The following is a 144179-nucleotide window of genomic DNA, read 5'->3' on the forward strand; positions in this document are numbered from 1 at the left end:
CATTCCCATTCCCGTGGCGGGTCTAATATTCATCCTCATCCCCACCCCGGCAAATACAACTCCAAAACCATCCCTCCACCCCCACTTGGATATCCATCCCCACTTAATCCCCACTAAAGACCCGCGTAATCCCCACCCAAGACCCACCCAATCTCCGTATCTCAAATACACAATCTTATATAATTAATATGGATTATAATAATAATAAAAAAAAAACATTCTTAATATTACACACATTTTTATTTATAAAATAAGTGTATTACAAATTAAAGTATTATAATTAATATTTTATTTCACGTAATTATTTTATAAAATAGTATAAAAGTGTATAATTTTGCTTTTAAAAATATATAGATGTGAGTATGAGGTGACGATGGGGCGGGGATAACTTAAAATCCACCCCGCCCCATCACCCATGGCGGGTTTGGTTTTTATCCCCATCCCTACCCCACCACCCACCAAACTGAGACCCATCCTCGCCCTGCTGGGGCGGGTCTCCTACTTGACCCGGCCCACTGACATCCCTAAGGACAACTAAGGCCTATTCTTATTAACTAAACTGAGCTGAATCGAATTTATTGGAGTTGAACTGAATATAATTGAACTGAACTGAATATTTTATGAGAGAAGGTAATTAAAATAAGAACTGAAATGAGCTGAACTTATTGGAGCTAAACGAAACTGAACTGAAAATAAGTTGAAGAGAATAGGCCCTAAGCTGACTCGATTCTAAATTAACCTGAATAAAATCCGATTTAAATTTCGATTTGTATGGACAATTGGACATAATAACATAGCATCAGTCATATTTTAAATATACTCGATTTGTATCCGATCGACCTCACCGAACCCGTCCTAGTTACCTGAATTGACATCTTTAGGTAAAATAATATAAATTCATCAAGTAACTTTTTCTATGTAAAATGTCGGAATTGAAATTATTTCTATGTATAGGTCGGCCTGGAAACTAATTTCTCATATGCGCTTCACATTGTACCTAATTCTAATTGAGAGTTTTAAGTGTTGGTCCTAAAATTAAACTCGGAGAAGGTATTTATAATACAAGCTAATAAAAATAAAGAATTGAAAAAAAATAAAGAAATAGCTATAGAATGAAAATAAACAATCTATCAAAAAAACAAGGAAAAGAAATAACGAAATAAAATCTATTGAGTTATAATTAAGTGAAAATAGAATATATATTTTTTATAACCAAGTAAAAAGAAATTTACCGTAGTAGTAGAATCGTAAATTTACAAATTTACTCTTCTCCTAGTAAATTTACAAAATTGCCCCTTTTCTTGTCAGCTGCTATGATTTTGCACTTCTTTTCTTAATTGCCTCTTTTCTTTGTCACCTAAGGTTAGATCTTATTTGGCAACTGGCAGCGTTTTAGGTAACGGTTAGCGTTAGAACCAAGTCAAAACACTAGTAGTGTTTGGTAGGATAGCGTTTTAGTAGTTGTTTGTGGTAGAGGTAGCATTTTTAATTTGTAACTTTTCTCAAACATTTATCATGCAAAAGCAATCGGTCCAAAAGATTTATGGAATATATAATTGTTTGTGAAGAATATTGTGATTTTCTTGCAAATCTTGAAGATGCAAGGAGTTTCTTAGAAACCTACACTATCCTAGTATCCTACAATCCATACTAATTTATTAAAAGGTGTTACTACAAACGTCTATATGCCACGTAGATCACGCCATGTCACTTACTCCATTTTTCATTATGCCACATCATCACTCCTAAATCATTATGCCACCTAACCCAATATTGGTCATATAAAAAGATGATACCCAACCTATTATAAGAAGGATGGTGATTTAACCATCTAAGCCAATTGTCAACTATGTTATAAACATGAAAATATATGTATACAATTGATAATCATAAGCACTAATCTTTTTTAAAAAAATAAAGACATTATAAATATCAAATGCATATAATCACAAGATATAATTAAAGTACCAACCCGGTGCAACGACTGGGCTACACGTACACTAGTTATTGTAAATTATTGTGAATTTTTGCCTATGGATTTTTACCTTTCATGGGTATTATTATTATTATGATTATTATTATTATTATTATTATTATTATTATTATTATTATTATTATTATTATTATTATTATTATTATTTATAGGGAATATTTCAAGCATTACCCCAAACTTGAACCTCACTGTGATCATACACTTAAGCATGGTGGCGTCCAAAGGGAAGGAAGTTACAGCAAAAGAGTCGCCAACAAGTTTTAGGAACTTGTAAACCGTTCACGAGGTGAAGGTTACACCCCTTAACGATACAGGAGATTGCTAACTCCAATAGGTTTGGAACTAATCAGGGTTCGAAGATGAAGGTACGAATCCAATCTAAAAGAGAGAGGACCCGCCCTATAAAATAGGCCTCTACTTTATTCTACTCGTATTCATTTGCACTTTCTGACTAACATGCAATCATTAGATTAACCCTAATCTGTTTAATTTATGTTGGTTGAATATTAATGCACAAATAAAACTATTATTGGCGATCACTTGAATTAAAATCATATTAGCCTAAACTTCAAGTACAAATTCCCTTTACCATATCTGTCGGCGTCGTTTGAAGTGCGCCTACGTTAAGCATGTTGAGAATATGCTTGGCACTCATAGGAAGTGGGAATTGACATTATGATTAGGGACAACGATTAGGGACAAAGCAAAGTAGGGAGCCGCCAACAAGTTTTTAAGGAACTTGTAAACCGTTCACGGATCATAAAAGGCAACCACGAAAAGGCAACAACGATTGACCCGTGAAGGTTACACCTCATTCATAATCCATGAGATTACTAACTCCATATGGTTCGGAACCACGAAAGGAGGATCGAGGATGATGGTACGAAGTGAGTCATGGAGTCACATTCGCTCGTATTGGCCTCTACTCGATTCTTATTGTGAAAAGTATTCCTGTGATCTCAAAGGCATACAAACCAAATATTCAATTTGCTCCAAATTATTATTATGCTAAATTGGTTAAATATTAATACACACATAATTCTAATCATTAGTGATCACTTGATTAAATAACAAGATTAAATAAGAACCTAACCGGTCGTCCAAATTATCTTATTAGTCGTGATTTCAATTACATATTCCCTTTAAAAATGCAGTATGGTGATCATAATAACAATAGAATAAACATTAATATTGGAAGAAATCATAGCAATAAATCCAATAGTATAAAATCGTTAGAAAAATAATAGAAATAAAAGGAACGTGATTCCTTACTTTGATTTTGTTTGCTTGCTAGTATAAAAACTATAAACACGTTAGTAACTTCAAGGAAAATTAATAAAAAAATAATTAAAACGAAATGAAATTAAATTAAATGGAACTGATTTGGGGCCAAAACCTCAAACAGTTCTATCTTTCACGCCATGGTTTAAGGATAGAACCTCGGGTAAAGTACGGACTCATGGGAGTGCTTAGGGAAGGTATTTTGAGAGAGAAGGGTAGGCTAGTGTTTAGGCTAGAGCATAGAAGAGAGAATGAGAGAGTTAATTGATGCCCCGTACATCAGAAATGAGGGGGTATTTATACAAAAAATGTGCTGAGGGAACACACGGAACCCTAAAAAGATAAAAACCCTAGAAATATGCACCGCGACACGGTAGAGGGCACCGTGTCACGGGGAACCCCACAGTCAGACGGGACATATTCCCGTGACACGGTGGACAGCTGTGTGAAGCGGAAATATTTAGGGTACGGGGGAAGTAAACGCGTGAAGGGTTTACGCGGAAAGAACACAGGATTGCCCCGTGTCACAGCAGGGGCACCGTGTCACGGGGAATCCCACCGTCAGACGGGGCAGGTTACCGTGACACGGTGGACAAATCCCGTGACGCGGGATTCTGTAATCCACTTTTCCGTCTAAATTCACTTTTAACCTTAATTTCAATCAAGCATTTTTAGTGCCGATTGATAATTTCGGGCCATTTGTGATTTATTTTTATTAATTGAGCTAAAATAATAAATGAAATAAATAAAATAAAAAGGTTTGGGCCAAAATGAAAAGGAACTATGCTTTGACTAAATATCAAGACTGATCCGTGGGTTTTGTTATGAACTGAATTCGATTGAACATTAATTTTAAGCACTCTCTGGATTAAATACTCAACCCGACCAACTAATGGCGGTGAAAGGTTGTTCATCATCGGGTTTGGTTTTGGGGAGACATTTTTAGGTGTTTACAAAAGCCCCCACTTTGACAGAGTTTGTAGACACGTCAGTTTCGAAAACGATAGTCAAAGTAGTCGATAGGGACGGAGAATGATTTAAGACGTTCTGCGATCCTAAATCACTCTGTATATGCCGATACCTGCAGAAAAATGTTAGTTCTACAGATAAAAGAGTAAAGGGATAGAATACGTATCTGACACCAGTGTATCGGTGACAAATGAGTTTGGTAGCTTCCTATGCCTGAAGGAATCCACCGGATGACGTTTTGTTGAAACATTTTCCATGCCTGAGGAAAGTCGACTGATGAATTTGGTAGCTTTCTATGCTTGAAGAAATATACCGGATGATACTTTCCATGCTTGAGGAAAGTCGACGTATGAATTTGGCGGGTTTCTATGCTTGAAGAAATCCACCGGATGACACTTTCCATGCTTGAGGAAAGATTTGTCTGATGATGAGATTGCAAGTCTATATGTATCGAGAACCTTGCGCCGTGAAGTGATGGTGGTTTGATTGTCCCCGAACGTGGGCTGTAGATGGTCCGCTTGTCCCTGGACGTGGGCTGTAGATGGTCCGCTTGTCCCCGGACGTGGGCTGTAGTTGGTCCGCTTGTCCCGGACGTGGGTTATAGATGGTCCGCTTGTCCCTGGACGTGGGCTATATATGGTCCGCTTGTCCCCGGACATGGGCTGTAGATGGTCCGCTTGTCCCCGGACGTGGACTGTACATGAGACCTGCAAAATAAAATGCAAAAGCTTTGCCAAGGGACTCGTATATACTATGATTGACTTGACCAACTGACTTGACCAAATTTTACTTGACATGACATGACATGTGTATAACTTGTGATTGTGTGTGTCTTGAGTGAGTGTGTGCACTGACACAAGTAATTAAAAAAAGGCAAAAGCAAAAAATTTTCGTCATTTCTTTCATGAGTGGAGGGTACCGACTTTCTCCCGAAAAAGAAAGACGTGAAAAAATGAAGTTTTGTTTTTAAACTTCCCCGAAATAAAGTCATGATAAAAAAGGGAAGAAGTTTTGAACTTCCTTGTTGAGCAAGATGAAATTAATCACATGGATTTTCTTCTTGTCATATTGAACTGTTCGTCTTGAGTATAATGTATGCATGATCCATGTTCTTAGGCTAGGAGGCTAAAGGCAATTACGTCATGTGACACGATAGGTGAATGAACTTAGGTCATGGAGCTAAGAATTATATATGGTGTACAGAAACGATCTTGAACGTTACTTAGGTCTGGAAGCTAAGCACGTATATATAGATGAAGTGATCGATGAGTATCGCATAACATAGGTCAAGAAGCTAAGCACGATATGTGATGTATGAAACAATGAACATTGTTTAGGTCTAGAACCTAAGCAAGGATACAATGTCTCTTTTGATGTTGTCTTGAAAGATGACAAAACATGCGCAGTGTGGAAACAAGAAATCATGATAAAGGGTTCCTAGAAGGAAAGGTGATATGGATATGTATGTGTGAGTGAAGTGTGTGAAAGTGATACTAAGGTTGGCTGCAAAGGTTGTGGTGATGGAAATAGATGTGAGAAGAGTCAAAGATGATGACTCTTTAGGCTAGGTAGGCTAAATGATGTGGGTTCAAGCCTCCAAGTCTAGCTCTAGATGGATAGGGTCGTAGGGATAAGCATTGGATATTCTTTGACTCGATCATGCATGGATATAAATATGAATGTAGCCGCACCTAGATGTGAGGTTGCCTACGTATCCATTAGGAATCAGGTCGAACGTAGCTCTAACCGAACTTTGCACAAGTGTATTTACACCTCAAAGAGGCCTTTCAAGGGTTGTAGCGTGATTAAGTTGGTGGTTTAAAGAAGAAAAGGGTAAAAGGCTCAAGACCCGAGAGAATCCCTAAGATGTGTAATTGTGAATTTGAAAATCTTGAATTTTGAAAGTTTATTTTTCATTTTTTTTTTGTTTAGAATTTATTTTTTCTTTTTTTTCATTCTTTTGAATAAATGTAGGCAATCTCAGATCATGCGGTCCATCACTCACTTAGCATTCACGTTTCTCAGGCACGGTACCAAGCACTCGATGAGAGACGCAATTTGAGACGTGTTATATCGAAGACATTGGAACACTCGCCTTTAGACATTGTTTTTATTTACCTTTTTCTTTTTTTTTTTATATTTATTTGAACTTGCTTTCTTACTGTTACACAAATTGCACACCTTCCCATCCCAGGGTTAAGTGAATGGGGGTTGAATAAGTAAGGTCAATCGTTAGAAGAGGCTCAAAGTGGTTGACGAAGAAATGGATTGAGTGTTTGAAAATGGTTTAAAGGGAATGAATGGGGTTCAAAGGTGCCTCAAATCATTGGTGTACCTTGTGTTTAGTTCGGCAATTTATTTATTTATTTTTTTTATATTTTTTTTTGAAAGAATGAATGAATGAAAAATGCTATGATCGAGATGTAAGGGAAATTTGCTCATTTTATTAATGGAAGAGGTGAACGAAACACATGAAACATATAAAAATTCGAAATGGAAAACCTATGCTAGACATGAATGGGGAATGGAGATGAATGATAAAGAAAGAAATCACGAAATCTTGCACGAAGGATCTGCTGTGCGCCTTGTGTTCATAACTTCTTGCCGCCTGGAGGGACAGGAAGTTTGTTTGCATCCACCAAGTCTTGAATGACGTCCTTCAAATTCCAACATTGCTTTGTAGTGTGGCCCCTTCCTTGATGGTACTTGCAATGGGCATTGGGATTCCATTTGGCACTCCTTTCTTCAGGTTTTGGCTCTGGAAATGGCCCAATAGGTGTGATCAAGCCTTGGCCGTAAAGACGATCAAAGGCCGCATCATAAGTCATTCCTGAAGAAGTGTAAGTTCTTTTCTTCTTGAGCAATGGAGCATCAAGAGCTAACACTTCATTGAGATCAACTTGGCTTATATTGTTGGTAGTATTTTCGTGCTTAGAAGACGAAGAAGAAGGAAGGTCGTTCTTCTTGTTTTTCCAAGTGTTATTATTGTTACTACCAGCAATCTTTATTAGCTCGTCCTCGATATTGATGCCGATGTCGTATACAGCTTCGAAAGTGTTCAGTGGAAGAAATTTGATATGTTGCTTGTACTTGTGAGTCAAATTTTGGATGAAGAGGCGAATCATCTCTTTTTCTTTGGGAGGATCTACCAAGAGTGCAGCTGTTTCCCTCCACCTGTTCAGATAAGCAGTAAAGCCATCATTCTCTTTCTGTTTGAGAATGGAGAGTTCACGTTCAGAAGTTTTACTTTGAATGTTACAATTGTAACGGTCCATGAAACTGTCGGTGACATCTTGCCAAGTCACAGTACACTTGGCATCTAGGGAATAAAACCATTGTTGACAAGCATGTTCTAAGGAGAGAGGGAACACCGTAGGGAAGAGTGTTACGTCCAATTCCTTAAGAGCCATGGTTGCAGAGAACGCCTTCAAATGGAATATTGGATTGTCAGTAGGCTTGAACTTTAGAATATCAGTAGTGGAGAACTTTTCAGGGCGTCTGTCCTTCATATCCAAAGGAGTGGGAGATCGTTCCACATAGGTGAAATCCTCATAAATCTTGCTCATTTGCTCTTTGATCTTGTCCATTGCAGCCGCAGTAACATTGTTTTGCCCTACTGTGTTGACTCTGGTAGTGAGTGCTTGTAACATGTTAGACATTGTCTCAATGGACTTGTTAATGTTCTCAATATCTTCCTTAGTGGCCATTGGGACAAATTGAAAGTAGTTTGAAGGTGATGAGTGATGTAGAGATGGTGAAGTTCTCTTTAACGTCTAAGAGGTTAATGCAGTAATAATGACTCGTACCGTACCAATCTACCCCTGCTCCTTGACCAAGTATTGTGAAATGAAATAAATTCACTTAATTGTTTGACTCATTGCTCAAGAAAGGAAAGGAAGGAAAAAAAAAAGAGACATTTGAAAACAGATGAGAAAACTCCACTCATTTTTTTATATTATGACGAAAATGGGGGTGCATGAACCTAGTATACGATCATAAACGACATGGTGCACGACTCAAGTCGGAACATAAAGAAAGTGTGTGGACTATCCTTAACTCGTGAGTGATTAAGTGATGTCATAAGACTCGTGGTATGATCGCATGGCTAGACATGTGAACAGTAACCAAAATGACTGACACGAGGACCAAATTAACACGGAGGACTAAAAGAAAACTGACTGGACTTATTTCCTAGGCACCGTGACACGGCAAACTGTACCGTGTCACGGCACAAGCTGTCGTGACGCGGTGACCATTTCCAGGTTTTTTTTTGCTGGATATCAACCGTGCCACGGTGGAAACTGCCGTGACACGGTGAACTTTCCCGTGGCACGGTGGAGACTGACGTGGCACGGCAATTTTTTTGTATTTTGTTGACGCTTATTACTAAGTGAGTACGGTCCATTGGCAATTGTTAGTCATAAAATAATCCACCATAGACAAAGAAAGATCGTTAAGGTTAGATCAAAACGATAAAATATATACACATAGAACACGTAGGCACAATGATGAAAAGAAGAGTTCGCAACCTAAAGTCAAGTTCTATGTTCCACTATGGTCGGGTTTATTTGGTGTCAAAAGGGTAACATGGTTAAGAGTTTGGACGCATTAGCAAGGCAGCTTCCCCTGAGGGTGTATGCCAACGGGCGGCTCCGCGAGTTCGTGATGAAATCGAACTCGACTCCATGGTTTGGGTGGATTTAAAAAAAACTCGGATGAACCCTTATTGCCAGGAGCGTTTTTGGGTTGATAGAGTTTAAATCCCCCAAGGCTAAGACGCATGTAGAACACACACGTTTTTTCAGAAAAAACCGAAGGGAATTGAATGTGAGAAGAGAAAATAAGCCACCAGACTGATTTTAGGACTGCCTGACACGACAGAGAGCACCGTGTCACGGTGCTGCACACCGTCAGACGGTGAACTACACCGCGGCACGGCAGTCAGAAAATCTGACTAGTGCCCTGTTTTCCTTCGTATGCAATCAAGTTATTCAATTTTTCCTACGGGACAGAACTAAATGCGACGTTAAAACGTCTATGCTTATGCAAAAATGCCAAACTAATCACAGGAATATTTTTCAAGAATCTTTCAAGTCTCATCCACTCATCTAAATTAAATATCGATTACTCAAATCGATAAATAACCAAGAATCCTCCCCAGCGGAGTCGCCAAATTATCGACGTCGTTTGAAGTGCGCCTACGTTAAGCATGTTGAGAATATGCTTGGCACTCATAGGAAGTGGGAATTAACATTACAATTAGGGACAACGATTAGGGACAAAGCAAAGTAGGGAGCCGCCAACAAGTTTTTAAGCAACTTGTAAACTGTTCACGGATCATAAAAGGCAACCACGAAAAGGGACAACGAAAGGCAACAACGATTGACCCGTGAAGGTTACACCCCATTCATAATCCATAAGATTACTAACTCCATATGGTTCGGAACCACGAAAGGAGGATTGGGGATGATGGTACGAAGTGAGTCATGGAGTCACATTCGCCCGTATTGGCCTCTACTCGATTCTTATTGTGAAAAGTATTCCTGTGATCTCAAAGGCATACAAACCAAATATTCAATTTGCTCCAAACTATTATTTTGCTAAATTGGTTAAATATTAATGCACATATAATTCTAATCATTAGTGATCACTTGATTAAATAACAAGATTAAATAAGAACCTAAACCGGTCGTCCAAATTATCTTATTAGTCGTGATTTTCAATTACATATTCCCTTTAAACATGCAGTATGGTGATCATAATAACAATAGAATAAACATAATATTGGAAGCAATCATAGCAATAAATCCAACAATATAAAATCGTTAGAAAAATAAAAGAAATAAAAGGAACATGATTCCTTACTTTGATTATGTTTGCTTGCTACTATAAAAACAATAAACACGTTAGTAACTTCAAGGAAAATTAATAAAACAATAATTAAAACGAAATTAAATTAAATTAAATGGAATTGATTTGGGGCCAAACACTCAAACAGTTCTACCTTTCACGCCGTGGTTTAAGGATAGAACCTCGGGTAAAGTACGGACTCCTGGGTGTGCTTAGGGAAGGTATTTTGAGAGAGAAAGGTAGGCTAGTGTTTAGGCTAGAGCATAGAAGAGAGAATGAGAGAGTTAATTGATGCCCCGTACATCAGAAATGAGGGGGTATTTATAGAAAAAATGTGCTGAGGGAACACACGAAACCCTAAAAAGATAAAAACCCTAGAAATATGCACCGCGACACGGTAGAGGGCACTGTGTCACGGGGAACCCCACCGTCAGACGGGACATATTCCCGTGACACGGTGGACAACTGTGTGACGCGGGAAATATTTAGGGTAAGGGGGAAGAAAACGCGTGAAGGGTTTACGCGGAAAGAACACAGGATTGCCCCGTGTCACAGCAGGGGCACCGTGTCACGGGGAATCCCACCGTCAGACGGGGCAGGTTACCGTGACACGGTGGACAAATCCCGTGACGCGGGATTCTGTAATCCACTTTTCCGTCTAAATTCACTTTTAACCCTAATTTCGTTCAGCATTTTTAGTGCCGATTGATAATTTCGTGCCATTTCTGATTTATTTTTATTAATTGGGCTGAAATAATAAATGAAATAAATAAAATAAAAAGGTTTGGGCCAAAATGAAAAGGAACTATGCTTTGACTAAACATCAAGACTGATCCGTGGGTTTTGTTATGAACTGAATTCGATTGAAGATGAATTTTAAGCACTCCCTGGATTAAATACTCAACCCGACCAACTAATGGCGATGAAAGGTTGTTCATCATCGGGTTTGGTTTTGGGGAGACATTTTAGGTGTCTACACATGCATAAAAGGCATGATCAAGCAATAACAATAATAATAATCAAGCAACATGATAATAATAATAATAATAATAACAATGCAACCATAATATCAACAATAAAGCTTAATAATAATAGCAAGATCCTAGGCATGATACTAACAAGATTAATAACAAATCCTAGCATGTCATTAAACGTCAAAGATCAAAGCTTTAGCCCTAACATGATACTAACATGATATTAGAAAGAATAAAAGGCACCCTAAACATGATACTAGAAAGCATTAAGTAACATCCTAACATGATACTAGGAATTAATCAAATCTAAACATTCTTTCTACATTGAAATAAAAAGGGAGTAAGCTAATTACTTACTTTGAAGCCTCGTACCCCTTTCTAATAACAAAATACACAAGTTAGTAAACTTCAAGAAAAATAATAAATCAAACAATTAAATTAAAGAATTGAAAGAAAGAGGTTAAAAAGTTTAGACTAGATCTGGGACAAACCCTCAGAAGGTATCAACCTTTCACGCCTAGGGCGAAGGCAACTTCGAACTTGGCTAGGTGTTTCTAGATCTTGTGAATGCGGAATTGTGTTTGTAAAAGCTATTTTAGAAAGAGAGAGAGAAAGAAAGCATGCATTGCTCAAGAGAGAAGAGAGAGAATTAGGTGATTGTAGATTGTAGATGATTTCAAAACGAAGGTCCAGAGACCCTATTTATAGGAAAATAGTCCAGAATCGATAGAAAATAGATCGAGTTTAACACGGAATAAAACTGCCATCTATCGCCAGACGACAGGATCGTCGACAGGCAACAGGCTCCGTCGCCAGGCGACGCACTGCGCTGCGTGGGAAAATACACGTTATGTACGCGGAATCCACTTCTCAATATAATTAAGTCGTCAAATCCGTGTTTAAAGGGTAAAATCGTATTTTTGTAAAAACACTTATTTTGTTCCAAGTAAAACTCTAAAACATAATTATCAATCCTAACTCCATTAGGATTTAAGAGAACCTTCTAGAACATTCTAGCAGACTATAATCAATCCTAATAGCTTTAGGAATGATAATTGACAATAGGCCCTTCTCTAGATCATTGGGCCGTATGTAAGAATCAAACCGGGCCTAGTTTAGTATTTTGGCCATAACTTCCTCAATATTCATCGGAATTGGGCTTATAATATATCGTTGGAAAACTCTTTTCGAGCCCTATCCAACTACACCAATATTGGACTCTTATCATTGACCAAACAAAATTAGATTGGACGTTTTCATAAAATAGAGCAGGTTTTCGAAAACAGAAAGAAATTTTTTTTAATAAAAACTAACTGCAACATTAGACTTTTAACACTTTCACTTCATTCGATTATGGTTCGACGCAAAAGGTATTCATCACTGGGTTTGGTTTTGGGGAGACACAAATGGGTATCTACATTATTATTATTATTATTATTATTATTATTATTATTATTATTATTATTATTATTATTATTATTATTATTATTATTATTATTATTATTATTATTATTATTATTATTATTATTATTATTTGTTATGAAATAAGGAGAAATATGAGAGATTAAGAGAGAATTAATCTATCCGTGTTATTCCATATGATAGGGGTATATATACATAGAATATTATAAGTAGGGTTTGTTTAGATAACAATAAACCCAAGATCTAGAGTATTCTGGAAACATACAAAGAGGATAATGGATATCCACACAATATTTTCATAACACTCCCCCTTGGATGTCCATTATCGAAGATTGTGCCTCGTTAAAACCTTAATAGGAAAAACCCTATGGGATAAAAACCTAATTAAGGAAAAAGAGTACAACATTCTTTGTAATACGCTCGATATGCTGCCTCATTAAAAACCTTACCAGGAAAACCCGATGTGGGACAAAACCATGGTCAAGGGAAAAAGAGTGCAGCGCGTATTTTCTCCCCCTGATGAATACATAACTTGAGATCTTCTAGTGCCGCAACAATGTATCTAATATGTTTGCATATCTTCTCATATGTAGTAAGTAAAATATCATTAGTTGATCTTCTTCAATTCTCTTAAACTGAAGTTGCGTCTTCAATTCTTCAAGTCTTCTCGTGAACATGTGAAGTGTTTTTCATTTCACCATACATGTGTTTATCTCTAATATCATTATTTTAAATCTCGATTTGTTTAGTAGTTGATTTAAAAATTAAATTAATATGATTATGACTTCTTCTGGAAGTCGTTAATGATAGAAAATGATGATCATAATTTGATCAAACTTCATTAATAATAATTTGATGACAAAACTTGATATCATTAATGTCATTCTTCAATTTCATATGAATTAATCTAACACATGTAATTATATACATTTATCATGGTTCTTCTAGACCATAATAAAATAGTTTCACACATAAGTATCCCGTTGATATTCTTTAGAATATTCATAATCGACATGATAGTTCTTTTGCAAATACAAATAGTAATTCACTAACTTTCATATGCTCAATCTTCTGGTTGAGATGTCAGTAGTCACATTGACTTATCAAGAGTTTGATAATAATTGAATTGCAATATTCAAGATATAAACTTTGCAGGGCTGAATATTTAAATACGTCGTACATAAGTTCTTCAGGAACTCTTCTTACATGATTCATAACATGCTATTCAATCGACGTCATCAATATTTTCATTACAAGTATAAGCCCATTGGAACATAAGTATTTCTTTCTAATATTCCATAAGAGCTGTAAATATGTCTTACTATTCTTTGAATGAACATTGACATACACCACAATTATCATATAGAAATTAAAGCATGCAATATGAGATATAAAAATATGATAACATAATTAACAAATTATACAATGAGTAATGCATTTACAACTTCTAACATATGTAATGAATAATCCAATAACCTAAGACTCACACATGCATATGAATATAAATAAGACTCGAAATAATGCAAGACACTGTACAGTGTGGATTTTAAAAATCTATTTTTCTTTGGAATTCTGGTCCATCATAAGCTTTTATTATTATCATTATGTCGACATTAAAATGGACATATATTCTAGATCCCTTATTCACTAGTCTATTATATCATGCACATGCATTATTTATCGGTTCCATCATAAACCGGTATCATCATATATTCCTCAAGGTACAATTTTAATTTGCATGCTATTTTGACAATGATATCTGAATACATTTCTCATTGTGTACCATCATAATTTTTCTTACATCATAGGCCATCTATTATAATAATTCAGATATCTATACCACTTTTAGGGTATTTCATTCACTATGGTATTTATATACTATTACACTATTAGTGTTAACTGCACTATCTTGCCAAATATCATATCTATTAAACATATCTTTATTTTGGAACCGATCATATACAACCTACACTTCAGGTGTAGTGATTCAAGTACAATTGGCAAGATTTTATCTCAATGTATACACATAATATGACCAAAATGTATCTTCAACGCTATGCAACATGAGTCATAACTGAATACAAATCAAATCATAAATGTGCAACATATCTTGATAATATATATACAAAAGTTGGCATATATATAACTTTTCAAACTACCATTATAGGGATCATAAATATTCTTTATTTATTTAATTTTTCCAACTTTTGCTAATTCGTTCTTCTCCCCCTAAGTTGGTAAAATATCTCATTTATAGGGGCGTCTTATTATATACTAACTTAGTAGATAAATTTGCATTAATAAAATTCACTTCATTAGGAAAATTACAATCAAAATTTATTTATCAGAAGATTTGTATTAAACAAGCTTTTATCTCTTTTAGAGAGCAATTATTAAATCATTTCTTCATTAACTATACATTGCATAACACATATGTATTTATTATTAAATCTTTCATAATTTGTTCTCTTCAGGTGATCAATAATTCAATATCAATAGGGAGACATATGTTGTGCAGTTGAATTTCCTTCTTTTCTATTTCTTATGTGCTAACATACAATCCCCCAATCAATAAAATTGTTATACAAGCATATATCACTTGCTTGTAATTCTACTAGGTGGTGATCTTTTAGATCTTTAAAGACTTAAATAGTATATTTGATGAACTTCTGGTCACTCAATAGTTGACATAATAATATATAAGTTATTTTGGTAAACTTCTGGTCATCCATTACTCTTTTATATAAGAAATCAAAACTTATTAACCCTTGAAATTCTCATATATACAAATTATTATGAATCACAATCCAAATATAGCTCAATCTCAATGTTATGTCTTGCCATTCAATTCATTTCATATATTTAACATTGAGAGAGCGTCAGCACATTATCAAATGAAACTTCAGGTTTCCATAACGGGTAATTATTCAACCCGGATGGCCTAATTTAATTATCACATCCAATCACTTCTCTAAATTAAACTCTGGTAAGTTTTCCAACACTGGTGATCACTTTATTATTAATCTTACATTAAGCATGTCCATGAATTTGATGTGATATTTGAACATCAACATGTGTTTCTTTATACAATTGGCAAGACAATCAACAAATATTTTATCCAATAATTTACTCATACTCTGCTGGAGTTTTGACTATTATCATGACACATGTAATCTTGTTGAATATTTCATACTCTTCTAGAGTCTTTTATATAATCATAAAACATATAAATTTTACTAAAAGTGATTTCTTCTAGAAATGTAATGGGATTTATCATTTCCTCAAATTTGTCATTATCAATAGTTGCTCCATTCCTTTTCCGATGGTTGTTATATTTTAACTCTATTAGACTACAACGCTTCAGGCGTGCTTTAAGTTCATTAGTAACTGATGTTATCCTTCTGGGACGATAATTTTTTATTAGAGCATTTATAATTAGTATATGATCAATGACATTTATATCCATCTTCAAGATGGTATCATTTCAAAATATATGATTATCATCATGTGGCCACCTCTATTAAATAAATCATTGATATAGACCAATGTATGTACAAAACTGACCATCAACATATTTCATTATTCATGTGCAAGGATTACATAAAAACAATGTAATAAACACTATCTCCCCCTAATCCTTGCATATGGGGGTATAAAAATAGTCCAACAATCTTTAAATCCATTCTCCTTTTAAGCCATAAATTCTTTTAGCAATGTATGTATCAAACAAAGCAAAGTTATTATTTTCCTCTTGCCCAATTATAAGAATCGTTATATTGAAAATTCTCAAAAGTGTGTCATGCTCAATTTCTTAAAATTCATAAAATTATTTCTTACTCAACTGAATATTATGTACTCATGCATGTTTACATTTCTTATGAACTTTTCCATTATATATGATCAATAAAATATCATGCAAATTATTTTTCACTTCTGGGAGTGAGTTAATCTAGTATCACTTATTCTCACCCAAAGTTTGGTATCTAGATTACTATTCAAAATCTTTTGTACATAAATTCATTCTTATACTTTAGAAACTATTAGAAAGTTCTAAGTCAAATAAGTACCTTCATTTTTCTTCAATTATTATCATTATGACCCTTCATAAATTTAAGGATGGGAATTTCAAATCCATATATATGAGTATTTCATGTTCAAGCTACACATCATCATTCATATAATTCAACTTAATGTAGGCATAGAGTATCATATATATAATCGAATTCTATCGCACATTAATCAACATCTCAACATTGATCCTAAGTAATTGAGAATAATGTGGGAGTAACTAAAAATATGGGTTGATCCTAAATGGGTGATTCAGAATATATACACCAAACTTGGCACTCAATTACTTTTCTACACGAAATTTCATATGTAAACTAACATTATTTTGTTGTACATTACATTATTAAATGATAACCCAATGCAAATTATGCTAAGGCCAATTGATACGAGGAAAGGTTAAGATTAGTTAAAGCTGCTATATAACTTCACACCCATACAACATAAAGTAATGTAATCAAGATTGTTGTAAATTAATATCAATTATTCTCATAGAGTTTGTATTATCCTTATCCATTGATGTGTAAATATCATGGATTTATAGTCATACATCATAAAGATACGCATATTACTAGTATTAGACTATTAGGTATCATGTAAATTTCATCCCTCAATCAAACCAATAAAGATTATTAGTAATATAAGTTGTAGATAAATGAACATATATAGTATAAGAGTAGAGAAGACTCGAATTATTCTATTAATAAGTATGTGGCCTTAAATAGGCTTACAAGAGTGTTATGGATGTATTATACTTTTGGGATCTTAGTTCTAAGAATGTGCAGTACTTGGTTGATGTAAATTATTAATGGGGTGATAGTCTGCAATATTTCGATTGTAATTATGCCTTCTCAAATCAATTTTCTTTGTATAAATTAGTGATTCTTGATGTAATTACTTTTATGGCATTAGCCTTTTAATATAATTATCTTTTTCGTTGCATATAAGGAAAATAACGAATTGTAAAGATAATTTACAAAGTCAGTGCTAGATATTAGAGGTAAATACAAGCTATATTTATCTATTCCTAATTACTACCCAACAAACCAAGAAAATAGGAAGTCTAACCACTTTGACTGGTTAAGCAATTAGCTTTATGTTTGTCATCGTAAAAATAAACAATTGGTCAATATTAAGGATGCAAATTAGAATTGATTTCCTAGTCATTATTTTTGGGCTTGGGGTTGAACTAACATTTAGGAGTATTGCCTGATTGCCTCACATAAAAAGAAGCCTTTTACTTAATCTTAACAATATAATTCTATAATATTGTTTCATAAAAAATTAAATATATAGTTGACTTTATCAGTTCTTATCTCTAATAAACAAGAGGCTAACTTTATTATGTATAAAATTATCAAATTACATTTTTGAAGTATAAAAAAAAACAGAATCATTAAATTCTTGTACAGTAATATCAACCATAATCTAATAAAGCTTATATAATGATTTATTATAAAAGAGTATCAATGATAACCATTAATCATTAACACTCGTATACTAAATTCCTTAATTAATAGAGATTAAATCAAAATATATGAGAATTAACTACTCTAGTCACATATAATTAATTAATCTCAATATGTTGAGAATAAGGATCAATTAATACAGTAGAAATATTCAAGCATAGTAATCATGAAATTATATGTACAACAAGCTATTTAATCAATTCAATAAAACAAAAGATTATGCATTAGTCATGGTTTGTCGGCAGCAAATTGGCATATCAAGTTATCAACAAAATTAAAGACTTACATGGTTATACCCCTATATTTATTCTACATTAATAAAAACAAACTCATATGTAAAATATAGTTTAGTCACATGATACCAATAACCACAACATTCTACAAAGACTACTGTGATGTTTTGCGATGAATTTCATACTAATTAACTGGATTTTATTAAGTACTGACTGTTTATGCTAATTTTTGTTAAGTGGGATTGAGTATCAAAATCTAGGCTACGGATCAACTAAATAAAATCAAAGGCAAACTAAAATGAAAGCGATAAAACGACACAAGGAATTGTTGACGCAGAAAACCCAATGAAGGTAAAAACCGCGGGTAGAATGAGGATCTACCAAACTTTCACTATGGCCAAAAAATGTAGTAAAATGTGTACAATAGGTATCTTTTGTTCGTGAGTAACTAGGATGCAGTGTGTTAGCGTTCGTAGATGCCTTCCCCTTTTATACAAATGTTCTAAGTTAAATTATAGCCGTTGCTAGGAGATAGAGTTTCGATCCCTTGATTCTCGAAATGCAGTTGGCGAAATATCCTCTCTGTTTTGATCCCAAACGGACTGGAGAAGGCTGGGCTGTACTGAGTCTTCAAGCCTATCCTTTGCGGGAAAATAGGGAAGTTTTTAGCTGACTTCTCAAACAAACGTGGGTTTACTTGGGGGCGTTTCCGTCATTTCGCGTGGAAGCACGTTCTCCTAAGAGCAATTACTCCACTCTCCACTTTCTCACTCTAACCGTCATTTCTCTGCCTTAATTACTGCAGCACGCTTCCTCCTTCCCCAAGTTTCTACACCATTTCTTCTTCTTTCTTTGCTTTTCTTTCTCTTTTGCACAGATTTCTCTCCGGTGGTAGCGTGCGGCGGCGATTCGGAGCTTCAAGTGTCTTCGTTTGACAGGTAATTTCTTCAATTCACTTTCTTTGCTTGTTAATTTCTGGGGCGGAATGTCGAGCAAAATTCCCAAAACTAGAATTAGGTTTTCTCTTCGTATTGTTGAAAAAAGAGGGACGGTTCCTCCGCAGAAAAAAACCAATGACTCAATCAAGGTCATCCATGGCGCCGGAGATGAGAAGTAAATTTATCAAGATGGCGGGTTTTCCCGACACAACTTTTGCGCACATTCCAGGTCCTGGTCAGACAGGGAAGGACTTTCCGGAAGGTTTCGTTGTATTTTATAGGTACCCATTTGCAGAGACGGGGATTACATTTCCTTTTCCACCCTTAGTGAGGTCATTTCTTGAAGTCTTGGGTATCAATCCTGGACAGTTAATGCCTTCAGGTTGGAGAATTCTTTCTCTGATCGCAGAGAAGACCAAGGACTGGGAGGAACCTTTTACACTGTCGGACTTAGCTATAGAGTATGAGATGAAAATGGGGGACAATGGATTTGTTAGCTTGACCAAGAAAGGAAGTAGGCTAGTTTTGAATACGGATGTGAATGATAGGGGTTGGAAGAAGTGGTTTCTTTTTGTGAAAAGAGTATCTCTGGGTGTCGAAGGATCATGGTTGACGGAAGGTTGGCCGACGAAGGGTAAGTGTTTGTTTCTTTAACTGCTCGTCGATTAAACTAGGATTGGCTAAATGGATTGATCTTGGTTTTACTTTTGCAGAGTTGGATCTTGAATTTCTGGAATCGTCGGAGACATCGTCGGCGAACGTGAAGAAATTCCTCTCCCTCAGTCTTTCAGCCAGGACTTTTGCGAGAAAGAAGAAGACGACAGCCACGCCGTCAGTGCAGGAGCAGGGGACACCGACGAACACTTCCCAGCAAGTCGAAGATTCAGAAGAAACGATGTCAACTCGTAAGCTTTGCGTTGTCTTTTTTCTTTTGCATGTGTTACTTATGTCTTAGCTTATGCGTTCATTTGCTGTGTCTTATGATTTTGGCAGAGTCAGCTGCCCCAGGACGAAGCTTATCCCAACAGGAGGCAGACCTGCGCATGAGGAGGAAGCGAGGTCTTCCATTTCCAGACCAACAGCCGTTGCCTGTGCTTGAGAAGGTGGAGGCGGTGTCGACCCCAATCCCTTAGAGGACTATCAATGACCAGGGGACTATAACCTTATCGCCATCTCCTCCCCACAAACACCAGAAGACAGACGACGAGCCTTCAGTGCCAGACATCATGGCGCGTTTTCCTGCCAACTTTTTTGAGATTCGGAAGGGCGATCAACACTCTCTTTTTCCTGCCTTGAATCAGCTGCTCTTTCCTAAGTCTAGGGAGCTTCTGGCTGGGACTTCTGCGTTGGACATAGCCTCTGAAGCTGCATCGGCTCATCTTTACGTAAGTGTCTTGTATGGTTTCGTCTTGTTTGGTTTGTCGAGTTGAATTTTTTCTGGTTTGTGACTTGGGATGTGTTTGGACAGTGCTTGCAAAATTCGTTGGTGCTGAGGGATAGGGTGATTGGCTTGGCTAAGAAGATGAAGAGGTTAGACAGTGCTGCCAAGAATGCTGAGGATCAACGAAGGACTGCTGTCAATGCGTTTCAGAGGACGAAAAGGGAGTTGGACGATGCCAACAAGAAGGTGGACGCTTTGGAGAGTCAAGTGTCGAACCTAAAAAAGAAGACAGAGGAGGAGGCTCAGCAATTGAGGGGGCAGTTGAAGGAGCAGGCCAAGCACTTAGAGGATAAGGTCGGGGTTATTGCGGCCAAGGAGGAGGCTTTGACGAAGGTAAAGGGAGATCTGATGACCACCCAGAAGGAGCTGGAGGACGCCTTGGACGACTATGCGGAGCTGGAAATCAAGCTGAAGGCGAAGCTCATGAAGCAATTTCTAGATGGGAAAGCTTCAGAGTGGCGTCCCCAGGAGGTGATCGATTGTTTTCTGGCTAATGGCGGGGATCTCAAGGAGTTGGAGGAGGACGCAGCAGTGGCGTCGACTGCGGATTCAGGCCCAGGCCCTTCCACCGTCGTTCCTCTACCAGTCGTCATGGGCGAAGCTCAGCTCCCCATCGTCGAGGATCAACCTGCTACTGATGGGGGTCAGCCTTTGGAGGGTGCCGAGGAGTTGCAGGTCAAGGGTGTCGACGACAACGCTTCGATTGATGATATTGTCAAGGAGGTCGTCAGTGATCTTCCCGTCGACGGAGCTGATGCTTGAAGGCCATCGCTTGTGGTGGTTTTATTTTCTGCTTTGTATGCTTTGAATGGATTTCTGTTTCTTTTGCTTTGAAAACAATGTTTCTTTGTTGTCGTTGTGTTTTATTCCACTTGGGGGTAAGTGGTCTTTTGGATATTTCCGTGTGTAAGACGCTTGATACATTTTGCTTTTGTATGCTAAGTATTTCTTTGTTTTCTGTGACTGCGTTTTTTGTCCGTCTTGTGTTCTGTAAAACAAGACAATTTGACTAATAGTTTTTCAAAATATAAGTACGTGGAAAAAGCGTTTATAATATTGACATGTCAGGGATTTGAAAAAACTCTGGAAGAAGTTAACTTTTATTAATATCATAGTAATATTCTGAACATATCAAAATACTGAAAATCAAAAAATATTTTACAACTGTTGGATGTGCTTTGTCGAGGGCGTTGTATATTTCAGGCCTTTCGTTGCGGTGTTTGCCAATGCCCCTTGCGTCCAAGCGTCGATGCTGAACACTGAAGTCTAGTTCATTTGTTCAGGTATCGGGTGTTTGGCGTCGGACGCTATGGTCAGATTTGTCCCGGGCTTTCGTTGTGCTACGATTGTCGTTTGAACGACAGCTTTCTTTACCGCAGCCGTCGTCTGTTGCTTTGTTTTTGCTCAACTTTGTCGTTGATCTGCAAAACCAACATGGTTAGAGTACCGTTGGCCGTTGGTGCAGCCAACGGACCTCCGATGCTTAAGTCAGTACACTTAGTCATAGAAAGCTTGAATGGACGAAGTGAATTTGGAAATTTATTAGAGCGTTACCTTTTTGTCGACGAGAGGTTTCGACGACCACTAAAAGTAGTACTTTCTGAGATGAGTTGCGTTCCAACTTCTTGGAACGGGGTTACCTTGTTGGTCCGTCAGTCGATAAGCACCGTTGCCGACGATCTGTGTGATTTCATATGGTCCTTCCCACGAAGGAGCGAACTTACCATCTGCTGGGTTTTTTGTATTTTAGAATGCTTTTCTAAGTACCCAGTCACCTAACTGGAACGTCTTGGCCTTGACATTTTTATTAAAGCTTCTTGCGACGATTTGCTATTGCGCTGCCATTCTGATTAGGGTTGTCTCTCTTAATTCTTCGGTTGCGTCCAGGCTATCTTCCATTTCTTCCTGGTTTCTCTCTTCCGTCATGAGGCCGAATCTTGATGTTGGGAACTCGGCTTCTACTGGGAGAACGGCTTCGCACCCATAAACGAGGGAGAAGGGCGTTTCCCCCGTCACCTCTCTTGGCGTCGTTCGATTGGCCCACAGGACTGCTGGAAGTTCGTTGGCCCACTTGCCTTTAGCTGCTTTTAGCCTTTTCTTAATGGCTTCCATGACAACCTTGTTGGTGGACTCAGCTTGTCCGTTGGCTTGCGGATACCTAGGCGTGGATGTTCTCAACTCTATGCGGAATTTCTGCAAAAAAGAACGAGTTTTGTCGCTAATAAATTGCGACCCATTATCACAGACGATTACTGATGGGATTCCAAACCTGCAAATAATGTTAGTCCATATGAACGTGATAACCTCCTTGTCCGTCACCTGTTTCAAAGCAACTGCTTCAATCCATTTAGAAAAATAATTAGTTAGTGCTAACATATAGACCCTTTACCCTGGTGTTGCAGGTAGCTTTCCGACGATGTCCATCCCCCATCTCATGAAAGGCCACGGAGTCAGTGTTTGGTGTAAAGGCTCCGACGGTTTATGAACGGTGTTGCCGAACCGCTGGCAGCTGTCACACTTGGTCACGTATTGCATTGCGTCTTCGTGGAGCATCGGCCAAAAGTATCCTTGTCTTTTTGCAATTTTAGCTAGTCTTCTTCCTCCGACGTGGCTACTGCATATTCCGTCGTGAAAATGGCTGAGGATGGGTTGTTGTTCATGTTTTTGGATACATCTTTGGGATAGCCCTGATGCGGATTTATGGAATAGTACTCCGTCGACCATGTGGTATCTAGAGGCTTTGTATTAAAGTTTTCGAGATTCTGCTTTGTCACTAGGGAGGATGTCTTTGGTTAGGTAGTCTATGATGGGTTTAGTCCAATCATCGTCTTTGCTGACGGCGTCGACGGGTAATATTTCTTTGGTTGTGACGGACGGTTTTTGCAAGTGGACTAAGGGAATGTTTGTGAAGGTAGTCTTTTTGAGGGCGGAGGCTAGGTTTGCCAGTGCGTCTGCTTGGGCATTTTGGTCTCTTGGGATTTGTGAGATGGTGAATGGATCGAAGTGTTTGGCTTTTTCTTTGGCTATATCGAGGTATGCTGTCATTTTGGAATCTTTTGCTGCGAAATCTCCTGTCATCTGGCTGATGATTAGAAGGGAATCACTGTATACGTCCAGGGATGTTGCTCCTAGGTCCTTGGCGACAATCATTCCTGCAATCAAAGCTTCGTATTTTGCCTCATTGTTAATTGCTTTAAAATCACAAGATACAGACCTTACTATCATGTCCCCTTGTGGCGACTTTAGCACCAATCCCAGGCCAGCTCCTCGTTGGTTGGACGAACCGTCGACGAATAGAATCCATTTGCTTTCTCTTTGGACATTGTTGATTTCTTCTACTTCCTTATCTGCGACGGCCTGTAAGTCGGGGCTGAAGTCTGCCACAAAATCTGCTAGGGCCTGTGACTTTATTGCTTTCCTGGGTTGGTATTCGATGTCCATTGTACTCAGGTTGATGCTCCATTTGCCTAATCGACCTGTCAAATCTGGCTTTCTCAAAACAGACTTAAGTGGATAGTTAGTCATCACCACTACATGGTGGGCTTCGAAATAATGCCTAAGTTTTTTAACAGCGGTAATTAAAGCAAGAGCCAATTTTTCTAAGGATGTGTATCTTACCTCGGCTGGGAGCAGTGTTTTACTTACGTAATAAACTGGAAGCTGCCCAGCCTCGTCGTCTTCTCTCGTTAGGACTGCGCTGACGGCAATGTAAAGCTACAAAGTTTCGTTAGTTTTGGGTTTTGACAGGAGGGGTGGCGTCATTAAGTATTTCTTTAATTCCTGCAACACTTTTTCATGATCGTCAGTCCATCCAAAACCTTTATTTTTCCTCAAAACATTATAGAAAAGATGACATTTGTCTGACGATTGTGAAATAAAGCGGTTCAATGCTGCCACTCGTCCTGTCAATTTTGGGTTTCTTTAACATTTCGGGGGGACTGAATATTTATTAAGGCCCTGACTTGGTCGGGACTGGCTTCAATTCCCCTTTGTGTTACTACATAGCCCAAAAATTTACCAGCAGATACTCCAAATGAACATTTAGTAGGGTTTAGTTTCATACCATACTTACGCAATACTTCAAAGGTTTGACGGAGGTGCCCGACATGATCTTCTGACTTCTTGGATTTTACCAGCATGTCGTCGAAATACACTTCCATCGTGTCCCCTAGCTGGTCTTTGAACATCCTGTTAACTAGCCTCTGGTACGTCGAACCTGCATTTTTTAGTCCAAAAGGCATAACTTTATAACAATATATACCTTTGTCGATCATGAAGGTCGTCTTCTCTTGATCATCTGGATGCATTAAGATTTGATTGTATCCGGAGTAAGCGTCCATTAATGTTAGGGGTTCGTGTCCAGCTGTGGCGTCGACCAGGGCGTCGATGTGCGGGAGTTGGAATGGATCTTTTGGGCAAGCCTTGTTGAGGTCGGTAAAGTCGATGCATACTCTCCACTTGCCGTTCTTCTTGCTGACGACGACTACATTTGCGAGCCATTCTGGATATTTGACCTCTCTTATTTTTCCAGTGTCGATCAGCTGCTGCACTTCATCATTGATAATTTTGTTTCGTTCTGGAGCAAACTTTCGACGCTTCTGCTTGACAGGCTTGTGATTCGGATCGACGTTCAGCTTGTGTGAGATGATACTTGGGTCTATTCCGGTCATATCTTCATGAGACCAGGCAAAACAATCTTTATTCTCTCGGAGAAAGGCTAGGAGGGTTTCTTTTAGTTCAGGTGTTAGGTTGGCTCTGACACGGACGATTTGGTCTGGCTTTCCAGGGTCTAATGGTATTTCGTCAATTTCGAGGTCGTTGGGATTGTCTGGTGTCGGTCCATGCTGTAATTGCTATGCGGTTCTCATGGTAGGTTTTAGGGTTGTTTTGTAACAGTGTTTGGCTTCGCGGGCTTCTCCTTTTATTTCTTGGATTCCCCACGGGGTTGGGAATTTGATTGACTGGTGGTAGGTTGAGGGGATGGCTTTTAGTCGATGGATCCATGGTCTGCCTACTATGGCATTGTAGGCTGAGGGGCAGTCGATGATGTTGAATTTTGTTTGTGGGTTTAGGCCTCCTGCATAGGTTGGCAAGGTTATGTCTCCGAGAGTTGACATGCTTTCACCGCTGAAACCGACCAAAGTTGTCGACCTTCTGGTGATGTCGCTATCTTTCAGTCCCATAACTTCCATAGTGCTCTGGAACAGGACATTTGCGGAGCTGCCTCCGTCGACCAGCACCCTTCGAAGCAGACAATTCCCGACGATCAGCGAAATTACCAAGGAGTCTTCATGCTCCCTGTTGATGTCGTCGTCATCGAATGCCATTGCCATTGCTTCCAATTCTTTTTCCAGGGGATCTTTGATTTCTTCCGGAACATCTGCATTATCTATGGTAGACTTTGCGATCCTTTTGGCTGCAGAATACATTAGTCCACAAATATCTGAACCAGTAATGACGTTAACGGTTACCTTGGTTTCGGGTGGCTTTGGAGGTCCATTCGTCGCACTTTCTGGCTTAGGGCGGCCTGCGTCGGCGCTCTTCTTCCTTCCCAGCAGATGCTTGAGGTTGTCTCTCTTCAGCTGGAAGGTGACCTCTCTTCGCAGGGCATAGCAATCCTCCGTCTTGTGGCCATGATCACTGTGGAACTCACACCACTTGCTCATATCCTTCTCCGACTCGGGCTTGTTGCTTTTCATCGGCCAGCGCACTTTGTTGCCTAGGGGCTCCAGCTCTTTGACCACCGCTACGATGTTGACGTCGAATCCATACTCCGATATCTCGGGGTATTGCGGGGCGTCGAGGATCTGTTCTACCTGCACAGTATTAACAGAACGTGATCTACCTGATGCCTCGTAAGGCTGGTGTCGCCACGATCCTCTTTGATTGCTTGGAGCTTTGCGGTCGGACTGGCCTTTGGCATTTGGATAGGAGCTGCGGTTGGCGATGTCCTCGTCGAAGCGCATCTGGGCCACGGCTCTTGTCCTGACTTCTTCAAATGTTGAGCAGGGATACTTGACCATATCTTTGTACAGATCTGAATCTGTATGCAGTCCACGGAGGAAGGCTTCGATTGCGGTCCTGTTGTCGACGTTTTTTATTGATACTTTCTCTTTGTTGAATCGGGACCAATAGGTTCTGATGCTTTCTCTGGGTCCTTGGACGATCAGGTACAGATCGCTGGTTTGCTTGTCGAACTGCCTGCTACTTTCAAAATGGGAATAAAACTTGTTAACTAACATAGCAAAACTGGTTATACTACACATGCATGCCTCCCAGCAATCGAACGGGATTGAGGCCTGCCACATCCGCTGCTTGTAAGACTCCACATGCTGCTCTAGGCACGTCGTCCCATCATAAAGCGACGTGAATGTCGGGAGCGACACTCTTCTGGGGATCCGGGCCATAGCCAGCTCATCGCAGAATGGCGTTGCGGCGAATCCATCCGGGGCTTCTCTCTGGACGGGGATCGGGACACCTGACATCCTCTTCATCATCGACAGCACCCTGGAATTCTGCTTCTCTAACGCGACCAACCTCTGGAGCAGGATCTCTGATTGATTTGGCGGTGGGTTGTCTTGATCATTCCCTGGAGTGTGGAGGCTTCCCTGCCCGACGTTCCTGATCGGGGGGTTTCTATCTATCTCTCCGTCGCTGGACTCAGTATCGGTATCGTACAGAGGCTCAAGGATATCCAACGGCGGCATCCTGGGGACCATGCCCAACTGCCTTGGCTGGCGGCGACGGGTGTTGTTAGCTGATTCCAACTGCTGACCGAGGTTGGCTGCGTCGGTTTCTGACGCTTCCTTTTCCTAACTGAGACGCTCGTTGGATTCCCTGGCTGCTTTGAGGTCCGCTTGGGCCTTCTCATAGGCCTCCCTAAGCTGTTCTGGGGTCATTTCGTTGGATGACATTTTGAGAGTGAAATAGGGTTTTTCTGGATCTTATCTAGTTGTAGCCCCACGGTGGGCGCCAAATTGTTTATGCTAATTTTTGTTAAGTGGGATTGAGTATCAAAATCTAGGCTACGGATCAACTAAATAAAATCAAAGGCAAACTAAAATGAAAGCGATAAAACGACACAAAGAATTGTTGACTCGGAAAACCCAATGAAGGTAAAAACCGCGGGTAGAATGAGGATCTACCAAACTTTCACTATGGCAAAAAAATGTAGTAAAATGTGTACAATAGGTATCTTTTGTTCGTGAGTAACTAGGATGCAGTGTGTTAGCGTTCGTAGATGCCTTCCCCTTTTATACAAATGTTCTAAGTTAAATTATAGCTGTTGCTAGGAGATAGAGTTTCGATCCCTTGATTCTCGGAATGCAGTTGGCGAAATATCCTCTCTGTTTTGATCCCAGACGGACTGGAGAAGGCTGGGCTGGACTGAGTCTTCAAGCCTATCCTTTGCGGGAAAATAGGGAAGTTGTTAGCTGACTTCGTCTTCCGTCAATGACGAAGAATCATCGTCACTTTTCACCTTCGTCAACACAGGTCTTCGTCGCTTGACTTTTCTTGACTAACGTTGACTTTCATCTATAGATTTTTACCCATAACACTGACCTCGGTGAGGATTGATATTTAACCCCGATGACAATCGATTATCTTATTTCTTCACTTTATCAAGCTGTAGGGAATATTTCAAGCATTATGACCCCAAACTTGAACCCCACTGTGATCATACACTAAAGTATGGTGGCGTTCCAAAGGGAAGAAAAAGAGAGCAAAAGAGTCGCCAACAAGTTTTAGGAACTTGTAAACCCAAAAGACAATCCAAAAGGACCATCAACTCCATAAGGTCTTGAACCAAACAGGGTCCGGGGATGAGGGTACGAATCCAATCTACAAAAGAAAGGACCTGCCCTATAAAATAGGCCTCTACTTTTTTCTGCTCGTATTCATGTGCGCTTTTCGAATAACATACAAACATTATATTGAACCTAACCTATTTATCTATGTTGGTTGAAATTAATGCACAAATAAAACTATTATTGGCGATCACTTGAGTTAAAATCACATTAGCCTAAACCAAATTATTAATTATCTTATTAGGCGTGATTTCAAGTACAAATTCCCTTTAAACATGCATAAAAGGTGTGATCAAGCAATAACAATAAAATATATCAAGCAACATAATAATAAACAATAAATAATAATAACGATGACAATAACATGATAAGGCATAATAAAGCTTAATAATAATAGCAAGATCCTAGGCATGATACTAACAAGATTAATATCAAATCCTAGCATGTCACTAAACAATAAAGATCAAAGCTTTAAACCTAACATGGTACTAACATGCTAACGTGATATTAGAAATAAGTAAAGGCACCCTAAACATGACACTAGAAAGCATTAAATAACATCCTAACATGACACTAGGAATTAAATACATCCTAACATGATACTAGGAATCATAAAACAATAATAAACATACTTTCTACATTGTTAATAAAATAGGGAGTAAGCTAATCTACTTACTTTGAAGCCTCGTACCTCTTTCTAATAACAAAATACACAAATTAGTAAACTTCAATGAAAATAATAAATCAAAGAATTAAATTAAATTATTGAAAGAAAGAGTTAAAAAGTTTAAACTGGATTTGGGACCAAACCCTCAGAAAATATTAAACCTTGCACGTCTAGGGCGAAGGCAACTTCGAACTTGGCTAAGAGATTCTAAGTCTTGTGAATGCGGAATATTGTATTTTGTAAAAAGGTTGGTTTAGAAAGAGAGGGAGAAATAATTAAGCTATATTGCTTAGAGAGAGAATAGAAAGAACTGATAGTAAGAATTGATGAATGAAAACAGAGATTCGGGACCCTATTTATAAGGAAATAGTCCGGAAAAATCACAGAATTTGATAAGGAATAAAACTACACACTGTCGCCAGGAATTGACTCTGTCGCGACGCGACAGGGTCTGTCGCGAGGCGACAGCCTTGTCGTTTGGCGACAACCTGTATTAGCGCGTTTTTTCCACGCGGAATCCGATCTTTAATCAACTTGATCTACGGAATCCGTACAGAAGATAAAATATGTACTTTTAAGATAAAATAATGTTTTATTCCAAATAAAAGTCTATTTTAAAATAAATAATTATTAAATCTAATAATATTAGAATTAAAAAGAACCTTCTAGAAACTTCTAGAAAATTATAATTAATCCTAATAATTTTAGGAATAATAATTAACATTGGGCCCTCCTCTAGATCATTGGGCCGTATATAAATAATTAATCGGGCCCAGTTTAGTATTTTGGCCATAACGTCCTCAATATTCATCGGAATTGGGCTTATAATATATTGTTGGAAAGGTCTTTTCGAACCCCATCCAACTACACTATTATTGGACCTTAATTATGGACCAAACTAAACTGGTTTGGCTATTTTCAAATAAATAGAGTTATTTTCAAAAACAGAGAGAAGAAAATTTTAAATAAAACTAAACCGCAACACTTGACTTTCAACCACTTTCACCTCATTCGATTATGGTTCGACGTGAAAGGCATTCATCACTGGGTTTGGTTTTGGGGAGACACAAATGGGTGTCTACACAAGCAGTAGTAATTAATCACGTCTCCAAAGATTGATCTTGTAAATTTTGCGATTGGTTAGAGAATGGTGCTGATAACGTGTTATGAAATAAGGAGAAATATGAGAGATTAAGAGAGAATTAATCTATCTGTGTTATTCCATATGATAGGGGTATATATACATAGAATATTATAAGTAGGGTTTGTTTAGATAACAATAAACCCAAGATCTAGAATATTCTTGAAACATACAAAGAGGATAATGGATATCCACACAATATTTTCATAACATTATTATTATTATTATTATTGTTATTATTGTTATTATTATTATCATTATTATCATCATCATCATCATCATCATCATTATTATTATTATTTTAGACTTTAAGGGTTTAGATTATTAGGATAGTTATTTGTTTGATTCAGTTATGTTATTAGGATGGAATTAGTAGTTGGTTACAAATATGATTAGAGGATAAATTAAGAATAGGATTCTCTTCTATCTTATCTTAGTGTTATGATTATTAGTTTCCTATATTATCTTAGCAAGGTTTTCCACTCTATAAATGTAGGTGCATATAAATAAAGGTTTTTTTTTTTTTTTTTTTTTTTGGAGAATGTGTGTTTTGTTTTATTTATAGGAATTAATTCTCCGAGTGTTGCTTTTTTTGGAGAGTGTGTGTTTTGTTTTATTAAATTAGTAGGAATTAATCCTCCGAGCATTGCTTGTTTGATCTGTGATCATCTTCTAATTGTGACTAGAAAGTGACCCTCTATTATTATTTAAAGGATTAAAGTACTATCCCTTTAATTTTTGTGTTAATTATTTAGTTTTTACTAAAATTTGAAGATCCAGTGTTATTATATAGCTTACAAGCCTTATTATGTATGGATTTCAATTGTAATTATTTAACATTTCAATTACTATTTTAATTTTGTCAAATACTCGTACTATTAACAATTACATTGACAGCTACCCTGGTTTGTATCCACTACTTATTGACAACTAAGATAAGATTTGTCAAACCCTTAGAGTTTTTAACTTTTTAAGTCTCTGTTTAAGAGAATAACTATGAGTATTGCTAAGGTTCGTTTCTTGAATTGCTTTTGGGAGTATTAAAAGTGAAAGTCTGGAAGAAGAGTTTTAGATCTTGAACATTGCTAATTGAAACCCTAAAATAGGCCGAAATGCGGAAGGAATTAAAAATGACAAGAAAACTGGCGCACCAAAAAGGAAATTGACAAGCCATGTCAACTTATGCCGCTCGCGGTAATTGTAACACCCTAGAAATTCCTTTCCTTTAAATACCCAGATTACTCTTTTAAAATACGATTTAGGAATATCTAAGACATTACTGCCACCGTGAAAACGGCTAAGGCAATTATCAAAGGTACACAGCTGAAGACTTAAAATCAAAATCCGTTCAAAACAAGTCAACTTAAAGACAACCAAACGTAAGTAAAGTTTAAAACCAAAACAAACGAAGTCAAATAAAATCAAACTACAACTTGGAACCACTAAAGGCCTTTATTCAAAACCGTTCCAAAACCAAACCTTTGCGTTAGTCCACACAAAATGTATCATAAATAAATAAAGCGTAAAACACATCGTAAACTAGCATGATTCACTCTTCACTCATGCCCCGTCATGAATATGCATCAACCTGATGAAAAATTTATCTCTACTTGTCCCCACTACTCTCCATTAAAAATGGGTCATCATAGGGCCAAGATAAAGACATGGCCAAACACACAAACACACACACAATCAGCAAAGCTGAGTACATAAGCGTAATAAAACACACTAACTTGCTTTCACTTATCAACACACACTTACCTCAATGCACCTGTTTACAAGCATACACAACAATCAACAAGACACTTTAACTAGACACTAAATAATTCATTTAGCGTTGATTACGCATCGAACGGGTTTCCAACTATACCTCCCCCAAATAAATTGAGGTTAACTGACTCGGGAGCTAATCGTGCCAGCGACAAAACCACTCAAAGGTGGCAGAATTCCTGCGCATAATAATAAATAAAAAGGAATGTACATCGTCCTGTACTCCATTAGAAGTTATGGTTAAATATAAAACCCCATAACTCCCCCCATTGTTCATACTCAAGGTATATACGTTCCAAGAGTTTTGGTGCGTAATCTCTTTCACTTTAAGTTATTTACATGTTATTGGACTTGGTGATGACTCTCAAAGCATAATAAATCAATCAACAATAATTGTTCAATCAACCAAACATACCAATTTAATTCTTGAATAATTAGTGACCACATATTATTTAATGTTGAACCCTTTTTAATTCTACCTCAGTGTCAAAGACACCTTAAACGCATAAAGCGCCAAAAATCCTATCCCTAGGTGTTAAAAACACCTGAAGTGCACAAAGGCACCAACATACAATTTATTCCTCGTGTACATAGACACTTATATAGCTCATTTCTAATGCTTAAAGCATTAATAAAAATTATATGAACCATAATAAAATTCCTTTTCAATATTCCAAACCAAATTAAACAGTTAGTTTAATTAAACATGCTCTCTATCATGCCATAAATAAATATGTGGTTCATAAATAATGTTCCAAGCTATTATTTTCCATTCAATAATCCATCACAAATAAATCATGTTTCATAATCCAATCACCAATAACATCTAAATCATAATTTTCATTCCAAACCTAGCATGATATTACTTATAATCAATCAAACACATTTAGCATGCTACTACATCAACATAATTATGCTAAGTACGCGAATGTACCTCAATAAAGCCCTTAAAGTGGCCGAAAACACTATAACAATTCCCGAATCAAGTCTCCTACATAAAGGGACAATAATACTAAATTAATTACCCTTGTATACACAATTTCCAGCAACTTAAACTCACTTTAAACCATTTAAAATAATATGAAAATTATTTAAAAACCCCTAATTAAACTCCCTTTTAATAGGTAATCACAACCCTTTTATTAAAATCAAAATTATGCTACTTTAAATAAACTTTCAGCATTTTAAACTAATCAAAAAACCCCTTTAAAACTTCATCAAAATACATCTTTATACTTAAATTATCCATAGAAAAATTAAATTATCTCTTACCCTTTAAACTCAAGGATAAAATTTAAAGCAATAAAAAAAACTTCGTTAAAAACCAAAAACTGCCCAAAAATCATATTTAGAGGCTGAATTTGGCCACGAGAGGTTGGTGCTCACTACCAAAGGTAGTGAGTCTTTCTTATGGAAAACACTACTTTTTTTTATCAAAATCGGATGAATTTAGAACCTGGTCGGGATTAAAACGGGATTAATATTAACGAACGAAAATCTAAAAATTAAAACACAAATTTACGTGTTCAAAATAATCTGAAATTAAGTTAAACTAATTAGTAGTTATAATCACCAAAATTTCAAAACATCATTACTATAAAAGCCCTAAATCAATTGTTCATGAAAACCCTAAAATCATGATTTTCAATAATTAAAAACCCTAGGTTATAAAATTTACAAAACTGAAATTTATGACATTTATTAAATCTGAAATTATAAAGTTTAATCATCAACAATACAATTTGATACTAATTAAATTAATTTCAAACAATAAAATCAAAATCCATAAATCAATTATTATAATTACACAATTAATAAAACAAAAGAGAAGAAAATAAGACTAACCTTTTTGTGTGGGAAATTTTGGGGATAAGTGGAGCATTTATAGTGTAGAGTAGGTTAGGGTATGTTTGGGCTTCATAAAAATAATGGACTTTAAATGATGAAATAGGTGGCCCAAAAGTAAAAATAGGATGATTTGTTTCATAAGAAAGATGGGCTACATTTGGATTAAATACTTGTTAACCCAAATATAAATATTTGCTTTATCTATAATCCAATAATTAAAATGGTTTGACCCAAAATATATTTTATAATTAAATAAATAATTTATAAAATACATTAAAAATACGGGGTATTACAATAATAATATATCGTTGGAAATATCCAGAAATATAGTTTCGGAACAAATTCAAATTAGGTTAAAATCATTTGTATGTTTTAAGATATGGACGTTTGAGTACAAGGATGTCGATTTTGGGTCTAGGGTAGTATTTAGCTCATATCTGATTCGTTTTAATTTGGAATTGGGCTTATAAAATATTGTTGAAAAAAAGGGCTATTCTCGGTTTTGGAATGCGATTAAGAAAAGAGAAAAATAGGCTAAGGGTTATGGATCATTAGGGCTAAGAAAAGGTTTACATGGATGTTTGGGCTAGAAATAGATTGGATTAGGTGGATTACAATAGAAATTAATGGGCTAAGAGTTCAAGAAATTCACAAATCTGATACACAACCTGATTAAATGGCGGTGAAAGGTCACTCATCATCGAGTTTGAGTTGGGGAGACACAATTAGGTGTCTATAGATAGTGAATGAAATAATGTTAGTGACTTCAAAAAGTTTATGAATTTAAATCAATCTAAATTTAAATAGAGTTTAGATTTGTCAAGATTTCAACCTTTCACGCCTAAATGTCTCTTTGAAATGCTTAAAGGAATAATGATGAACAATATTAAAAGTGTAAAATAGGGCTGATTATACGTATTAATCGGTGCCTAGGATCCTTATAGGCAAGGATGCAGAAGAAAGATAAAGCAGGCAAAGGATTAACATGCCACATCGAAAATTATCGTTACACATCATTAGCATTTGACGTTACATGGAAAAATGATGTGGCAAGGCAAATGTACACGATTTTACACTAAAAATCGAGAAAAAAGAAAAAGATTACACGGACGTAAAGCGGCATTCCACATTTCAGTGGACATGACATGATAGAAATTGACATTGCACGAATGCGCGGCGCGTTAAAACAGGTCGTACGCAGTTTGTTAAAAATTCCATAACTTTTAAATCCAAACATAGAATAAGTCAAATAAGATACCATTGGGAGAATCTTGCATTTTGCTTTCTAGCTCAATTAGAATTAAGTCAAAATCAACTTTAGATTTTATGATATGAACAAAATTGTGCAAGGGTGTCGATTTTGGCTTGAGTCTAGTATTTTACGTGTATCTCATTCGTTTTAAATCAGAGTTGGGCTTATTATGACATATCCATCATTGGAAAGCTTATTTCAAGAGCTATTAAACCACATAAGGTTTGAAAAAAAATTATGAGGCTCAAAAACAATTTTGCATGACAATAGGGTATGGGCTTAAATGGGTTTAAATAAAATGGTTTAGGGGTTATAAAAAGGAAAAGGGCTAGGATAAAGGAAATCAAAGAATTCTCTGATCTGATATGCAACCCGACAAAATGGCGATGAAAGGTTACTCATCATTAGGTTATAAATAACCTATTCTTATGTAATGTGTTAAGTGTTTGTCCCTAAGCAAAGAAATGAATAAAATAAATCAATACTTCACCCCAAATACAATTAAAATCAATAAATATAATTCAAGGTAAATCCGATAAATATGTACCAAAGTCAACCAATCAAATCCATCCAACTACCAATCTTCCCTAACAATTGTCAAATAGAGCAAACCACAAGAGCATATAGCATTCAAGACTAGTGCTCACACACTCAACTCTCATTTATGTGGCGAGTAAAAGATGTACTCGATCGCTCTCCACCCAACCCCTTTATTGTGAACAATGCCCTCCTAAACTCACAACACTCGTGTGTTTAAAAAGACATACACTCAACCTATTAGTTGACTCGGAATATATCAAGTCATTCTTTGCATTGATAAACAACTACTTTCGCATCTACACAACTCTATGCACAAGGTCGGAAGGTCTTTAAAGCTTGTAATGTAAGGCTAGGGTAAAGGGTAGGATATATTTGGGAATATGTGAGAGAAAAGCTATGCTTAAAGGGAGCCAAATCCTAATAAAACCCATGATCAAAATAAATAATGACCAATTATCTCCAGCATACTCAACTCCAACAAAAATCCACCAAAAATAACTCTAAACAAATCAAACAATCCCAACACTTACAAATTTCACTCATAAAGATATAATAATGTAACACTTGAGCGGATAACAAACTTTAACTCTTCAAACTTGATTTTATTTCATTGAGACTCTATTTTTTTATTTCTTTCTTTTGATCAACCTTCAATTAGAACACTTGAACATTAAACATTTTTTTCATTTTGCTCTTTTTTTTTTCTTGAACTTCTTTTTTTTTCATCATACTTTTATTTTTTTTCAAAAATATACAATTTTTAAACTCATCAAAACAAAAATATGATCAAGAACAATTTACTTCTCAAAACCTACCCAAATTGTGCAAATAATGTGCACACTACAAACTCCCTCACCTCACTCACTAATAGCTCCCCCAATCCAAGCTTGGGACTAGTAACCAATGGGGCAAAATAGACTTGTAATGTGGCTAATAAACAACAAAAAAAAGTCAAGGCAACAACATTGGCAGCAAGAAGGGAACAAATGTATCTAAAATCATCTGAAGGCTACCTAAAGAATAAATGCCTTCGTCCTCCACATGTGCATAATATTGAGTCATGAAACACTACTCATAGTTGCAAACCAATACTCAAATTCATTGACATACCAGGAACTAACACACATTCCTAACCAAATCAACTAGTCAAGCATTATATTCACAAGTAGTTGGACAAAATTGACGCATGTTAAGGTTCCAAGGCAGTCAAATATCAAATCATGATCAACTAATCCACAATATTTATCATCAATAACCAAAAATAAAAACAATTTTGAAAAATTTTCATCGAGGGGCACAGGGAAGCATGATTCATAATTTATTGGAACGTATTTTTGGATTTTTTTTTATTTTAATTTTTTTGTATTTTTTTCATTTAAGAAAGCAGTAAAACTATACTAGAAAGCAATAAATCTATACTAAGAAAGCATTAAAAACTAAACTAAGCACATCAAAGAAAAATAAAAAGAAAAGGGAAAGAAAGAGTACCTATATATACAAGAAATCCCCCCCAAGCTAAATTAGACAATGTCCTCATTGGTTTAAAGGGAAGCTAGTAATCCAAGTGACTACCCCTCATCATCAAAATCGTATCCACCACCATCCCAAACATTGCAATGCATCACCTTGGTACAATTTTGGACAAAAAAGAAACAAAGTGTTAGTAAGAGAAGTGGCAAAAACGAGTCAGGTTCACTATTTTGCTCATAACTTTTTTTATACAAATGATAATTACGTGATTTCAATTGCATTGGAAAGTAGAGTTGAAGAGCTTTCCAATGATAGGTCACACGCAAAATTTCGTTAAGAAACGCAAAAGTTATAGCTGTTTGAAGTCGCCCAGTTTTGCTGCCGCGGTCTCGCGCCCGACCGAGCGAGCGTGGCCCGACCGGGCCCGTCTCCCAAGTCCGAACTGACGTCTTTTCATTACTTGCTGCACGAAATTTGCCTTTGGCCTCAATTTTTTTCGTTTTTCCACAAGATTGAGCATTTATTACCCGATCGGGTGGGACTTTCACCACGCGCTCAATTTCTCCAATTTGTTTCTCTATCTCTACTTGTTCATCCTTAAACCCAAGCCCTACACAATTTAGAGCTCTTTCTATAGCATCCACATCATCTTCCCAAGTATTAGTTTTTCCAGCAGAAGATGCAACACAAAATACCGCCTCCAAGGGATCTCTAACGAGAGCTTGGGGCTTATTAGAAAAATTATTTACATCAACCACACCAACACTATAACATTTTTCCTCTAACATGGGACTTTTAGGGACATTATTTAAATTAAAAGTAATATTATCATCTCCTACCGATAATGTAAGTTTACCACTTTTCACATCTATTATTGCCCCTGCAGTATGAAGGAATGATCTACCCAAAATAATTGGAATTTGCAAATCTTCCTTCATATCAAGAACAACAAAATCAACAGGTATATAAAATTTACCTACTCTAACAGGAACATCCTCTAAAATACCTAAAGGGTATTTAACAGAACGGTCGGCCATTTGTAGAGTAATATTAGTAGTTTTTAATTTACCCATATTTAATTTAGAGCTCACAGATAATGACATAACACTTACACTAGGACCCAAATCACATAAAGCTTTATCAATCATCAGATTACCAATATGACATGGAATAGAAAAACTACCCGCATCTTTTAGTTTAGGTGGAGATTTATTCTGTAATATAACACTACATTCTGCGGTAAAAGCAACTGTCTCTACCTCACTAATAGATCTTTTTCTAGTCAAAATTTCTTTCATAAATTAAGAATATGCAGGAACTTGAGTAATTAAATCTGTGAAAGGAACCGTTACCTGCAAATTCTTCACAACCTCCAGAAACTTACCAAATTGCTTATCCAACTTACTCTTTAAATGTCTATTAGGGAATGGAAGTTTAATAGCGGGACCCTGCACATCTCCACTCTTATCTTGGGGTTTACCCTCCAAAGAATTATCAGAGTTATTAGTACTTCCTTGTAGCCCTGCAGGGCTAGTAACAAAATTATTTGGTATAACGGAATCAGGATTAGCAATTTTTGTTATAACAGGTTCATCATCTTTGGGCATAGGAGGCCCATCATAGTGTGAACCACTCCTCAGGGTAATTGCATTCGCATATTCTGTAGGTTGTACTGGTTGTGATGGTAGGGCTCCCTGCTGGCGAGTTTGCAGAGTAGAGGAAAGTTGCGCAATCTGAGTATCTATCATTTTATTATGTGCTATCAATGAGTCAATTTGCGCATCTCTACTCTGCATATGCTTCTGCATAGTACCTAACATCGTTTTAATTTCTGATAGGTCAGAATCAAATGGAGGAGTAACAACCTGTTGTGGTCTCTGATGTGGAGGTTGGTAGTACCTCTGTTGTGGTTGTTGTACCTGTGGTGGGGGGTTAGGCACATTCGTACTATTGTACGATATATTTTGGTTATTTTTCAACCCTGCATTGTAGGTGTTAGAGTATGGACTAATTTGCTTATATGCCTGAAAAGCATTAACCTTTTCAAGTGAACTCCTACAATTCTGCGCCCAATGACCTACAAGACCACAATTTTCACAAAATAATACAGGGTTAGTACCAATAGCAGAAACATTAGCAACAGAAGATGAATTAGAATTATTAATATTGTCTAATTTCTGGCTAATAGAAGTCAATTGTGCTTGCAAAAAGGATATAGAATCGACTTGATGTTTTCCCTTATTTGCAAATCCTCTGGGATTCCCATATTGGGAATTATGAATAGCCATCTCTTCGACAACATTGCTCGATATATTCACATCCAAATTCATAAATCTTCCGTTAGATGCAGAGTCCAAAATCATTCTTGAATTATATCCAAGCCCATTGTAGAAAGCTTGGATTATCTGCCACTATTCTAGTTTATGATGGGGACATCCTCTCTGCAAATCCTTAAATCTTTCCCAAGCGTCATATAAAGATTCATCCGCTTCTTGGGAAAAATTTAGGATTGAACTCCTTAACAAAGTTGTCCTCTCTGCAGGGTAATATATATTATAGAAATTCAAAACAAGAGTATCCCAGTCAGTAATACCAAGTGCAGTTCTATTCAATCCATTATACCATAATTTATCTTTACCACACAAAGAAAAAGGAAAAAGAATCTCCCTGATTTGGTCTTGTGTGACCCCAGTTTGTCTAATGGTGTTGCAATATTGACAGAAATCTGCAATATGAAGATTTGGGTCTTCACCCTTAGCTCCGCTAAATTGCTTTCTTTCAATCATAGTAATAAACTGAGGTTTGATTTCGAATTGTACTCCCTCGAGATTTGGTGTAGGAGAAAGATGTGGAAAATCTGGAAAATCTGTCAGGGATGGCTGCGAATAATCGCTAAGCTTGCGAGGTGGAGGTGGTGGCGGTGGATTCATGCTTGATTTCTGATCTGTATTAAACAAACAAAAAGGAAAAACTGTCTCAAAGAACTTGCGTTCTCTGAGACGAGGAAAAAAAATAAAATAAAATAAAAATAATAATCTAGACTACAAAAATAATCAGAAATAAAAATAAAACCGTTTTTCCGGCAACGGCGCCAAATTTTGACAGGGTAAAGTCGTATCCCCTAATCAAAAGTATTACCTAAGTCCTCTAACTAATGCAGATAGGGAAGTAGGGTCGAATCCACAGGGAAACTAGTCTTTCTATTACTAATTAATTATTATAATCTAAATTATCAGGGTAACCAATGTTGTTGTAATTAAAGATTATACTACGAAGAATATGAGTAGGGAAAATAAAGTAGGGAGAAATCAAATATTAAAAGGCCTAGGGCATAGGTTCACCAATAAACAATATTCCAGGGTAAAACATAATAATCAATCATCAATGCATTAATCAACCAGATTATAAAGGGTTTTCTCTATGTATTACAATCACAGAATTAATCTACCGGTATTAAATCTCATCTCTCGAATCTCGACTTAACCATTTATAAATTAACCTGCCTATTGAAACTAGGCCTAAAATATCAATTCTCATCTCTCGAATCTCGAATCAATATTGCATAACTCATACAATTAAACCAGCGCTAATCTAGTTGCATAGCATTAAATCAATCATAGGAAACTAATTAAGCATTGACAATCAACAATAATAAATCATCCCATCATATTATTTATGGATCCCCATAAACCCTAGAATTAAACTACTCTTACATAATTAAAACTAAACTAATCAAAGCGATTAAACTAAGCATAATAAAAGCAAGAATAATGAAAGCAATAATAAAACAATAAAATTAAACTAAAGTTAACACAAGATAAAACATTAGAAAAGTATAAGAACGAAAATCGGAAATCAAGAAAACAAAGTAAGTGGAAATTACAAAACCAAAACAACCTAATAAGTCTGACAAAAGCTTAAGAACTAAATTAAAGAATTAATCTAAAAGAAAGCAAAATTATAAAAGCTGCCACTAATTATAATTCAAGAAACAAAACTAATAATAAAGAAAAGCAAGAACTAGAACTATCTTCCAAAAACTAATCCCCTCAAGCTGCGTAAACCTTGGGCATTTATAATGACCCACGAAACCGGCATCAAAATTGCTAGAGTAAGGCCCACGAAACCGACATCAGCTATTTAGGAATAAGATGTCTCGCCCGATCGGGCCCGCTAATTCACACCCAGTTGACATCAGTATATTAATTGTAACTTCGGGCTTCATTCAAATTGGCCCAATTTCCTCTCCTCATTACTTGGTCCATGCTATAATTTCTTCGTAGCCTACTCACTTAATCGAGCCCTTAATCACTGAACCAAATTCCTCTAACTCGGCCTTGGGCTAAAATATCCGGTCATAAAATACGATCCAACTCCAATATCTTTGTAGTGGCTCAATAAGCTCGGGAATTATTATAATTCTGCAAATTCTTACAAAATAATACCAACTGTACAAAAACACTAGAAAACGTATATTAGTAATAAAAATAGCTCCGTAGAGCTCAAATAAGCACAAATATGACCGTGGGACGGGGAATAAAAATATATATAAAATAGACTCATCATTAAGTGTAGCTATATGAGTATGAGAATAACAAACATTAAAATTACTAAGAGCGTATTATATATAGATAAAAATTACAATCCATTTTTGTTAGAAATATAAATATTAATTGGTTCAAAAGTGATGCCAGTAGTTTAGTGTGTCTAATACTTGTATTGCGAATTTTCTTTTAAGGGATGATTATTGTAAGTGCCAAATGGCTATTACTTTTTGATGAAATCACTAGGGGTGTTCAAAAAGACCCGCTGACCCGCAAAATACTCGACAGATATTTGTTGAATTTTTGCCATTTTTGCGGGTCAAGGTACTCGACGTGCTAAAATATTAGATTTGCAGGTCGAGTAATGGGCCGCCCTTTGAGTGTAACGGGTACTCGTTAAATACTCGGATTTTTTTTTCTTGGTTGGATGGCACTTTACTCCATTAGGGACTTGGGATTACTTACTCAATACCTACTTTACTGGACTTAGTGAGTAGTCGTTTCATTTACACACGACCTTACCTCTTTTCTTTCTCATCTCTCAAACACGCGACCACCGTACCTCACTTGTGGCGAACACCGACCTCACTCTTGGTAACCACCATAACTCACTCTCAGACGACCACCGCACCTCTGTCAGTCCGCGATCACCAAACCTTCGTCAGACCCTTACCGTCAGTCACACCTCAATTCGTTCAATAAATTGCAGTAGGTTTTCTTTTTGGTGGAAGCAGGTTTTTTTGAAGCTGAATTTCTTTATTGATGCCTTGGTAGAAGCCGGATCTTTTTTTTTATCAAAAAATACAGAAGATATTTTTTTTGTGAAAACAGTAGGGTTTTTTTTTTTTTTTTTTTTTTTTTTTTTTTTTTTTTTTTTTGTAAAATAAACACATCAGTTTCTGTTTTTAATGAAATATATAAAATATCAGGTTTTAAAGCTATGTACAACATAATTTATTTTTTTAAAAAAATGAAAAAAAACATATATTAAAATACCGGGTACTAGGGGTGCTTATGATGCGAGTCGAGTTCGAGTTTGGGGTAACTCGACTCGACTCGTTGACAAATCGAGTCGATCTTTGACCGAGTCGAGTTTTGACCGATCTTTGACCGAGTCGAGCTTTGACCGAGTCGATCTCGAGTAGCTTGCAATTTGATTTGTCTTAGTAAAACTCTCGATTTTGTATAACATCTTTTCATTCTCTTTAACATCTTTTTTTTTTTATGCAAAGCCGGGGGCAGAAAAAGAAAAAAGAAACATAGTCAACAAGTTACAAGATAGTTAGGGAGGCTTATCCTCCAAAATTACATCCCGAATACAGTCTTGTGAATCATACAAAATTACAAGAGTTACATCTTGATTCGGAGAGGACCTACAATATTTAGCTAATAAGTCAGCTGCCCTGTTTGCGTTCCTGCCTTCATAGGAGAGATTAACTTGCTGCATATCTTCAAGTTGGGCCCTGCACCATTTCAGCATATTAGAACTAATATCCTTGACAGTTGAATCATGAAGAATGAGCTGAATAGCCTGTTTTGAATCTGAGCAAACATCCACTCTAGTCCAGCCCTTAGCTTTGATTAGCTCCAGACCAGCTGCAATGGCAGCCAGCTCTCCCAAACATGGCGATTTGACCCTGCATTTCTGATAAAAACCCAAGATCCAGTTTCCTGCAGAATCCCTTACCACCCCAGCAACCCCAGCCCAGCTACTGGCAGAAGAGTAAGAAGCATCACAATTTAATTTCAGAGTGTGTATAGCAGGGGGGGGACCAACAGGCAGGAGTAGTGAGAGGAGGGCTTAAACCCGAAGATATTCTCAGAGAAGACATGAATTCCCAAGCTAAAGCTTGAGCTTCTCTGAGGGATGAATCAGGGGGTTGGATAAGTTGATTGAAAATGAGGTTATTTCTTTTTGTCCAAATCTTCCAGATGGTGAAAGAGAAGAGTGTTTGCCAGGGAAGTTGAGAATGGGAAGTTGAAGGGAGAGGTAAGGTAAGGTTAGTGAAAAGCCAGGTTTGCAAATCTTGAGAATAAAAGGAGATAGGCATATGCATCAAATCCCAAACCTCTTTTGCTTTAGCACAGTCCCTGAGAATATGAAGGGTATTCTCAGGAGCATTGTGACAGGAAGCACAAATATCAGATGTAGTTATATTTCTTCTACACAAGGTAACCTTGTGTGGAAGTCTATCTAAGTAACAAAGCCATATTAAAAATCTTATTTTTGGAGCAGTGCTAACATCCCATATCCATTTAAAATTCAAATCAAGATCAGAGCTTGGGGTGTCAGCACCTTCCAGCAACAAAATTGTTTTAGCAAAATTAAATTTACCATTGCAACTCAGAGTACAGAAAATGAAGTCATTGCAATAATCAGTAGCTTTAGGGACAGGAACACTCAAGCAAGCATTTAAGATATGCTCAGGAAGAACAAAGGAAAGTTTTGAGAAATCCCAATTACAGTTAGTCATGCACTCATCAAGCATAATATCTTCTTCCTCTCTTTGTAAAGGACCATGAATTAGACTTCTAATTGATCCTAAACCCGACCAATTATCACCCCAGGCAAAGATATCCATACCATTTCCCACACCCCATTGGACATTGTCCTTAAAAAAATTCCAGACCTTGCCTAGGCTTTTCCAAAGATGGGAACCAGAAGCAAAAGATTTGAAAAAATTATTGGGCTTAGAATATTTATCCTTTAAAACCTGAACAACCAAATTTTGCTCCTGATTCAGCAACCTCCACCATAGCTTGACCATGTGAGCTTTATTCAAAGATTTAAAACATCTCAGACCCAACCCTCCCCCACTTCTAGGAAGAATCAACCTATCCCAACCCACCAAATGCAACCCTCTAGAATCATCTGATTTGCCCCAAAGAAACTTGGCTAGGTGGCTGTTAAGAGTGTTAAGAGTAGAGATGGGAACCATCATGCATTGCAGATAGTAAGCAGGGAGAGTGTTAAGAGTGGATCTCACTAGGCAAAGTCTGCCAGCCTTAGAGAGCATGGAAGATTTCCAGAGCTCCAACTTCTTGGTGATCTTATCAGCTATGAATCTAACCTTATTCTTATAAGGTCTATTAGCAGAGATAGGAAAACCTAAGTAGGGGCTAAGATCATCAGATTCCCCAAAACCCAAAGCATCACAAAACATCTTTCTATCTCCTTGGGAAGTGTTTCTAGAAAAGAGAACTTTACTCTTAGAAGAACTAATAGATTGGCCTGAGTAGGAACAAAAAGTATCAAGAGTATCTTTTAGAGAAAGCACATTCTCGAGGGAGGTTTCAACAAAAAGGAGTATATCATCCGCAAAAAGGAGATGGGAGATAGGAACTTGTTTCCTACCCATACTAAAAGGCTTCCACAAATTTTTTTCCACCTCCTTATGAATAAGTTGTGAGAGAACTTCCATGCAAATGATGAAAAGATAAGGAGAGAGAGGGTCACCTTGGCGAATGCCTCTTGAAGGCTTAAAGCTATCAGTGGGGATACCATTAACTAAAACTGAAGAAGAGACTGAGGCAATGCATGACATAATGAGATCAATAGAAGACAAATCTAACCCAAAGAACTCTAGAGCATTTCTCACAAAAACCCATTCAAGCTTGTCATAAGCCTTCTCAAGATCTAATTTAAGAACAAACCAGCCCCTCTTTAACAACTTTCATTCTCTTTAATTTTGTCATTTAAGAGTACATAAATAATTTTATTATTAATGTATAATCTAAAATAAAAGTTTTTTTTTTATCAAAATATCTTTATTTTTTTTATATATAATATAATATGAAAGAATTCGAGCTTCTTACGAGCTTTCGAGTCGAGTAATGATCAACTCAGCTCGACTCATTAACATTTCGAGTCAATCTCGAGTTCGAGTCGAGCTCACTCGAGTCGAGTTTTGACCGAGTCAAACTCGAGTTACTCGCGAGTTGTCTCGTCTCATAAGCACCCCTACCGGGTACCCAGTGAGGATCGCTTTTACCGGGTCGGGTAATGGCCGCCCAAATCACTACCCACACTTCCGGGTACACAAAATCTCGGGTATCCGGTTATGAGCACCCCTAGAAATCACCGTCCCTATTCCATTAAAAAAAATGCTACAAATATGATCTCTAAAAAAATACATAATAACAAATGGTGTCTCGTGAAATTGTAAAGAAAACATTACACAAGTATCATATAAAATTATTTATTATGTAACTATAAACACAATTTAATAACACATCTACTATATCAATTAGTTGTCATCATCACGATACTGAAATTTGAAGTAATCTAGATTGGATCCAACATCTTCAAGTGATTTAGAGAAAAAGTTTTTGACAAGCTCCTCAGTTGAGAATTTCCTATAAATAGGTGGATTTTCTTTAGATGTTAGCTCCTTTATTGGACCATGTATCTTCTCTGATGAGATAACACCATTAAAAAATATTGCAATTGAAAGCCTTGGTCTAACACTTTTTGTAATCACTCTATGACAAGCACCTTTTATCAAATCATTTGTTATCATCTGTAAAATATAAGATAAGAGTTATAAGTAGTGTATCACAACAATATAATACTTGATATTTTCAAAGCAATCTAATTGACAAAACCTGAAGTATAAAAACAAAGTTAATAAGGTATAAAAACAAAACTTGAAGTATATTTCCAAAGTTAACAATCAAACCACCGGTAACAGGCTCAATATTAACCCATTTGTTTTCATGAAGAACCTGGAGTCCGCCAATATTGTCTTGTAAGAGTATTGTGATAAATGAAGTATCAACGTGAGCGTCAGTTCCCATAGTCAATTCTGGTTCTGGACATGGTGGGTAATAATTGTTAGCTAAAGCCCAACTTTTTGTACATTTTGCCATATTTCCAAGACAGTCAGGCTCAAGTCCAAGACCTACTGATATTAACATAAGTATGCGATCACCAAGCTTATGAATGTGATTAATGTACTCCAATGTCACATCTCTGCAAAAAGAATTAATTATATAAATATACATACATATACATATATATATATATATATATATATATATATATATATATATATATATATATATATATATATATATATATATATATAATTCAAAATCAATTGACTTGCATGGTACACACTTTATATGTATCCTCTTATAAATCAACTAAACTTGCGTTAAAGTTTGCACTTGTTAAGAAGAAATCCATAGGTGACTTTATTTACACATATTATAATAAAAATTCAATGGCTAACGTATATACTAGCTTAATAATCTGTTGCTTCTTATATTGAAGGATGTCACCGGTATGCATCTAGAATGAATTCTTTTGATCTACATGTATTCTCTCAATGCCGCAGATTTGACGAGATTTTTCATATTCAAATCAAGATCCATCGAATCCATATGTAATTTTATTTGTTGTTAAATCAAGTGAAAAATAACATTTTTTTTTAGTTCATTTATTAAACTTACATGCTTGCACCATCAATTTTCCAAAATAAAAAAATAACCTTTTTTTTTAAAATGATTCTCCCGTGTCATTATAATTAAACGTTTCATTAAGCCATATTTTCCAACATATACTTTCAAACTTTATAAAAATATTGATATTTGAAATATAGTGATTGAGATAAATGAATACATTTTTTCATAAGAATAAATCATAAAATAAAGTCAAAGTAACTTATGTGATTAGTGCCCAAAGCCTAAAAGTATCAACTAAAAAGAATGAACGATGTAAATTAAAGAAATAAAGAAGTTACATATAAACAACATGATAAGAAATAAAACTTAATGTGTAAATATTATTTCTGTTACATATAATTTGGAACTTTGGAGTGCCTCTAGTATTCCAATGCAAAATTTGCTTGAGAGTATAACATAGAGAGAGAAAAATTATTGATGCATGTGTTGAGGAGACAGATAGAGATTAATGTCATCCTAAAAGGGAAGGAATACATTTGCTGCAAGTATTAGGTAGCATCTACATTTGGTAAAACTTGCAAACAATTTGAAACGAATGTAGTATATTTTAATTTTTATTAGGAAAGTCAAATTAAACATTATATAATATAGATTAGATAAAACCCAAGCAAATGAAAGTTAGAATGAAGTTTTTTTATTTAAAAATGAAGAAATTTTTTATTATATTAATTAGGATTCAAATTAGTCAATTAGTGAACCATTTATCAACTGTAATTTTAAGTACTAATTTAAAAACTTTTTATAAAAAAACAAAAGAAAAAAAAACCTTCGTAAAGCAAAAATATAAATAAGTGAATATTGTTTTAATAAATTATGAAATAGGTTTACTGATCGAATCTAGATGTCAAAAGCAAAATCTAGATGTAGGTCTTGTCCGTGGAAAATTGTTCTGAATCCGTTGGTCTAAAATTAGAAGATTTTTAATCCTATAAAATGGAATTAGATTCACATGATTAGGATACAATTCAGGAGCCATTTCCATCTCTACATATATTACTAATTTGCTCACAAACTAAATTAAAGCTTAATGCACTTTTTTTATATTTAGAAGACAAATTATGTATATGGGCTAAAATTAATATTATGCCCTTTGCCCCCCAAGTAAAAGTCATTGGTGTAGGTGTTAAGAAGTAGAATAAAAAAATTAGGGTGGAGGTTGGTTGTTTAAAGGTATACATACATATATGCATACACACATAATAAATATCATAATTAGGAACTAATCTAGACCATTAAATCATTCTAATCGGACGAATAAGGTGTTCAATAACATTCTTATAATTAAGCAATCTCTTAAACTGATTCCATTTGTTTTTTTTTACTTTTAAGGCAATTTCATTTACTTTATGATTGATTTTATTTACTTTTACTAATTTTTCATTTACTTTTTAGATAAGAAATTGGAAACTACTTTGTAAAGTTAAAATATTACGAAAAATGTCATTTATGACACGGAAGCATGTGGACTGTTTGATTAACATGATCTAAGGGCTTAGATTAGTTCCTAGTTCTCATTTTAGCCTTGGTTCTCATTATTATACTTGGTTCTATTATTATTTGGTAGTTAGGTTTGTATGTTTAAAAGAAATTAAAATTAAGTAAAGGTAAAATGAGAATTATAATTTTTTTTTCAATAAGAGATTTGTAATAAGAGACAAAGCTTATGGGTGAATTAAGACTTTTTAAGGGTAAGGAGGGATCAAATTATATATATATTATGCATAATAGCCCACTTTTGTAAATCAAATCTGGAAGATAAATAAGTGTACGTCGTGTGAGAAAGACATAAATATACCTACAGATAAGAGGCAACTCTTTAGGATCAACTTCACCGCCGGTATTTCGAGCGTTGACATACAAAGTGTCCCTCCAATTTGCAGCCTTTGACTGGTACAAGTCATGGTTGCTAAAAAAGTACACATGCTTTGATTGAAAATCGCGACTATAAAATTTTTTCTTAATTTCATCATCTTGTTCATGAAACATTCGATTTCGGTATATCATTCTTTCTATCAGTTTCTTTGGAATCCCATGGTTTATAACTTGAAAAAATCCCCATTTTTTTGATGCCATAATGATTTTCTTAGTAATCTCAGCAGTCTGATCTTTATTTTCACTAAGATAAGAAAAGTCTATTATTGGCACACTTATATTTTCGCAACTTGTACCAAAATCTTTCAAACGATCCTCTAGTGGTCTAACAAACATGCTAGGAATTTTTTTGATTCCAGCATCTATAAGCCCTTTAACCCCAAGTTTTCCTTCATCGAACACTTTGAGTTCATCATTACGATCATAGCAAATTTGTGTTTCGTTGAGGGCAATTTGGGTGTTCATTAGATCCTAAAATCTTTCCTTGTAAAGATTTTTGTTTTTGGCTTAGATTAATTTAGAGTTGATGAAAACTATGAGAAGAATCATACGTTATATAATATTAGTGGATTAGATGTATGAGGAAATCAAGGCATAACCAACTTGCTTGTCCATGTACACCTCATTAATTGGAAATAAATACTAGACAACTAAACTAGTACATAAAATGTCGGCATGATGCCATTTCTTTATCAAGTGAGAAAAAATCAAGCAAATAAACCAATAAAAAATAATTGCTTAGAGCTATAAAAAAAAATTAGTTAGATTGTCTTGTTTAATCAATGATTTGACGAGTTTGCATACTCTTCACGCCATACACTTAGTTTGATTACAAGTTACACCTATATTTTTTTTCAAATAATGCAACACTTTGTCTAATACGGTACTTTACGTTGTTGAGTTAAATTTGTTAAAATTTTGTGTACGTGTAGGTTCATTGGGAATAAAAAATGATAACAAAAAGTAATTATGGATGAATAGCTTATGAGGATGCTCAAGTTTATCTTTGTGATAAATAATTTTTGTTTTTGGTAAATAAATCAACAACTTTACCTAGTTGTCATCAATTGTAGGCCTACTTTTAATATAAAAATTGTTAAGGTATTCACAAAATTGCTATGTGATGAACAAAAATTATTTAACTTAAAGGTATATTTGTATTTTCTGATAGCGTATGTTAAAGTAACAATGTGAGAGAAGAAAGGATAAGAGTGGGGACCATGTGAGGAGTGAAATATAATAAAATAATTTGGAATATTTCTGTTCAAGAAGTGTTGCATTTTTACAAAAAACATCGATTATAGAAAGTGTTGTACTAAAAAAATCGGAGGGAGTAGTTCTTTAGCTTGGATATCGTATTTTTTTAGCTTCATTCGTTCAGATCCACAAAAGGAAAAGGAAAAATTGCCTGGAATAATCCCACCTTTGGGCCGTCCGCTGAAAATATCCCACCTTTGGATTGTTTTTAAATAATCCCACCTTTACCCCCCCATCTTTTTTTATGGTCCCAACCGGTTAGTTAACTTGTTATAGCAAGTTACTAGCCACGTGTCGGCACCTGATTAGTCCAAAAAATAAAGTTTTAAAAAAATTAAAAAAAAATTAAAATTTTTTTAATAAATATAGAAACCACCCACCAGCCAAACCACCTCCTCTACCACCAATCCCGGCGCGCCGGCCTCCCCTGCCACCCCCACCCTGAACCACAATCGGACCCCTCCCCTGATCCACTCTCGAACCCCTCCCTCCCTCACGAACCTCCACATGAACCACCCTCAAACCCTCACGAAACCAAGCCAACCCCATTCACGCGGCTTTGGCGAGCCATCCCTTAAACCCAGCTCCAGCTTACCCTCCCCCTCCCCCGAACCACCAACCCTCTCCCTCACTCCTTCCCCCGCGAAAACCCAGGCATTGTCCGCGAAAACCCAGCCCTTAAACTTAGGCTCCGTCCGCGAAAACCCACCAACTCCCTTAAACCCAGCTCCGACACCCGACCTTCCCCATCCCCAGATTGCAGTCAGTCACGTCAATCTCCCTCGTCCACCGTTTGCAGCCGCGTCGTCGAACTCCCCTGTCCCGATTCCGGTCAGCGTGGTGGTTTCAGGTGTGGGTGGGATGGTGGTTCCAGGGTTTAGGTTGGGGTGGTGGTGGCTGAATTGGTGTGGCTTAGGTGGTGGTGGTGGTTTTTTACTACTTTTTTTTTACTAATCAAGGAGCGACACGTGTAAATTCTACTTAAAAAAAATTACCTGCTCAACCGGTCGCAAGTAAAATGGGACCATTTATAGCAGACTGGGTATAAAGGTGGGATTACTTTCAGCGGACGGCCCATAGGTGGGATTATTCCGGGCAATTTTTCCAAAGGAAAAAATAACGTATATTTGGATTGCCACAAAAAATCCTTGCCAACTTTAAGTGAGATATAGTTTTAGTATTTTTCTCGTGATTTCATTTGACCTTTTGCAAGAAGTAGTTTGGTGAATTCATTTGCCTCTTTAATGCTTATTAATAAAATTAGAATACAAAAATTAAAGTTAAAATAAAATGAACAATCTTATATTATATATAATTTAAGATTTATTTTGCAACACTTAACTACAGCACTCCAAAACCCCAACTCTTAATTCTCATGCATTTTATTTGGAAAATAACTTCTAAATAACTCCAACAACTCCAAATAATTAACTTAAAACAAAACCATAACTTCCTTCCAAAAAGAATATATAACTTCCACTTATACTAATTTTTTTTTCCTAAACATACATATGTCCCATGCATTAGCATGGGTACATTCTAGTATATATAAATAAATAAAGGAGACATTTTTTGGGAGTGTTCGGGGTGCCACATAAGCAAAGATTTTTTTTCAACCAATGATAAACGATATTCATTTTTATTTTAGAATCTAAAAAAAAAAAACAATCGCCACGTAAGTAAAATTATCGAATGAGATTATAGAGTTTATTTTGACGAGTCATGTAAGTAAAAATAACTATGAATAGTGATTTGATTTAAATTTATTAAATAAAAAATATCTTTTAACACTAAAAATATTATCCTAATATCCGACAAATGAGATAACATATACAAAGGCATTATTTTGACCTGTGAAAAAAAATAATATTTTATTTTAGAATTTAAAAATCAATTCCACATAAGGTCGAAAAATTAAGAAAAAAATTTTGAGAGTGTAATTTCAATTATCAAATCATACACTACAAATAGTGATTTAGGATTTATATATTTTAAAAAAGAACAAAAACTTTTAACATTAAATATTTTATTATAATATCTGACAAATGAAATATCATATTTATAGTCACATTATAAATTAAATATAAATAATAAAAATTATTTTTTTCTAACAATCAATAGAAAATAAATTAAATGTTTTATGATCTAATTAAGAAAATTATCTTTTCATGAATTTATGTATTAAAAATATTTGTGTATTGCTTTAGACACCTAAAAATGTATCCACGACTGAAACCCGATGATGAGTAAAACCTACCCCCCCATTGAATTTGGTACGCTACAGTTTAGCCTCATTTTCTCACTATTCATTTACCCCCACTATATGCAATAGCTGCAAATTAATCTCCCCCTACCCCATGTATAATAACAATAATAATAATAAACACCATTTATTTAAATTTCAAAATTCATTTTCTCTCTCTTCAACCTTCCTATTCATAATTTTCCTAGCATTTTCTCTCTCATCAAAACTTTCATTCTTAAATGTTTCAAGCTAATAAAATACAAAATTGCTACAGAATACTTTAATTGTCTAGCATCAGCGAGGAAATTCTTCAATCGCAACAGAAATCTCCGAATTAGTAAGTATTTTGTTCATTTTTTGAACAAAAAAATAAGATAAAATAAAAAAAAAAAAAAAAAACAGCGTAAACAAACCCTGAATTATTCGGAAAAGTTGTCACCATTAATCCCAACTTTGCTCCATTCGCCATTATTAATCCCAACTTCTGTTTATTTACTATCACTCCCTACTTTGTACACTATTAATTTTTATCACTCCCAAGTGACTTGCAACCGGTTAAACAAGTTAACAATTATGAGTTGGATTTTTTTCCACACATGTCACCATGTGATTGGTCAAATATTTTTTTAAAAAAAAAGAAACCACCTATAATGGCAGCCATCTTAAAGACGGCGGAATCGAAGTAGGGAAGGGAAAGGAAGGGGATGGCCGGAATTCAACGGAGAATGCAACACGGTGGTCGAAATTGAACGAGGAAAGGAAGGAAGGGCGGAAACCGCCATGAAAGGGAATAGAAGGGGCGGAAACGGTGGGGGAAGGGTTAGGGGATGTCGGAATTGGTAGGGGATGAAAGAGATTTGGTCGGAATTTGACGGGGAGGAAACCAACGGGGAAGGCGACAGAAACAGATAGGGAAGGGAGATGGAGGGTGGTTTATGGAGTTGGATGTGGATGAGGTGTTGGCGAAAACAGAGGGGGAAGGAAGATCGAGGGTGGTAGACGACAACATCAGCAGCAGCAACCGCCGCAATACCGCTACCACCGAAGGCGGCAGCAGTAGCAGCAGTTGCCGCAGCAACTGTGTCAGCAGGACGTAGATCCAGCAACACGACCACATCACCACTAGAGGCGACAACAGGAGTGGCAGTGCTGGAGATGGAAAGGGGACGGGGAAGGGGAGGGGGAAGGTAAGGTGGCCGGAGGAGGTAGGGGATGTCGCCTGCCGATGGTGGCAGAGGGTGCCACCTGGTGGGGTAGGGATTAGGTTTTAATTTTTGGGGTTTTTTTTTGTTTTTTTTTTTTAAAATTTTAAGCCAATCATATGATGACACGTGTCTTGTAACCTGTAATATTAGGTTGGATGACCGGTTAGTTGGGGGTGATAAATTTTAATAGGGTACAAAGTTGAGATTGATAGTGAATAAAGTGAAGTTGAGATTAATATTGGCGGATGAGGCAAAGTTGGGATTGATGGTGGCAACTTTTCCTATTTTATTTTTATTTGCGATTATATGTTCTAGAATGTAATCGATTACTTGTATGATTATACGTATTTTTGCTAAAAATAATTATAGTGTAGACACCCAATTGGGTCTCCCCAAAACCAAAACCAGTGATGAATACCTTTCGCGTCAAACCATAATCGAATGAAGTGAAAGTGTGAAAAGTCTTGTGTTGCGGTTAGTTTTTATTAAAATCCTTCTTTCTGTTTTCGAAAACCCACTCTATTTTATAAAAATGTCCAATCCAGTTTAGTTTGGTCCATGATAAGGGTCCAATAATGGTGTAGTTGGATGGGACTTGAAAAGACCTTTCCAACGATATATTATAAACCCAATTCCGATGAATAATGAGGAAGTTATGGCCAAAATACTAAACTGGGCCCAAACCAGATTTTACCTACGACCCAATGATCATGTGGAGGGTCCAAAGGTTTAATCCTATTCCTAACCTAATTAGGATTGATTAGAATCTTCAATAAGTTTCTAAAATATCTTAATTATCCTTTTTTGAAAAGATAAAATTAAGGAATTTGATTTAAATATAAACTTTCTTTTTATAAAACTTTCCTTTTTTAAAGTCCTAATTCTATTCGAATTTAAACATGTCCAAAGCCAGTCACATTTTAATTTTGTGCTTCATATTTTTTATTTAAATTTTATATGGTTGGATAGATCTTGAAATTATATTTCCAATGATATATTATAATATTAATTCCGAGCTATAACGAAAAAGATATGAAAGATATACGAAACTCTATCCAAAACTGACACCCTTCTATTATTTCTGCTATATCTTTTTATCTACAAAAGATTTTAATCTGATTCTAATTGGGTTGGAAAGTAGACTTCAAGAGATTTCCAACGACATATTATTTGACTTATTTAGAATTCTGGATCAAAAGATATGATAAAAACAAAATCCGCAAAAACTGTCTTTGTCGCCAAACGACAGGCTTGTCGCCAGAATTTCTAGCGACAAGGTCGGTTTGTTGGGGACAGCGTGGAGTTTTATTCCTTATCAAATTCTATGATTTTCCGGACAGTTTTCTTATAAATAGAGTCCTGGACCTCCGTTTTTAATCATCTACAATGAACAATCATTAATTCTCTCTATTCTCTCTCTAAGCAATATAGCTTTCTTTCCCTCTTGATTTCTAAACTAGCTTTTTGCAAACACAATACCGCAAACACAAGATCTAGACACACCTAGCCAAGTTCGATGTTGCCTTCGCCCTAGACGTGAAAGGTTAATAATTTCTGAGGGTTTGGTCCCAAATCCAGTCTAAACTTTTTAACTCTTTCTTTCAATCATTTAATTTAATTCTTTAAGTTTATTATTTTCATTGAAGTTTACTAACGCGTGTATTTTGTTATTAGAAAGAGGTACGAGGCATCAAAGTATGTAATCTTATTGCTTTCCTCTTGTAGAAAGCATACTTATATTGATTTATTCCTAGTATCATGTTAGGATGTTATTTATTGCTTTCTAGTATCATGTTTAGGATGCCTCTTATTCTTTCTAATATTATGTAATCATGTTAGTATCATGTTAGGTTTAAAGCTTTGATCTTTATTGCTTAGTGACATGCTAGGATTTGTTACTAATCTTGTTAGTATTATGCCTAGGATCTTGCTATTGTTATTAAGCTTTATTATGCCTTATTATGATTATAATTATTATTGTTATTATTATGTTTCTTGATATTATATATTATTGTTATTGCTTGATCACGCCTTTTATGCATGTTAAAGGGAATTTGTACTTGAAATCACGCTTAATAAGATAATTAATTATTTGATTTAGGCTAATATGATTTTAATTCAAGTGATCGCCAATAATAGTTTTATTTGTGCATTAATATTCAACCAACATAGATAAACAGGTTTAGTGTTAATATATTGTTTGCATGTTAGTCAAAGAGCGCACATGAATACGAGTAGAATAAAGTAGAGGCCTATTTTATAGGGCGAGTCCTTTATTTTGTAGATTGGATTCGTACCCTCATCCCCGAACCGGCGAACCCTATTTGGTTCAAGACCTTATGGAGTTGACGATCTCATGGATTGTTAAAGGGTGTAACCTTCACCACGTGATTGGTTTCAAGTTCCTAAAACTTGTTGGTGACTCTTTTGCTCTCTTTTCCTTCCCTTTGGACGCCACCATACTTAAGTGTATGATTACAATGGGGTTCAAGCTTAGGGTTATGATGCTTGAAATATTCCCTACAGTTTTTGGCGACTCCACTGGGGAGGATTTCTATTTTAATTCCTAAAATTTATTTTGGCAATTACTTAAAATGGATGAGACTCGAAAAGTTCTAAGTTTTCATGTGCGTAATTTTGATTAGCATTATTGTCATAGGCATAAAAAAGGTCCTCATTGGATAGACCATCCAAAATGAGTCAAAAACATAGGATTTTACACGTAGGAAATTTAAGTGATATCTTTCACAACTAGAATTGAAATAATACTGCGAAATCTGGAAAATTCTAAGAACACAGATACCTGCCAAGGCATGTAGGAACTAGTGTCTAGAAAACTGGGCTTGTCGCCCATAAAGAGCTTCTGTCGCCTGGCGACAGTTCTGTCGCTTAGCGACAGGGGTTCTTTTGTGGCGACAGTCCCTGTAGTCTGGCGCCAAGTTCTTCTAATACCAAGCCAGAACTCTGGCTTCTTGTTTTGACCATTTCTAGCACTGTTGGCTCGATTCTATTTCCTGATTGAGTTTTTCTCACTTTTCTGAAACCCATATGTGTTCTACATATGGCCATAACCCTCTGGGGGTTCACGCTCCATCTACCCAATCGAACGCTCCTGGAAACGACGGGTACATCCGAGTTAGTGAATCCACCAAACCGTGGAAGCATGTTTTTAACTTGTAGGGTCCCATCCATACGCGCCAACCCCTCCAAAGGTAAGTCTTCTGCGCGATGCATCCAGACTCATAACCATGGACCCTCTTTGACTAACCCATATCCTTGAACTTTAGAGAACTAGAGCCATGGTTAGGTTGCAAACTCATTACATCATATTGTGACTACTTGTGCATTATTTGCTTGTGCATAGTTTATATGTGACTAAACTAACCGTTTGGTTTGACTTGTGTTTGCAAATAAGTCTTAATAAACTAACCAATGACTAAAGGAATTTGTTTAATTAATTAATTAATTTGAACTAATGAATATGCCTTAAATCGAGTCATAGTTCCATTAAGTCAACCCGGATTTTTATTCCCGTATGCTGCATATGCGTCAAATTGTTTTGGTTATAGCCGGAGTTCTAGGAAGAACTACGAGTTGTATAACCTATGGATATGTAGCCCCGCGTTTTATCTTTAATTTGGCGTTGATTTTGTTCTAATCAGAGTCACAGATAAAAAGTTATGACTAAAATACCACAGTCTATCTAGTTTAATACGTGAAGTCTTAACTTAGTCTTTGCTTGAGTCTAGTCAAATGGTCTAGCCACATGGTCATGACACAAGTCTTGACTTGTCACCTACACTCATTAGTCTTAGCACACACTTTGCATATGTCACCATGACCATGTCTTAGGTTCATGCATGAGTCGTTTTTTTTGTCATTTGAGTTGGGGGGTTCATTTTATTTTTAATTTCCTCCATAATTCTTCCATTTACATCATCTTCCCACTCACTACATTCTTTCCCCATGCATATCATTCTTCTCATTCTTCCATGATCTCTTCCCATCTATTGCATGATGAATACAGCTTGAGTCAAAATAATTAGTATAAAACTTACCCTTAATTTCCCTTTCCATAGTACTTGGTCAAGGAGAGAAGGGCAATTAATCAAGGACAACACTTTCGTTCAAGTCTTACTTTTTGGTAAGCCAGTCGGTAGGAAAAAAAAGCTAAGAAGATAATGGCAAGTCATGAAGAACTCAATGAAGTTAGGGGAGAGGTGGCTAACCTGGCTGAGATTTTGAAGGGTCTAACTCTTCAAATCAATGACCCTGCAAGACAACAACAAATGGAGCTCATTCAGGAAAGTTTGAGCAAACTATCCAATGACTATAGATTCCAGGGCATTAGCTAACAAGGGGTCTCGGTGGACAAGGATCTTCTTCCGCAGAAGTTCAATGCCAATGACATCCCTAAGTTCAAGCCAACGGACAATCCTTATTTTCACTTAAGGGCCTTTGAAACTATAATGAACATTAAGGGGATTGATAAGAATGTTTTCCACACTTTGTTTTCACTATCTTTAGAAACCGTTTGTCAACATTGGTTCTTTTCCCTTGATAAGGAAAAGACCTCCAATTACAAAGGAATAAAAAACGCTTTCATCAATAGATATAAATGTAACATTCAAGTTGAAATTGACCATAGACAGCTTGAGATTCTAAAACAAAAAGAAAACGAAGGTTTCACTTCCTTCTTCAACAAGTGGAGGGAAAGTTCCGCTAATATGATTGAAGTCCCTACTGATAAGGAGTCTGTGAGGTTGTTTATCAAGAATTTACAAGAAAAGTATTCGAGACACTTGAAATATCAACACAACTTGAACACTTTCAAGGCAGTCTACGACATAGGCATTGAGATTATAGATGACCTTGCAAAGCAAAAAGCTACTAACAATAGTAACCACAGTGGCTGGAAAGGAAAGAAGAACGACAATCCTTCTTCTTCCAAAAATACACACTCTAGTAACAATGTTAGTACCTTTGAACTCAATGAAGTCTTAGCCATGAATAACCAAGAATCTAAGAAAGAATTAAGGAAAGAATTCACTCCTATTGGGATGAGCTATGATGTTGCCTTTGATCGACTCCATACTAAGGGACTCATTACTCCCATTGAACCTATTCAAGATCCCGCACCTGAAAAGAGATTGCCTAGTTGGAATCCAGATGCACATTGCAAGTACCATCAAGGTAGGGGTCATACTACTGAGAGCTGTTGGAAGCTAAAGGAGGCCATCCAATATTTGATTGACAATAACAAGCTTCCTATGCCTCCAGTCGGCAAGAAGACCGAGTGATGATAAGGCACAAGACAAGAGGCGAGCTTCAACGACAAGATTTCGTGACCTCTTTTTCTATTTACTTCCTCCGTTAATGGTTATTTGCAACAAAGGGGTATTATTTGTGAGATATAAAATATTCCTTTGTTGCAAATAACCATTAACGGAGGAAGTATTTTTTTTCCTTTCCCCAATAAGTCTAAGCATAGACACCTTTCATTTTCCTCTAGTTTTTACTTTGTAGGACTTTCATTTACCTTTTCCCTGTAATAAAGTGAGCATTTTATTTTCTTGCATATGATCATTGCGTTGCATTGTTAAAAAAAAATATAAAATAAAAAATTCAAGGTCGAACTAAGCACAAGGTATACCCATGATTAGAGGCACCCCTTGTAGCCCATTATACCGTCTTCACCCTTTAAGTATATAATCCCTTTCTTGATAAACCACTTTGAGCCTCGTCTAATGATAGACCTTTCTTTCTTCAACACACATCTACTTAACCTCGGGATGGGATGGTGTGCAACTTATGCAAGTTTTAAATACAAAGCTTGAGTGTTTTTACCAAAAATTTCAAAAAAAAAATGGCAAAAATAAATAAATAAATAAAAGTGTACAAAAGGGCAAGTGTTCCAATGTCTTTGATATGAAAATATCTTTGATAAGAACACGTCTCAGATTGCGTCTCTTATCGAGTGCTCGGTTCGTGCCTGAGAAACATGAATGCCAAGTGAGTGATAGACCGCATGATCGGGATTGCCCACACTTATCAAAATAAAAATGCAAAAGCAAAAAAAATAGAGAAAGCAAAAAATAAGCAAAAAAGAGAGCTAAAAAAAAAGAGTTAAAAACCTCAAGCATGAAATTCAAAGATTCAAAAGCAAGGTTGCACACGTTGGGGGCTTATTTAGGGTCTTGAGCCTTTATCCCCTTCTTCTTTAACCTTTAGCCTAACCACGTTACAACCCTTAAAAAGACCTTTTTGAGGTATACACACACTTGTGCGAGGTTCGGCTAGAGCTACGTTTAGCCTGATTCCTAACGGATACGTAGGCAACCTCACAATGAGGTGCGGACGTAATAAAAATGCATTCATATTCACATTCACACACTTACACCATGATCATATCAAGGGATCTCCAATGCTCATCCCTATTCACTTAGAGCTAGACTTGGGGGCTTGATCCTTACATCATTAGCCTACCTAGCCTAAGAGTCATCATTATTTGACTCTTATCAAATAATACTTTTCCACACCGTTAGCCTTTGCAGCTTAACTTTAGTGTCACTTTTACACACATCACAGATACATGACCAAATAGACTTCCCATTAGGAACCCTTTGTCATGAAGTCTTAACATAACGTTGAAGCATGCTTTGTCATATCAACATCACTCATCACTCATAATCATCATTGTATAAGAAAGTATGAAGTACTTAGCCTCCGCGCCTAAGTTACCTAAATACTTTCATAATCGAGTCAACTAAGATAGCTTAGGAGGAATTAATTCTTGCACCTTGAGAGATAGCATCAAATGCATATACTTGATTAAGCTCATTCAACATGCACCATTAAACACATCGATTCTTTTTCGCGTCTTTCTTTTCCGGGAGAAAGTCGGTACCTTCCACAAAAATGACGGAAATTTTTTTCTTTTTTGCATTTTCGAGTCCCACATTACACACAAGTCATGTACATTGAGCCATGTCGTGTCATATCACATCGAGTGGAGTCTAACACAAGTGTCAAACGCTTTGAGTCGAGTCATAGCAATGCAACGAGTCAAGCAACATATTAGGTAACCCTAAGATAGTAAAATATGAGCAAAGTCCTATAGTCCAAAATATAAATACAAGTACATTCCAGCGAGCAAGAATATTTCTAGATTTTTTTCGAAAAAAAACCGCGAATATAGATATATGAGATTCTTCCAAGATGAGAGGAGTTTGAGCAAAAATTATATGGATCAGTAAATCAGAGATGACGAGCATTAATTTGCAAAAGATAAGAGCAGATTAGGTTGTAAGGAAATGACCAAATTGAAAGTTCGGAGCGAAACCAGGCAATGAACAGCAGCAGCAGAAATGAAAAAGAAATTTGTCGCCAAACAACAAGGTTGTCGCCTGGCGACAGAGTGATATCGCAGCGACAAAAGGATCTGGCATGCGCCAGTGCAGCGACAGAATGTGTGGCCCCATATTAGATTGTGCGGATCTCATACAGAAATTTCGGGTTCCTTGGTACGCTAGTTAGCCCCTATAAGCAATTTGATATGATTAAGTAGTCAACTCGATTACAATCGCAATGATTGATCGACCTGACAAAAGATCATCTCACTTAGCTTAAAGAGCCTAAGTATTGGCTCATCGCAAGCACCGGAACAACGGTTCACAAAGATTTCCTAGGATGGAAGAAGATTTGAAGATTCGAAATGACAAAGCCTTCAAACCACTAGAAGAACCCATCGAGCCGAGCAATGATCCAATGAAGCAAGCTGCTCTTTGTCACCCCATTTTCCCCGAAAACCAAGATATGGAGCAGCCCATTCAGGCTTGGTCAATGAAAATTGTACTAATTCTAGGCCGGAACTGTAGCCAATGAGTCTGCTCCACTCCTCTTTGTTCTGCACCACTTTGCTATAGCTATTTCCCCACCTAGGCTCCCCAAAAGAACAGCATAATATAAATAAAAAAGTACTTCTAATAAAAAACAGGACTAACCATAATATACTAAATAATGAGACTAAAGCACTACCGGTACCACCTAGCGTAAGAGTTAACAGTCAGTCCTATCTTAAATAAAGTACTATCATTTAGAAAGCATTCTTAATTAATAGGGGCTTTAAGATTAAAAAGAGTCTATTACTTGGATTTGAGAAGGACGATTTGAGATGAAGCGGCCTTAATAGCTTTCACTATGATTGGGGAGGTTATTAATAGATTTGAGAAGAACGATTCAAGATGAAGCGGCTTTTGGTAGTTTCCGCTAAGACCGTGGAAGTTATCACAAGATTTAAGAAGATGGCACGAGATGAGCGGTCTTCGACAACATTCTCTAAGATTGTGGAGGTTGTCATTCAGATTTGAGAAGATAGCACGAGATGGGCGGTATTCGACGACATTAGCTAAGATTGTGGAGGTTATCACCTAGATTTCAGAAGAGCGGTTCGTGATGAGGCGGTCTTCGACGACATTTCTCTATGATTGGGAAGGTTGTCACCATGATTCAAGGAAAAGCTCGAGATGTAGCAGCAATGATAGACAGCGTTCCCTAGGATGTGGAGAATTGTCACGAAAAATTGAAGATGACGAGGTACAATCACCTCCGACGATGTCCCAACGTAGAGAGGAAATTGTCTATAAATGGCGAGATACTGTCATGGCGAGATAATGTCACAAATTCTGAAGATGACGAGATATGGTCACCTTCGATGATCTCTCGAGATAAAGAAGAGATTGTCTATAATGGCGACGTACTGCCACAACCCTGAGGATGACGACATACAGTCGTTTTCGACGATGTTCCCGAGATACAGTGGAGGATTGTCAGCAAAAATATTGAAGATGATGAAATAATGTTACCTTCAATGATGGCGTTCACGAGATACTGTGGAGGTTGTCACAAACAACAAAATGCAACAAGAACGGTTACTCTAGAAACGTGTGCTCGACGGTGCAAGATACGCGTTTCTTAACTCTCTTATCTTTTTAACTAATGATAGTTTGCACGTATTGGCGTTATAAGAATGATTTAGGATCGCAGAACGTTCTGAATCATTCTCCGTCCCTATCGCTACTTTGACTTTTGTTTTCGAAACCTAAGTTTCTCCAAACTCAGTCAAAGTGGGGGCTTCTGTAGACACTCAATTGTGTCTGCCCAAAACCAAACCCGGTGATGAATACCTTTCGTGTCAAACCATAATAGAATGAAGTGAAAGTGTGAAAAATCTTGTGTTGCGGTTAGTTTTTATTAAAATCCTTCTTTCTGTTTTCGAAAACCCACTCTATTTTATAAAAACGTCCAATACAGTTTAGTTTGGTCCATGATAAAGGTCCAATAATGGTGTAGTTTGATGGGACTTGAAATGACCTTTCCAACGATATATTATAAGCCCAATTTCGATGAATAATGAGGAAGTTATGGCCAAAATACTAAACTGGGCCCAAACCGGATTTTACCTACGACCCAATGATCATGTGGAGGGTCACAAGGTTTAATCCTGTTCCTAAACTAATTAGAATTGATTAGAATCTTCAATAAGTTTCTAAAATATCTTAATTATCCTTTTTTGAAAAGATAAAATTAAGGAATTTGATTTAAATATAAACTTTCCTTTTATAAAACTTTCCTTTTTTAAAGTCCTAATTCTATTCGAATTTAAACATGTTCAAAGCCAGTCAGATTTTAATTTTGTGCCTCATATTTTTTATCCAAATTTTAAATGGTTGGATAGATATTGAAATTATCTTTCCAATGATATATTATAATATTAATTCTGAGCTATAACGAAAAAGATATGAAAGATATAAGAAACTCTATCCAAAACTGACACCCTTCTACTATTTCTGCTATATCTTTTTGCCTACAAAAGATTTTAATCTGATTCCAATTGAGTTGGAAAGTAGACTTTAAGAGATTTTTAACGACATATTATATGACTTATTTGGACTTCTGGATCAAAAGATATGATAAAAACAAATTCCGCAAAAATTGTCTTTGTCGCCAAACGACAAGCTTGTCGCCTGGCGACAAGATGAATTTCTGGCGACAAGGTCGGTTTGTTGGCGACAGCGTGGAGTTTTATTCCTTATCAAATTCTATGATTTTCCGGACTGTTTTCCTATAAAAAGGGTCCTGGACCTCCGTTTTTTAATCATCTACAATCAACAATCATTAATTCTCTCTATTCTCTCTCTAAGCAATATAGCTTTCTTTCCCTCTTGATTTCTAAACTAGCTTTTTGCAAACACAATACCGCATACACAAGATCTAGACACACCTATCCAAGTTCGAAGTTTCTTTCTCCCTAGACGTGAAAGGTTGATAATTTCTGAGGGTTTGGTCCCAAATCCAGTCTAAACTTTTTAACTCTTTCTTTCAATCATTTAATTTAATTCTTTAAGTTTATTATTTTCATTGAAGTTTACTAACGCGTGTATTTTGTTATTAGAAAGAGGTACGAGGCATCAAAGTATGTAATCTTATTGCTTTACTCTTGTAGAAAGCATAATTATATTGATTTATTCCTAGTATCATGTTAGGATGTTATTTATTGCTTTCTAGTATCATGTTTAGGATGCCTCTTATTCTTTCTAATATTATGTAATCATGTTAATATCATGTTAGGTTTAAAGCTTTGATCTTTATTGCTTAGTGACATGCTAGGATTTGTTATTAATCTTGTTAGTATCATGCCTAGGATCTTGCTATTGTTATTAAGCTTTATTATGCCTTATTATGATTATTATTATTATTATTGTTATTATTATGTTGCTTGATATTATATATTATTGTTATTGCTTGATCACGCCTTTTATGCATGTTAAAGGGAATTTGTACTTGAAATCACGCTTAATAAGATAATTAATAATTTGATTTAGGCTAATATGATTTTAATTCAAGTGATCGCCAATAATAGTTTTATTTGTGCATTAATATTCAACCAACATAGATAAACAGGTTTATGGTTAATATATTGTTTGCATGTTAGTCAAAGAGCGCACATGAATACGAGTAGAATAAAGTAGAGACCTATTTTATAGGGCGAGTCCTTTCTTTTGTAGATTGGATTCGTACCCTCATCCCCGAACCCTATTTGGTTCTAGACCGTATGGAGTTGACGATCTCATGGATTGTTAAGGGGTGTAACCTTCACCACGTGATTGGTTTCAAGTTCCTAAAACTTGTTGGCGACTCTTTTCTCTCTTTTCCTTCCCTTTGGACGCTATGGGTGGGTGGTGTTACGGGTGGTGGTGAGGTTGGTGGTTGTTGAAATCGAGGAGGTAAAGGGAGGGGGTGGCCAGCAATGGGGAGGAGAAGGGAGAAGGTGGCCAGATTTAGGAAGAGGAAGGGTGCTGGTGGTCGAGGTTGGAATCGGGTAGGGGGTCGATGGTTGGGGCTGCCGAGATCTGGGTTTGGGAGATGTCGGGATGGAGGAATTGGGGAAAGAGAGAAGGTGGGGCGGGGGAGGTCGGGCGTCTCCGGCAGAGACAGGGCCGCCGACAGGGGAGGGGCTGCTGGTGGCTAGGTTGGGAGGGGGGAGGGGTTTGATTTTTTTTTTTTTTTTAAAAAAAAATATTTTTAAAATAATTTAATTATTTAAAAAATAAAAAACTAACTATAGTTAAGGATTTTTATTAAAAAAACACTTATCAATGGTAATCAATAATTGAGGTTTACCATTGATAATAAAATTTAAGAACGTTTACCACTTAGAAAATCAAAAAGTTGGAGTTCACCAAAGAGAATTTCCCTTTACTATTTTTCTAGAATGGAGAAGTGCATGTATTTCGGAGAAATTAAAAGTATTTCAAGACCGAAAACAAAGAATCGACAACGTAAGTGTTTTCTATGTTAGAATATTGGATAGCTCAAATTGAAAAATTAAATGTCAATTTAAAATTATGTCTTTGTGAATTAAATTGTTATTAGGTGAATTTCGGCTAGTAAATTTAATTGACCATAAATGTTCATTTCAGATGAACTTCATGTTCAGTTGTAGAACGTTAATGTTCAAATTATATTACTAATTTCGAAGACATATTATCATTTATCATTATGGAATTGAAGCATCAATTATCAATTAATATTACTGATTTCATTAATTAAAAATGTAATTTGGTAAATTTTGGCAAGCAAATTTAAGTTATCGTAAATGTACATTTCAAATACAAAGAAGAATTCCTATTCAAAAAAAAAAAAAAAAAAAAAAAAGAATTCATGCTCATTTGTAGAAGGAAAAACCAATTAATATTATTATTTGTCAATTAAAATATTATTTATTTGGTGAATATTGACTATTTATTTAATTTATCATAAATGTTCATTTTAGTTTGACTTCATGTTCATTTGCAGTAAGATAAATATTCAAATTAAAATTAGTAAAATTTAAGACAAAATAATTTTTTTATATAGCTCTAGTAATTATGATCTTAAAATGTTATTGCATTCACATTACATTTAAATATATATTCACTTTAATTTGTTATGTGTTCATTATTCTCTTTAAGTTAAATAACATGTTCATTCTCATATTGAAGATGTTCATTTGAAATTTAATACTTGTTCATTATCCTATATATTGAAAGATGTTTATTTGCAATCTTATAATATATTTATTCTCTTACCTAAAGATATTCATTAATTTTAATACTTGTAATTTATCACATTAAAAAATGTTTGCTTTATTTGAATTTTAGTGCTTGTTCATTACCAATATTGAATATTGATCAATTCAAATTTAATTTGTTCATTCTTGTATTGAAAGATGTTCATTTGACTTGTAATAATTGTTCATTTTCATATTAAAAGATGTGTTCATATTTGTATTTGTAAATACTCATTTAATTGTCTAGTTTTGTTTATAGTGTTTGATTTTACTACCAATTATTTTCTACAAAAATTAAATATCTCGTTACACAATTTAATTAATTAAGAAAGGTGAAGACGACGATATACATATTGAGAAAAGATGTGTATCAAGAAAAACACACAAAACATCATAAGACTATGTACAACAAGGAGAATGGTTCTATATACCTTTTATTTTTACCAAATGTATTAAATGACAATGTTCATTTTTTTAATTCTGATAAATGATTATGTTCATTTTTTTCTTTGATTATTAAGGTACTTTACTACTATAATTCATATCTTTAACTCTTTATAAAGAGGGAAGTTGTCAAATATAAAAAGAATAGTGATATGAGTGTGTAGTCAATGAAAAACACTGTTCATGAGGCTGGCAAAATGTTAGAGTTTGGGTTTCTTGCATTTGAGTGTAATTTCATTTCATGTGTTGAGTCACCAATTTTTTTGACACAATTCCTCATTTTCTTCCGCTTTTTCCTCGTCACCACATATCTCACACACACACTCTCTCCTAAGGAAATTTTGTGTAGAACTACCCTAAAGATAGGGTCATTTGTGAACAACTACCCATTTTTATTTTATTTGTTTAGAACTACCCGCAAGTTTGAAAATGTTTGGGTAGCACTACCCGGTAATGTTTTCCGTCCAATTAAGACGTTCTGGATCCCACATTTTCACTTTAGGGTTCATGAATTTAGTAATATTTGGGATTTTGAATTCTAAGGTTTGGGGGTTTAATTGATTCGGGGTTTGGCTTATTTTGGCATTAATTGGCCATTGTAATTGATAAAAGTGAAAATTTGGGCCAAAGTAACGTCTCAATTGGACAGAAAACGTTATGAGGTAGTACCACCCAAACGTTTCCAAACTTACGGGTAGTTCTAAACAAAAAAAAATGAGTAGTTAGTGTACACCCAAATGTGTCTCCCCAGAAACCAAACCCAGAGATGAATACTTTTCACGTCATTGATTATTGAACGAAGTGAAAGTGTGGAAAGTCTAGTGATGCGGTCGTTTTTTATAAATACCTTCATTTTGTTTTTGAAAAACTACTCTATTTATGAAAATGTCCAGTTCAATTTAGTTTGGTCCATGATAATGAATAATGGTGTAGTTGGATTGGGCTCGAAAAGACCTTTCCAACGATATATTATAAGCCCAATTTCGATGAATAATGAGGAAGTTATGGCCAAAATACTAAAATGGGTCCAAATCGGATTTTACCTACGACCCAATGATCATGAGGAAGGTCCAAAGGTTTAATCCCATTACTAAAATAATTAGATTAATTAGAATCTTCTATAAGTTTCTAAAAGATCTTGATTATCTTTTTTGAAAAGATAAGATCAAAGAATTTGAAATTGAATAAAATCTTTCCTTTTTTTAAAAACTTTTCTTTTTTAAGTCCTAATTCTATTCGAATTTAAAGATGTTCAAAGATGGTCAGATATTATTTTCATACCTCATAATATTTACCCAAATCTTATATGGTTAAGTAGATCTTGAAATTATCTCCAATGATAAATTATAATATTAATTCCGAGCTATAACGAAAAAGATATGAAAGAAATGTGAAACTCTATCCAAAACTAACACTATCCCACTATTTTGGCCAAATCTTTTTATCTACAAAAGATTCTACTTGGATTTCAATTGGGTTGGAAAGTAGACTTCAAGTTCTTTCCAGCGACATATTGTACGACTTATTTGGACTTCTAAATTAAAAGATGTGATAAAAACAAAATCCGCAAAAAACTGTTTTAGCGCCAAACGACAGACTTTGTCGCCTGGCGCTGGACTTTGTCGTCTAGCGACAAGAGGTCTTTTATTCCGAATGGAACTCTATCTCTTTTCTATCGTTTTTGACTATTTTTCTATAAATAGGGTCCTTGACCTCCGTTTTCAATCATCAACAATCACCCAGAATTCTCTAATTATCTCTTCCTCTCTCTCTCTTGAGCAATATAGCTTATTCTTTCTCCCTCTAGATTTCTAAACTAGCCTTTTCAAAATACACCATACCGCACTAATTAGCTCTAGACACACCCAGCCAAGTTCGAAGTTGCCTTCACCCCAGACGTGAAAGGTTGATAATTTTTGAGGGTTTGGTCCCAAATCCAGTCTAAACTTTTAAACTCTTTATTTCAATTATTTGATTTAATTCTTTGATTTATTATTTTCTTAAAGTTTACTAACGCGTATATTTTGTTATTAGAAAGAGGCATGAGACATCAAAGTATGTAGTCTTATTGCTCTATTCTTGTTGAAAGCATGTTTATTATTGTATTAATTCCTATTATCATGTTAGGATGTTTTTATTGTTTTCTAGTATCATGTTTATGATGTCCCTTCTTTCTAATATCATGCTAGTATCATGTTAGGGCTAAAGCTTTATTAAGATTGAGATTGTGATTATAATTGTTGGGTTTATGATAATCATTAATATTATATTGCTTGATATATATTATTGTTATTGCTTGATCACGCCTTTTCTGCAGGTTTAAAGGGAATTTGTACTTGAAATCACGCCTAATTAAATAATTAATAATTTGGTTTAGGCTAATATGATTTTAATTCAAGTGATTTCAATAATAGTTTTATTTGTGTATTAATTTTCAACCAACATATATTAAACAGGTTTAGGGCTAATATTATAAAAGAGGCCTATTTTATAGGGCGAGTTCTTTCTCTTTTAGATTAAATTCATACCCTCATCCCCGAATATCCAGTCATGGTTCCAGACCACTATGGAGTTAGCGTTCTCATGGATCGTGAAGGGGTGTAACCTTCACCCTGTGAACGGTTTACAAGTTCCTAAAACTTGTTGGCGACTTTTTTGCTCTAGCTTCCTTCCCTTTGGACGCCACCATACTTAAATGTATGATAATAGTGGATTCAAGTTTGGGATGCTTGAAATATTTTCTACAGTTAGTTTTTCACAAATGAACCTATGTCTAGATAGTTCTACACAAAATTTCCCTCTCCTAATTCAATCCATACAAATATACAACACATTATTCTCTCCTCTACCAATAATATGTTGGTACTTGGTAGGGAGGACCTGTGTTCGATCTCCCGCAATAATAATTGGGAAGGGACTGAAACCTAACCACCCGAACTGATCACGAATCCAGATTAGCCCAAAAAGGTGAACCGGGTGGAACACCAAAATAAAATTATTCTCTCCTCTCCTCTTATCATATTTGTTCTTCATTGAAGCAATTTTTGAGCTTTCCCTCCGCCAATTAAGCGGTTGCTCAAGTAAGTATTTATTTGTTGTAATTATCGAATATCAATTTCGGCAATCTAAGGTTCATTATTAATATAATTGTCAGTTGGGTATTTTCCGATCTGCGCTAAATTTGGGTTGTACACTATCAAATTTGGCAGCTAAATTTGCTTTTTTTCTCACTTTCTCCGGCAAGTATGTGGCAGTTTCAGGGGTGGCGGCAATCCAAAATCAGTCTTAGACTGAGCTTCTTGGGGTCAGGGGCCAGCTTTCTTTCTACTCCTCCTTTATTTTTATTTGTGTTTTATCATTGATTTACAATATTTAATTGTTTGTTTTTGTTTTGTTTCTGGAGACTGGAGTATTATGGGGATGTGGGATAATAGAGATTGAGTATGTGCAGCACGATTCGATTTTTTTTTTTTTTTTTTTTTGTTATTGTTGTTGTAATTATCGAATATCAATTTCGCAACCTAAGCTTCATTGTATAATATACTTATGAATGTAATCAATTTAGGTGGAACATTGCACTATAATTAAATTAGTGAAGTTGTATCAGATGAACTGAGTGCTTTCCAAATTTCAATACTTTACAGCAATATTTAATTCGGTTTTTGTACCCTAATTTGATAGTTGAGTCCGTTTAAGATATTTTCTAAGATGGATTGATGAGCAAATGAGCAATTAGTAAAATTGCTATATTGTACGAGTGATTTTTTTTTTTAATATTCCTAACGGAAACGAATTGCATGTGATTTGAGAGTTGAGGTCTACAAGGCTACAAAAACCCCCCATTTGTTTTTGTTAATTAAGCAAATTTTAAATCGTTTCTTTACTTTGAATCTTGGTATTGATTTAAGGGCTAATTCAAGCAAACTATATGCATGTTACATTAGAGGTTCCTAAAAAAAGAAAAAAAATTACATTGAAGTCCTGGAAAACCCCATATGTTTCTCTTAAATATTTCTTTCCTTAGCTTTGGTTTTCTCTGTTGGGAGAAAAGCATCTACAAGCTAACTAATTTAGGAATTCTTAAAATGCGACATCTACATTAAAACTCATTAACAAACTTCTTGATATGGTGTGTGAGCTTCATCTTGCATTTTGTGGTTGGAAGTAGATAAACCAGTTTGATTATGAGGTATGCATATTTCAATTACATTATCCCTCTATTTTGATAATTTATAGACAACTTTTATCATTAAGATGAGGCATGTTTTATTATCTACAATTATTCTAAAAGTTTATATTGAGATAAACATTATAAATCTCATATGACTGATTTTCTTTGTGCATAAATCACATACATTAGTCAAAGAGAAACATATAGATAGTGTGAAAGTACAATGTTGCTTATTTTGCTAGCTTTTTGTAAAATATTACGATCATAGCTATAGGTTTGGGCATTTATAGAATTAAGTTTTGAGCTTCTGAATTGTTGATTTGCTGAAATTTGACGTCATAGGTTTAGTTTTTGTTAATGGCATTTGGCAAAATAAGTATGGAAGCCATCGATTTATGCTTACCCAGCATAAATTTGTCAACTTTACTAGCTAAACCTGCATCTCCAAGCCTAAATTTGAGACCTTTTGATCCATCATTGCTTAGAAAGTCTAAAATGTATTAGAATGGTATGCAAGGCTTACAAAATATTGCATCATACGAGAACTATAAGTTGGGTTGATTGTGTGTTGTGGATAATGAATTGGGTCTATGGATGACGAATCGATTCTGGTGAATGAGGGGTCTATGGATGACGAATCGAATCTGGTGAACAATAAATTGTTGGACTTTTCTTTGATCGGTTTTTTTTTTTTTTTTTTTTTTTTTTTTTATTTTTTTATTTTTTTTAAGGAAGTTAACTAAATCAATGTTAGTTTGTGCTGACTGCTGAGTTTGAGTTAATTTGATGATGTTATTACAATTTATAGTATGTAATATGCTCATTTATTTTGACATTGATGTTTTTGACATTGATGTTTTTGTTGTTCGGGATATATAGCTAGTGAGAACGGACACAAGCCGGAGGAGGAGAATGGGAATGCTACGGTGGATGCCAAAACCGAGGTAGCTGTTGAGAGTATTGAAGCGTCTGTTGATGATCAGGCAGGTGGTGAGGAAGGCAATAAAGAGGTGGTTCCTCAAGAAGTCAAGAGGTTACTGAAACTGAACCTGCGGTTACTGGGGTGAGGAGAAAATTGATGCCAAATATGGTGATTCGGAATAGAGGGATGCTAAGATACTTTCATCTGATAATGCTCCGCTGGAAGGTGCGGAAACGACTGCCACTGAAGGTGCAGAACAAGGTGATGTTGCCACTGAGCAACAATATCCTGATTCAGGTAATAAAAGAATTACTTGGAGGACTGAGATTCCGAATTATAAGGTGACTTTGAGTAGCTTTTCTTTGTCGCATTTATTGCTTATTCCGTATTATTTGACTGGAATGAGTGATCATGTTTTAGTATTACTGGAATGAGGTTGGTCATTATTTCTTAATTTTACCTAAAAGAGTATTCAACTTTGATAGGATTAATTGAGAGTAGTTATTTGTTCCAAAAAAAAAAAAAAAAAAAAAAAGAAAGGAGTTAACTTGCTGATGAATTTCATTGATGATCTTGCAATGTTTCAGGTTGGAGTTCTTATTGGAAAATATGGAGATATGATAAAGTATCTACAGCTGAATTCAGGGGCCATGATTTAAATCACAAGAGATGTCGAAGCTGATCCACGATTTGCAACTAAGCCGGTTGAACTTGAGGAGACACTTCAAAGTTTAAACAAGGCCGAGAGTCTGATAAAGGATGAGGTATGGTCGTTACAAAGATTATTATGTTTTCCTTTGTTTTTTTAGAATTTTTATTGATCAATTAAGATTTATAATGAAAAGCATCGTAAATTATTCTGTAATAGCAATTTGTGTGAGCTCAAAGTTGGATCTGTAGAAAGTTGCATTTAGTCATGATAATACACCTACACCGGCATTACTATATTCAAAGAAAGCCCAATCTTTAGGCTGATAAGGAGGCTGTACCGGCTGATCTGTAATATGATAAGTGATGACCACTGACTGATGTCCAGTAAATTAGTAGCGGAGACATTTTTGCAAGACTTTGAATTTTGTCCATCTAAAGTCAGAGAATGGTTAATCCTCAATCCTCACCTGTTGGAAATTGACAAGAAATGAAAGTTTCAGACTAATTGTAGTGTGTGCATGTGTCTAATTGCTATGGGTCCCCTCCATGCGCTCCCTCTCATATTTGTATGGTTCTTTTTTGTTTTTTCTTTTTTTTTTAAACTCATTCTTTTTTTTTTTTTTTTGCGTGCTGACGCTGGAGGCTCACTATCCCTTGTTGCTAGGGGTTTTACTGCTGCTATTACTTCTGGATCATTAGAAAATGAGATACCTATTCCCGTTGAAGAAGTAATTTAAACTTTACACCTTTTTTTTCTGAGTAATTCTTAATTGTATAACTACTTTAAGATGAATAATCTATGTAAAAGAAATTCAGTTTTGAGTAGCCGAAACTCGAAAGCTAAGATTGGGATATGATAGCCTGTGAAATCTATGTAAATATCAAAATCACTTAAATCATAATGGAAAACATATTCATTGTGCACTACAGGGATATAAATATTATTTCCTGCTACTTTGTCCTTTTCATCCAGCTTTTCTTCTTTGCCCCATGTCCCTTTCTCCTCTATTTTTTCATCTCAATCACTAACTTTTTTCAAAATTGCCAATTGTAGTCTAAAAATTCATTGAAGAATCTGAATTTTGGGAGAAAATGGTTACCAAGTATGACTTGGCAGAAATGAAGTGATTAGAGAGTCTCAATTACCAAGAAGTGGTTATTCTTACAGGTCAAGGTAATTTCAATACAAAACATTTCTCTACTTATAACTCTTGCTTTATTGTTTGCAGTTTTACATTTGCTTTGAAATTTCAGATACTAGGGTCTATTAAGTTTCATTCATTCTATTTCCTATTCCATTTGATTAATTGAAGGCTTTTCTTTATAAAATATACTACTACTGGGGTGTAATTAGTTTAAATTAGTGCTTTGTAAAAACGTAAGCAGATCATATTTTTTTGGACTTGCTCCATTGTTTTGAATGGTGTAGAGTGCAAGGCCCTGTTGAATTCACTTTATTTTTGCTGAACTGAAATTATTACTGAAATAAAATTATATTTGTTGAACTTTAATTATTTTTTTTACTGAACTTAAATTAATTTTATTGAACTGAAATTTAATTTTTGCAGAACTGAAATTACTTTTACTGCTTTTCTATTATAATTCTTCTTTAAGATAACTGAATTTTATTGAATTGAACTTATTTTTACTGAACTATTGAAATTAATTTTACTAGATTGAACTTATTTTTACTGAACTAAAATTATTTTTATTTAATATTATTTTTTTAAGGTGAAGTGAACAAGGCCTAAGTCTTATATGGCTATATGATTCTTTCACTCTTTCTTTTTCTCTATCTCTATATGGGGCTAATTGCACCCTGCTTTGTTTGGCCTTTTGTTTGGGAAAAACAAACTTATTTTAAGTTGTTCTGTATTTTCAGGATTTCAAGCGCTCGAGTAACCTGAAAATCTTGATTTTCTGGAAAATTGGTAGATTGGTTGTTTGCTAGTTGCTTTTTATTATTCATCCTTTGAATGTTTCAGTCATTGTTGTTAACGGTTGAAAGATAATAGATTAGGAGAAAGGGAAATGCATTTAACAAGCAAGTTGACTTTGGTGTAGAATGAAATTGGAATATAAATTAAGGTCAGATTTGTGTCTCTGGAGCTATATGTCAATATAATTATCAGGAAAGTACATAACCAAATGTGATTGATATAATTATATTTGGTTGGCTTTCAATTCAAGGAGTTCAGTTTCAATAATTATACAAGTTTAAGGATCTCTTGGGAAAGTCAGCTTTTTATTCAAGAAGTTCTGTTTTAGTGAACATTATGATGCGTTTGGTGATTTTATCAGAACTTTTGATAATTTTTATGGAGGAATTGGGGTTAATGTTTCAGCTGTAACTTTCAGTAACATAGATATTACTCCATCCATCCCCACTTCACATTGGAATGGAGGAATTCTTTGGTAATCCTTTTGTTTAACGAGATTATCTAAATAACAGTAATTTGAGTAAAAAAAAAAGGTAATAATGTTGTATAAATAATGATTTGGCAGATCTGTGACAGAGAAAGCCAAACTTCACATATGGAAGAGCAAACGAGATAGAGAGAGGCTCTATTAATTTTAGGAAAAATTGTTAAAAATAATACAACCTTTTAGCGGTCCGCCAAAAACAAGTCAACCTTTTGATTATTTCTAAATAATACAACTTTTGATTGGTATCCGCTTTAAACAAGTTATTTTACCTACAACCTAGAGGTGACCGGTTATCAGATTTTTATTTTTAAAAACATTTATCTAATTATAATTAACTCCTAATTAACTAATACTACATATTATTAACGCTTCTTACAAAAAAATTAACACAAATTAATAAAAAAAAGGAATTCCCTTAAAAAAAAAAAAAAAAAAAACTTAATTTTTTCCCCTATCCCTCCATTGATGTCGGCCTCCCCAACCAGCAAGCTAGTCGCCCGCCGCCAAACAGATCGAAGCCCCACCGATTACCATAGACCAGCACCTTCCCTTCCTCTGGTCACCTTTGACCAAGTCCTCCCTGCCCCCGTCGATCCCCCAACCCCGACGCTTTCTCTCTCCCCAAACCCCGACCCCAATTCATCTCCTTTCGCAAACGTCGACCAACGACCAAGCGTCCTGGTGTCCCCTCCCCATCACTGAACCATTTTTTCTCCCTCCTTGAATTGTCGTTCAGGTTGAAACAAGCAGCAAACGTGATCGATTTCAATGGGTTTGGGTTGGTTCAGATGGGTTTTGGGATTTCTATAAGGTTTTGGGTGGTCTCAACCGGCGTTAGGGAGAGGGAAGAGAAAGGGGTCGGTGAGAAAGAGGGGATTTACGCCATTACTCGAGTAGGGAAAGGGGTCAGGGGTGATGGAGGTGGCGTGTGTGGTGGTGGTGGTCGGCAGGGGATAGGGGTGGATGCGTTAGCTGGTTTTTTTTTTTAATAAATATAAATAAATAATATAAATTAATAATAATAATAATAATAATAAGTTAAAACATTAAAAAAATTATAAATTAAATTTTCAAACCAATAAAATGATGACACGTGTCCATATAACCTATTAATCAAGTTGCCAACAGGTTACAACTTGTTTAAAGCGGATACTAATCAAAGGTTATATTATTTAGAGATAATCAAAAGGTTGACTTGTTTTTGGCGGACCGCTCAAAGGTTGTATTATTTTTGACAATTTTTCCTTAATTTTATCAACTTTTGGATCAAAATACTCACTAATTTTTTTTTATTAATTTCTTTTTCTTCTTTCTGAGGCAAGCCGAGAATAAGTTAGAAGTACAAAGATTTTAGAGTACAACTAAGTTAGGGAGGTCTATCCTCCTTAATTACATTAGATAAGAAATTCGAGTTATTGTTCTCTGAATCAAAATCATCAGTGGAGTCAGGCCCTGTTCTTTTCACCTTAAAAAAAATAATATTAAGTAGAAATAATTTCAGTTCAGTAAAAATAAGTTCAGTTCAGTAAAATTAATTTTAGTTCAGTAAAAATAATTTCAGTTTAGTAAAAATAAGTTCAGTTCAGTAAAATTCAGTTTTCTTAAAGAAGAATTGTAATAGAAAATCAGTAAAAATAATTTCAGTAAAATAATTTAATTTCAGTAAAAATAATTTCAGTTCAGTAAAATTAGGTTCAGTTCAGTAAAAATAATTTCAGTTCAGCAAAATTAAGGTGAATCAAACAGGGCCTTAGTCTACACTTCTTAGCTAAAAGATCTGCTACTCTACTGCATCTTCTGGGATCATAGCTAATCTGAATATTAGGAAAAACCTCCAGTGAGTCCCTGCATTGTTTGATAATAAGCAATTTAGCATCTTTAATTTGATCCTCTTGCAGCAACTTGTTAATTGCTTGTTGCGAGTCAAGGCAAATTTGGATGGTGGACTAGCCATTTGATTCAATAATAAAAAGCCAATATGAATTGCCTTCAGCTCTCCCTAAATAACCGATGGAAACCATGACTCTTGTTGGTAACTGTTTCTGTGTGGATTTGATCTCCCAAGAATTCGGACCTGAGATCCTGATACTCCTATCGGCAAGCTGAGAACCTTCACAATGAGAAGAAGTTAGCTAACCCCGGGGTGATCCGGGGATAACCACTCCGATGATAAAGTCAGAAAGTGTTTAAGAAGAAAGGAAGATAAGTATGAGAGAGAAAGTAGAGAGAGAGAGAGAGAGAGAGAGTGTGTGTGTAATTAATGCCCTCATTAATGAGGTCTTACCTACTATTTATAATGGTTTCACTTAACAGGTGGCTCTCATCCATGCAAAGCTTCTTGAGCCAAGTGTCAAGTTTCTGCTGCCACGTGCCGAATTCCGATAGGCCGATATGTCTACTTTCTGGTACATATTAGCGCCTTTTCACAATTACTCTAGGTTTGATCACGCGTTTCTTCAGGATATCGGCCTTGCCTACATATCATCCCATACAATTAGTCCCCCAAGTGAGGACGCATGATCACATATAGCACAACGTTTCTTGTACTCTATCGAGCATTGTGCACCAATGAAGCATTACTGCTATCCCTGTTGTTGCTCCAGTTCGTTATGCCCATTTGTTTTACACTCAGATATTATAGTGAATGAAGTTTAAGGATACCTCAGAGACTTTGCTTTGACCTGATGGTGTGACTACAACTGGATCTGTTCCTGTCCCTTAAGCTCTATATTCTTTTGCTGAGAAGATTCCAATACACAGGTTTCCTGTTTTTTGTAATATTTAGGGTAACGTTTTGTATAATGTAATAATTCCCTGGTATATTCATTTGTATTATCTCAGATATTTAACTCAATTTTACACTCCGTTATACTCCGTCTACTACATTACTATTACTCATTTACTCCGTTTTCCCGCCCAAGTGACCTTGTGTGCCGGTAGCAGACAAGGTCTACTTGTTACAAAGTTAGGGAGCGAAAAACTCCGTTTTCCCACCCAAGTGACCTTGTGTGCCGATAGCAGACAAGGTCTACTTGTTATAAAGTCTTGGAGCGAAAAACTCCGTTTTCCCCCCCAAATGACCTTGTATGCCGATAGTAGACAAGGTCTACTTGTTACAAAGTGTGGGAGCGAAAAACTCCGTTTCCCCCCCCAAAGTGACCTTGTGTGCCGATAGCAGACAAGGTCTACTTGTTACAAAGTCTGGGAGCGAAAAACTCCGTTTTCCCCCCCAAGTGACCTTGTGTGCCGGTAGTAGACAAGGTCTACTTGTTACAAAGTCAGGGAGCGAAAAACTCCGTTCCCCCCCCCCCCAAAGTGACCTTGTAGCCGATAGCAGACAAGGTCTACTTGTTACAAAGTCTGGGAGCGAAAAACTTCGTTTTCCCCCCAAGTGACCTTGTGTGCCGATAGCAGACAAGGTCTACTTGTTACAAAGTCTGGGAGCGAAAAACTCCGTTTTCCCCCCCAAGTGACCTTGTGTGCCGGTAGCAGACAAGGTCTACTTGTTACAAAGTCAGGGAGCGAAAAACTCCGTTTTCCCCCCCAAGTGACCTTGTGTGCCGATAGCAGACAAGGTCTACTTGTTATAAAGTTATAAATGGAAGCGTAACCGTTTTTTATCTTTTTTTTTTTTTGAGCGGGAAGTTTAATACACGTGTTGCAAATCCTGCCGTTACTTTTGAAAACTCTTATTGATTCTAAGCCGTTGGATATCTGAACCGCCTTTCACTTCAACTGACCCTTTAGTTTCCCCTTTTTGATCAAAATTCCGCCATTTTTACTTCTCATTTCTTCTAAACTTTACTCCACTTCGATCAGAGCTTTTTTACCTTTCTTTTCTTCCCTGAATTTGGTCTGCGCATTTCAGCTTTTTCGGCGTGCTTTCCTTCTGCGTCACTTTTTTACCATCAAAAGACATCGAATCAGTGATTTTTGTCGAAGGTATTGTCGTACCCTAACTCCTAATTTTGCATGTTGGTTTTTATTTCTTATTTTTAAATTAAATGTCTGAAGATAGTATTGAAGAGAACTTCCCTAATCTTAGCACTGCTAGGCGTCGTTTAATTAGGCAATCCCTAGGCAAAGAAACCGGTAGTAATCAGGGTAACTCATCCTCTCTTTCTTATAACATAGATTACCCCTTTGAGGCGTTATCTTCTAAAGAAGAAAAACGTGCTTTTATGCTACATAGGACCATTGCTCATCGCGAACAAGCTTATTACCCTACTAACCCTGATATCCCTGCCGATACCGAAATTCTTGACGTTGAGACTGTTAGTGTTCGTTATCACTTACGCAGCTTTGCTGGGAAACAATATTTTAATCAATACGGCACTAACGTTGGCAATATAGGTATAAATACTATGCCAAGGGTAAAGAGAACCAGTTATCAGCCCGAAGCTGCTGCTCGTGAGGCTGCTAAGGCTGCGAAAGCCGCTAAGGCAGCTGAAGCCGCTAAGGCAGCAGAATCTAGCAAAAGACCTGGGCAAGGTCAAGTTGTGAGTTCTTCCGAAGAAGAAGAACAAGAAGCTGATATCCCTGTAAACCCTCAGGAAGGTCCGTCATCCCCCGTTCATGATTCAGCCGTTAACTCGGTTTTAGGAGATGACGAAGCCCAAGAAGGTAGTGTCAACACCGAGAGTAGGGAAGATATTGTTGACATGACGGCAGAGGTTATCCAGGAAGAAAATCTGGATGAGGGTTACAACTCCGAAACAGATGGGGCTGAGTTCCGACAGCCTATTGTTCTCCCTAGTGATGGGAAGGTTGCAAAGGCAAAAATAAGTGATGCTTTTAGGAAAACGGAAATTGAAAAAGATTATTATCGTCGTGCCAAAAGGTTTTTCAACTTACCTGATGGGTATGAGCTATCTATTCCTCCTTCTGGGACTTCAGTGTTGGACTGCCCGGTAGGCTATGTGGCCGTTTACATGAAACATTTTGATTTTGGCCTCCGTTTTCCTTTACATCCTTTTGTTGCTAAGATTCTGAAGGCCTGGAATGTTTGTTTGGTTCAATTAACCCCTCCAACAATCCGGGCCGTTATTGCTACTGTTTGGGTTATGTTATATCGGAACTACCCTCTAACCCTTAACGTTTTTAGACGACTGATTACCTTGAAGAGGGATGGTCAATCAGAAGGGTGGTGGTCGCTATACACTCAACCCCACAAATACACCGTTCACCCTAAGCTATCTAGTTGCAAGGGTTGGAAAGATAGATTTTTCTTCATGTCGGTCCCAGAGGACTTTCCTCTGAGGAGAACCTTCTTTAGGCCTCATCCTCGTTTTGATTCAATCCCCGAGAGAGATCTTGGTAAGCACAAAGAAAGGGCTGTCAATCACTTTGACATCTCAGAATTTGATGAGGGTGACGGCAAGGTTCGTCTAGTTCCTAAGGTGTGGGTGTCGAATGTGAGTTACATTCTGGGCAACGCGCCGCTATCTCGTGTCGGTCTCTGTTGGACTGACCATCATGGTATTATTTATATTATTAATTTCTTACTTTCTGCCTCATTTATGATATTGTTTATCTGTAACTAATTATTCTTGTTCTTTTTTTTAGGCACTGATAAGTTGGACAACAAGTTACTTGGTCTATCAGCTGACGGAAAGAAAGTTGTCAGACGTTGTCCTAAAGCTACAGCCTCTTACAACACTTTAGCTTCTGCTTGTGGTCGTGCCCCTACCGTTAACGCTAAGAGAAGAGCTGAGATTATGACTGATGACAACGCAAAAAAGAGAAAGCTGACATCCCTCGCCAATCGGCGTGGTGATTTCTAGCCGTAGGCAAACTGAAGGGCGTGGTGAGAAAAAGAAGAATAGGTCGGAGACCGAGAAGGCTCCACCCACCACAAAAACTAAAATCCCTAAAGCCATTGTAAAGAAGGTAATTCAAGGGATTGAAATCGAGGATCTCACCACCGCCGAGTCCCCTCGTCAGCTTCAGCCAACCACTATAATTGCTCCTACCACCGTTGGGTCGGATTCAAGCATACCGGCTTTGACTTACCAGTCCAACCAGTGGATAGAAAGGGTTTCTGGTAGGTTTCCAGATGAAGTTCTAAAAGGCTTCGCTGTTCCTACCGGCTATTCTGGAGACCGTTGGCAACCCAACATGGATGTCGGTCGGAATGAATCGATGATCACCGACGACCCAATGCAAGGTGGTACTCTGAGCTATCGGCTTTTGAGCAACCTTACTCTACCGATGGACAGACCTGCTGGTCCAATCGGCCCCCTCGCTGCTGCACACATGCACAATATGATGAAGGTACACATACCTTTTGTTATCGGCTTCTTTTTTTTTTTTTATGTTTTATACATACCTTTACTGTGTGCCTCTCATATTCTGTATATACTTCTTACGTCAAACATTTCTTTTACACTCAGGCCGTCATGTCTGGAACGTAGCTTGTTGAGATGTACCGTTACTACCAAGAGAAGCATCATCAAGCCTCCTCCAGCCAAAGTGCCATGCAGGAAATCATCGACAACGCTGAGAAGGCCTTGGATGATTTGAAGAAAATAAAAGAGAGAGATGACAAGGAGATGGCGGAGCTGAAGATTAAGGCCGAAAGGGTCGCTTGTCTGGAACTGGAAGTACAGAGTCTGAAGACTCAAATTACTGAAAAGGATAAGGCCATTGAGCGCCTTCCTTCAGTTGAAAAAGATCTCGGCGACGCCAGAGCTAAAATTAAAAGCCTTGAAGAGAAGGTTCAACAGATGGAAGCTGATAAGCCTGGTATTCGCCAAAGAGCAGTTGGCCGTTATCTAGCTTCCGACGAGTTCTGCTCCAAGCTCCAAGATCGTTTCGACGGAGGTTGGACTGCTGCCTAGAGATGTATTGCTCATGCTACTGGTTGGAAGAAAGAAGATTGGGCAAAGGTTGAGAAAGCTTTCAACGAGGAAGCCTACAAGATTCCTTCCGGCTTTGAAGCACAACAATTCTCTGAGGAGGACTTGTACAATTTGGTGCCAAGTGCTGATGACGGCCCCAAAGATCCCAGCATTTTGAACTCCCCAGTGCCTGAGAATGCACAAGCTTGAAGGGGCGGGCAGTCATCACTGACATCTTCTTGTGGGTCTTGTATTATTGGGCCTTATCAGTTGTAATTCACTTTTCATTGTCTTTTATATGTATTAACATTTATTTTGACAATGCTGTTTTATCGGCATATACCCCTTTTTTGTGGTGATGCCTGTCGATTGTCAACTTTACCGTTGTATAAACTTCTCAGCTCATTTTCATTATGTTTTGTTGCTTATCAATTGCCTATAAATTCAGACATCTCTTACCATATCAATTAGGGATAAGATATTTTATGTCGCATATTTGCCTACTTAGACAATGTTATCGCAACTACGTTGTTTGCAAAAAACAAAGACATCTAACAACTCTCAACAATACCCAATCATAACAGCATTAACAATTGTCATTTAAAGATTATCAATATACGATATCTATCTCACTCTTTACTCCCCCTAGTGTACATATTTCGTATTAGAATTATGTATACTAGGCAGTAATACGTGTTGCTGGTCCAGATTATAACGCTGGTCACCTACTGCTTTGCTGTTTCAGCCAGTTAGGTACCCTCTCGGCGATCACTTTCTGAGCTACGCCTCATATCGGCGTATACTCGAATTGATTTGGCCGGTATTATATTTTGAACCAGCAACCTCGCGAGTTAATGTGTACAACTGATCAGGTTGTAGATTCATTAACTTCACGGAAGCGGTTTTGAGCTGTCCGTCCCATTTAACGATGTTCTGTTAAATGGAGGATGCCTATTTTCAACACACGTTGTTTGAATATTTCTTCATTCATCACTGATATCCTTTATTGATATCAGCTTTACATATTAAAAAAGTTCATACATTTTATACATAGTACTTCTTCAGCACAGCCGAGTTCCATACATTTTTTAGTGGTGCCCCATCCAAAGTTTCCAGATAAAATGATCCCTGGATGACGACATCTCTAATCCGATAAGGTCCTTCCCAACTTGCTGTCAGCTTTCCATCTTCATTTCCCTTACCCGTCGCTGCTGTTCTTCGTAGTACCAGATCCCCTATGCTTAACGACCGATGAGACACTCTTCTGTTGTAAGCCCTTGTCATTCTTTCTTTATATGCAGCTGATTTAACTGCTACTTTTTCTCTGAGTTCTGGCAGAAAGTCTAACTGCTGTCGTAAGAGCAAATCATTTTGATCCTCACAATAATGCTGAACTCTGAATGTCGGCAACCCGACCTCTCCCGGTGTCACTGCTTCTGTACCAAACACTAAAGTGTAAGGTGACTCTCCTATTGCTTCTCTGATAGTAGTCCTGTTTGCCCACAATATTTCCGGTATCAAATCTGCCCACAATCCCTTTGCATCTTCAATCTTCTTTTTAATTGCTATTATAATTTGCTTATTTGCTGCCTCTGCCTGGCCGTTAGACTGTGGATGGCATACCGCTGCATAAGCAAATTTCACCTTGTACATCATTAAAAGATCTTTGACTGGCTTACAATCAAACTGGGTTCCATGATTAAAAATCATTGCCATCGGCAACCCAAATCTTGTAAAGATATTTTTCCATATGAACTTCTTCACTTCTGACGTCGTTATCTTTGCTACTGGTTCTGCTTCAATCCATTTTGTGTAGTAGTCTATACCCACTATCAAAAATTTCCTTCCACCTGTGGCTGATGGGAATGGGCCAACTATATCCATCCCCCATTGTGCAAAAGGGATCGGGTTTAATATCGGTGTCAGATCATTTGGAGGCAAGTTAATAACTGGGGCAAATTTTTGGCATTTCTCACATTTTTTAACATAATCCATTGCATCTGCATTCATTGTCGGCCAATAATACCCCCTTCTCATTGCTTCCCTAGATAAAGCTCTTGCTCCGAGATGATTACCACAGCTGCCCTCATGTAACTCTTCCATCAACCTTGCTGACTCAAAGTCCGTTATACACCTCTGTAATGGCAATGAGAACCCCCTTTTGTATAACTGACCTTGATGTATGACAAACCATACACTGTCTTTTCTTAACTTTTTTGGTTCCCCCTTATCCACTGGCAATGCCCCATGAAGGAGGTATGCCAATATCTTATCATACCACTGAACACCGTTATCAACACATAGCACCTCTGCCGGCACCTCATCTATGCTCTTCTGTTTTAAAACCTCCACCATGACTGTCCTTTCCAAGTCATTAAAACTCGAACTCGCCAACCTTGCCAACGCATCTGCTTGAGCATTTTTTAATCTCGGAACCAATTTCACTTCAAAATACTGTAACCGCCTTGCTTCTGCCGCTATCGATAGCTGAATTCAAGCTATTGCAGCTTCGTACTCGGCCTCATTATTCGTGGCCTTGAATTTAAATTTCATGGCATATTCAAATATCTTCCCATCTGGCGCCGTTATCACAATTCTGGCCCCTGCCCCTGTTGCTGTTGCCGAACCATCAACTGATACCTGCCATGTTCCCAACTCCTCCTCTTCATCTTTATATGTCGTCTCAACGATAAAATCTGATAATGCTTGGGCCTTGATTGATGTTCTTGGCCTATAGCTTATTTCATACTCTAATAACTCTACTGCCAATGTCAGTAATCTGCCAGATGTATCCATTTTATGCAATGACTTTTCCAAGGGATGATTTGTTAATACATCTATCGGATGTGCATCAAAATAAGGCCTTAACTTCCTAGCTGCCATCACCACTGCTAGTGCCATTTTTTCTATCACTGGATACCTGCGTTCAGCCGCATTCAACACATGGCTAACGAAATATATCGGCATCTGTTGCTTCTTCCTCTCCACCAACAGAACGGCTGCCACCGTTTTCGGTGATGCCGAGATGTATAACTGCAGCAATTCTCCCTTCTCAGGTCTGGTAACCGTGGGAAGAGATCTGAGATGATTTCTCACCATTTCCAGAGCATCACTTTGTTCTTTTCCCCATTCAAATTTCTTGTTCTTTCTCAACACCATGAAGAACGGAAGTGCCTTGTCAGCCGATTTACTGATGAATCTAGTCAATCCCGCCATCCTACCAGTCAACCTCTGTATATCACGAATGGTTTTTGGTTGTTTCATCTGAAGCACTGCATTCACCTTATCTGGATTTGCATCTATTCCCCGTTCACTAACCATAAAGCCTAAAAACTTTCCTGATCTAACCCCAAACACACACTTCTCTAGGTTCAACTTCATCTGATACTTTCTCAGAGTCTCAAATGTTTCCTTCAGATCTGCTATATGGTCTTCTTTCTCCTTACTTTTCACTATTGTATCATCCACATACACCTCAACATTCCGGCCCTTCTGTTTCTCAAATATCTTATCCACCAACTTCTGATATGTCGTTCCTGCATTTTTCAACCCAAACGGCATTGCCTTGTAACAGTACACACCGGCATCCGTTATAAAAGATGTTTTGTTCCTGTCGGCCTTGTGCAAGCTAACCTGGTGATAACCCGAAAACGCATCCAGAAACTAAGCATAGCATGATAGAGGTTGAGTCTACTAGCCTATCTATTCGAGGTAATGGGTAGCAATCCTTGGGGCAAGCCTTATTCAAATCTGTAAAATCCACACACATTCGCCACTTCCCTGTCAGCTTTCTCACCATCACTACATTCGTCAACCACTCCGGATACATGCAAGGCTCAATGAACCCTGCCGCTAAGAGTTTATTCACCTCGGCCTGAATTGCTTCTATCTTTTCTGTTGAGAAATTACGCTTATTTTGCCTTATCGGTATGAACTTTCTGTTCACATTCAACTTATGCTCCATCACTTCTGGATGTATTCCCGGCATCTCACTCGCCGAAAATACAAAGACATCTGCATTCTCACGCAGCAGGCTTATCAGGTGGCACCTTGTATCTACATCCATATCGGCTCCAACCCTTACTGTTCTACTCGGATCACCTGGTTGCAGCTCAACCTGAACACTCTCTCCTCCTGGTAACGGCCTTGGGGTTTCCTCTGGCCTAAAATAAAATTTCTTCTTTGTCAAGTCTTGGACTGTTGGCTCACCTTCTCTTATCAGATTGCATGGTACCGGACCACTGCCAACTGGATTTTTCAAATCAGTCACATAACAAGATTTGGACATCACTTGACCTCCATACACTTTTTCTACAGCTCCCAAATTTGACACATAAGCTATTGCCAGATGATAAGTTGACACAACGGCCTGCATATCATGTATTATCGGTCTGCCGATAATTGCATTGTAGGCTGACTTAACGTCCACCACCAAAAACTCTGCCATCACATCCCTTGCCTGTGGCCCATCACCCAGCCTAACTGGTAGCACTATGCTTCCTTCTGGTCTTACTGTAGATCCATTAAACCCGATGACAGGATACGATAACGGCTTCAGATACTGCCTCCCTATATTCATTTCATTGAAAGCTTGTACAAACAGCACGTTTGCTTAACTACCTCCATCAACCAACACTCATTTGATGTCAGCCCCATTTATTTTAGTTATTAAAACTAATGTATCATCATGTGGGAACACTACACCCCTTGCGTCCTCTTCTGTGAACACTATTTTAGGTATTGCCGCTGGCCGAGGTATATTGTCCACATCCAAGGCACAAACCAGATGACGGTGTTCAGCCAAATGTTTCTTTGCTCTACTAACTGTTCCCCCATGTACTGGCCCCCCCTGTTATCACATCTACTCCTTTTCCAGTGGATGACGGCGGCATCCCTATATCTCCTTGTCGGACTACTCCCCCTTGGACCTTTCTGGTCTTGCTTCTATCTGTTGCCTCTCAATTGGCTGAGCTGGTTGTTGATTCCTGCCTGTATTCAGCCGGTATTGTGTCAAATGCCCTTTCCTAATCAACTCCTCAATGTTATCCTTCAGCTGTGTACATTCCTCTGTATAATGCCCCACATCTCTATGAAACATGCAATATTTCTTCACATCTCTTGGCCTTGCCTTCATGGGAATCGGCCTTGACCACCCTTCTCTATTCTGATTCACTGAATAAATTGCTGCTCTCGGTGTATTCAAGGGAGTGTAAGAGCTGTATCTCATTGGCGGCCTCGAGGCCTTTGAATCTTGCCGGCTTCCCCCCCCTTCCTGGGGCAGAGGCTCTCGGCCTACTACTTCCAGACGATGTTCCCTCGTGCTGACTTTGCCCTCTTCCGACAACTACATTTCTACTACTTGTTCTCATCAACTCTTCACTTTTTATGTAATCATGGGCTTTGTTAAACGCTGCTGCCAATGTTGGTAAATTTTTCCTTGTAAGATAACGCTTGAAATCAGAATCAACCAAGCCATTCATCAAAGCCATCACAGCTATTTCTTGTTGCAGTTTTGGGATTGTATTTGCCTCATTATTAAATCGCCTGATGAAATCCCTCAGAGATTCATCTGGCCTCTGCTCTACGGCCATCAGCTCTCCAGAAGTTCTCTGCCGCACATTATTGCTGAGATATTGACCCACAAACATCTCGGTCAATCTTTCAAAACTATCCACCGATCCAACTCCAAGGTTGTTAAACCAATCGGCCGCAGCCCCAATCAAAGTAGTCGAAAAGACCTTACACCAAACTGCATCTGAATTGGTATACAACGTCATGTGTCCCTCATAGGAGGTTATAAACCTTGCTGGGTCTCCCCTTCCATCATACCTACAAGTCGGCATTTTCACCTTTTCCATCGGCTGGTCTAGGATATGCTGTGCAAATGGAGACGCCCTTAACTGCATCACAGTTCGCACTGCCTGCCCATCTACCTGCGAACTTCTCTGCTGCTGGGTCCTTGTACTAACGGTATCACTTGAGGATTGTTCAACCCGCCGTGACATAGTATGCGTTCTTATCGGCGACTCATGTCGGGGTCTCCTGGGTGAGTTCATCAACTGATTATGTTGCTCTCCCTGATTGCTGTGTGGTGTTCCCCTATCGGCATGAGCGGCCCCCCTTTCAGCCTGTGCCGTCTCAGCCTCTTTCCTCTTCTTACTCATTGCACTCATCACCCTTGCTGCTGTCTCCAATTCATCTGGTGTGAATGCTGCCATAGGATCCTCTACCTCCCCTCCACCTCTAGGGGGTGTTAACGGCATATGAAACTAGTTATCCTCCAAGGTATGAGTTTCATCCACTATCTCTACCTGAGGTTGTTCTATCGACTGGTTTTTTACTTTTCTTGTCACTGGTGTTTCATTGTTTCCGGCCATGATTGTCGTTATTATATATATATATATATTTTTTGTGTGAGATTCTTAGGCGATAGAAGTGATCAATGTCCCCTCCTTCTAGCGCCAAATTGTTTCTGTGTGGATTTGATCTCCCAAGAATTCGGACCTGAGATCCTGATACTCCTATCGGCAAGCTGAGAACCTACACAATGCGAAGAAGTTAGCTAACTCCGGGGTGATCCGGGCATAACCACTCCGATGATAAAGTCAGAAAGTGTTTAAGAAGAAAGGAAGATAAGTATGAGAGAGAAAGTAGAGAGAGAGAGAGTGTGTGTAATTAACGCCCTCATTAATGAGGTCTTACCTACTATTTATAATGGTTTCACTTGACAGGTGGCTCTCATCCATGCAAAGCTTCTTATGCCAAGTGTCAAGTTTCTGTTGCCACGTGCCGAATTCCGACAGGCCGATGTGTCTACTTTCTGGTACATATCAGCGCCTTTTCACAATTACTCTAGGTTTGATCATGCGTTTCTTCAGGATATCGACCTTGCCTACATATCATCCCATACAATAACTATTGTCACTATTGTTGAAAGTCCACCTCCCCCGCCTCTTCTTACACACACACCCACCTAAATAAGTTAAAGGAAAAGGAAATTAAGGAAGATCTTTTGTGATTTGTAAGGTTTTAATTCCAAATAAAGACTCGAGAGTCACTGGTGTTTTACAATCCTAACACAGGTTCTTAAATTCAAACTTTGTGTAGTGTTATTTCTGGTCAATCTTACCATCTTTATCCGCAATAAGCCATATTTATTTGATATTTTAAGCTAACCAACTATATTTGCTAATTTGCTTGGGAGTGTGAGAAATTAGGTATATATTAAATTGTAAATTGGTTGACTTACAAAATTGAAACGATTATTGTATTGCTGCTATTATAGTTTACAGTTTTTTCTTTTTTGAAACAGTTATTGTCAAGTATGTAGCAATCATTTGATGGCCAGTATTTTTTATTGCCTAAAAAGTTTTTCCAAAAAGTGTTAATAACTTGAGGGGGCCACATGCTTGACATTGCATCATAATACGGTAATGTCTCTAGATTTCTACATAACTTTGTGCATCTCTACATGATCCTATTGCCACAAACTTTATTCAATTTCAGTCCTACACTTCAACATATTGTAGTGTTTTCTTTAATTTTTGTTGTTGATCTTTTGTTTGGTTTTCAACATATAACAGCGGAAGCAAAGAGAAATAAGAAGTGGAGAGGTCGTGTTTTTGCACTACAAGAAGAACTTGATAAGCTGCTAGAGCTCTGGTTGAAACAACCATCCAAGGATGGAAAATGCGATACCTAACTTTTAAGATATAGGATTGTGCTTTAGTTTGTATCTTCCTTGATTCAGACACAAACAACCTATTTTCTAATTTTTCTTTTGAAGACAAATAACATCCAATAATTTCAGCAGAATGATCTCAAAGCAGGGGCTAAGAAAGAGCATGCTAATTGCTAATGGCCTATATAGTGCACATTAATCTCTTTAGAGAAGATAGGTCAATTACTTTTGACAATTTTATATCAGATAATAATACCAATGTCTTGGCTTTTTCATATAGATAAACTAGGTAACACAACTAAATAGAGGGGACACTATTCTATCGTATATATAGTGCTTCTATATTCAAGGTTAACTTGTCTTCGTAATATAGTTCTATATACTACTTCCCGATTATGCATTTCTACTATCTGAGTGTGCCTACATTATTTAGAAAGAAATACAATTGTTTTCATTTACCCTCATGATATTACATATTTTTTAAAAAATCTTGAAATGACGACAAATTACTTTACACACGACAATAATACCAAGAATACATACACTTGCTAAAAAATATGTATCTTAAACTCATCATAAGAATAATAAAATTTTAAACCAATAATTACGACAAAAATTCACACAACGAACTAACGCGGGCATTGTGCGCGAGAGGGCTACTAGTCTTTCAAAAACAAAAATCTAGGTAGTATATACATATAGAGTTCAAATTAGAAAAACGACATGTTCATAATTATTTTGCAAACAAAATATTCATACTCTATAATGGGTAAAGTTTAGCCATAACTACTTTAAAGTGGAAGGGTATCCTAGGCTAAAATGCTACTTCGCTACTATCTTAAACTTCATTCGTTCTTACTTTTATAAATGTTCATATTCATATTGATAAATATTCATATTCATATTGATAAATGTTCATATTCATATTGATAAATGTCCATTTTTATATTCAATATTGTGATATCAATGCATGGTTATTAACATGTTAATAAATGTTTATATTCGTATTCATATATGTTTATTTTCAATTCAATATTCATTTTGATCGATATTCAACCATAAATATAATTCGATACATGTTCCTTTTCATATTGGTTAAAATTTATTTTCATATTAATAAATGTTCATTATCATGTTGATATTTAGTTATTTACTTTAATATTATTATTTGCTCTTTTTCTCCACCAACCAGATCACTCTTATTATTGACTCAATATTCATCATCCCAAACAATTAGTCCCCATAATTTGTAAACTTTGGTTATTTTCTCTCTCCTCTTTTTGTGATTTTTTCTAAAAAAACTGAAGCCATAATTAATAATAAATATATATATAAAGGGGAGTTTTTTCCCGAGTTATTAGAGAGCCACGTAGGATCTAATTTTCTCAGTGCGCCATGTAGGATTATAAATCTTTGTAGTAGCCAATTAAATAAGAGATTATTAATTTCTTTTAGAATTAAATAATTCAAATTCCACGTAAGCAAAATTGGCGAATGAGATTTTAAAGTTAAAATTAATTAAATATTATCTTTTAATATTAGGGATTTTATCTAAATATATAACAAATTTTATCTCATAAATACAAAAAAAAAAAAAAAAAATCAAACAAAACGTGCATCGCACGGACTTCATCTAGTTACTACTAATATTCAGCAAAATGCTAATCACAAGCCTAAAAAATAATATTAATTTCAACTAAAAGCATGAAAGGGGCCAAATATTGTGCTATCCTACAATTTTATTTTCCGACACTTGTAAATTAAACTGTTATTTTGTCTAACAAATTTTGTCCCTTAATAAAAAGATCCAATTATGTGAAATCAAACAAAGTCAAGCTAATACGAGGTAATATGGTATGAACATTACAGAAGACGGTGGTTGCAAACTCTGCTCATTCTCATCCTTTGTTTTTGGAATTTTCTAGCTTATTTAGATGATTGTTGATGTGAATTTGTGCATATTACCGTATTTTTTTATTTGAATTTGGTAGATTTTATCACGTTTATGTCTCAAAAATAGTTTGCAAAAAGATTTGATCAAGCTTCACCGATAAAGAAATCACCACACCGTTTTCTCTCCTCCGCCGGAAAACAAGATTGTCGTGGTCTATCAATATGTTGTCCGGAAAGAAGAGAATGGTGGTGAGATCGTTGGAGATGGACTGTTAATTTACTAGAGTTGATAAAGATAAATGTATAATTTGGAGGTAAGATGCACTAATAGTTGTTACAATTTGAAAGGGAGGGGGAAGGATGAGTGAGATTTAGTGCCGAAGGGTGTAGGAGAATGCAAGGGGGAGGGAGTGTAGGGAATTCTACGTACACTGGGGTGTAGGTAAAAAATTGACCCTTAAACAGATCAAATCTGATTTTCGTGCTTCATAATTTTTATCAAAACCATAGATATATTGATAGCCCTTGAATAAGCTTTCCAATGATATATCATAAGCCTAATTCCAAGATATAACGAAAAAGATATGATCCAAAACCGACATTGTTTTACTATTTTGACCGCCATAATCTAATATATATATTTAAAGGGAGTTTTTTTCCCGAGTTTTTAGAGAGCCACGTTGAATCTAATTTTCTCAGCGCACCATGTAGGATTATAAATCTTAGTAGTAGCCAATTAAATAAGAGATAATTAATTTATTTTAAAATTAAATAATTCAAATGCCACATAAGCAAAATTGCCGAATGAGATTTTTAATTTTAAATTAATTAAATATTAAATATTATCTTTTAATATTAGGAGTTTTATCTAAATATATAACAAATTTTAGTTCATAAATACAAAAATAAAAAATTAAAAAAAATCAAACAAATCGTGCATCGCACGGGCTTCATCTAGTTTTTGATATAGGTTAGATATTAATCTGATTTAATTTGTTTTGGAAATTAGACTTCCTGAGCTTTCCAATAGTATATTATTTATTTTATTCCGAATTTTGGATTAAAAGTTCGAATAACAACAGAAATTGCAAAACTGCTGATCCGTGCGACGCGTTTTCAAAAATCTATCTTCTTTAAAAAATCTATCTTCACTCGATTATAATCCTATAAATCCCAACAACTATTTTTTCGATCTCATACGGCCCAAAAGGTTTAGACGTAAAGCTACGACGTACAATTTCTATTGTCTTAGCTTCATTTCTTATCCTGTTTGAGTAATCAAAAGTCCAAAACAAGATCCAGAGGTTCTACCCTTTAGACCAAGGTGTGAAGGCAAACTCCCGAGGGTGATATTATTTTTCTAACTCTTTAATTTAATTCTTTTGATTTATTCTTTTTATTAAAGTTACTAACAATTATTCATAATGTGGTATATATTCAAAGTTGTACATTTGGATTGAGTATTATTTAATTCTTTTGGTTTTATTTACTCTAATTATTTTTTTTTTGATTGCTAGTAACATGTTTAGGATCATAATTTCTAATTATTAGTATCTTTTTTAGGTGTTATATTGATCTTGTTAGTATCATGCCTATGACTTTTTATTATCAATAATTATTATCATGTTAGGATGCTTTTATGTCGGTTTTAATTTTAATTTTATTGAGTTATTGCTTCCAACATTTTTATGCACGCATATTTAATCTAGTTGATTTATTTTATTTTATTTTATTTGTGTTTGGTCACCTATATTTCATGTTTAATTGGGAATATGTAACTAAAAATCACGTCTAATAAGATAATTTGAACAACAATTTTAGGTTCCTAGTAATCTTGTAGTTATATTTAAGTGATCACAATTATTAGATTTATGTGTGCATTTAATATTCAACCAATTTATATTAATTAGTTTGGAGAGAATTGAATCTTGTTTGTATGTCTTTTGGGTTGCAATTACATGACGCTATAAGAATCGGGTAGAGGCCAATACAGGCAACATTGAGTTCTTGACTCAATCCATACCATCATCCCCGAATATCCAGTTATATATGGTTCAAGTTTGCTATGGAGTTAAGAATCTCATGGTTTATAAACTAGGTGTAACCTTCATGGATCAAACAGTTTGGAGCAAATTGAATATTGTTTGTATGTCTTTTGAGTTGCAAATAATACATGTCATTATAAGAATCGAGTAGAGGCCAATACGGGTGACATTACTTCACTTTATGACTCAATCCATACTATCATCTTGGCATATCTAGTTATGGTTCAGGACCACTATTGAGTTAGTAATATCATAGATTATGAATTGGGTGTAACCTTCATGGATCAATTCGTTGTTACCTCTTGGTTGATCCCTTATCGTGGTTGGCTTTGATGATCCATGAACGATTTACAAGAAGCGGTTCCCTACTTTTTTGTCCCTATTTGTTATTTGTCAAATCCAACTTCCTATGATTTATTTCCAAGCATATTCACCTAAGCTCCACGTACGCGCAATTCAAACAACGCCTACAATATAATAGTGTACACAAGTTAACAAATACATCAAAGTCATCATTTTCTTTTCATGTGGGATAATTTCCCCTTCTTAAATCCACACCATTGAAGTAACATTAATACATTACCCCTCCGTTTTTTTTAAAGTGACACACTTTCCTTAAAAGGTCGTTTTTTTAAGTGACTCACTTCTTCTTTTAGAAATTCCTTACATTTTAATAATATATCTTCACCCCACTATCTTTTACTTTATCATTTCTCACTCCTTTCATGATCCCCAATTCCCCTCACATTCTTTTACTTTATCATTAGATAATACACTCGGGTGCACCATGCGCATGGTGCATCGGGTAAACAAAAAAAAGGCAGAAAGAACATACAATGTTTGATAAAGAACATATCTATGTTTGACAAAGAACATACCTTTAATATGTTCTTTGAGTGTGATCAGTGTGGTCTTTGAGTATCATTATATGTGTTTTACATTATAATTTATGTTATTTAACATATGTTGATAAACATATATGTTTTTTTAGGTTTAATGCTACAAAGTATGTTGTTTAAATTTGGCGTGTATGTTCTTTAAGGTCGTAGTGACGCCCAAATTCTATTTTTATTATCATATGTTATATTTATATATCTTTTACTATCGTATGTTTTTTGAGTTTGATCAGTGTGTTATTTAGGTATTAACTATATGTACTTTCCAATATAAATTATGGTCTTTTAACATATGTTATTTTGAAATTTGATATTAAAATCTTATATTATTTTTAAATGAAAATAATATTAAAGTAAAAAAACTAAATTATTATGGGAAGTTGATTTTTTTGGAGAGATAGAAAACTATTTTTTGGGGAAATGAAATATTTGGTAAAGAATTTTAAAGAGGTGATCAACATTGGCATGACTCACAGCCCGACCCGATCCAACCCGAAATAGAGTGGGTTTGGGCAAGCCTAAAAATGCATTTTTAGTTAAAATCCGAACCGGGTTCGAATAAAGCCCGAAAACCCGCTACTTTTTCACCGGTTTGGGCACGAGAAATTATGGTATGGCCTGGCCCTACTCGATTTTTTATCACCTCTAAATTTTTTCCGTTAATGTATAATTTTTCAGAAAATTTTTAAGTTTTTATCTCGTTCTTTTTATTATATCTTTATGTTCTTTGGTTATGCATGTTGTTGTCAAATACAAACATGTTCTTTGTCAAATACATGTATGTTCCTTACGAAACACAAGATGTTCTTTCCGCCTTTTTTTTATTCATCCGGGTGTACGATGAGCACTGTACACCCGTGTGTATAAACCACAGATTATATCATTTCTCACTCCTCCAACCTACCCCACAAACATCTTATTTTATTAAAGTCAATAAATCTCCTAAAACTGCGTGTCGGTCAAATTATGTCACTTAAAAAAAACGGAGGGAGTATACATTTATACCAAAGTCAGTAAGAGATGGTCAGCGATTAGTGATCGTCGGCGGGCCGGGTGGGCTACCTTTTATTTTTGTGTTACTCTTTATGTCGATAATAAGGTGAGTGGTTATTCTAGTTGGGGCTTTATTTTCTATTTGGATTGATTCTTTGAAATTTTTTTGTCATTGGTATTTGCTCAGCTTCCGGCTTCATTCTCAAATAAAAATTGTTACGTTCGTGGGTTTTGGTTTACATAAACCGTCATTTAAAACACAATGCTTTTTATACACATGAAAATAGGCAAATACGAAGTAGCATTTGTATAATAGATACGAAATAAAAAAAAAAAACTAAACTCTGTATTCACTAGTAGAAAAAACGTCATTTGTAACCGACAAAAACGGGACTTTTGTAACCAACTTCGTCCGTTAAGTATACAAGGGTTACAAATATTATTATTTCTAACACACATGCATGCTACAAATCACATAGTAACAATCATTTAGATAAAAAATATAATAACAAAATTAAGGTTTTTCATAAAAGTGAAATGGGAACATAAATATTGCTACACAAATATAATAAAAGTTTGTTTATTATGTAGCAGTTGAACACAATTTTGTAACATCCATCCCCTAAGATAATTACAAGCCATCACCATGATGTTGAAGCTTAAAATCATCGAGATTGTCTCCAACCTCATTAAGTGATTTAGATAAAAAGCTTTTGATGAGTTCCTCGGTTGAGAATTTCCTATAAATAGGTGGATTTTCTTCTGATGTTAGCTCTTTTATTGGACCATGTATCTTCTTAGATGAGTAAACACCATTAAAATTGAATGCAATAGATTGCCTTGGTCCCACCTTTTTTGCAATTACTCTGTGACTTGCACCTTTTATCATATCATTAGTTATCATCTGTAAGATATAAGATAAGAGTTAAAAGAAGTATATCGCAAATATATAAAACTCAAAATTACACATTAAGAACTAGATATTTTAATAATTCAGTTTATAAGGTAATGAAAAAACAACCTGAAGTATTTTTCCAAAGTTAACAATCAAACCACCAGTAACAGGCTTAATATTAACCCATTTGTTTTCATAAAGAACCTGGAGTCCACCAATATTGTCCTGTAGGAGTATTGTGACAAATGTAGTATCAACATGAGCATCTATTCCCATAGTCAATTCTGGCTCTGGACATGCTGGGTAATAGCTGTTAACTATGGCCCAACTTTTATTACATTTTGCGATATTCCCAAGACATTCGGGTTCAAGTCCAAGACCTAATGAGATTAACATAAGTATGCGATCACCAAGGTTATGGATATGGTTAATGTACTCTAACATTACATCCCTGCAAAAAAGTATTTATTATATAAATTATATGTAAATATTTTAAATCGACCATTTGTATTGTAAGGGAGACATAAGGCTTATATGTACCCTCTTATAAATTGATTAAGTTTGCATTAAAAGTTTGAATTAGATGAGAAGAAACTCAAAGGGAATTTTATTTTGGGAAATTCTCAATGGTACTCTTCAACTTTCTTTTTTTCTCAATGGTAAACATTAAAAAAACAAATTATCAATGGTAATCTATAATTTGTAAAACAAATTCAGTGGTAACATTAATGACATCATACCATTATTATTACCTTAACCCTAGTTAACTAGAGGCATAATGACTAATATAACCCTATTAATTAAATAAAAAAAATTAAAAAAACCCCAGCCACCTAACCCCAACCCACTGCGAGCCCACCTCCCCTGCTAGCGGCGACCGGTGACCGTCTCCTCCCTTCCCAAGGCGCCGGCGACCCTCTTCTTCCCTTCCCTTGGTGCCGACGACCCTCTCCTTCCCCGAATTCCTCACATCTTTTTCCTTGATTCTCTCTCCTTCCCCTGTTTCTCTCTCCTTCCCCTGATTCTCAGTCACCACCCTTTCATAAATTTCAAAAAAATTTCCCTCTCGAATTTGCAGAACACTCTCTTTCTCTTCAAATTTCTGTCACATTTTCCGGAAGACGGAACTCTGAAAAGTAACCCAAACCAAACTCATATTTTCAGATTTTTGGTCGAAGTTTCTAAGGTTTTTGGGGGCAAAATCTAGCTTTTGATTTGAATTTTCAGTCGTTATTTGCTTGATTCAAGGTGTTTTAGGGTGTTTTGGGTCGATTTATGCTCGCAAATGGGGGGTTTTGGCTTGAAATAGCTCGAATATGGGGGGTTTGGCTTAGATTTGCTGGGGTTTTTGGTGAGTTTGTTATCCGGGTCGGATTTTGCAAATCACGGTGGAAAATCAATGGCAATGGTGAAGAGCAGGTGGTTGTGGAAGGAGGTTTTTGGAAATTGGTGCCGGTGAAGAAGGAATCGCGGCGGCAAGGAAGCCTGGCACCGACGCCGAGGAGGTGATCTAAGTAGTTGCGGCAAGGCGGGCAGGGGGTGGTAGGGAAGAAGTAGGTGGTGGGTTTTTTCAATATGGGTATTTTAGGCATTTCTTCTTTCCTTCCATTTTAAAACATTAACCATGGTTAATAATTTAATAAAATGCTTAACTAATGTTACCACTGAATTAGATTTACAACTTATAGATTACCATTGATAATTTGTTATTTTAGTGTTTACCAATGAGAAAAAAAGAAAGTTGAAGAGTACCATTGAGAATTTCCCTTTTATTTTTCAATACGCATCAAAATTCACAAACTGGAATTTTCGAATCTATATCTATATCTACCGGGTGCACATGTAGTTTTTTTATTTAACAAATATTACTTTAGAATATGCTGCAAAAGTCAAGTGAAAATTTAATTATAAGTTCAAAATTTTTATCTTACATGCTTTTACCATTATATTTTCAAACTTTTAAAAAAGTAAAATTTAAATAATTATTGTTTTCCACATTTTATTTTTAGTAGAAACATTCCATTTAGGCATGTTTGCCAACATATAAATTCAAATTTTATAAGTTTTGAATTCGAAAAATAAAAGTTGAGATAAATCAAACAAGACTTTACCCGAGTCAAATTAACTTACGTGATTAGTGTCCTAAGTAAAAAATTATCAACTTTATAGAATCAAAACACATATAAACTAAAGAAACAAAGTTGTTAAATACAAAAATAAATACAAGAAACAATTAAAGTATACATTTTTTTACATTAATTTGTAAAGTCAAATTAATTACTACTTTAAACACCATAAAAAAAGCATGAAATTGGTTTTTAATACCAAATCGTTTAAAAGTTGTATTTTACCGCCAAAAACAATCTTAAAAATTGTTTTTCACCACCACTCAACATATTCCATCCAATAATTCGTTAAGTGGTGCCCATCGTGTCCACGTTTTGTTAGGGTATTGATCTAACAAAGAAGAAACAAATTTAAAACCTAAAACTTAATTCCCCAACTAGCCCCACCCTAAAAACACCTCCCGCACCCTTAGCCCTCTGTCGGTACCCTACCCTTGGGCCTCTACCTCTTACATTATCAAAGTCCACCCTCCTTATCTCGATCCCTTCCCTTATAATGACCAATTTTTGACCAAAGCAGTTCTAAAACGGTTAATTTTGGTGGTCGAAATCGGCCGTTTTGAAAGTGGATGAAAAGTAGGGGTGGTTGTTTGGGGTGGGGGAAAGGCTTTAGGCCGGGATTGAGGTGGGGGAAGGGAAGGGGAAGATATCAGTGGTAGGGGCTAGGGAGGGGCGTATCAACCATCAGGGGTGGAGGTTAGCGACGGGCCATGGCAGGGGTTGGTGGTGGCTCTAGGGTGGGACTGGCTGGGTGTTAGGTTTTAATACTTTTTTTTACCAATTCCTTGGTGAAAGTGGACAAATGGGCAGTATGGCCCACTAGTGAATTCTTGGATGGAATTCGATAAGTGCTGGTGAAAAACAATTTCTGTGATTTTTTTTGTGGTGGTAAAATATAACTTTTGAAAGATTTGGTGTTAAAAACCTACTTCATGTTCTTTTTTGTGTGTTAAACTTCAAAATTTCTTTAATGTAAATATAAAATAAAATAATCTACAGATTAATGGGTCGAATATGGTTCAATAATAATAATTAATAGATTTGAATAAAGAAAATAAGATAACATCTAGTTTGGTTGTTAAAAAGTACTTAAAAATGAATAAATGATTTTTGTTTATTCACTAGGTTTAGTTACATTAAATTTTATTAGGGCACATAGGGAGTATACATTTTATGTACATAGTATAGTAACACTAATCTTATAATACGATTTTGGAATTTAATCAAGTGTATGTAATGTGAGACAAATATCAACATACCTGCATATAGGAGGCAACTCTTGAGGATCAACAATACCGCCAGTTTGTCGAGCGTTAACATACAAAGTGTCTCTCCAATTTGCAGCCTTTGAGTGATACAAGTCATAGTTGCTAATAAAAAACACACGCTTTGATTGAAAATCGCGACTATAGAACATTTTCTTTGTTTCAACATCTTGTTCGTGAAACATTCGACTTCGGTTAATCATCGTTTCTAACAATTCCTTCGAAATCCCATGGTTAATCACTTGAAAAAATCCCCATTCCTTTGCTGCCTTAATAATTTCCTTGGCAATCTCTGCAGTCTGATCTTTACGTTCACCAAAATTAGCTAAGTCTATTATCGGCACACTAATATTGTCAGTACATGTAGCAAAATCTTTTAAACGATCCTCAAGCGGTCTGACAAACATCCTAGGAATTTTTTTGATTCCAGCATCTACAAGCCCTTTAACCCCAAGTTTTCCTTCATCAAACGCCTTGAGTTCATTAAATCGATCATGGTGACTTTGTGTTTCATCGAAGGCATTTTGGGTATCCATTGAACCTTAAAAGCTTTCTTTGATAGACTAACTTTAAAAGGATTTTTTTTTGATTCAAATTATTGTAGAGTTGATGAAAAATATGAGAGGCATAATTCATTATATGTATATATACTATCGGAGGCTGTATGCAAGAGGAAATCAAGGGTTAATCAACTTGGTTATTCATGTGAATCTCATTAATTATCAATAGACAGCTAAGGTGGTGCAGTCAGCTTGCTAATCCATGTGAATCTCTTTTATTTAAAATAATAAATAGACAGCTAATGTAATTAACTTTTTTTTTTTTTTTTTTTTTTTTTTTTTTTTTGTGCTTCAAATTGTTGTAGAGTTGATGAAAAATATGAGAGGCATAATTCAGTATAAGTATATATATGCATATATATGTAAATATATGCATATATGTAAATATATGTATATATATGTACACATATATATACATATATATACACATATATATACATATATATACACACACGCACACTCACACACACACACACACACACACACACACTACCAGTAGCCCGTATGCATAAGGATATCATGGGTTAATCAACTTGATTATTCATGTGAATCTCATTAATTGGAAATAATCAAATAATTAATAGACAATTAAGGTGGTGTAATCAGTTTGCTTATCCATGTGAATCTCTTTTATTGAAATAATAAATATACAACTAAGCTAGTGTAATCAGCTTTTCTTTTTATTTTTATTTTTATTTTTTTTGTGCTTCCAATTATTATAGTGTTGATGAAAAATATGAGAGGCATAATTCATTATATGTATATATATAATATCAATAGGCCATATGCATGAGGAAATCATGGGTTAATCATCTTAATTATTCATGTGAATCTCATTAATTGGAAATAATCAAATAATTAATAATAGACAATTAAGGTGGTGTAATCATCTTGCTTATCCATGTGAATCTCATTTATTGAAAAATAATAAATAGACAGCTAAGCTAGTGTAATCAGCTTAATCATCAATGTGAATATCATTTATTGGAAATAATCGATAGACAACTAAGCTAGTGTAATTAGCATACTTATCCATGTGAATATCATAAATTAGAAATAATCAGATAGACAGCTAATAAGCTACTGCACAAAAGACATGTGGCCATTGCTTTATCATGTGTGAATATATCAAGAGAATAAACAAACAAAATTTTCTTGTTTCGAGTTGTGAAAAGTTAGTCTTCACGCCATACACACTTAGTTTGATCACAAGATACTCCCTTCATTTTTTTAAAATGTAACACGTACTTTTATTGGCACGGTGTTATATGCGAGTTTGTTAAATATGTATAAATATCTAGATAGGGGAGGGATCCGATGAGAATAGGTCCATATTTGAGAATTCATACTTATATGAGAACTGATTTAAAATTTAGAACACGTGAGTAAAAATTTAGAACATACGAGTTAAAATTTAGAGCATGTGGCTTAAATTAAAATTTAGAACATATGAGTAATAATTTAGAACTTCTGTATGAGTCATAATTTAGAACAAGTAATTAAAAATTTAGAAAATTTGCTTTATGAAATTTAAAGTATATGTGTAAAATTAAGAACATTTGATTTAAGATTATGAATATGTGAATAAATATTTAGAACAACTGATATAAATATAGAAAATGTGAGTAAAAATTTAGAACATATGAGTAAAAAGTAGAACATACGCTTTAAAATCTGGAACATATAATTAAAAATCTTAGAACACACGTTTAAAAATTTAGAACATATAAGTTAAAATTTTGGAACAAGTTATTTAAAATTTTGGAACAAGTTATTTAAAATTTTGGGAAAAGTTATTTAAAATTTATAACATCAAACTTAACTAATTTATGGTTTAGAACATGTGACTATGTGAGTACTAAATTAGAACATTTGATTTAATTTAGAACACCTCAGAAAAAGTTAAATGCCTTTTGGGTTTATTCGTGATCTTCATCCATGACCTTAAAAGTCATGTTTTATGGGTTTTCTTTTTCCTTTAATGCTTATGTTGTTCAGTTTAGGGAAACAATAATTTTACCAAACGTCGCTGAGTTTTTAATTTTCACCAAATGCCGTGAAATTTTCACAAATTCACCAAATGTAACTAAGCTTACAAAAAATTCACCAAATGTCATTAATGACTAACGGAGGTTGCTAGTCATTAAGATGAAGGATTTTTTGACATTTGCTACCACCTAAAACGCCTCGCTTCTGATTTGCTACCGTTTTTTTTAAAAAAAAAAAAATTAATTTACTACCACCTAAATTAGAGTTGGTTAGAAATCACTACCACTTAACTGAATTCGTTAGAATTTCCGTTAAGTTTATTAAAAAAAAGAAAAATTAAAAAAAAAGAAAAAAACCAGCCACCCCACTGCCACCCCTCCCCCCGGCCGGTGCCAAAAGATTCGGTCGGTGCCAGCGACCTCACCCCCTCCCTTTTCCCCACCCACGAAGCCAACCCCCCTCCCTATCCCTCACCCACGAATCCAACCCCACCACCCACAAAGCCAGCCCCCACCGAAATCAGCCCCCACCGAAATCAGCCCCCCTCCCCGTTACCCCACCACAATCTAACCCCTCCCCTTCCCCCACCAAAAAACCGACACCCCTAACCCTAATGGTGTTGCGGGTGGGTGCAAATTGGTGGCTGCAAATTGAGGAGGGTTTGCGAAATTGGTGGCGGAGTTGGTGTTCAGGTGGGTGCGAATTGGTGGCTGCGAATTGGTGCGAATTGGTGGCTGCATTGGTGGAGGGAACGGGGAGGGGGGTTGAATTCAGTGGGGGTTGGCTTTGGTGGGTGGGGGAAAGGGAGGTGGGGGTTGGTTTCGTGGGTGGGGGGAAGGGAGGGGGGTGGGGTCGCCGGCATCGACCGTAATTTTGGGCGCCGGCCACCGGCAAGAGGGAGGGGGAGGGGTGGCAGTGGGGTGGCTAGACGGTGGTACGGCCCCACTAACGGAAATTGTAACGGTGTAAGGCATGGGGAATTAATTTCTAACAAAATCTGTTTAGGGTGGTAGCAAAGTTAAAAAAAAAAAATTAAAACAATAGCAAATATGAAGCTAGGTGTTTTAGGTGGTAGCAAATGTCAAAAAATCCTAAGATTAAATCATGACACGTGTCATAATATGTGTAGACACCCATTTGTGTCTCCCCAAAACCGAACCCAGTGATGAATGCCTTTCGCGTCGAACCATAATCGAATGAGGTGAAAGTGTTTGAAAGTCAAGTGTTGCGGTTTAGTTTTATTAAAAATTCTCTTCTCTCTGTTTTCGAAAATAACTCTGTTTATTTAAAATTAGCCAAGCCAGTTTAGTTTGGTCCGTAATTAAGGTCCAATAATAGTGTATTTGGATGGGGCTCGAAGAGATCTTTCCAACGATATAGTATAAGCCCAATTCCGATGAATATTGAGGAAGTTATGGCCAAAATACTAAACTGGGCCCGGTTAATTATTTACATACGGCCCAATGATCTAGAGGAGGGCCCAATGTTAATTATTATTCCTAAAAATTATTAGGATTAATTATAATTTTCTAGAAGTTTCTAGAAGGTTCCTTTTAATTCTAATATTATTAGATTTAATAATTATTTATTTTAAAGTGGATTTTTATTTGGAATAAAATATTATTATTATTATTTTTAATATCATTATTATTATTATTATCTTTAAAAAACGCTTTTTATCTTCTGTACGGATTCCGTAGATCAAGTTGATTAAAGATCGGATTCCGCGTGGAAAAACGCGCTTAAACCAGGTTGTCGCCAAACGACAAGGCTGTCGCCTCGCGACAGACCCTGTCGCGTCGCGACAGAGTGAATTCCTGGCGACAACGTGTAGTTTTATTCCTTATCAAATTCTATGATTTTCCGGATTATTTCCTTATAAATAGGGTCTCAAACCTCCGTTTTTATCCATCAATTCTCATCAGTTCTCTCTATTCTCTCATCAAGAATTACTTAATTCTTAATTTCTCTCTCTTTTTTCTAAACCAACCTTTTTACAAAATACAATATTCCGCATTCGCAAGACTTAGAATCTCTTAGCCAAGTTCGAAGTTGCCTTCGCCCTAGACGTGCAAGGTTTGATATTTTCTGAGGGTTTGGTCCAAAACTAGTCAAAACTTTGTTTAATTTGATTTCAATTTAATTATTTAATTGTTCTTTATTATTTTCATTGAAGTTTACTAACTTGTGTATTTTGTTATTAGAAAGAGGTACGAGGCTTCAAAGTATGTAATCTTATTACTCTCTATTTCTTTCACATTGTAGAAAGCATGTTTATTAATGTTTAATTCCTAGTATCATGTTAGGATGCTTTTATTGCTTTCTAGTATCATGTTTAGGATGCTCTTTATTATTTCTAATATCATGTTATCATGTTAGTACCATGTTAGGTTTAAAGCTTTGATCTTTATTGTTTAGTGACATGCTAGGATTTGTTATTAATCTTGTTAGTATCATGCCTAGGATCTTGCTATTATTATTAAGCTTTATTATACCTTATCATAATTATAATTATTGTTATTATGATTATTAATATTGGTTATTATTATGTTGCTTGATTATATTTTTATTGTTATTGCTTGATCACACCTTTTATGCATGTTAAAGGGAATTTGTACTTGAAATCACGCTTAATAAGATAATTATTAATTTGGTTTAGGCTAATGTGATTTTAACTCAAGTGATCGCCAATAATAGTCTTATTTGTGCATTAATATTCAACCAACATAGATAAACAGGGTAGGTTTAATATAATGTTTGTATGTTATTCGAAAAGCGCACATGAATACGAGCAGAACAAAGTAGAGGCCTATTTTATAGGGCGGGTCCTTTCTTTTGTAGATTGGATTCGTACCCTCATCCCCGAACCCTGTTTGGTTCAAGACCTTATGGAGTTGACGGTCCTTTGGATTGTCTTTTGGGTTTACAAGTTCCTAAAACTTGTTGGCGACTCTTTTGCTCTCTTTTTCTTCCCTTTGGAACGCCACCATACTTAAGTGTATGATCACAGTGGGGTTCAAGTTTGGGATCATAATGCTTGAAATATTCCCTACAGTTTTTGGCGACTCCACTGGGGAGGATTTCTATTTATATTCCTGAAATTTATTTTGGCAATTATTTAGAATGGGCGGATGAGACTCGAAAAATTCTAAGTATTTCATGTGCGTAATTTGATTAACATTATTGTCATATGCATTAAAAGGTTCTCATTGGATAGACCAATGAGTCAAAAACATAGGATTTTTACACGTAGGAAATTTGAGAAATATCTTTCATGACTGGAATCGAAAAAACGCTACGAAATCTGGAAAATTCTAAGAACACAGACACTTGCCAAGGCATGTAGGAACTAGCGTCTAGGAAACAGGGCTTGTCGCCTGTAAAGAGCTTCTGTCACTTGGCGACAGTTCTGTCGCTTGGCGACAGAGGTTCTTTTGCGGCGACAGTCCCTGTAGTCTGGCGCCAAGTTCTTCCAATACCGAGCCAGGGATCTGCCTTCTTGTTTTGACCATTTTTAGTGCCGTTGGCTCGATTTTACTTATTGATTAAGTCCTTTTCTCACTTTTCTGAACCCATATGCGTTCTACATATGGACATAACCCTCTGGGGGTTCTTGCTTCACCTGCCCAATTGAATATCCACTTTATGTGCAACAACGGGTACGTGCAAAGTTTGTGAATCCACCAAACCATGGAGTCGAGTTCGATTTCATCACGAACTCGCGGGGTCCCGTCCATTCGCACCAACCCTCACGGTAGGCTTGTGTGCAATACATACGGACTCATAACCATGGACCCTTTTTTGACTTAACCCATATCCTTGAACTTTAGAGAACTAGAGCCATGGTTAGGTTGCAAACTCATTGCATCATTTTGTGACTATATGAACTACTTGTGCATCTTTGTTGTGCATACTATATATGTGTTAACCGTTTGTTTGACTTGTGGTTAAGACTAAATAAACTAACCAATGACTAAAGGACTTTGTTTAATTAATTAATTAATTAATTTGAACTAATAAATAAGCCTTAAATCGAGTCATAGTTCTTTTTAGTCAACCCGGATTTTTATTCCCGTATATTGCACATGCGTCAACTTGTTTTGGTCATAGCTGTAGTTCTAGGAAGAACCACGAGTGGCAGGTGGATGGCGGTCAGGTTTGTTTGGAGCAGGTGACAGTTGCTTATGGGATGTGGTGGCCGGCGCAAAAATCAAGGGAGAGGGAGAAGGAAACCGTTAGAAAAATACTTCCTTCATTTTATAATAGTTGCAACACTTCCCTAAAATTGCAACACACTATAATTGGTAAGTTATTTTGAGGAAAAGTTGTACTATTTCCCTTATTTTTAAATTGCATGGCCCACTAAATTATACTCCTAATAACATCTCATCCCATTTTAAAGTATATTCAACCATATGAACCTCACTTTTCTTAAGTTCCGTGAAAAAGTGTGTGTTGCAACTATTAAATAACGGAGGAAGTAAGAGAAAGAAGAGAGCAGTTTGTGAGTTTTTGTGTGTATTGGGGTATTTATTGGCTTAGAAGTGTAGGAATTTAGGCAAATAAGTGTAGAAAGAAATATAGAAGTTTTGAGTTATGGAATTACTTGAAGAGCAAAACTAGAGTTTAAGGCAAATATGAATTTGATGATTGATTAAAAAAAATGAAATACGGAAATTATTAATTTCATGGTTGATCATGAAAATGAAGAAGGCAAGAAAAGGTTGCTTGGAAAATAATTTTGAGACAAATAAGATCAAAATATCTATGATCATATATTTGTTATATTTGAGTAGGAAAATATAGAAATAAAGGCAAGATATTTAATTTGCAAAATCTAACAATAATCAAATTAATTAAGCTTGGTTGGCAATAAATTTTGAGCATTATAATGCTCAATATTTTCGGACATATTAAGCCAATTAGAATTAGTTTTTTTAGTTTAGGAAATCCAAAATTATTATGTAAATAATTCGGTATTTGTAGAAAATAACTAATTAGATCGAAGTTCTAAATTAAACTAACCTGATTAACTAATCAAAATCACATTTTCTTTACTTAGAAAATTCGATTTGTGAGCTAATTAGTTTAGGCTTTTCGGAACTAATTAAAATAAATAGGAAATAAATTTGAATATTTATGTTATTCGAAAATATACTTAATTGTATTTTTGTGTTTATTTAGATAATTAAATGGTTGGTTAATATTAATCAAAATCCAAAATAGTAGTTAAGTTTGAAAATAGTTTTGGCGCCAAAATTCAAATATCAATTTGGCTCCGAAATTCAAATAAACATTAAATTATCGAAATGCCCTTTTTAGAAATTTAATAATAATTAATTAGAAAATACTTCTCAAAAATCCGGGAGATTACATGATTATGTTTTCCTAACCCAAATCAAATGATGTATGCCAATTTGGCCGGGTTAGATAGCTAGAATTTCTTGAAATCCATTCATACCCCAACCCATTTTCATTTTCATCCACCTAATTTAGTCAATTTTAGGGGCAAAGCTTCATTATAAGCCCAAACTCATCCTTTACATATTATTTTTAACCAAAGCCCAATTCACTCAAAACAAACCCTAACCCTAATCCGAGCCTTTGGAAAAGTTCAAAATGAGTAAACGCGTAAAAAAGGCCCATTAACATGCCACGTTAATTTGTTTTTTTAGTGAATATTCTTCAGGTGCCTTTTCAATATGTTTGAAAGATTCTGCAAGATGTTGGCAGTTAATTTTTCTCGAAAAACACGCAGTAAGTCACAATTGATATTTTACCCACAACAAGTGTCTAATATGTACTTTCAACATTTTTACTCTATAGAAAGCACCTATATAGTCAGATGCACTTGGCTTGAAAGGTTTCAGTATCAACACCTTATCTTTGGACGCAATCGAAAACATCTATCAACACATTTTCTTCTATTTGGAGGCCATCAAATAAGAACATGAGGCAATCAAAGGCAACATATTTTCAAGTTTAACTTCCCGAGGAGCGGAAATTTATCTTATTGTAGACACCCATTTGTGTCTCCCCAAAACCAAACCCAGTGATGAATACCTTTCGCGTCGAACCATAATCGAATGAAGTGAAAGTGTAAAAAGTCAAGTGTTGCGGTTAGCTTTTATTAAAATTCTCTTCTCTCTGTTTTTGAAAACAACCTTATTTTATTAAAAATAGCTAATCCAGTTTAGTTTGGTCCGTGACAAGGGTCCAGTAATAGTTTATTTGGATGGGGCTCGAAAAGACCTTTCCAACGATATATTATAAACCCAATTCCGATGAATAATGAGGAAGTTGGGCCAAAATACTAAACTTGGCCCAAACCGGATTTTACCTACGACCCAATGATCATGTGGAGGGTCCAAGGGTTAATCCTATTTTTAAACTAATAAGGTTGATTAGAATCTTCTATAAGATTCTAAAAAATCTTAACTATCCTTTTTGAAAAGATAAGATCATAGAGTTTGAATTTGATTAAAACTTTCCTTTTTTTTACCGTCCTAATTCTATTCGGATTTAAAGATGTTCAAAGACAGTAAGATATTATTTTCGTGCCTCATATTTTTTATCCAAATTTTATGTGGTTGGGTAGATCTTGAAATTATCTTTCCAATGATATATTATAATATTAATTCTGAGCTATAACGAAAAAGATATGAAAGAAATACGAAACTCTATCCAAAACTGACACCCTTCCACTATTTCGACCATATATTTTTATCTACAAAAGATTTTAATCTGAATCTAATTGAATTAGAAAGTATACTTCAAGAGCTTTATAACGACATATTGTATGCCTTATTTGGACTTCTGGATCAAAAGATATGATAAAAACAAAATCTGCAAAAAACTGTCTTTGTCGCAAAACGACATGCTTGTCGCCTGGCGACAGTCTTGTTGTCTGGCGACAAGGTTGATTTTTGGCGACAACGCGGAATTTTATTTCTTTTCAAATTCTACCTATTTCCGGACTATTTTTTCCTATAAATAGGGTCCTAAACCTCCGTTTTTATTCATCTACAGTCAACAATCATCAATTCTCTATATTCTCTCTCTAAGCAATATAGCTTATTCTTTCCCTCTTGATTTCTAAACTAGCTTTTACCAAATACAATTCCGCATTCACATGATCTAGAAATACCTAGCCAAGTTCGAAGTTGCCTTCGCCCTAGACGTGAAAGGTTGATATTTCTGAGGGTTTGGTCCCAAATCCAGTCTAAACTTTATAACTCTTTCTTAATTATTTAATTTAATTCTTTAATTTTATTATTTTCATTGAAGTTTACTAAGGCGTGTATTTTGTTATTAGAAAGAGGTACGAGGTCTCAAAGTAAGTAATTAGTTTACTCCCTTTTTATTTCAATGTAGAAAGCATGTTTAGATTTGTTTAGTTCCTAGTATCATGTTAGGATGCTCTTATTGCTTTCTAGAATCATGTTTAGGGTGTCTCTTATTCTTTCTAATAGCATGTTAGTATCATGTTAGGTTTAAAGCTTTGATCTTTAACGCTTAGTGACATACTAGGATTTGTTATTAATCTTGTTAGTATCATGCCTAGGATCTTGCTATTATATTTAAGCTTTATTATGTTATTATGATTATTATGATGCTTATTATTATGTTGCTTGATTTATTTTATTGTTATTGCTTTAGCACGCCTTTTACGCATGTTTAAAGGGAATTTGTACTTGAAATCACGCCTAATAAGATAATTAATAATTTGGTTAAGGCTAATATGATTTTAATTCAAGTGATCACCAATAATAGTTTTATTTGTGCATTAATATTCAACCAACATAGATAAACAGGTTTAGGGTTAATCTATTGTTTGCATGTTAGTCAAAAAGCGCACATGAATACGAGTAGAATATAGTAGAGGCCTATTTTATAGGGTGGGTCCTCTCTTTTGTAGATTAGATTCATACCCTCATCCTCGAACCCTATTTGGTTCAAAACCTTATGGATTTAACGATCTTATGGATTGTTAAGGGGTGTAACCTTCACCTCGTGAACGGTTTACAAGTTCCTAAAACTTGTTGGCGACTATTTTGCTCTCTTTTTTTTCACTTTGGACGCCACCATACTTAATTGTATGATCACAGTGGGGTTCAAGCTTGGGGTTATGATGCTTGAGATATTCCCTACAGTTTTTTGGCAACTCCGCTGGGGAAGATTTCTATTTTAATTCCTGAAATTTATTTTGGCAATGATTTAGAATGAGCGGATGAGACTCGAAAATTTCTAAGTTTTCATGTGCGTAATTTTGATTAGCATTATTGTCATATGCATAAAAAAGATCCTCATTGGATAGACCATCCGAAATGAGTAAAAAACATAGGATTTTTGCACGTAGGAAATTTGAGAAATATCTTTCACAACTAGAATCGATATAATACTGCGAAATCTGGTAAATTCTAAGAACGTAGATACCTGCTGAGGCATGTAGGAACTAGCGTAAGAAAACAGGGCTTGTCGCTTGTAAAGTACTTATGTCGCCTGGCGACAGTCCCTGTCGCCTGGCGCCATGTTCTTCCAATACCGAGCCAGAACTCTACCTTGTTATTTTGACCACTTCTAGCACTGTTGGCTCGATTCTACTTTCTGATTGAGTTTTTCTCTCTGATCTGAAACCCATATGTGTTCTACATATGGCCATAACCCTCTGGGGGTTCATGCTCCATCTACCCAATCGAACGCTCCTGGCAACGACGGGTACATCCGAGTTTGTGAATCCACCAAACCGTGGAAGCAAGTTTTTAACTTGCGGGGTCCCATCCATACGCGCCAACCCTTTCAAAGGTAAGGCTTTCGCGCGATGCATCTGGACTCATAACCATGGACCCTCTTTGACTAACCCATATCCTTAAACTTTAGAGAACTAGAGCCATGGTTAGGTTGCAAACTCATTGCATCATGTTGTGACTACTTGACTACTTGTGCATTATTTGCTTGTGCATAGCTTATATGTGACTAAACTAACCGTTTGGTTTGACTTGTGTTTGTAAATAAGTCTTAAATAAACTAACCAATGACTAAAGGACTTTTTTTAATTAATTAATTAATTAATTTGAGTGAACTAATAAATATGCCTTAAATCGAGTCATAATTCCTTTTAGTCAACCCGGATTTTTATTCCCGTATACTGCACATGCGTCAACTTGTTTTGGTCGTATAACCTATGGATCTGTAGCCCCGAGTTGTATGTTTCATTAGGCGTTGGTTTCGTCCCAATCAGAGTCATAGATCAAAAGTTATGACTTAAATACTACAGCTTGTCCAATTTAGTACACATACGTGAAGTCTTAACTTAGTCTTTGCTTGAGTCTAGTCACATAGTCTAGCCACATGGTCATGACACAAGTCTTAACATGTCACTTACACTCACTAGTCTTAGCACACACTTTGTATATGTCACAATGACCACGTCTTAGGTTCATACATGAGTCGTTTTTTCGTCATTTGAGTTGAGGGTCCATCCCATTCCTAATTCCTTTCATGTTTTCTTCCTATCTATTGCATGTTGAAAAGAGCTTGAGTCAAAATAATTAATATAGAACTTATCCCTAATTTTCCTTTCCATAATACTTGGTCAAGGAGAGAGGGGTGATTAATCAAGGACAACACCTTTATTCAAGTGCAACTTTTTGATAAACCAGTCAGTCGGAAAAGAAAAGCTAAGAAAATAATGGCAACTCGAGAAGAAGTCAACAAACTTAGGAAGGAATTGGCTAATATGACCAAAGGGTTGACGGATTTAGCCCTTCAAGTCAATGACCCCGTGAGATAGCAACAAATGGAGCTCATACAAGAAAGCTTAGGCAAACTCTCTAATGATTATAGATTCCAGGACATTAGTTCACAAGGGGTCTCGGTGGACAAGGAATCTCTTCCGCATAAGTTCAATGTCAATGACATCCCTAAGTTTAAACCAATTGACAGTCCTTACTTTCACTTAAGGGCCTTTGAAACTATAATGAACATTAAGAGGATTGATAAGAAGAGTTTTCATTCTTTGTTCTCACTGTCTTTAGAAACCGTTTGTCAACAGTGGTTCTTTTCTCTTGGAAAAGAGAAAATCTCTTCTTGGGACTCAATAACAAACACTTTCATAGATAGATATAAGTGCAACATTCAAGATGAAACAGACCACAGACAACTTGAGATGTTAAAACAAAAAGAAAACGAAGGGTTCACTTCTTTCTTCAACAAATGGAGGGAAACTTCAGCTAATATGATTAAGGTTCCTACCGAAAAAGAGTCCGTAAGGATGTTCATCAAGAACCTTCAAGAAAAATATGCAAAGCACTTAAAATACCAACACAACTTGAATACTTTTCAGGTTGTGTATAATATAGGCATTGACATTGAAGATGACCTTTTGTAAGATAATAGTGCGAAAGGAAAGAAGAACGACCTGAAGGAGTTATGTCTTCGATAAGTGCAATTACTAGATATATCAAGGATCACTATTATGGAGATAATAAGTTCATTCTATAGGGTCGTTAATATCTGTTGTTAGATATGATAATTAATATTTGGGTTAGTTAAATAGCCCAAAGCCTTATAGAATGGATCCTATGAGGTCACACAACAAGGGTATTGGATTAAACAAGTAAGAGGCCCATTAATGGGCCTCATGAGATTATGACATACCCTGTAGAGTGTTGGGCTAGAGTAGTGTGTTTAGGATCAGGGTTTTGGGATTTTGACATGGGCTCTTATTTAGAGATGTGATCTATACATAAGATCCATGCCTAGGGTTGCAAGGAAGCAGTAACAATCAACATACAGTAGATTGTGAAAGAAGCAACCAAGTCCCAAACCCTAAACACTCTCCTCACCTCACGGCCCTCCCCTCTCCCCTTCACGTCTGTATGTGCGGCGCCCCTCATGGTGGTTCGTGGTGTTCGTCGTGGTGGTTCGTGGTTAGCTCGTGTCTCTCTTCTCCGTTGAAGGTTGATTGAAGCGTTCAATCACGACTAACTAGCATTAGTGGAGGTTTAACTTGTGCCCGTGGACCAAGTAGAGGAATCACGCTTGGGGTTCTTTATCTCCCATTGTTCTTGCTCGATCGCATGTGGAATCACGCTTCAAAGGTACAATTATGTGTTCTTTATGTGTTATGAAAAGGTCCTTGGATCAGGTACTATATGAATATGATTCATGTTTATTTCTGTTGCGTAGTACCTATAAACCCTTACAGTGGTATCAGTTCGCCTATTGCATTTACGCATATTGCCAATAATTATTTGATAGTCCACAATTTTAATTCAATTAGGAGGGAGAATAATTTAATTATGGATCAATTATTATATTAAATGTGATTTAACTCTTGGAATTGATTAAATATGATTTAATAATGCTCAAAATAGCCATGAAGAGGACCGTGTTTGCCCTATTATGCTCGAATATTTTTCGAACCCTAACCCTAATTTTTCGAAAATTTCGAACCTAATTAGCCCTAAAATCTGATTTTTGTGCTTGATTTTGTTCAATTTCGTTTGTTTAATGATTCATGAATTTAATCTAGTTGATTTTATGTATTAATTGTGAATTTTGCATGGTCAATGATTTAATTTAAAAGTTAAATTAAATTGGGGATTATTTTCATGAAGAACCCTAGATTTTAAAATTAGATTGTGAATTTAATTTTAATTGGATGAATTAGCATAAAAGTTATGTTTTAATTTATCATGGACCACATGAATTTTATTTAACAAAAGTTGTTAATTAAAATTGAAAAAAAAAATGAAAAAATTGGTGTAGTTTCAGGCGGAAGCCACGGCTGGGTGGCGAGTGGCCGCCGCAGATGGTGGTCCAAGAGGGAGGGCAGCAGGGGTCCGAGAACTAAGAGCAGCAGCAACACCGTGCAAAGTGTTGCGCGGCACTGCTGCCGCTGCTATGGCAGCGTACACCGCAAGGTGTACGGCCACCGTGGCCGGCTTAGGCTGGCCACACCACGGTGGCTGGTGCACGGTTTTTTTAAAAAAAATATTAGTTTTTGAAAATATTTCAAGATAATTATAAATTATTTTGGGATAAAATCAGTTTTATTTTGGATAAATATTGTTTATTAAAGGATTAAATCAAATCTTTCAAAAGTTGATAAGTTTGATCTTATCCATAATTAAAGTTGTTATTTTAATAATTATCCATAATTAAAGTGGTTAATTTTGGATAAGATTTGTTAGGATATTCTGAGCATATTCCAAATGGATAATAATTGATTTAAATAATGTGATTATCCCATAATTATTTTTGGATATAATTGATTTAAAATTTTGTGATTGGCTAGTAATTAGAATTCCCTAACTTTGTTAGGATAATCTTTAAGGATAAATATGATTTATCTTTTAAGATTAAAATAAGATTTGATTCTATCTCATGACTAATTTAGAATATATGATATTTTATTGATGATCATGAATAATATATGATATTATCTAATTGCATTAATTAAAATATGAGATATTTAGATGCCATGTTTCCTTAATTGTGAACATTCAATGTTGTAGTTTAGGAAAGCATGATGAGTGATTTATTATGTGGCAATTTTATAATATATGATGTTGTTTATTGCTATATAATAACTAGTATGGCCCAGTATATTGCTAAATACGATATGCGCATCGTGATGTATTTTTGAAATCTTAGTACGATCTACGAACCGATAAAGTATTTTTGTAATTTTATTTCATTTTATTTAAGTAGTAGATAGAATAGAATAGAATTACAGGTTGCAGATAATCCAAGAAGCCCATGAAGTGAAGGCCCAAAGGAGCAAGGTGGATGAGATCCATGAAGATTCAAGTGGGAGCTTTTTACTTTATTAATTTTCTTAGGATTAGGGGCCATGCTATGTCTTATTTATGCATTCAGTATTTTATGCATGTTAGATTTTATTGATGTTTTGTGATGATGCGCTAGATTTCACTATTTAATCACAACATAATAAATCTAGATCCCAGTAATATTGAGGCAGCTTTTCCAATTAAAAACCCGACGAAACCTTCGATCGTTTATGATAGGTCGGCCTCAGCAGAGTGTCATAATATATCTTGGGGAAGTGGGGGTAGGACCCATTCTACAATTTTAGTTGGTTATACTCAACATGGTTACCTAAAGCGTTTAGAACCTTGAAGTTAAGGGTAATAATTAAACATGTGATGGTTAATTATTCAACCAAGAATTACAAGAGTTGTAATCAGTAAAGAGTTTACTCACCTTGAAAATGTAATAGTTGATGGCAGGGCCTCAGTCCGGTCAACTATTGCACAAATAAAGGATCTTGGAATCATTTTATTCAATAGGGATCATTTAAAATTGAATAAATGCTTTAAAGTTACCAATTTAATTCGCTTATGGTACTTTAAATTTTATTAAACATAATTGAATTTTGCGTTTACTTATAAGTAACATGTCGTTCTAATTTTATATATAATTTCCTCGATTGAAAATAAAGTTGAGAAACGTTCTCAAAAAGTTTAAAAGATAATACATAAACCTATATTCCAATTTTGCTAAGATTGTTCTAAAAGGCAAGTTTTAGAAATTCATGTCACATGTCTAAGGTTGGTTTTATCCAAAATGTTTGAGTAAAATGCCAACACATCTTCATTTTGAAAAGTGTTTCAAGGGATATAATGAGATGAGAGGTACAAACCCTCCAAAAGACAAGTGTAAAAGTCCAATAAAATCTCTTATCTTCAGTATGATTGAATATAAGAAAGTGATTGGAAATATCTATGATCAAAAGTTGATCAAATGACACTAATTTTCATCCATTTTATATAGAGTTTTATATTTGATTAAACTCAAATATGAAAAATGATTGAATAGACTTAGCAAAATCATGAAAAGTGCTTAAAGAAGTTAAGCAAAGCATCATTTTGAACCTAAGAGAAGTGTTCTAAGTGGCTCAAATGGAAAAGGTTTAAGAAAGTATGAGGATTGCAATAAGAAGTTATAGGCCAAGAAATGCAAACAAGTTGCTACTTCTCAAACCTAGAACTACTTACATGTTAAAAGTTGTTATGAACAACAAATGTTTCAAATTAAATGGACCAATTCCAATTGATTAGTTACCACCTCATATATTTGGAAGGTAAAAAGAATGGAAATGTTCCAATTTAAAAAGTATATTATAGAAATTGATTTAGCACATTGCTACTTCTTGGACATACGATGTCTTGTTTAGATCATTCATTGCACAATATGGTTGAACTAAAGAAAGAATTTAGTTAAAGGAGGAATAAATCTACAAGTTTAGAAGCAAATGTTGCTACTTCACAAGTAGAATCTATAAGTCTGGAAGCAAAAGTTGCAACTTTACAAGTGGAACCTATATTTCACCTTACCTTAGTATCTGCTAGAATTAAAAAAAAAATGTTATTCATTCTTGCCATTATCAAAACACCATTCAATGTTAATAATGACTAAGCATCGAAGATTCAAAAACGTGGAATAAATGTTATTCCATGCTTCATTGAGTTATAATGTGTTTTGAATTGCTAAATAGGTTTAAATTCTATATGATAGATTTAATTAAACTATATATATATATATATATATATATATATATATATATATATATATATATATATATATATATATATATATATATATATATATATATATATATATATATATATATATATATATATATATATATATATATATATATATATATATATATATATATATATATATATATATATATATATATTTTGTCTCTAATATGTCAATTAATTCGAATGAAAATGAAAATTGCATGCGAAAGGTCCAAAGGGATGGACTTTCAATATCATTAGATTATGAATCTATTGATATATGTAATTATCATTCTAATTTGAAATTTTGACTAAGTAACCATTTAGAGAAATGATGATGTGAACTCGAGGTCGAATACATATCGATTTAAGAAAGCCAAAGGTTCAAAGGCTAGAGACGGACAACGAAACTTCATTTGTAATACGATCACTATTTGTGCTTAGTTGAAGCATGGAAGTGAAAATTTTGAAAAGTTCAAAATGTTCAGTATGAAGTTCAGTATCAACTTGATAAGAAAATGATTACATTACAATATGATTGTAATTGTGAAAATTTAAGTCAAGACATGTACTTGGCAACACATTCGAAATATTGCGATATGATCGTGATAATGGGAATTTAAGCCAAGACCTTGATAAACATCCAAGAGTTGTGAAATCGTTTTACAACAAACTCCGAAAGAAAACCTTGTGAAGTGTTTATGAAGGGAGCTATCAACCTATATGAGATATATTTTGATAATGGATGTAAATTACCTATCTTCCAACCATTATCCATGGGATATACTTTTAAGATAAGCTACAAAACTAAACAAAAACTACATAGGTCAAATCAAAATGTAGCAAGGCTTCATATGTGATATGGATAAGAAAAGTTCTTATTAAATCTTTCTACAAAATAAGGAATAAAAGTTGTATTAAAACGTTTAATGCACGTTCTATTCCTATAAAGAGCACGGGGTACTACTACACAAATCATACTTAGCACAAAATGTTTGTTGCTCAAGTAGGTGCCCTTATGGAAATTGTTCCAAAAGGTCAAGTGGGAGTAGTATAAATCTTGAAAGAGTTCGAGAAAAGGAACAAACAAACATGGTTCAAACCATGGTTGGTTCACCCTATGCTAAATATGCCTCCTCAAAAGGCAAGTGCAAGTATAAGAATCTTGAAAAGTTCGAGAGCCTTGAAAGAGTTCAAGAAAAGTGAATTCGAAAATCTTGAAGAAATTTGAGAAGTAATCGAATAAAAGCAACAATATGAGCATGATTCACCTCATGTTACAAATGACAACGCGTGGTCTCATTAAGTGTAATGGGATTAATAACCATGTGTCGAAGGTAGTACATTCCAAGTGCACATCCTCTATTGTCGTTTCTCATTGAAAACTAAACAAAGTTGTTGTATGAGTTTCAATTGTTGCATAAAACCCACAATGATGACTAGCATATGTAAAACTTAGCCAAAGAAATATGATTTAATATTGACTAAGAGTTCTAAAATATTTATTTTGGAACATTATGATTATGCAAGTAATAAAGATGATTTGATAAGTTATGACTCCAAGTGGTTTAAAACCAGGAAATCTGAAATAGATTTTAAGTCTGTAAGCAAGTGTATGATACTTGAATAATTTGCCTAAATTGGGTGAAACCCATTGTAAGCAAAGCAGAAAAGAAAGAAAAATGTTTTCAGACTAAAGCAAAGACTTGTTAAAGGATTCAACAAATTCATAGTATGACTATGATTACAATGAAATCTTTACATTAGTCATGTTGCAAAGATCTATTAAAGATACTTTAGTGATTTCTACCTTATGAAATTTGGTAGATGGATTTCAAAACACTTTCTTGAAATTGTTCATGAAATAAGATTTGTATATGATACAATCAAAAGTTTGGAGATCCAATAATCCTAGGGATGCATAAAAGATCCATAATGGATTGAAGTTAGCATCAGGGAGTTAATGTTCTTAATTTTGTGAGTAAATCAAATCATTTGATGTTCTCGTAAAATGAAGAAAAGGTCTTGTGTGTACAAGATGTTTAGTGGGAACTATGAAGTCTTCTTGTTCTAGTATAAAGAGCAATTATTCATTGCTTGAAGAGTCAAGTGGCGGGTAATGCATTTTGTATCTTGAAGAAGAAGATGAGTACATTTGGGATTCAAGATCTATATAGATAGGTCTCGAAGGATGTTTGATTTTTGGTTAAGAAGCTTACACTGATAAGATTCTTATAAGGTTCAACATTATATTGAAAAGAATTTCAATCCCATGTGACATGGCACGTTGCTTAATGATTCAATACCTTGAGAAAGGTTGATGAAATTAAGACTTTGAGTGATGATCCTTATGCAATTTGCAATGGACGTATCATGCATGTCATGGACTAAACTCATCCATTTGATTCACGTGTTTTAAGAACAAGTGATGATAGATTTCAATCGAAATCCAATGTGACGTTGGAATATAAATTAGAAATTCCTAAGTTCCTTGCGAAAGGGCGAAGGAAAATTCTTAGTGTATGGAGGTGAATATTATTATAAAGTTTAGAAATTGCAAAATTCATGTTTTTGAGAATGTCTCATGAACTCTACTTACTAAACCCCTTCCATTTCCAAAGCATGAAAAACATGCTAATGAAACTGGATTGAGGCAAATGATGTAATTAGAAGTTGTATTTGTTTTTGGAGAAATACAAGTTACATGTGTAATACATTCATTTGCATAATTATGTTTATCAATTGAAACAAAGGTTTCAATCTTATTTAATCGTGGTTTCAAGATTAAATAAAATTTCCAAAATAATTATGAATTGATGGGCTCACTAGGTTGATGACCTTTTAAATGAAACCCCACAAGTGAACTAAATTCATATATTATTTAAGTTCCTAGTTTGGAATCATTAAACTGGATATAAATGATTTCTAATAATGGACTAGCATGTTAAGATTGATTGGATAGCGCAGTTTCATGGGCTATAGGAGCGTAGTGATGCTCGGTCAATCACATGGATGTGCATGAATGATGCATGATCGAACTATAGACCTACTTTGAAGTTCAAGTATAGAGCTTCCGGATATATTAGTGGATTCCTTTGACATGAGTGGAACACTGATTCCATTCTATGATTGATTTAACTGTGGTACATTCAAACGTCTAGCCGTAACTGGAGATTATAAAGGATGTTTCCCGGTTACTTCATGAACTGAGTGGGAGCTTTGGTTGCCACAATATTGGATAGAGTCTACCTATTAATTAGGAATGTGTCTTGGCCCCTTGAAGAGGGAGAATTCAGAAAATGCATGGCCGTGCTCAAATAGATTACATAGTAATCATTTGTTTTGTAATTCTAACTCAGTTTTCAAGAAAAGATTTGTAGATTAATATGATCACGACATAAGATGTAATCATATTATCAAATCGACACAAATTGACTTAAGGAATTTGAATATTGCGCACTTGTCTCAGGCAAGTGGGAGATTGAAGGAGTTATGTCTTCGATAAGTGCAATTACTAGATATATCAAGGATCACTATTATGGAGATAATAAGTTCATTCTATAGGGTCGTTAATATCTGTTGTTAGATATGATAATTGATCTTTGGTTTAGTTAAATAGCCCAAAGCCTTATAGAATGGATCCTATGAGGTCACACAACAAGGGTATTGGGTTAAACAAGTAAGAGGCCCATTAATGGGCCTCATGAGATTATGACATACCATGTAGAGTGTTGGGCTAGAGTAGTGTGTTTAGGATAAGGGTTTTGGGCTTTTGACATGGGCTCTTATTTAGAGATGTGATCTATAAATAAGATCCATGCCTAGGGTTGCAAGTAAGCAGTAACAATCAACATACGGTAGATTGTAAAAGAAGCAACCAAGTCCCAAACCCTAAACACTCTCCTCACCTTACGGCCCTCCCCTCTCCCCTTCACGTCCGTACGTGCGGCGCCCCTCATGGTGGCTCGTGGTGTTCGTTGTGGTGGCTCGTGGTTAGCTCGTGTCTCTCTTCTATGTTGAAGGTTGATTGAAGCGTTCAATCACGACTAACTAGCATTAGTGGAGGTTTAACTTGTGCCCGTGGACCAAGTAGAGGAATCACGCTTGGGGTTCTTTATCTCCCATTGTTCTTGCTCGATCACATGTGGAATCACGCTTCAAAGGTACAATTATGTGTTCTTTATGTGTTATGCAAAGATCCTTGGATTAGGTACTGTATGAATATGATTCATGTTTATTTCCGCTGCGTAGTACCTATAAACCCTTACACGACCATCCTTCTTCTTCCTCTCCCATTAGCGAAGTACATGGTACAAACACCTCTAAGCAGCGAATCCAAAGGTCAAAAGCGTGTTCATTCCACTTGGTATGAGTTATGAAACAGCTTTCGAAAAGTTATACCACAAAGGACTAGTCATGCCCATAGGACCTATCAAAGACCCAGTTCCAGAAGCCAGGCCACCTAAGTGGGATCCTAATAAACACTGTAAATTTCATCAAGGAAAGGGTCACGACACCGAGGAGTGTTGGAAACTCAAAGAAGCTATTCAAGACCTGATCGATGACAATAAAACTTCCGAGATTCTAGCCATCACAAAAGATCAAACATCCTTCAATCCTTCGCTCCTTATCACTCCTTTAGGTGAGCCCATGATCGATATAGCTTATATAACCTCTATTGATGAAGTGGCCATGATTGAGGAAGATGAAGGGGTTTTCTTAGATAACATCGGGGAAAATTTTTCAAGTCCAAAAGAAGACGTTGGAAAATTGCAAGATATCATTGCCATGCTCTTGAATGTGGTAGAAGGACTAGCAAGTCGGATAATGGTTATCGAACAAAATTCTCACCAAGGATTCAATGCTCCTAAGCCACGGGCAAAACGAACCATGGAAAACCTCAATGATTCAAATCACCTTCATATTCCTCTTAGCAACAAGAAGGCCAAGAATAGTAACAATAATAACGGTGGCTGGAAAGGAAAGAAGAACGACAATCTTTCTTCTTCAAAAACTACCCACTCAAACAACGTTAGCACATTTGACTTAGATGAGATCCTTGCCATGAACAAACGAGGGCAAATGAGAAACTTCACACCTATTGGTATAACTTATGACATCACATTTGACCGTTTACATGCAAAAGGTCTTATAACTCCCACTGGACCGTTTGGGGATCCACCTGTCGAAAGGAGGACGGCTAGCTGGAATCCTAACGCACATTGCAAGTATCACCAAGGTAGGGGTCATACTACTAAGAACTGTTGGAAGCTGAAGGAGGCCATCCAATATCTGATTGACAATAGCAAGCTTCATATACCTCCAGTTAGCAAGAAGTCCGAGTGATGATAAGGCACAAGACAAGTGGCGAGCTTCAACGACAAGATTTCGTGACCTCTTTTTCTATTTCTTTGTTTTTTCTCCTTTCCCCAATAAGTCTAGCATAGGCACTTGTCACTTTCCTTTAGATTTGTTTTGTAGGACTTTCATTTACTTTTTCCTTTTAATAAAATGAGCATTTTATTTTCTTGCATATGATCATTGCGTTGCATTGTTTAAAAAAAAAATCCATGTCGAATTAAGCACAAGGTATACCAATGATTTGAGGCACCCTTTGTAGCCTATCATATCATCTTTACCCTTTCAAATATATAACTTTTCTTGATAAACCACTTTGAGCCTCGTCTAATGATAGACCTTTCTTTCTTCAACACACATCTACTTAACCTCGGGATGGGATGGTGTGCAACTTAAGCAAGTTCTAAATACAAAGCTTGAGTGATTTTACCAAAGAATTCAAAAAATAGCAAAAATAAGCAAAATAATAATAAAAGTGTGCAAAAGGGAAAGTGTTCCAATGTCTTTGATATGAAAATATCTTTGATAAGAACATGTCTCAGATTGCTTCTCTTATCGAGTGCTCGGTACCGTACCTGAGAAACATGAATGCCAAGTGTAGGCGTCGCTCGAAGTGCGCCTACGTAAAAGCATGTTGTGAATATGCTTGGCACTCATAGGAAGTGGGAATTGACATAACGATTAGGGACAAGGAAAGTAGGGAGCCGCCAACAAGTTTTTAAGGAACTTGTAAACCGTTCACGGATCATAAAAGGCAACCACGATTAAGGGACAACGAAGGCAACAACGATTGACCCGTGAAGGTTACACCCCATTCATAATCCATGAGATTACTAACTCCATATGGTTCGGAACCACGAAAGGAGGATCGGGGATGATAGTACGAAGTGAGTCATGGAGTCACATTCGCCCGTGTTGGTCTCTACTCGATTCTTATTGTGAAAAGTATTCCTGTGATCTCAAAGGCATACAAACAAAATATTCAATTTGCTCCAAACTATTATTATGCTAAATTGGTTAAATATTAATGCAACATATAATTCTATAATATCGTGATCACTTCGATTTAACAACAAGATTAAAAAGGAACCTAAACCGGTTGTCCAAATTATCTTATTAGTCGTGAGTTTCAATTACATATTCCCTTTAACATGCAATATGGTGATCAATAAATATAGAATAAATAAACATTAATATTGGAAGCAATATAGCAATAAATCCAACAATATAAAATCGTTAGAAAAATAATAGAAATAAAAGGAACATGATTCCTTACTTTGATTTTGTTTGCTTGCTACTATAAAAACAATAAACGCGTTAGTAACTTCAAGGAAAATTAATTAAACAATAATCAAAATGGAATTAAATTAAATTAAAATAGAATATAATTGATTTGGGGCCAAACCCTTAAACAGTTCTACCTTTCACGCCGTGGTTTAAGGATAGAACCTCGGGTAAAGTACGGACTCCTTGGAGTGCTTAAGGAAGGTATTTTGAAAGAGAGAAGGGTAGGCTCGTGTTTAGGCTAGAGCATAGAAGAGAAATGAGAGAGTTATTTGATGCCCCGTACATCAGAAATGAGGGGGTATTTATAGGAAAAATGTGCTGAGGGAACGCACGGAACCCTAAAATGACAAAAACCCTAAAACAGTATCCCGTGACATGGTAAACTGTACCGTGACACGGTAAATTCCACCGTCTGACGGGAAAGATTCCCGTGACACGGTGCAATGTTGAGTGACGCGGGATGTTTTTTAACAAACGGGGAAAGAAAACGCGTTAGGGTTTACGCAGAAAAGACACATACTGCACCCGTGTCACATCAGGTTTCTCGTGTCACGTGATTCTGTACCGTCAGACGGGAAAGAATCCCGTGACGCGGGACAGTTTTGTCTGCTTTTTCGTCTAAATTCATTTTTAACCCTAATTTCATTCAGCATTTTAAGTGCCGATTGATAATTTCGGGCCATTTTCAGATTTATTAAAATTGGGCTAAAATAAGAAAATAATTAAAAAGAAATAAATAAAAGGTTTGGGCAAAAAATAAACAATAAAATAATTAAAAAAAGGTTTTGGGCTGAAATTAAAACTATGCTTTTACCAAACACCAAGACCGATCCATGGCCTATTCAGAAATACGAATTTAATTAAATATGATTTTTAAGCACTCTCGGGATTAAATACTGAATTCGACCAATAGTGGCGGTGAAAGGTTGTTCATCATCGGGTTTGGTTTTGGGGAGACATTTTTAGATGTCTACAGAAGCCCCCACTTTGACTGAGTTTGTAGAAACGTAAGTTTCGAAAACGATAGTCAAAATAGTCAACAGGGACGGAGAATGACTTAAGACGTTCTGCGATCCTAAATCACTCTGTATACGCCGATACCTGCAGAAAAATGTTAGTTCCACAGATAAAAGAGTAAAGCGATAGAATGCGTATCTGACACCAGTGTATCGGTGACAAAATGAGTTTGGTAGCCTCCTATGCTTGAAGGAATCCACCGGATAATGTTTCACTGAAATGCTTTCTATGCCTGAGGAAAGCCGACTGATGAATTTGGTAGCTTTCTATGCTTGAAGAAATCTACCGAATAACATTTTCCATGCTTGAGGAAAATCGACAGATGACTTTGGCGGTTTTCTATGCTTGAAGAAATCCACTGATAATACTTTCCATGCTTGAGGAAAGCCGACAGATGTGTACTTTCCATGCTTGAGGAAAGTCGATGAACGAATACTTTCCATGCTTGAGGAAAGTCGATGAATGAATACTTTCCATGCTTGACGAAAGTCGATGAATACTTCCACGCCTGAGGAAAGTCGATGAATGACATAATCGCTGACTTGTTCGTGCTGAGAGGTGACAACGACCGACAATTTTCCATGCTTGAGGAAAAATTTGTCTATTGAAATCACAAGTCTCTGTGTATCGAGAACCTTGCGCCGGAATGATAGTGGTTCGATTGTCCCCGAACGTGGGCCGTAGATAATTTACTGTCAAGTCGACTTTTCGACCATATTAGGTGTTAGAAATGTCGAAAAATAGACTTTGACGCTCGCTGGGGGTAAAATGGTAATTTTGGTACCCTTTAAATATCAATTAGAATTTTCTGTGTAATTCCAGCGAAAAATAACTGCCCAAAAGCCTCGAAAAATCATTCAAACTGGTCAAAAATGCTAGGAATATTCGCTGCCAATGCTTCAGAACCACCGTGCCACGTGGCTTAATGCCGTGACACGGTATGTCTCCCCGTCAGACGGGAAAATACCCCGTGTCACGGGGCATTTTTTTTATTTTGAACTGGTCAACTGGCTCGGATTTTCGTGCGTTTGACCTGCAAATCCCAGCGCGCCACGTCATGTATTATCCGTTACCTGATAACGGACCCCGTGGTACGGGAAACAGAGTGCGTAACGGTAATATTTCAGCTTTAAAATCAACCTTCTGCTTCACCATTTCACCATATTCATTTTTTCTGCTGCTCATACTTCTCCATTTTTCATTTTCATTCTCACACGAATTACCGTGCCTCGGATTAATTCGCCGGTGCTCGTCTTGCATCACCGTGACACGGATCCGGCTACCGTGACACGGCGTTTTTTTTGTTTGTGTTCTGTTACTGCTGCTGTTGCGTGAGGGTACCGCAATTGCTAAATGCTTGTTTCTCCTGTCAGGAGGTTCACCGTCGCTTCCGCCGGAGCTCCGTCGTCGCCCAGTTGTACCGTGACACGGGTCTTGACCACCGTGTCACGAAAGTTTTAAACTGTGCCGCGGTGAAGAGTCTGCTGCAGTTTTTTTTTTCGAGCTTTTGTTGCCCGATTCTCCATCAATTTTACCCTAACTTTTTGCTACTTCCCCCATTTTCGATTCTCCACAAGGATCTATGTAAGTTTCCTTTCATTTTTATCTCAAATTTATTTCAAATGAATAATTTCATGTAAAAACCCTTAAAAATCAATTTGGGGATTTTTGATTTTGAGGTTATATGTCACAATTGTTGCCATGAATTTGCTTGTATATGTATGTATGTATGTGTGTTTGTGAGAAATTGGAGACAAAAATTGCATGATTTGGTGGAGAATTGAACAAAACACCATTATTGGGTACTACTTCTTGTGAAATGATGTTCTTGTTGTTCATGTTATTTCTTTGCACTTGAAATGGTGAAATATTGGTGGTAGATCTTGTAAAATATGCCATGATATGTTGATCTATTGTTTTTGTGCAATTTCGAAACATATTTTTGTGTATGTACTATATTGTCATGGAGAACATAGTATCATGCGGCTAGGAGAACTGTAGTATTAGTTTGTCATGGAGAAACTTAATACTAGTAAGAATTCTATTATTTAGCTAATTTTCAGCCTTGAGGTAAAAATTTAGCGCATAACAGAAAATGCAACCGGAGATAATTGATAAGTCATTTTTGAATAAATAAATAAATAAATAACTTAGGAAATGATGCTAAGCATTTAGATTTTTATTTTTGAAATAGCATGCCTAGACGGCGGGATTGCGATCTTTCCACACGTGGCCAAGAGACCGAGCCGCACACTTCTTCGAGTAGGGGTAGATGGGTTCCACCTCCATGGACACCCGATGAGTTGGTTTTCTGTCGTGAGAACCACGTTTCTCACCGTCCACTTGCCGGCATAGTCGATGGCACGCTTCGCCATCATGGATCCGGAGCTGGAGATTTGATTCCTCGTCTGCATGAGATTATCACGAGGGATCCTGTTACGAATGCCTTGTGGGTATCTGCTGGTTTAGTGGACTTTTATTCGGCGGTCGTAGGGTTTCGCAGGCCCCGGGGTTGCAGCCGGACAATTGTTCGTGCATTGTTGGAGTATTTTTGGGATACTACCAACACTTTTCATTTTTCTTGGGGGGAGATGACAGTGACCCCTCTGGACTTTAGCATGATTACCAGTCTGCGCTTCACCGATCAGGCCGTACGACAGCTTCCTGACCTTAGCTGGGGGGCGGCTGAGGTAGCAGATCTGTTGGGTCCGGTCGTTCAGTATATTAGGACTCGACCGATACCTCGAGGTGGTCCGAGGAGCGGGCGATCAGAGCTGGCTTCCGTTCTGGCCCAGGGTTTTGACATGGAGGAGACATCTCCTGAGCAGCGAGTGCAGATCTTCATTTTGATTCTGATTTCTATGACTCTTTCTCCTGATAGGAGTTCACGCGCGCTCGTTTGCTATCTTCCTTCTTTAGTCAGGATCAACGAGATAGGATCCCTTAGCTGGGCTAGCGTTGGATATGCGGATCTTCTCTTGTCGCTACGTCATGGCTGCAGGCAGCTGAATGACCAGTCCCCCGTGACTGTTTACGGCTTATAGAGAGTCGTAGAGGTGACGATCTTTCCTCGTCTTGTTTTTCTCCAATCTGTTTGACTCATGTGCTCATAGATTACTTTTTCATTGCAGCTTTGGTTCTATGAGTATTTCCCGGGATTGGCCCCTCGTTGGCGTCGTGGAGCGGTCCATGACTTCCCTGTTGGAGATAGCTGGCATGACCGAGGCGAGTCACGAGTGGAGTCTGTCTCTATGCTGCGCGGGACCGAGGCACCTCTTCTGTTGGCGTAAGAATTGATTTTGCAGCCTGCCATTCTTTATCTTGACGTCATTTTCAGCATCTCATTACAACTTTTTATGGTTTTCAGGTGGCTATTGACGTCCAGTATCGGCCTTGGGCTAGGATGACTGACCTTCCTGAGGCCTTGCAGCTTTCGACGCGCTGTACTGTTTTTGTCGGTACTGGTCGCTTTTTTTGGTATCTTGGAGAGCGTGTCGTTCGCCAGCACAGTGATGATCGCTTTGTGGTGCCTTTGCCTCCACCAGAGTCGATGTTGGACTCACGGTTGCTTATGGAGTTGATAAATAGAGGAGAGCGGTTCACTTTTCCTTGGCAGGGGCTCGTGCACGTGGAGGGTGATTACTCGCGGGACGTGCTTCCCCTTTTGGCTCCTCCACCCCGTCTTCCGGAGGTATGGTTTCTTTTGAGAATTTTGTCACTAGTCTCTGTTTAAATCGTCGAATAACCTGATTATTCGATCGTATTTTCAGACGATTGTTCGCCCTGTGGGGAGGATTGAGGTGCCACCTCAATCTGTCCGTTACCCGGGGCCTATTGGTATTACTGAGTACCACATTGCTGACGCGCCAGAGGGTTATAGACAGGCACAGGAGTCTTTGCCTGACGTGTTTGAGCCGATAAGCTTTTGACATATTGTTCACCCTTTTTAATACCTCTTGTTACTGATTTTCCTTTGCTTTGTTCTCAGCCTACTCACCCGGAGATGATGGGATTCATAAAGCTGGTTGATGCCTTGAAGTATTGCATCATCAAGCTTCGGCGTGGCGCGAGTTGTCGAGGCGGTTCTAGCGATGTTCTTGAGGTATGTTCACCTTTTTATTTTTACCATTTGTTCTATCTTGCATCATTGACATCTTTGATTTCGTGTTTTTCAGGAGCGACGGAGGTCCCGATCGCGCTCGAGGCATAGAGACTCGGACGAGGGGGAACCTAGTCGTGGCAGACGATCTCCAGGGGTTCGTCGGCATTCTCGGTCTCAGCGGGAGCCTCCGCTTTCTCAGCCGCCTCGTGAGGCTCAGTGGCAGCAGCCTCAGCCTTCCCAGCCATTCCAGCACTTTAAGGGTCAGTGGCAGCAGCATTCATTTTCACAGCCTTCTCAGTCTGAGTTCAGTCCGGTCATCAAACCTGTGGATCGGAGCTTATATTCAGCTCCATTGTCTAGGGCGATGCCTTCACCAGTGCCTGGCTTGTTTTCAGTTCCACTGTCTGGGACAATGCCTTCACCGACGCTTCCTACTTCTTGGAGTCAGTCTTCGCCGTTTACCAGCTGGACGGGCCCTGCCTTGATGGAGGGACTAGTAGGGAAACTACTCCTCGTACTCGGATGATGGAGGGACTCTTTGGTTCTCACCCCCCGTATACTCAGGATACTCAGCCTGGAGATGATACTGATTCTAGTTCTAGAGATTTTTGACTGAGGGTTTTTATTTTGTACTTTGCTTAATGACACTTGACACTATCTATGTACCATGATTTACTTTGTATATTTTATTCACACTCTATGCTTTGATTTTAATTAATGTGTATGTTAGTGTGTGCTTGAGACTAATTGTGTGTGACTGTGTATTTATTAACGACGCGAAAAAAAAATACCGTTATTTTTCGTAAGTGGAGGGTACCGACCTTCTCCCAATAGAAAAAAAACAAAAGAAAAAGGCTAATTTTCCCAGAATAAATTTAGAGCGAGTTTAATAACTTCCCTAAAATAAAATAAAATAAAATGGAGCAAGTTTAACAACTTCCCAAAAATAAAATGAAAAATAAAATGGAGCAAGTTTAACAACTTTCCCCAAAAATAAAATAAAAAATAAAATGGAGCAAGTTTAACAACTTTCCCCAAAAATAAAATAAAATAAAGGGATAAAAAATAAAAAATAAACATAGAAATAAAAAGGGGGAATTTTATTGGGAATAAAACTCTCGAAATAAGAATGGAAGATAAACGGTAAACAAAAATATCCGGAAAAATAGGTCAAGGATAAAAAATAGAAAGCGTGTGTGGACCGTGACACGTATTATTGTACCGCATCACAGTAAAATGTCCCGTGACACGGTAAGGTTTCCCGTGTCACGGTGGGAATTCCCGTGTCACGGTGGAAATTCCCGTGTCACGGTGATAAAACACTGCAGCCGCGTTTTATACGCGTGTAACTTGATAAAGTTTTCCACGTGCTGACCCTTTTTCGCCTATAAAATACGACCCATAATTCATGATATGCATAATTACAAAATACAAAATAATTAGAATTTTATATTTCAATAATAATGTCTCAGAATTTTGATAACATATTGCGTGATTGGTCATATTCTTTGACTAATGCTGACAAAAGAGAATTGGAGTTATTTTATGTGAGAGGTTTATTAGCCCTGAGACATGTCGCGATTGAGCATGATTTTCTGAGGGCAGCCTTAGATTAATAGAGTCCAGAAACTCATTGCTTTAAGTTTGATTATGATGAACTCTGCCCTCTGCCGGAGGAATTTGGTGCCATCTTTGGCTTTCCTGCTAGGAATCTCGTTGCCATGCCTACTCTGCGCGAATACTATAACCAGGATTTTGAACGCCATCTGAATCTGACAGATCCTGATTTGAATAGGATTGTGTGCGGTAATGAAGTAGATCTAGAAAAGCTTGCAAATTTATATTTTAATCGCCCTGTCTCTGAGTCATATCATGTATACCGTAGAAGGGCTTATATTTTTTGCATGTTTAGCAAGCTTTTATTTGCAAACGGTAGGGTAGGACATGCTTGTTTAGCGTCTGTGCTTGAACATGTTGAATCTGGAAGTTCCCCTATGCCTACTTGCCTTGGAGAAACTTTGCGCGGCCTTGACGAAGTAAAATCTGACCGGAAAGCCATCAGGAAGGGCTCTCTAGTACTGCTGCAGGTAAAGACGGCCTTTTGTTAATTCCCGTGACATCTGGCAGGCACCGTTTCACGGTAAAGCTCTCCCGTGACACAGTGTAGTCTGCCGTGTCACGGTGGAAATCTGCCTTTTTTTTTTGTTTTTTTTTTTTGCGGAACTGACCCCTTTTTTTTTTTTTTTTTCTTTTTGCAGATTTGGTTGATGGAGCGTTTAGAACTCTTTAAAGCGCCCGACGATATTGAAAAATATGGTCCCAATGATCTAGTCCAAAGGAAGAAAAATTACTCTGCAAACATGTCGTATGATGATTGGAAGGTGTTCTTTGCAAAGAGAGAATTTTCCATTCGATGGGTGGTGCCGTGGTGGAGACTTACTAGGATGGTTGGGACGCATGATACACCGTATTGCCGTGTTCCTAGTATATCAAAGTTGACTTTTTATTGCCCTTCTCGAGTGATGCGGCAATATGGACTTGAACAAGTAATTCCACGCTATAATGATAGTCCTCGTGAAGTATCATTGCATGAAAGTAATGTTCACAAGTATGAGCTCTATTGGATTGCAAGGCCTATGTGGACCGTTTCTGCGAGTGATCAAGCTCCTCCCCCCTTATCTAGTGCATACAAGGCATGGTTGAATCCTCGAAGTAGAAGGGAGAGGTTTGGATCACGTAAATTTGATATGAAGGAACGACTTGGAAGTAAGAAGGCGCCCCCTAAAGATCGTCTTGGTCCGAGAACACAAGGAATTGAGTTTAAAACTCCTATAATGCCTAAGAAGAAGACTTATGTGAAAGGAAAGGGTAAAGAAAAGATGGTTTATAGGGAAAAGCAACCTAAGAACTATAAAAAGGATGAAAGGGGTGAGAGTTCGACAAGAGGTGTGACAGTTCGGGCTACAAGGGACACACTAATGGTGAAGGCCGACTTAGTGGAAAAGAAAGATGAGGCTTCGAAAGTGAAGAAGGATTAGACCAATATTGCTTTGCTCTTATGATTTTAAGTTTTAATTTTTAAATAAGGCGTATGATGCCAATAATTGTAGTCTCATTTATTTCAATAATAATAGCATATTTATTTTCTCCTTAATTAAAAATTACAATGACTTTTTTTGTTTTTGTTTTTGTTTTTGTTTTTTTTTTAATCCGAGTCAAGAAGTTGGACGCAATGGAAGAATAATAATAATTGTCGAATAAAGTATTCGAAAAAGCAACAAAAATAACAAAATTTACAACATCTGCATTGCCGTGTCACGGTAAAATCTGTCGTGTTACGGTTTATCATAATGTGTCACGGTAAAATTTGGTGTGTCGCGGTAGCAGTTTGAGTGGCGCAGCGTTAATAATCAAAGAACAGGTCTGCCGTGACGCAGTAGTTTCTGCCGTGTCACGGTGGGTTCTGCCGTGTCACGGTAGGTTCTGCCGTGTCACGGTGGGTTTTACCGTGGCGCGGTGGCTTCTTCCGTGTCACGGTGGATTCTCCTTTGTAATTTTATTGCGTTTTTCTGGCTTTTGTGCCATATTTAGTCGACGAAGAAGGGATTTTTGTTTTTAAAGTGGCCGGGCCCCCTTGAGGGGTTGCCTACGTATCCTTGCAAAGGAATCAGGCCAAACGTAGCTCTATTGGGTCATGAACCCATGCAACTAGGCATAAAACTTCTTGAGTTGATCGAAATTGGTTAAGTTGTGGAACCCGTTACCATCCATGTCTACTAATTGTGCTGCTCCGCCAGACAAAATGGATGTGACAATATATGGACCTGACCAGTTCGGTCTAAATTTTCCTCTTGGATCAAGCACGTTTTTGCGAAGTGCTTTAAGTACCAAATCACCTTCCTTGATGTTCCTAGTCTTGACTTTTTTATTGAAATGTCGTGCCATATGCTGTTGGTAGGTTTGGACATGATGCAAAGCTGCCAAGCGTTTTTCGTCAAGTAAGACTAGTTCATCATATCTTGCTCTAATCCAGTCGACTTCATCTAATTGGCTTTCCAATGCAATTCGTAGAGAGGGGATTTCGATTTCTATTGGTTGTACGGCTTCAACTCCATAGACCAAAGAGAATGGGGTAGCCCCCGTTGATGTACGAACAGAGGTTGGATAACCCCAAAGGGCGAAATGTAGCTTGCTCGGCCAATCCTTATAATTTTCCGTCATCTTTTCGATGATAGTTTTCACGTTTTTGTTAGCCGATTCGACTGCACCATTTGTTTGTGGTCTGTAGGGTGATGATCTGTGATGCTTGATATGATATTTCTTTAATAATTATGCGCACTCGGCTTGGAAGTGTGTCCCATTGTCACTGATCATTTCATGAGGTACCCCATAGCGGCATATGATGTTCTTCTCAATGAATTGAGCTACATGTTTTGCCGTTAACTTAGCATATGAGGCAGCTTCGACCCATTTAGTGAAATAGTCAATTGCTACGAGGATGAATTCATGTCCTCCTTGCCCTGGTGGCATTATTTTGCCGATGATGTCAATACCCCAAGTAGAGAAAGGCCATGGGGAAGTGTATGTGTAAAGAAGCGAAGGTGGAACGTGCTGCAAATTTGCGTAGACTTGACACTTCATACATTTCTTGACGTATTCGTGACAATATCTCTCCATAGTAGTCCAATAATATCCTTGTCGTTGAATCTTTTGGACTAACATCTTAGCATTCATATGCGTTCCACATATTCCGGCATGAAGGTTCTCCATGGTCTTATGTGTTTCTTTCCCAGCTATGCACAAGAGATTTCTCCCTAGCGCAGTCCTTTTGTGGAGTTCTCCTCTGATGAGCACATACTGTGAGGCCAGGAGCCTCAAAGCACGGCGTGCCCTTTTATCAGTGTTAGGAGGATATTCACCCTTGGTCACGTAGTTCAAGATATCCGTATACCATGGTTCTTCATCTTCTTCTTGTGACTCTTGTTCATCATCAAGTGCATGAACATAAGCTGGCTCATATCTTCGCTCTATAGTTAGCGGCATCCTGATTGTGTCCGTTGGAATGCACACCATTGATGCTAACTTTGCTCGTGCGTCAGCAAATTGATTTTCTTCTCTAGGCAAGTACGTATATTCCACTTCATCTAGTTGCTCCGTGAGAGTTTCCAGATGAGCTTGATACGTAGCGAGACTTTCACTTCTCACCTTCCATCTCTTAGAGATTTGGTTAATGATTAGTGATGAATCACCGTAAATTCTGAGCTTCTTAATTTCCAAGGCCACCGCTATTTCTAATCCCAAAATGCATGCTTCATACTCTGCGGCATTGTTGGTGACATCAAAGTCAAGTTTCATGGAAATTGGGATGTGCTCTTCACTGGGTCATACGAGCAAGACCCCTACACCACACCCTCTTTAGTTTGAAGCTCCATCGAAATAGAGCGTCCATCTATCGTCTTCAGTCATAAGTAGATCTTCGTCAGGGAAATCATATTCATCTTCTTCTTTCTCAACTTCTTCCAGTGGAAAGTCCGCTAGGAAGTCAGAAACCGCAGAACCCTTGATGGCCTTTTGTGGTACGAATTTCAAGTCAAACTGAGCAAGGTTGACTATCCATCTTGACAACCTACCATTGAGTGTTTCTTTTTCGAACAAATATTTGAGAGGATCTATCTTGGACACGACATGTACTGTATGAGTAAGCATGTAATGCCTTAATTTCTGTGCAGCCCACACAAGTGCGAGACACAACTTCTCAAGTAATGTGTATCGTGTCTCATATCCTTGAAGCTTCTTGCTCAAATAGTAGATTGCATTCTCCTTGCTTTCAATCTCTTGTGCTAGCATTGCCCCCATCGTTTCTGTAATCCCCCGTATTTTTAAATATTTTATAAATGAAAATTTATTTTATTTATAATATTTATTTGTTATTTTTCATAATTTAATTTCAAAAGTTTCAAATTATTAATCTAGGTCGAAAATTATTTGAACAAATTATTTTATGCACCTTTATTCTACAATTTATGTCCAATCATACAAGCCTAACCCATTTGTTTACTTAATCGACCCATTATTTTTATGAGGCCCAATCTTTCTTTTTACCCTACAATAATTCTCTCCTATAAATATCCCATGAATCTCCAAAAATTTCCCACACAAAAAGGTTAGTCTTATTTTCATCCTCCTTTGTTTCATTATTTTGCTTAATGTTAATTTAATTGTTTTGGGTTTTGATTTTAGTATAAAGATTATATTTTTAGTATCAAATTATATTTTAATGGTATAAAGATTATAAATTTCAGATTATATTTATGTTATAAATTTCATATTTTATGAATTATAAACCTAGGGTTTCAATTTATTGAAAATCATGATTTTAGGGTTTTTATGAACAATTGATTTAGGGCTTTTATAGTAATGATGTTTTGAAATTTTGGTGATTATAACTACTGATTAGTTTAACTTAATTCCAGATTATTTTGAACACATAGATTCATGTTTTAATTTTTAGATTTCCGTTCGTTAATATTAATCCCGTTTTAATCCCGATCAGGTTCTAAACTCATCCGATTTTGACAAAAAAGTAGTGTTTTCCATGTGGAAACCACGTTTTAAGAAAGACTCACTACCTATGGTAGTGAGCACCACCCTTTCGAGGCCAAATTGAGCCTTTAAATATGATTTTCGGGCAGTTTTTGATTTTAACGAAGTTTTTACATACTTAAAATATTATCCTTGAGTTTGATTAATAAAATTAATTATGTTTAAAGTTAATTAAGCATAAATATATGTTTTTATTGAAGTTTCAAGTGTTGGAAATAGTTTCTAAGTACTACTTTTGATGTTTTATAAAGAGGATTTAATCACCCATTAAAAAGAGAGATTTTAGGGGTTTTTATATAATTTTAAGATTTTTATTAGACTTTGAACTTGCTGTAATTTCATGTATAAGAGTGTATTTTAAGGTTTTTATGAAGAAAAATTTAAAGAACTATATATAAGCCTTTAATTTTAACAAAAGGGAAGGTTTAAAGTGTTGTTTAATTTGGATTTTGAAGGTTTTAAAGTAAGTTAGTATTGCTGTAAATTTAATTGATTGGGTATTGATTGAGATGTTATTATTTAGCTTAGGAGAGGAGTTTATTGAAGGTGATTTCTAGTTAGTAAAGTGGCATACCAATTCGTTTGCTCAAGGTACGTACAAGTTACAAAACCTTGCTTTTAGGTGCATGTTTAAGGACGGATCGAGAACATAGTATCATGTCTAGGGATGACTGGGTTAAATTGTTTGGTTATACATTGTGAATTTCCTTTGACGTGCACTATTCCTCATTGTAATTATTGGTTATGTTCTAATTATGCAAGGCGCGCTTAGAGACAAAGGTATGTGATTGGTGAAATGACTTAATTATTACTCATTCATGATTTAATGAAATAGGATGAGTAAAGGAATGGTTCATGTCTTATAAGACAAGGTTAAGAGTTTGGGGTGTCTTATGCACTCAAGGTGTTTATACACCGAGGTAGTAAAGGAATAAATAATAAATGTTGCTTGCCACTAATAAATCAAGAATTGAAATTGAAAAGTTGCTTTACTTGATTGAATTGGTATTGGATTGATTGTATTGTTATGCATATGAGTCATCACCAAGTCTAAACCTGTAAATCACGTAAAGTGCATGATGGATGACCAATAAAACTCTGGATTGGTGCACTTCTGGAGTAATGACAATCAGGGGTTGGGGTACATGGGGTATTAGCCGTGTACTTTTCTCGAGGCCGTCTGATCTACGAGTCTCTTATTTCAAATATTTTTCTTAAAACTAGGAGTTAGGTGAGATCTCATACTAACTACGGTCACGGAGTCGCGCCCGTGGTCGTTGGATGTTTATTGATGTTTCCGAAAGGAGGCATGGGGTTTTTCTTTTATTGATGTTCCAAATGGAGCATGGGTTGGACAACCTTGTCTATTGCGTAATCCAATGAATAAAAATAATGATTTACCTATTATTAATTAATGGAGTCTTAGTAATATAAATAGTTGAGTCGTGTGTTGAGTCTATAATTTAATGATGCATGATGATTGATTATTAGTAGCATGTTATGGAATTCTTAATTTATTTTGCAGCTTGTATGTACTCAGCTTTGCTGATTGCGTGCTTTGTGTGTCTTTCTTTGGTCATGGCCTTCGCCTTTCAATGACCCTGTGACGATCCAATTTTTACACTTGTAATATTGGGGAGCAGAATTACCACAGGTTCTTACACATGCAGCATTCATCAGGGTTGTGGGATCTTGAGTAGAGAGTTGGTTGTTTCATTTTATTTCTTTTGCAAGTTTGAATTTATTTTAATTCGATTTTATTCGACACTATTTCTTTTGGGTTTGAATTTATTTGAACACTGAATTTAATCACTTACTACTTTTATTGGGTTTTGAATAAGGGCCTTAATGGTTCCAAGTTGTATGACTTAATTTGGTTTCATTCATTGGTTTTGAAACTTATTTATAACTGATTTAGTTTTTCCGCTGCTATTTTCTGATAAAGCCTTAACGTTTGAACACGTGGCGGTAGCACGCCAGTAATTCTCTTAAATATTGTTCAGGGTCCTCAGAGGTTTAAAGAGAGAATTATTGGGGTGTTATAGTTTCTCTTGTGACCGTAAGGTAGAGTCGAAGAGGAAAGTCAGGAATTGCTGGTGCTAGCACAGGTGGGTTTGACAGGTACTCTTTGATCTTGTCGAAAGCTTTTTGGCAATCGTCATCCCATGTGACTGGAACTTTCTTCTTGAGCTTTTTGAATATAGGTTCGCATATTGCCGTGAGTTTGGATATGAACCTACTTATGTATTGCAATCTTCCAATAAAGCCTCGAATCTCCTTCTCAGATTTGGGTGGTGGCATGGCCATGATTGCTTTGACTTTCGTGGGATCTATTTCAATCCCTCGAGAACTGATCACATAGCCAAGCAATTTGCCTGATGTAACTCCGAATGCACACTTTGCTGGATTTAGTCTCATGTTGTACTTGCGGAGTCTTTCAAAGAACTTGCGAAGTGCAATGATGTGGCCTGGGCGATCCTTTGATTTAACGATCATATCATCAACGTAGACTTCCACCTCTTTGTGCATCATATCATGTAACAATGCTGTGGCTGCTTTTTGGTAGGTGGCACCCGCATTTTTCAACCCGAATGGCATTACCGTATAGCAACATGTTCCCCACTGTGTGATGAATGTGGTTTTCTCCATGTCTTCCTCGGCCATAAGCACTTGGTTATATCCAGCGTAACCATCCATGATGGAAAGAAGTGCATGGTTTGCTGTGTTGTCGACCAAAATGTCAATGTGAGGTAGAGGGAACCTATCTTTTGGACTTGCTTTGTTGAGATCCCTGTAATCAACACACATTCTGACCCTTCCATCTTTCTTTGGGACTGGAACCACATTAGCTATCCATTCCGGATACTTGGACACTTTGATGAAACCTGCAGCTAGTTGCTTTCTGATTTCTTCTTTGATCTTGAGAGCCACATCCGGCTTCATACGACGCAACTTTTGCTTGACGGGCTTCATACCTGGAATGAGTGGTATCGTATGTTGTGCAATATCCCTGTCAATACATGGCATGTCTTGGTAAGACCAAGCAAATACATCAACAAATTCACCAAGTAAGTTAATTAACTCTTTGCGCTCATCTTGACTTAGTGTTAATCCAATTTTTACTTCTTTGGTAGTCGTATCATTGGAAATATTGATTGTTTCTGTATTTTCAATAATTGCCGTTTTATTATCATGTTCTTCCATTGCTTTTATTATTTCTTTGTCATTCTTATCATTAGCTAAGCAATATTGATCAGGGTTGGGGGAATGACACACATCGTAAGCAAAGGTACTCATTTCATTGAAATCATTGGTCATTACATCAAGGAGGGCAAGGTCAGCTGCGACCTCGCCAGAATTATTTGGAATAGAAAGGAAAGACTCAACAAGAGGCTCAACACTAGGGGGAACTACAGAAAAAGAGTCGATAGCAGAAAGGGGGTCGGCCTTAGATCCTAAGGGTTCATTAACGGACTCAAACTCAAACTTGGACCCAGACGATTCAGGTTCAACAAACATGGGGTCTTCGCTAGTGGTTACTTCAAGTTTTTCTCCATTCGGCATGGTAACCTTCACCGTCTTGCTCCATCCTTTCAGAACACCATCAGCTGGGGAAATTAACTCCGAAGGATCAAAATCTTTGCTTGACACGACCGCTTGAATGAGCGCAGAGTCGTCATTGTTGGTGGGCCTAGGTTCATTCTTTTCCAACCCGAAAAGAAGATTAATACTCATATCATCAGAACTTGGGCTGGTTGGTTCTTCAGCTGTTGAGGAGACATCACCTTCGTCAATGAAGTCACAATCCATGAACACCTCAAAACCTGGTTCACGTTTCCCCTTGTAGGTAAAAGGTTCAGGAAATTCGTAGCACGGGAAGTCCTCTCCTTCCTTGACGAATTGACCATTGAGCGTAAGGGGATAAGGATTTATAGTCATCTCCTTGTTCTTATTTCGAGCTGCGTTCCGAGCAACCATCTTGATCACAGTTTGTTTCATATCTTCCTTTGTTGGTATGAATCCCAGGCCAAAGGTGTCCTTCTTTAACGAGCCTGGATGGCCCCAAAGTTCAGCTATCTTCTTTTTGATGCCAAGGGTCATCCCAGGGAAATGCCCTTGTTTCTTCATAATCGCATTGATGTTGTCTTTAGAATAGGGGTCAAACTCGAGGTGGCATTTTTCATCTTCTTCGATCATAAGCACATCTTCTAGAGAAAACCCCTAGAGATCCTCATCTTCCTCATCATGCTCGACATGAACGATGGGGGTATCAATGACTTGAATACGCATGGGAGAGGCATCAATGGTGATCGGAACTCCTCCAACTATAGCCTTAACTTTCTGGTGCAGTGATGATGGGATCGCCTTCAACTCATGAAGCCAAGGGCGACCTAACAATAGATTGAAAGAAGCCTTGATGTCCACCACCTGAAACTTGGTGCAACGTTCAATGGCTCCAGTAGTGATATTCAACATGATAGTACCCACGGCTTGACGGCGAGTATTATCATAAGCTCGGATCCCTTGAGTAGAGGGAATTAATTCTTCATATTTTATGCCCAACTTCTTTGCGGTGCGCAACGGGCATACATTGATTGCTGAGCCATTATCAACTAGGCTCATGGGAACATTCATCTGCCTACACACCACAGTAAGGTGTAGGGCTTTGTTATGTTGATCCCCTTCCGGAGGTAAATCCTTATCAGAAAAGGAGATCAAGTTACTAGGACTTGGCAATTCAGTGGTGAGAAAGCTGACTAGTCCTTGAGGAGTCATGTCACTATCAACTCCTATCTTCACAAGAGCATTCATCACAGCCTTCCGATGCTCATGAGACGTAGCCAACAGCTTCCAAACATTCATTTCCACCTTGGTCTTTTGCAATTGTTTGATCACATCGTTGCTTACAGGGTCGATGGGATCAACTATTGGTTGTGCTTGCGGTGGAGGTGTAGATGGGGTGGGTTGCTGTAACCTTCTAGTTTGAGAACCTTGACTTCAGGGTCCCCCCAAACATCTTCGCTATCTTGCAGATTGACAGCGCCAAGAGATGAACAAACTATGTCTTTGAGATAGACGTCTTCATCATCGCTATCCCAAATTCCGTTAACTTCTTCACAGCTTGAAATAAAAACAACTTCTAGTAGAGGTTCATTCACAGGTTGAATGAGTATTGACGGATCAAAGGAGACTTCATCTCCCATGATAGCCAAAGCATCAGAAAGAGGACCTGTTTGAATATTAGGCTTCTTGCCCCCTGGAGGGACAGGAAGTTGATTAGCATCAATCAAGTCTTGGATCGCATCTTTCAACTTCCAACACTTCTCAGTAGTATGACCTTTGCCTTGATGGAATTTGCAATGAGCATTAAGATCATAACTAGCAGTCCTGTTCTCTGGTCGAGGTTCTGGAAAAGGTCCAATTGGCATAATCAGTCCTTGACTATGCAAGCGATCAAAAGCAGCATCATAAGTCATTCCCAAAGGCGTGTAAACCCTCCTTGGCCTTTGGAATCTCTGAGGGGCAGCATTAAGAGCTAGCACATCATTGATATTGACATTGTTGGTAGCATTATTGGGCTTGGAAGATGAAGAAGAAGGACTGTCGTTCTTCTTGTTTTTCCAAGTGTTGTTGTTATTATTGTTGTCATCAGTTCATCTACGATATTGATCCCAATATCGTATACAGCTTCAAAAGTGTTCAGTGGCAGGAACTTCAAGTGTTGCTTATACTTATGAGTTAGATTTACAATAAATAGGCGAACCATCTCCTTCTCCTTGGGAGGATCCACCAAGAGTGCAGTTGTTTTCCTCCACCTGCTTAAATAAGTAGTGAAGCCTTCATTCTCTTTCTGTTTGAGAATGGAGAGTTCACGTTCAGAAGTTTTGGTTTGGATGTTACACTTGTAACGGTTCATGAAACTTTCAGTAACGTCCTCCCAAGTTGCAACGTGCTTGGATTCCAGAGAGTAGAACCATTGTTGACAGGCATGCTCCAGGGAAAGAGGGAACACAGTAGGGAAGAGTGTCACATCTAACCCCTTAAGAGCCATGGTTGCAAAAAAGGCTTTCAAATGAAACATAGGGTTATCAGTAGGCTTGAACTTGGGAATGTCAGCAGTGGAAAACTTCTCAGGGAGCATGTCCCTTATGTTCAGAGAAGTGGCAGGTTGTTCTACATAGGTGAACTCTTCAGAGATCTTACTCATTTGTTCTCTGATTTTGTCTATTGCAGCTACAACGGCATTGCTTTGATTGTTTTGCTCTACCGTGTGAACCCTAGTAGTGAGTGCTTGCATCATAGTAAATAACCTGTCAATGGCATGGTTAATGTTTTCCATATCTTCCTTAGTGGCCATTGGTTGAAAGTAAATGGGAGATGGATTCCGTGGGGATGCTTGTGGTGGTTTTCTTGTATGCCTCTTAGGTTGTTAAGGTAGCGACTCAAACCGTAACAGTCTACCCCTGCTTCTTGACCAAGTGCTGTGACATTGAAATAAATGCACATTTAATGACTAGACTTATCCTTGACCCATCCGGCAAATAAGAAAGTAAAGAAGAAAAAAAAGTTTTGAAAACAAAGAAAGCATGTATGGGAGGATACCATCCGACTTACTCCTAAAAAAAACGAAAAAAAGACGCAAGACTTTCCTAATGTACGGTCACGAACAAAATAGTGTATGACTCGAGGAAAAGTGTGTGAACTCGACACGACTTGTGAGTGATTAAGTGAGGTTATGGACACGTGTTATGACTGTACAGCTATACATGACACCAAGCTGGACACATAAACCACATAGGTACGCACACAGAACCAAAAATGGACTTGCGGGACATTATCCTGGGCACCGTGCCACGGTGGTGACTGTCGTGACACGGTACAGTCCACCGTCAGACGGTAGAAAGTCCCGTGTCACGGCACTGTTCACCGTGTCACGGCAGACTTGCTGAGACGCGGTCCTCAGTTCCAGGCCTTTTGTGACGTTTTTCCAGATTTTAATCGATTTTATGGTCCGTACTAATTACTAAGTGGAAATAAAAACCCTCGGTCATAGATTAGTCCAAAAACAAATAAACAAACACATGTAGGTTAGTACCAAATGAACCACATAGCATTTAGTCACGATGATGCAAAAAGTTCTGAACCTAAGGTCAAGTTCTACGTTCGACTATGGTCAAGCTTTGGGTGTCAAAAGGGTACCATGGTTAAGAGTTTGGACGCGTTAGCAAGGCAGCCTCCCTTGAGGGTGTATGCCAACGGGCGGCTCCGCGAGTTCGTGATGAAATCGAACTCGACTCCATGGTTTGGGTGGATTTAATAACTCGGATGAACCCTTATTGCCATGAGCGTTTTTGGGTTGATAGAGCATAAATTCCCCGGGGCTAAGACGTATGTAGAACACATACGGTTTTTCAGAAAAATCGAAGGAAGTCGACTGTGAGAAGAGAAAATAAGCCACCGGGCTAATTTAAGGACTGCCGTGACACGGCAATGAACACCGTGTCACGGTGCAACTCACCGTCATACGGTAAACTACACTGTGACACGGCAGTCAGGAAATCTGACTGGTGCCCTGTTTTTCTTCGTACACAATCAAGTTGTTCAATTTTTCCTACGGGACAGATCTAAATGCGACGTTAAAACGTCTATGCTTATGCAAAAATGCCAAATTAATCACAGGAATATTTTTCAAGAATCTTTCAAGTCTCATCCACTCATCTCAATTAAATACCGATCACTCAAATCGATAAATAACCAAGAATCCTCCCCAGTGGAGTTGCCAAATTGTAGGCGTCGCTCTAAGTGCGCCTATGTAAAAGCATGTTGTGAATATGCTTGGAACTCATAGGAAGTGGGAATTGACATAACGATTAGGGACACGATTAGGGACAAGGAAAGTAGGGAGCCGCCAACAAGTTTTTAAGGATTGACCCGTGAAGGTTACACCCCATTCATAATCCATGAGATTACTAAATCCATATGGTTCGGAACCACGAAAGGAGGATCGGGGATGATGGTACGAAGTGAGTCATGGAGTCACATTCGCCCGTATTGGCCTCTACTCGATTCTTATTGTGAGAGCTTAAAAAAACAAAGAGTTTAAAGCCTCAAGCATAAAAATAGAAAAGATTCAAAAGCAATGTTCCACACCTTGGGGGCTTATCTAGGGTCTTGAGCCTTAATCCCCTTCTTCTCTAACCTTTAGCATAACCACGTTACAACCCTTAAAAAGACCTTTTTGAGGTATACACACACTTGTGCGAGGTTTTGCTAGAGCTACGTTCGGCCTGATTCCTAACGGATACGTAGGCAACCTCACCTTGAGGTGCGGCCGTAATAAAATGCATTCATTTTCACATTCACACTTACACCATGATCATATCAAGGGAACTCCGATGCTCATCCCTATTTACTTAGAGCTAGACTTGGGGGCTTGATCCCTACATCATTAGCCTACCTAGCCTAAGAGTCACCATTATTTTAATCTTATCAAATAATACTTTTCCACACCGTTAGCTCTTGCGGCCTAACTTAGTGTCACTTTCACACACTACACAGATACATGACCAAATAGTCCTTCCTTTAGGAACCCTTTGTCATGAAATCTTAACACAACGTTGAAGCATACTTTATCATATCAAAATCACTCATTGTCATAATCATCATTACGTCACAGAGTATGAAGTACTTAGCCTCCGCGCCTAAGTTATCCAAATACTTTCATCATTGAGTCAACAAATGAGATAGTCTAAGATGTTACAATCCTTGTACTACGAGAGACAGCGTTAACGCATTAAGCTCATTCAACATGCACCATTAAACACTTCGATTCTTTTTTCGCGTCTTTCTTTTTCGGGAGAAAGTCGGTACCCTCCACAAAAATGACGGAAATTTTTTTTTTTGCATTTTCGAGTTGCACATCACACACGAGTCATGTATATTGAGTCATGTCGTGTCATATCACATTGAGTTGAGTCTAACACATGTGTCAAAACACATTAAGTCACACGAGTCATGAGTCACACGTGTCAATTCACCTTGGGTCAACCTCAAGTCAGGTTTTCACATTGAGTCAACCTCAAGTCAGTCAAGCCTTAGGCCAACCCTAGGAAACACATCAAGCCTAAGG

The 144179-nt window shown here is 36.5% G+C and overlaps 3 protein-coding genes, 1 long non-coding RNA gene, 1 other non-coding gene and 1 pseudogene across 6 annotated transcripts; 2 read left to right on the forward strand and 4 right to left on the reverse strand.

Annotated features, from left to right (window-relative positions):
• Positions 1-22465: 22465 nt before the first annotated feature.
• On the reverse strand, positions 22466-23170 carry LOC145604163 (uncharacterized). Its single transcript, XM_081660112.1, has 2 exons — positions 23025-23170; positions 22466-22904 (listed from the first exon to the last, which is right to left on the reverse strand). Exons 1-2 carry the CDS (start codon positions 23168-23170, stop codon positions 22466-22468), a joined length of 585 nt encoding a protein of 194 aa, XP_081516238.1.
• A 2318-nt stretch (positions 23171-25488) lies between these two features.
• On the reverse strand, positions 25489-27342 carry LOC145604164 (uncharacterized). The gene has a single exon (XM_081660113.1). The coding sequence runs from the start codon at positions 27340-27342 to the stop codon at positions 25489-25491; it is 1854 nt and encodes a 617-aa protein (XP_081516239.1).
• A 12207-nt stretch (positions 27343-39549) lies between these two features.
• On the forward strand, positions 39550-39656 carry LOC145606429 (small nucleolar RNA R71). Its single transcript, XR_014105308.1, has one exon. It is a non-coding gene; the product is annotated as a small nucleolar RNA R71 (small nucleolar RNA).
• A 6110-nt stretch (positions 39657-45766) lies between these two features.
• LOC145605974 (1-aminocyclopropane-1-carboxylate oxidase homolog 1-like) lies at positions 45767-49512 on the reverse strand. Of its 2 annotated transcripts, none has more exons than XM_081662044.1 (3): positions 48937-49512; positions 46401-46647; positions 45767-46195 (listed from the first exon to the last, which is right to left on the reverse strand). In XM_081662044.1, the coding sequence occupies exons 1-3, from the start codon at positions 49476-49478 to the stop codon at positions 45923-45925; spliced, it is 1062 nt and encodes a 353-aa protein (XP_081518170.1). In that variant the 5' UTR covers positions 49479-49512; the 3' UTR covers positions 45767-45922. The 2 variants fall into 2 exon arrangements, with proteins under 2 accessions (XP_081518170.1, XP_081518169.1); XM_081662043.1 differs by having other exon boundaries at positions 46323-46647.
• A 20331-nt stretch (positions 49513-69843) lies between these two features.
• On the forward strand, positions 69844-75645 carry LOC145606034 (uncharacterized). The gene is made up of 5 exons (XR_014105198.1): positions 69844-70078; positions 71825-72164; positions 72455-72631; positions 73573-73692; positions 74401-75645. It is a non-coding gene; the product is annotated as an uncharacterized LOC145606034 (long non-coding RNA).
• Positions 75646-95923: 20278 nt separating this feature from the next.
• LOC145604166 (1-aminocyclopropane-1-carboxylate oxidase homolog 1 pseudogene) lies at positions 95924-100114 on the reverse strand (annotated as a pseudogene).
• Positions 100115-144179: the final 44065 nt, after the last annotated feature.

Source organism: Chenopodium album, chromosome 22 (genome assembly GCF_948465745.1).
Source record: "Chenopodium album chromosome 22, dcCheAlbu1.1, whole genome shotgun sequence".
Classification (NCBI taxonomy): Eukaryota; Viridiplantae; Streptophyta; class Magnoliopsida; order Caryophyllales; family Amaranthaceae; genus Chenopodium; species Chenopodium album.

Bases quoted from the DNA above. Each gene is read 5' to 3' on its own strand.
- LOC145604163 (XM_081660112.1), bottom strand. From the start codon at position 23,170: ATGCAATACGTGACCAAGTGTGACAGCTGCCAGCGGTTCGGCAACACC. The intron at 22,905-23,024 runs GTAAAGGGTCTA...CATTATTTGCAG, and splicing joins AAGCTACCTGCAACACCAGG to GTTTGGAATCCCATCAGTAA.
- LOC145604164 (XM_081660113.1), bottom strand. From the start codon at position 27,342: ATGCCGCCGTTGGATATCCTTGAGCCTCTGTACGATACCGATACTGAG.
- LOC145605974 (XM_081662043.1), bottom strand. From the start codon at position 49,478: ATGAACACCCAAATTGCCCTCAACGAAACACAAATTTGCTATGATCGT. The intron at 46,648-48,936 runs GTATATTTATGT...TTCTTTTTGCAG, and splicing joins GAGTTGCCTCTTATCTGTAG to AGATGTGACATTGGAGTACA. The intron at 46,196-46,322 runs GTTTTGTTTTTA...TATATTTTACAG, and splicing joins ACTTTGGAAATATACTTCAA to ATGATAACAAATGATTTGAT.